At 38.8% G+C, this 119132-nt stretch overlaps 3 protein-coding genes and 3 pseudogenes across 5 annotated transcripts; all 6 read left to right on the top strand.

Moving 5' to 3' along the window:
* The first annotated feature begins 4987 nt into the window (after positions 1–4987).
* LOC148509633 (indolethylamine N-methyltransferase-like) lies at positions 4988–18099 on the top strand (annotated as a pseudogene).
* Positions 18100–25738: 7639 nt separating this feature from the next.
* Positions 25739–36409, top strand: LOC148509632 (nicotinamide N-methyltransferase-like). Of its 3 annotated transcripts, XM_088442893.1 has the most exons (4): positions 25739–25889; positions 28105–28312; positions 28887–28889; positions 35986–36409. In XM_088442893.1, the coding sequence occupies exons 1-4, from the start codon at positions 25739–25741 to the stop codon at positions 36407–36409; spliced, it is 786 nt and encodes a 261-aa protein (XP_088299019.1). The 3 variants fall into 3 exon arrangements, with proteins under 3 accessions (XP_088299019.1, XP_088299020.1, XP_088299021.1); XM_088442894.1 differs by lacking the exon at positions 28887–28889; XM_088442895.1 differs by lacking the exons at positions 28105–28312; positions 28887–28889 and having other exon boundaries at positions 25739–25893.
* Positions 36410–50332: 13923 nt separating this feature from the next.
* On the top strand, positions 50333–53110 carry LOC148509631 (indolethylamine N-methyltransferase-like). Its single transcript, XM_088442922.1, has 2 exons — positions 50333–50418; positions 52690–53110. Exons 1-2 carry the CDS (start codon positions 50333–50335, stop codon positions 53108–53110), a joined length of 507 nt encoding a protein of 168 aa, XP_088299048.1.
* Positions 53111–68492: 15382 nt separating this feature from the next.
* Positions 68493–76356, top strand: LOC148509630 (nicotinamide N-methyltransferase-like; annotated as a pseudogene).
* A 12333-nt stretch (positions 76357–88689) lies between these two features.
* On the top strand, positions 88690–95683 carry LOC148509629 (nicotinamide N-methyltransferase-like). The gene is made up of 3 exons (XM_088442892.1): positions 88690–88840; positions 91673–91880; positions 95266–95683. Exons 1-3 carry the CDS (start codon positions 88690–88692, stop codon positions 95681–95683), a joined length of 777 nt encoding a protein of 258 aa, XP_088299018.1.
* Positions 95684–111078: 15395 nt separating this feature from the next.
* On the top strand, positions 111079–118942 carry LOC148509628 (nicotinamide N-methyltransferase-like; annotated as a pseudogene).
* Positions 118943–119132: the final 190 nt, after the last annotated feature.

Below are 119132 nucleotides of genomic sequence, written 5' to 3'. Positions count from 1 at the left end.
AATATCAAAAATGTTAATTTAGATTTAACTGTTTATCTTCTTTTGATCTTAGAAATTTAAAATAAACAGTTTAGCTTTTGTGAATAATTTATTTTATTCAGTATCTGACTATATATCATTTCCTTTTCAGACAATCAACAACATTAGCTTTGCACATACAATATTCAATTCCTCAAATGCAATCCATTTGTTTCTAATACAACATATATAGGTTATGCTATCACCTCTGCTTCCGGATTCAGTGCCTACGCTAACTACTGTACAGTATGTTGGAACAAATGAACATGGAAAAACAGCACTGTAAAAAATGAAAGATGTGCTCATAAATATATAAAATATAATTTATTAAAACACATATGCAAGAAACCTATAAAAAATAATAAATGCATATAAGACACAACAGTGAAATTGTATCAATACACTGAAATATGTAACAGTATCTATAAATGTCTAAAATGCAACAATAGTAGCAATATAAATATTTCAAAATTCCCACAGCTCCAGTATGAAAATAAATAGAATTCAAGTGACTAAATGTATCCTCTAAGCATACGAAATTGGCTCGTAGAGTTATCATTGGTGACTTGATATTTTCACCAGCTGGACGCAGCTGTGAGGATAAATTTAGTCACATTAATTCTATTTATTTTTATACTGGTACAATGGTAATAACTATGTTCTCTTTTTTAAAGAATATATTCATTTTAAGACACATATATCTTTGAAGCATTACAATGTCACCTGTTACATAAATCCAACAATGGCAGATCACACCAGACTCTCAGCACTGGCACTCACACTTCAAATTTATGGCATACAAATGAATATAGCAAATGCTAAAAATTTTAACCAAATCTTATTAAACTGACATACTCAGAGATACATCAGCAAGGAATATACAAATTGAGACAATGGGCTATGTTGTCGAAATGCTGAATATAAGTAAGAAACAAAACATTCTCATGATGGCCGTGTCATTCAACATTGTTGTCACCTCAAGTCCACCCTAATTTGTTTCTCCATGGTGAAAACACTCTCGGTGGGACCTCCACAAATTATAACATAATGTTGCTTATAGAAATAGTCTTTACTTCATAACTGTAAGTCTGAATAAAGAAAATACTATTATCTTATGCATCTTATGACAAAAACTCATACCATAACAAGTTCTGAGATAATTTTGGGTAACATAGCTCCTTATCAAACTTATATAGCAATACAATGTTTATAAAATATGCTGCTAACCAACCATTACAATGAAAGGTTCACTCTTTAAAAAATACATTATTCTAATGACTCTTTTTACTTTACCAAATCATATTTTATGTCATATTATTGCAGAAAAGTAGGAATGAGAACTATACTAATGCTAATTTCTCACTGTCTCTGAGCAATTAGTTATACATCTGTTAGGATTTGCAGTTAGCAAATCATCTTGGTGGCAGTTCCCAGTCATAGTTGTTACTGCATCATATAATCTCCTTGTTCTGGCTTTTTGCAGGTAGCTGGAAATCCTGTCTTGTCTTTGTTTAGTTCATAGCCTGTCATTCATGTCTATCATGTGCTCACTAATTACCTAGCTGTCTGTGTGCAGAGCAGGTGCACTCATGCCTTTGATTAGGAATTGCTCTCTCCAGGAACTGGTTCTGATTGGATCTTGCATCTGTTAAATTTCAGCCAGCCCTTCACTCATGCCGGTTAAATTGTCTGATGTATGGAGAGTATTTGTTCTGTGCTCAGAAGTCTGAATCTTTGCAGGCCTTACCCTTTTCCACAGTTCCTGTATGCTGTTATTCTTCCACTATCCTGCACCTGTCTGTCTGTTTTTTATCAGCCTGTGAAATATACACTGCTGCTGCCTCTGGCATTTTCATACCAAAGTCCTGCCAAGCCATGTCAATCTGCTTCCTGCCTGTATTCCTGTCGTGCCAGAGTTCACCTGTCTGCCATATTGCTCCAGACACACCTCAGCCTGCATTTCATCTCGGCTCTCAAGCTGCATCTCGGCTATCATAGCTGCACCACAGCCCACAAGGCCGCATCATAGCCTGCATTTCATATCGGTTGTCATAGCCTCTCCACGGCCTGCAAGGCCACATAATAGCTTGAATTTCATCTCGGCTGTCATAGCCACACCACAGCCTGCAAGGCCGCATTATAGCCTGCATTTCAGCTCGGCTGTCACAGCCACACCACGGTCTGCAAGGCCAGATCGTTTAGGTTCCACTTGCACCCTGGCCCTCAAGGCCGCACCTTGAACTTTGTTGCTTCAGCCACTGGTCCTGCCACTTCATTGTCTGTCAAGTCAAGGCTTGTGTTTTGTCTGTCTAGTTCTTGTCTGTATCTTGCTTGTCCAGTCTTTGTCTGATATTCTACAGTATCACAGTCCTCGTCATTCCTGCTGTGAATCCTGCTTAGTTTGTCCTCTCGCTTCTTGCCTGACTACCCAGCTGCACCATTGTCCCTAGACATCCCTGTGAACTATAATCTGCCACTGCTAGAATATCCTGTCACTCACATCTGTTCCTGTACTTATCATTTGCAGCTTCATTCCAGCTAGTGCCAGTAGAGGAAGGACTGCCACTCCTCAGCCGTGTTTCTAGTCAGCAGTCCTGCGGTCTTTCATTGGTTGTGTAAGCCTCTACTGCTGCAGGCGTAAATCCAGGCGGCCACCTAAGTACCGGTGGGTAAATAAATCACTAAGGGAACAGCGGGTGGCTGTTATTGGTAGAAGATCCTCTCCCTGGCTCTAGAGGTCTTACACAACCATGGAAGAACCATAACAACACCATCTAGAGCTGATGGACTTTAAGCACATTGCACTTCCAATCTAACAAGTGTGATGTACGATACTATTACATTGAAGACTATTAACTTTGACTTTTATGTATATTTTTATGACAATGTATATGTTCTTTATTCTCTTAGTATGAGATTTACATCACCATTGTACAATTTAATTAATTGTATACATACATTATCCAGTTTGGATAATTATTATGTAGCCATATTTGCACTCCATTTGTGATAATCTACCACTAATGATAACACATTCACTTTGCTTCTTCTCCACTTTCTCCTTAAACCTCCATTATCCTATCATCATTGACTGTGCTTGAGGATCAATTGCAGATATTAGTTATAAGGTTTAAGTATCAGGATTTTTTATTGATAACCTAGTCATTAAAATGTTGACCCAGATGGAACTTTGGGTCAGCAACTGGCTCGGGCAGAACACTTATTTACAAACACCTGGTATATTTAAACAAGAAATAAATATATGCCCTAAAGTTATTCTATTGTTACTAAATAACTGAACTATACAACAGGTCATATATGGTTACTTTTCACTGTACCTTATTCAGGATCCTAGATATCCAGTATAAGCCATCTTGCATGTCTGCCTGATGGTAGTTTCACTTCAGCTTGTTCACAGGTCATCTTGGAGAGACTAGGGTAGATAGACTTGCAGATCTCCTCCACCAGCTCTCCAAACCAGACTGTAGCTACCTCATGCAGCAGAGACACTTATATTGCTATCTTCACTTTCAAGAGGGTCCTGCACCTCAGGTATGTGGTGCAGACACTTTTGTACTGCATTTTGCATCAGGTCCAACAGCCACTTTCTCTGTGGTTGCCACAAAGCCCTCTCATTCTGCCTGTCTTTCATAACAATACTGGGTCCCCTGCTCTCTCATTCACCATCCTATACTTTTTAGCAAGATGGTGAGCAGCAGATGCAGTGAGAGCAGCACAATACTTGACCTTTATTCTCTACAATACTGTCACATAACACCTTTAGTGATTTAGTTTAACACATGTATGCCTAAAGTTAACCTGTGTTAAAAAGGATATCTGCATCCTTGGACTGTTTATATATTTGGTAGTCTTCCTCATAACTAATGTTGATATAGGGAACATTTTGTATGATTGATCACCTTACCAAAGCTGTGAACTCCCTGTCTGTTTAAAACTGCATTTTGTTTTGCTGTAGTGTCCTCTGAACCACATATATTTTATATAGATTTTTTTTTTCAATGTTTACCAGAATATAACCAAATTCCTATTTGATATAGTGGGAGTGCATTCATAGCACAGTATTACCTTTAAGTGTGTTTTGTCTTATATATAGTAGCTTTCTTACAGTATAACAGTAATACAAATAGACAGTAACAACCGGTAAATCTGTTACTGTGGAGCTGAGAATTTTTTATACTATTTACAAATTGAAAGAACACCTTTGGTCCTGTGGGAGGACTCTGTTCTCTTACAAATATGTATTCTCTATATTGTTTTCCATTGAAATAAGATAGAATATACACTTATTCTATAAACTGATGATTATGTTTTAATGAATATATTGATGCATATATTTTATTGCTGAATCATTAGGAATATTTCATTGGGATTCATCCAGAGAATAAAAACTGTAAGATACCTCTAAGAGCAGTGTTTTAAGAATGCTATTTGTTACATCATACCTATAAGAAACATTTAAAGCTGGCAAATTAATTGGAAATTAACTATCACAGAAAAGCCTATGTAATTAATTATGGACATTTTAATCTCCTATTTATTGTATCCAGTATTAAGCTGTAAATTATTCAATATTGACAAACCTCAGTATAGGTAATATTTTGGACATAGATTGTCTATGATCTATTGCAGACAGCGTTTATCTGTAAACTACTATTGATAGCCTCTATAGAAGAAGCACTGATTATTTTGAGATACAGTATACTTTAAGCATGTGTCACATTTTATTGAATCTAAACTGGAAAATTGGATGTATTCTATATTAGGAGATTAGGATACCATGCCTGCATTCCCATGAGCAACTCACAAGAAGGACAAATAATCATGTACAGTAATAATATTGATTTTCCTGCACATTATGAATGTAAATAGCTGGATCTTAGTGAATATAAATAGAACTCCTGAGACAAAAGACATGAGAGACAACCAGTCTATGATATAATATTACAAGATGACTTCTAGCTCCCACAAACTCTACCATGTACATTAGATGGATTCAAAAGCATATCTGGATTCTTTATTTTTATAGCCCAAACATGTTCTTTGCAGATGAGGTATTAAAATTTCCCATGGAAAGGTTCCACCATATTTTCAATGAGGATTTGTACTATATATTGTAATTTGTACTGCTAAAATTATTATGTCTTTTTTGAAATTTGGTTATGGGGTACAGCATTTTTTTCAATTTGCTGTTTACAGTTCCTAATTAAATAAATGCCACCTTTATTTCATGCTTGTCTCATATAATTAGATCAGAAAGTGGTCTGCACTAGAACTGCCCACTATGACTACTGAAGGTGTATTCAAGTGGAGTTACAGTGGTAATTAAGCACATGTAATTCTACAGCAGTAAAGGCTTCTTTTTCCAAAGCTGCAAACTTCCAGTAAAAAAAATTTAGAACACTATCGGGAAAGATTAATTGCATTCCAAGCCACCGGGTGAGAAGGCAGAGAAATGCATCAGTAGACCATCACATACACAGGTGGAACAAAATAACCAGAAGCTGGGCAGGAAATCAGAAGCCAGAAGTTACTAACATGTGGCTACTAACCCACGCTGAGTGGTGGCAGTGGCTATTACACAGTGGACTTTAGGCAGCCAAGTAAGAGCAAAGGACTCTTTAACTTGCTGAGGTGTCTAAGACTCAACACACTAAAAATCAGTGCTTCCAGGGCATCCTGCCCATAGCCCAGTTAAAAAACAAGAACATTAACAAATTATAAATGGTTGCAGTATATGCACCTGACTATGAATAGATGTATATTAGATTGACAACAGCAGCAGGAGGACATAAGTTGCATATATTGAAATTAACCTGCATTATCCACTTCCTGGTTCACTCTTACTAACCCTTGGGAGATATTACACCTGCGTAAGCGAGACTTATCTAAGTTTCACAAGTAACATCCTAAAACTGGACTGACAAAATCGTTTATTATATAATCTGTGGCCACAGTATAACATTATTCCTTAGTCCAGGTCAATATGTGTATAATGTATGTATTTTCTAATAATAAATTTATCATAATTAAGTTTTTAAATTACAGTTTTTTAACTTATTTATTTTTTAATAAAATATATGCTATTTTCAAACCAGCAGTATTTTTGGGGCAGCAGTGCCAGTTGCATATATTCTTGTGACATTTAATTAATCTATTGTTTTTAATAGAATGTTGTACCTACTATTTTTTATTTTTTACAAGTTGTTACGTGTCCACTTTATTGTACTGTACTGTTTTACCCTGTACTGTCTTATTGTTTTGGCTTATGAATCACCCTATGTAACACATATGGCACCCTATAAATAAAGTTTAAAAATAGTAATAATAATAATAATAATAATTATTATTATTATTATTATTATTATTATTTTTATTATTATTATTATTATTATTATTATTATTATTACTCTCTAACCATTGTTCTCCTACTCTGCAGGTCAAATTAACGGAAACATTTTAATTGACATCAGTGGTTGACCATTTATTCACCATCTCTATTCAGCTGGTGAATTTTTAAAAGACATCTATTTACTGAGGTTCAATGAGAAATGCATTATGGAACTGAACAAATGGCTGAACACACATACAAGAGCGTTTGATTGGAATCACACATCATCATATGTTACATCTTTAGAAGGAAACAGGTTCAGTATAGGTGCAAACATCTTTCTGTCTAAGAACAAACCTGTGTAAGTGCACACTGACCATTTTCTCTCATGGGGGCATATTTATTTAAACAATATTTGTGGGACAAAATGAGTGTTTTGAGGGGTTACCTGCAAATTTTAAGCAGAACCAAAACATATCATAGAGGAACTGCAGCAGATATTTCCTATATCTTCCGTGGTTCCTCCATATCTAGGTTTCTATGGGAGCTGCTATGCAGTATGATTAATCAACAAGCTCTGGATTACTGTAACAGGGATTTTTTTTGGAGAGGATTCCTCCATATCCCACTCTATGACACCCCTCTGACAGCTGCACATGTGCAGCATACGCAGAGGAGCCAAACCAGAAAGCAGAGTGATGTTTTCCCATTTTCTATGGTTTCAGATGGGATAATACATATCATGGGGATAGAGTTTCTGGAACCGATTCAGTGCCACATGCAAATTGACCACGGATGCAACCACATTGCATGCTCAGAAATAAATGCAGATTCTCCCCTGGATTCAGGGTTCCATGCATCTATGCAGCCAATTTGCCACCATCCATCTGCCCATGAAAGTAGGCATCACCACTATTCTCTATGCCTGGTGCAAGATATTTGTCTGAATTCAAACATATCACTGCATACACAAACCTCTGAATAGGCTGCAATTCTAAGTACACACCTATTACATGCCTACAGGACACTTAGCCTAGGTGTGTATGCCCCAGTTATGCCCATTTAATGGCAGGTCATGGGTGACTGAAAAGTGTACAGCTCTGAATCCCTCATTGATGCTCAAAGTTGTGTATGATTGGCTCGGTCATTCGCAGTTGCTATAAATCATGATATCTGTCCTCAGGGCCACAGAGCAGGGTGAGTGAGTGATGCCTTCACCAAGACCACTTCATTGTTGCCCCATTTCTCTTGCATCTGGCTATCATGGTGCCTGGAAAATCACCCTGCAGCCAGTAGTGCTGCTGCAGTGCTGCCCGGAGCCGCCATACTGTAGGATGATCCAGGCACGCACAATGCAGTGTGTAGAGCCATCCACAGCATATAGACAGCTCTACACTTTCTCCTGCTGATGACCCAGCTCCTTCACATGACATCATGTGAACAGGAGGGGGGCTAACATAGAGTGCCACAATGACCTGGTCCAGTCACTGTCCTCACTGCTATGACTCAGCTCACACAGAAGACCCCCCCATGATTAAATTCTACTATGCACCGAGAGGTATTAAAAATCATCTTGGGTATATATGGATAGTAATAAAATCCATGTTATGGGATTTATCTATATGTGTTTGGCTGTAGTATATTTTGTCTTGATTATTTAACCATTCTTAATGGGGTATCTCACTTCTTTTATCTTGCCTTCATAAGGGTTTTAAATATATTGTAGATGTTCCCATTAGTATTCTTCAAATTCACTCACAGCTCGGTTTTAGGTTGAGCTTGTCAGTGGACTTATTCAGGTATTGGGGCCTATCCACCTAGAAGCCCTAGACTCCATTCTCAGATGATGGCCATTTACCATTTGATGAGGAGCTGCGTGGCTTCAATTGGTATGAAAGTTTGTTAAGTGGGGCCTCCACAGTGCAATTGCGCACTACCTTTGGTTTATTGTCAGCACAGTGTGCTTCTGGGTGTCAGGAGTCCGAACTATCATTCAAGATTCATCTAAACCACCCTAGCTAAGGTGTTCATACACAATATGATTACTTTGATATTTGATATTTTTATATACAGTTGAGTACACTAGATAATATTTTTTTTATTTGTATATCCGTTAAATGCGCTTTCTGTTTGTTTTTTATTTTTTTATATAGATTATAAATCTCACAGACTTTGGGACTGATTCAGATTTGGGAATATAGTAAAACAGAGCAAGTAACTGTGCACCTGGACAAACCAACAATGCAAGGGGTACTAAATACATACATTATTTTTAGCATGCAGGGTAAATACTGGCTGCGTTTGCATGTAGCCCACAAATGCTGGACAGCTTTATTTGTTTGACACTGCAATTTAGATCTCAGTTTTGACACATCCCTCCCAAATCTAATGTCTCTGCACATTGGATATCTGCCCCACCTGCAGTGCAGCATGGTGTTACCAAGGTACACAGTTACTTGCTCTTTCTTCTGGTGGGTACACACTATACAGATAAATCTGCAGATGATGGTTGTTCGAACAGACTGAACAACCATCATCTGTGTCTGCCCGCAGGTCCTGGCGACCAGGGGGTGTGTCAGGGGCGTACCCCAGCAGGCAAGGTCATGTCCCGTCCCCCTCCTCACGGCTGCCACTGTGTGTATGGGCAGTCTGCCGACCGCCCATACACACCTGCCAATGGACAGATATGTCTGCAGCCAATGCGATATGTCGGTGAATGCCGGCATTCACCGACATATTGCGGGTACACACTGCCCGACGGGCAGCAGATACATTGGCCGATCAATTGATCAGTCAATGTATCTGTCAGTGTGTACCCAGCTTTACGATATTCCCAAGTTTGAATCAGGCCCTTTATTAAGATGGCTGCAGTAACTGATGATGTTCTATAAAGTTCAAATTAGAGATGTGTGTGGACCCCGTGTTTTGGATTTGCTTTTGGATCTGAATTCATCTTCATGTTTTGGTTTTGGATTTGCAAACCACTCTCAAATATTTTAGTTTTGGATTCGGGACAAAAACATTTAAAATTGATAAAAACAGCTAAAATATTAGAAAACAGAGTTTGGTTTTAAATCCAATTTACAAACCAGGATACAAAAGTAAATCCTAACCTTGACCAGATTCTACTAAGAACACTTAAATTCGGGTGTGTGCGGATTTCAGAAATATGGCCCCGCACATCTCTATTTAATATATTTATTTTGCTATGTGAAGCATGTCTCTCATCTCTACTAGTCAAATTTTGTTCAGATTTGTGTAGTCTGTTTATTTACATTTTACTTTCCTTTAGAAGTGTTGATGTATAGTACTAGTTTTTATCATTAATCTGTCAAGTGTCATAAGTAATCGGTATACAATCGGGAAACCGGCTTCCTTAATGCCGACAGCTGGCTTCCCAACTGTCATATCCCAGCGAGGGTGAAATGCCAGACGTCTATATCTAGACACCTGTCATTTCCCCGAAGCCGGGAGACAGGCGCCCGGCATCCCGATCGAAGGGATGCCGGGTGCCGCGAGTGGACAGCAGCGGGGGGGGGAGGTTTAGGGCACCCTAGGGGGACTTGGGGATAGGCACCCCTGGGGGGGACTTAGGGTTAGGCACCCCCCAGAGGACTTAGGTGCAGGCAGCGGGGAAGGGGGGGTTAGGGTTAGGCACTTAGAGGGGGGAATAGGGTTAGGCACTTGGGGGGGAGGTTAGGGTTAGGCACCCCTAAGGAGGGTTAGGTTAGGTTAGTTTATACTTACCTTAGCGACGATCGGGATTTCCAGCGCTGTCAGGCTTCCGCTGCTGGGAAGTCTGCTTTTGTCGGCCAGACGCTGCCAGGAATCGAACCAGGTGGCCGTTGGTTTTTCATACCGATTCCAAGTAATCACTGTTTTTTCCCTATTAAAAAAAAGGACTACAATTTTTATTTCAGTGGTATTCATGTACCGTCTTTCTTAATGGTAATTGCATAAGTAATGATACAAATAAATAATTAGCTGTTGTAGGTGATCATAATATATTTTTAACCACAAAAGCAGCTTCCATGCTTTATTGCTGAATTTACCAAGTTCGAGAATACTAATGCCATCTTCAGATAGTGTTATCTATTGTAGCCTATGGGCTACATAATACACAATTTACTGGGAGAGGTATCAAAGAAGAACACTATTTTGTGTTTTTATCTCTTTTATTGTGGTTTATTGAGTTTCAGACCCAATAATTATTATTTTTTTATCACCATGTATCATGGCAACTAGAAATTAAGGATCGCTCAAATGTATCAAAAACATACACAGTGATGGGAACTCCGAATGGTGATCACTTAACTTCTTTGGGGGACTTGGTGCACTACTGTACATCCAAGGAAGGGGGAAGGGATCCCTTTGTGCCTTGTTAAAACAAATAGATAAAGATAATCCACCCTTGGCACATGAACAACAATAAAAGAGATAAAGCACACAATTGTGTAATTTGTCCTCTAAAGGTTTTCATACTTACAGTAACATCCAATTAGTAATGCTCACTTGTTATAGGTGATGGTCATATCATCTTATACTAACCTTTTAATGACAATCTATAGACATAGATGCCAATTACGCCTCCTCAGTCCAAAGTTACATTCAATATAATTTTTATTTATTAAAATATAGATGACTAACAATAGTATAAAAACCTATACAGAACCTGTTACATTAATTTAGGGGTGTGCACCGGCCACTTTTCGTGTTTTGTGTTTTGGTTTTGGATCTGGATCTTTCTTCGTGTTTTGGATCTGGATTGGTTTTGCCAAAACCACCCTTCCGTGTTTTGGGTTCTGGGTTTTGTGTTTTGGATCTGTATTTTTTTGAAAAAAAGCATAAAAACAGCTAAAATCACAGAATTTGTAGGTTTTTCTGCTCCTATGCTATTATTAACCTCAATAACCTTAATTTCCACTCATTTCCAGTCTATTCTGAACACCTCACACCTCACAATAGTGTTTTTATGTCCAAAAGGTTGCACCGAGGTAGCTGGATGACTATGCTAAGCGACACGAGTGGGCGGCACAAACACGTGACCCATCTAGGAGTGACACTGCAGTGGCAGACAGGATGGCAGTTAGAAAAACTAGGCCCCAAACTGTACATAATGCAAAGAAAAAAAGAGGTGCAAGATGGAATTGTCCTTGGGCCCTTCCACCCACCCTTATGTTGTATAAACAGGACATGCACACTTTAACAAATCAATCATTTCAGCGCCAGGGTCTGCCACACAACTGTGGCTGAAATGATTGGTTCGTTTGGGCCCCCACAAAACAAGCTGGCAATTAATGTGTCCCTGCACAAACTGGCTCTACGGAGGCAAGATGTCATCCTCATCCTCCTCATCCACCGATTCCTCACCCTCTTCAGTGTGTACATCCTCATCCTCACAAAGTATTAACTCGTCCCCACTTGAATCCACCACCACAGGTCCCTCTGTACGTTCTGGAGGCTGGTCTCCCTGGAAGAGCTGATAATTCATTTTGATGAACATCATCTTCTCCACATTCTGTGGAAGCAACCTCCTACGCCTTTCGCTGACAAGGTTCCCGGCTGCACTAAACACTCTTTCGGAGTACACACTGGAGGGGGGGCAACTCAGGTAAAATAGAGCCAGTTTGTACAGGGGCCTCCAAATTGCCTCTTTTTCCTGCCAGTACAGGTATGGACTGTCTGACATGCCTACTTGGATGCTGTCACCGATGTAATCCTCCACCATTCTGTCAATGGTGACAGTATCATATGCAGTGACAGTAGACATGTCAGAAATTGTTGCCAGGTCCTTCAGTCCGGACCAGATGTCCAAACTTGGTCCTGCCTGCCCTGCATCACCGCCAGCGGGTTGCTTAGGATACCTAAGTTTTTTCCTGGCAGCCCCAGTTGCGGGAGAAAATGAAGAAGGAGCCGTTGACGTGTCACGTTCCGCTTCAGCTGACAGTGTGTTCACCAGCAGGTCTTTGCACCTCTGCAGGCTTGTGTCGGCCGGAAAGAGAGACACCACATAGGCTTTAAACCTAGGATCGAGCACGGTGGCCAAAATGTAGTGGTCTGATTTCAACAGATTGACCACCCTGGAATCCTGGCAAAGCGAATGAAGGGCTTCATCCACAAGTCCCACATGCCGAGCGGAATCGCTCCGTCTTAGCTCCTCCTTCACTTTCTCCAGCTGCTTCTGCAAAAGCCTGATGAGGGGAATGACCTGACTCAAGCTGGCAGTGTCTGAACTGACTTCACGTGTGGCAAGTTCGAAGGGCTGAAGAACCTTGCACAACACGGAAATCATTCTCCACTGCGCTTGAGTCAGGTGCATACCCCCTCCTTTGCCTATGTCATAGGTGGATGTATAGGCTTGTATGGCCTTTTGCTGCTCCTCCATCCTCTGAAGCATATAGAGGGTTGAGTTCCACCGCGTCACAACCTCTTGCTTCAGGTGATGGCGGGGCAGGTTCAAGAGTGTTTGCTGGCGCTCCAGTCTTCGGCACGCAGTCGCTGAATGGCGAAAGTGGCCAGAAATTTTTCGGGCCACCCAAAGCGTCTCCTGCACGCCCCTGTCGCTTTTCAGAAAATTCTGCACCACCAAGTTTATTGTGTGAGCAAAACATGGGACGTGCTGGAATTTGCCCAGATGTAATGCCCGCACAATATTGGTGGCGTTGTCAGATATCACAAATCCCCAGGAGAGTCTAAGTGGGGTAAGCCACTGGGCGATGATTTCCCTCAGTTTCTCTAAGAGGTTGTCGGCGGTGTGCCTCTTACTGAAACCGGTGATACACAGCATAGCCTGCCTTGTAACGAGCTGGCGTTTCTGAGATGCTGCTACTGGTGACGCTGCTGCTGTTGCTGCGTAAGGTGATACATCTACCCAGTGGGCTGTCACAGTCATATAGTCCTTAGTCTGCCCTGTTCCACTTGTCCACATGTCCGTGGTTAAGTGGACATTATGTACAACGGCATTTTTCAGGACACTGAGGACACTTTTTCTGACGTTTCTGTACAGTCTCGGTATCGCCTGCCTAGTGAAGTGGAATCTAGACGGGATTTGGAACCAGGGACACACTACCTCCATCAATTGTCTAAATCCCACTGCACTAATGGCGGATACCGGACGCACGTCTAACACCAACATAGCAGTCAAGGCCTCAGTTATACGTTTTGCTTCAGGATGACTGCTGTCGTACTTCATCCTCCTCGCTAAGGACTGTTGGAGGGTCAATTGTTTAGTAAAAGTAGTGGTGTTCCTACTTCCTCTCTGGGATGATGAACGACTCCCAGCAGCAGCAGCAACAGCAGCAGCGGCAGCAGTAGGCGTAGCAATGCAGGATCCTCCGGAGGAATCCCGGATAGGAGAGTCAGTCATGCCAGTGATATGGCCTGCAGGACTACTTCCGATCCTGACTAAGGAGGAAATTGACGAGGAGGGAGTTGACGGTGTGGTTTGCAGGCGCTTGGATACAACAGGACAACGGGATTTAGGTGTCCCTGGACTGCTTACGGTCTGAGCCAAAGTTTCTGAACTTGACAGTAACTTTTTATGAACGCGCTGCAGGTGCCGTATAAGGGAGGATGTTCCTAGGTGGTTGACGTCCCTACCCCTACTTATTTCACCTTTACATATGGTACATATGGCAAGACAGTTGTTGTCCGGATTTGGATAGAAATATTGCCAGACCAAAGAGGTGGAATGTTTGGTCTTCTGCCCAGGCATGACCGTGATGGGCTTTTTCATCCCACGGACAACAACTGTCTCCCCAGGAGCCTGATTTAAACAAACCACATCACCATCAGAATCCTCCTCGCCAACTTCCTCCTCAGCGCCAGCTACACCAGTATCCTCATCCTGTTGTACTTCAACAGTGACATCTTCAATTTGCATATCAGCAAGTGGACTGTGGGTGCTCCTTTCAGCACTTGCAGGGGGCGTGCAAATGGTGGAAAGAGCCACCTCTTCCCGTCCAGTGCTGGGAAGGTCAGGCATCGCAACCACCACCACACTTGGACTCTCCTTGGGGATTTGTGATATCTTCTTAGAAAGCACAGTTCTTCGCTGTGCTTTTGCCAGCTTAACTCTTTTGATTTTTTTAGTGGGAGGAGTGCTTCCATCGTCATGTGAAGCTGAACCACTAGTCATGAACATACTAGGGATCGACCTTAGCCGTTCCTTGCCACTCCGTGTCGTAAATGGCATATTGGCAAGTTTACGTTTCTCTTCAGCTGATTTAAATGTCTTTTTCAAGGTCATTTTCCTGAACTTTGCCATTTGGGATTGTATGTGCCCTCTACTATGACATTGGGCATCGGCCTTGGCAGACGACGTTGATGGCATGTTATCGTCTATGTCATGACTAGTGGCAGCAGCTTCAGCACTAGGAGGAAGTGGTTCTTGATCTTTCTCTATTTTATTTTTATCGGAGAAAGTTTGGTCCTCCATTTATGTTATATCGATTTGATATATACGTGCGGCTAAACACAGAAAATAATTTTTTTTTTGGTTTGGACTGGAGTGTACTTTGTGGGTTACAGCACCCTTTAACGGTCAAGCCAGCCGGCCCTTTACTTATGACACAGGCGCACTCTTGGCACTACTTTGTTGATGCACGTGCGGCTACTGCGCACACAATTCACAAACACAGAAAATAATTTTTTTTTGGTTTGGACTGGAGTGTACTTTGGGGGTTACAGCACCCTTTAACGGTCAAGCCAGCCGGCCCTTTACTTATGACACAGGCGCACGCTTGGCACTACTTTGTTGATGCACGTGCGGCTACTGCGCACACAATTCACAAACACAGAAAATAATTTTTTTTTGGTTTGGACTGGAGTGTACTTTCGGGGGTTACAGCACCCTTTAACGGTCAAGCCAGCCGGCCCTTTACTTATGACACAGGCGCACGCTTGGCACTACTTTGTTGATGCACGTGCGGCTACTGCGCACACAATTCACAAACACAGAAAATAATTTTTTTTTAGGTTTGGACTGGAGTGTACTTTCGGGGGTTACAGCACCCTTAACGGTCAAGCCAGCCGGCCCTTTACTTATGACACAGGCGCACGCTTGGCACTACTTTGTTGATGCACGTGCGGCTACTGCGCACACAATTCACAAACACAGAAAATAATTTTTTTTTGGTTTGGACTGGAGTGTACTTTCGGAGGTTACAGCACCCTTTAACGGTCAAGCCAGCCGGCCCTTTACTTATGACACAGGCGCACGCTTGGCACTACTTTGTTGATGCACGTGCGGCTACTGCGCACACAATTCACAAACACAGAAAATAATTTTTTTTTAGGTTTGGACTGGAGTGTACTTTCGGGGGTTACAGCACCCTTTAACGGTCAAGCCAGCCGGCCCTTTACTTATGACACAGGCGCACGCTTGGCACTACTTTGTTGATGCACGTGCGGCTACTGCGCACACAATTCACAAACACAGAAAATAATTTTTTTTTTGGTTTGGACTGGAGTGTACTTTCGGGGGTTACAGCACCCTTAACGGTCAAGCCAGCCGGCCCTTTACTTATGACACAGGCGCACGCTTGGCACTACTTTGTTGATGCACGTGCGGCTACTGCGCACACAATTCACAAACACAGAAAATAATTTTTTTTTAGGTTTGGACTGGAGTGTACTTTCAGGGGTTACAGCACCCTTAACGGTCAAGCCAGCCGGCCCTTTACTTATGACACAGGCGCACGCTTGGCACTACTTTGTTGATGCACGTGCGGCTACTGCGCACACAATTCACAAACACAGAAAATAATTTTTTTTTGGTTTGGACTGGAGTGTACTTTCGGGGGTTACAGCACCCTTTAACGGTCAAGCCAGCCGGCCCTTTACTTATGACACAGGCGCACGCTTGGCACTACTTTGTTGATGCACGTGCGGCTACTGCGCACACAATTCACAAACACAGAAAATATATTATTTTTTTAGCACTTGGGGGGAGCACCCCTGATGGACAGAGCACCCCCTGGACAACACTACAGCACCCCTTTAGGACTGGGACACTGCACAGGACTTTGGAGTGGACACAGCCCCTATGGAGAACTGACTGCACAACACAGTCCAGCCAGCCCCTATGGACTTTGAAGTAGTGGACACAGCCCCTATTAACAACAGCAGCACAGCACAACACAGCCAGCCCCTATGGACTTTGAAGTAGTGGACAACAGCAGCACTACACTACACTACACTACACAGCACTAACTCCCACCCTCCCTCTTCACTGTCCACAGCCGAGTGAGAAAATGGCGCCGACGCGGGTACCTTATATAGGATCCAAAACCCGCGAGACTCGGAAGGCGGGATGATGACGTTTTGCCTCGATGTCAGATCCGAGTCAGGCGGGAAAAGTCGAGCCTGACTCGGATCGGACTCGGATCGGGGGGGCTCGGGGGGGTTCGGATTTCAGAAATCCAAACCCGCTCACCCCTACATTAATTTGTCTTTTATCTCTTTTCAGGGGCGTATCTATAATGGGTGCAGGGTGTGCGGGGCATACAGGCCCCTGGGTCCAGGGGGGCCCTGCACCACACACCCTGCACCCATAGTATTACTTACCTCTCCGGAGACCCACATCAGCGCGGGGTCCGGCGCTGTAAAATCAACTGAAAAATCGCCACTGGGCCATTTTCCCGTTGTTTGCACATGCACTGTACAGGGAAAATGGCCACCATGCCCATTTTCCCTGTGACCTGCGCATACTCTATAGACTCTGGGTGCACTCTAGTGCCCAGAGTCTATAACTCCGGCACTGGCCGCGCACATCTCAGTGCGCTGCCGGACGCCGGACAGAGAGGTAGGGGTTCATGTTGGAGACTGCACACGGGCCCCCTCCTCTATAGAAACGCCCCTGTCTCTTATTGTTGTTTTTGCTCCAAATAAGGATTTTATCTATACTAACCTGTAATTACACAAATTCCTATGCAATTGCTAAAATAAATATATTATTTCCAAAAGGCTGCTTTTTATTTGCTGAAATGTGCTTGCATTCAGCTTCACACATTTCACTGGTCTTCATTATACTATAAATATCAATGTTGTACTGTACATTTGAATATCTTATTACATTACTTTAAATACACTTAATCCCAAATAAAGTTCACCTTGAATTTGCATAGAGTATCCAAAGAATAAAATAAGGGCCAATGTCTGCCAATGTCAAGGTAAACGTAAATTCAGGTTTTTTTGCAGTTACTAGAATGCTGTACACCCACCCAGAAAACATGGAATTCCCCCAAATATTAGGTTGCTCCACCACTTAAATAATCCTTTTCAACAAAACATATTTGCATGTGGGCACATGACTAGCATAGCCCTGACTCAGTAGAGAACATTCAAAAACATCAACCTCTCACATCAGTAGTGGTGGAATCTTGCCCACCTATAGACATCATTTTCATGTTTCATAAATCATTGCTCAAAAACCAGAATAAAAGGCATTTTTAAAGCAGGACTTCATTTACATAAATTACATATACTGTGTTTGTATTTTTCAGTGACCAATATCAAGACAAATAAATGAGGCTTAAGACAGCAATAAAGCAGACTGTGAAATGTGACACTGAAAATGAAAATCTCACAGACCCTGTGATCCTAACTCAAGCTGACTCTGTGATCAGTTGCTGGATATCATTAGTACAGACCAAGATGAGTAGATCAGAAATATTAAGAAAATATCAACTTTGCAGAAACTTGGAGGTCACCTGATATTACTTGGGCTTTAAATGAAACATATTACATGATTCGCCAGAAATCTCCTCCTCCTCCTCCTCCTCCTCCTCCCTTTAGAGACATCAGAAAATATGGTACATTGTACAAGGATTTGGTGTTGCAAAAAAAAGACAACCACACAGAGATAATTAAAATCAACGGAAACCTAGAGAGCACAATAAGCATATTGCAGGGTTGGTGCAGATATTTTGGGAAATAACTTCCATGGGTTATATATTCCACCCACAAAAGGTACCAAATGAGGCAGCCGTCTTGGGCACATTACGTAGGATTACCCTGTGTGGAATAGGTTACACCTAGAACAGATAACACAAAATGTGTGTGGTTGCAGTGTCCTGATGTTAGGAGTAGGGTCCCACCATAATAGTCAGGTCCATGCATTTTTCATCCCATCAACGAGTGTATCAGGTGAAGCATCCATGATGGGCACACTACTAAGGTTGCTCTGTAGGTGATCAACCATGCAAGGACCAAAGGCATATATGGGAAAGTGACACATGTGTGGCAGTATGATATACCCTGTATGAATAGATCCACGTAAAACACATCCTGCCCATGTAGGATGCAGTTCCGTGGAGGTATAGCACACCAGTATAGCATACAGTGGGGTGGAAGTACATTTTAGAAGAAGGGTTTGTTATTGATTGCTGTGATATCCTCAGAAGAAAATCAGTGAGTGATCTTACCAACTATGATGCACTCATATTCATCGCAGCTCACAAAGAGAAGTAGTTATGGGGGTACTTAGAAGGAGAAATATAACAGATCTTCATATACATTCTTAAACTTTTATAAAGTAATTTCAGAATGTGTGAGACACCTGGTGGGAGTAAGTCAGCAGGTCCTGTGTGACTCTGCTAGCATTGAACATCTTTTTTTGCCCACAAATGCATCTTAGAAACAGTGTGATGTGACTAGGACACACCCAGAGACTGTGCTGAATAATTTGATATGTGACACTTGTATATCTGTGTGCAACCAAGTCTGTATATGAACCACAATGGACCTTGGAATGAAAAAAACTGCTGCTGCCAGTGGATTGTAGCACTTTGTATGCAGATTCAGAGACTTAGTCACACACAGATGTTCAAGTGTCATATGTCAAATTAATCAGCACAGACTCATGATGCTGATTCTAGGTGCATCGAAAAACTTTTTGGGCAAAAAATATGCCCGGCACTAGTAGAGTCACACAGGACCTAATGTGTTGAGAGGGGCTATTTGGTGTGACAGCAGAAATAATATATGTGGACACATCTGTATTTGTAAACTGTTACTGTTTATCTCATAAAACTTTGAGATCCATGACAGCCCTAAAAAGATTTCTGGTATATTTACTAAAAGTCATTATGTTCGATTTTTGGTTGATGTATGGTCTACTTTTGGTCGATTTTGTGTTTCAGGTTCTAAATCACATATATTACTAATATATTAATTATGTTAAACAAACATCTTTAAGTAAATGTGTGATTTAGACCCTGAAACCCAAAATCGACCAAACATCAACCAAAATCAACCTTTAGTAAATATTTACCCTGTGGCATTCACACATTGGTTGAGCCGCATATATTTATAGTTAGACCACAACTATTTCTTGCATTTCTAATTCCTTTTAGTTGATTAAAATAAGGGTTGTCATTTATTATGGGTCAGTTTGCCGCAAACATTGCTGAATTTACTGCCATTCCTTAAAAACATGTCATGTTTTAAGCAACAGTTTAAAAAAGGAGAGGTTGTGGGTCACTGCTCAGAGGAGTAGGCTGACTGCACACAAGCCTTCACAGGTGTTAATACTCTCCTTCATATTATAGTAACTCACAAATCCACGAATAGAGCCTGGAAGTATTTCTTGAAGCATTTCTGTTTCCAGTAACAGCTAAGAAACAGTCAGGAATGTTACAAGAATTTACGTTATGCATTTGATCACTAGACTTCATCAGGGTTGTGGCTTCTCATACCCGATCTACCTCTAATGAAGTGCAAACTATGCAAAGCCAATTGGTCTCATAAGCTTCTAACATTTTATGTAAAAAAATAGAGCTATAATCAAACATTGATACAACAATGGCATAATCATCATAAATAAAGCAAAAACAATAGCATGGCAATAAACAATAATATACTTTTTACTATCCAACGTGGCTATGACATGGAAACCCTAGAGTTTAAGCACAGTATTCCACACAAGCCTCTTCTCCTTTTATAAAATGGAGTCTTTGGTATGATTATTATGCTACTCATCATGCCCCGTCCAGTAGCTCTTAGCTTCCTCCATCTAGTTAACATGTGGTATTTGTGGTCGAAATATGCATATTTCTCCATTACGTAATGTGTAGTGCAATGTTTCTGTAATACTGTTATTCCTTTCTGTTCCCTTTCCTCTTTCTTTCTCCCTGCTACTTTATAGTTGCCTTATTTTTCTTCCCAGGAAGGCACCCAGCAACAGTGATTTTACTCTCTTGTGGAGAATCTCCTGGACTATCAGCTTACAGCGCTCAGGATGGAGCAGAGAGGTCGTGCAGCCACTTGCCAATAACTGGACAGAGAAAACACTGCTGACAGCACGTCGGCTATCTGCACTGACTGTGAACAGAAGATCACTCGGTAGGGTAAGACAGGGAAAGTTTTTCAGTAATTATTGTGCCGGACCCTGAGAGGTTAATCACCACATTCATACAAAGGGGGCTATAAACATCTTTTAAGTGTGCATTTTATGTGTGTCCTAGTAACTGATTACACCCTGCAGATCCGTTTTAATTATACATTTATTTTATGTTTTTTTTAATTTATTTTTGCTTATATATATATATATATATAAAGTATTATTATTTCTTTATTTAAACATTTTTTTTTTTGCTATTATTTTAGGCATATTTATTGTATTTATTACACTTAATTTATAGTGTTTTCTGGTACCAGACATAATTTAAGACAAATTATTTTGTTTACAAAAGCTGCTTTGGTTACAAATTAGAAGCTCTTGACCACATTCTATATGTACTGGACTTTGTAACAATCTGTATATGATGCCAAACTGACTGAGAGCACTGAACATCAAAATGGCTTGAAAAATCCATTTTGGTCACTCCTGATACACTCCACCCTTGCTCTCAGGTGATGTTGCACCATATACCTTCCAAGTTTCTCCTGTATCAGTTATTATCTTTACAGGATACAATTTAACAATTTATTTAATAGAACAAAATTTACCTAATAACCATATACCACATTTAATCACCAAATATATTGCTAAAACATTATAAAAAACATATCCTATTAAATGTAAGATTCCAATGATCCCACAGAACCGATTAGCTGGATCTAGCCAGGATAGTCATCCTGTACCATCTAGATCATATTCTGAGTCATTGTATTGTGAACTTGATCCAAGTGTCCATGTTTTTACACATAATGTAGCTAAACCAACTGATTGTTCCAGTGATCAGTCAATCCATGTAGAGCCCTTGTTATTTTCTTTGCTCCGGTAGTTGTATAAATTCCATGTTGAGATAGGTCAGTTTCCTTTACAGTCATCCACACTGTAAGAATCACTTCCACCATCACCGCAGTAGATGCCCTTGATCAGGTCTTGGGCTTAGCAGGTTGAAATATGGCATCTCGGTGGTGTTCTATGTAGTTCTTGGATACAACCTGTGTGCAGGAAAATAGATAGAATTAGTATCACGCATATGATTCCAATGTATACCTGCAATACACATGGTACTTCTTGGAAAGTTTAGACACAACTTGCCTTCACAATAAAACTGTGAGAACTAGATTTTTCTAGACTGTTTTTTACCCAGATGATAACCTCATGTGGGGGTCTTGGCAGTACTGGTGTCAACATTTTCTGCCCTTTCATTCAAACTGCACACTACCTCCCCAAGGACCTTATCCCATCTCCTCAACGTATTTGTGGGTGTCTTTTTCCTTATCTGGTCCTTTTTCCTAATCCATGCATTTTATTAGGCCTGCTGCCTGAGGGTAATAAGACATATTGTACACCCAATACACTCCCTTCTCCTGAGACCAGGCACAAACTTGGCACCAAGTGATGTGAGCACCATTTTCTGATTGTACTTCTTGAGGTACACCATAATAACTTTGTAGGTCTTCCAACATCTTCAGAGTGGCTTGCTGGTCCACGGGTGGCTCTCCTAGGACCATGACCACTGCTCTCAGCTCTGCATGCTAGCTGGAACATTCAATCTGTAAAGATGGTAGTTCTACCTCTGTAGTCTGGAAATTTACCAACCTCACAATGTGGATCACTACTTGTGATGGCTCTTGGCGATGGTTAGACCCTCTTGTCTCAACCAACCAGCCACTGGTAGCTCTGTCTTGATGGTAACTGGCTGTCTCTTGGTTGTAGTTTCCTCATGCTGCAAAGCAGTATAAGCCGCTAACAGAGGGCCTGATTCTGACACGCTCGCGAGCGCTGAGTGCTCGCAAGCGGGTCGATGGTGCCCTAGTGCGCATGCGCACGATGGAGGGAGCCCCGTCGTGTGCATGTGCGAGACCCAAATAACGATGGGGTAGCTGTCGTTATGGGTCTCGCACCAAAGGGGGCGTGCTATCGATGGTGAGTGAATAAATAAATAGAACCAGCATGCCCTGCTAATGCTGGCTCATTCATGCATCTCATTTATGTACTGTATGTGCCTTTATCATGAGGCCTTACATTTGCCAAAATACATATGTGCCTTTATTATGAGGCTTTAATTGGCATATATTACATTTGGGGTGAGCGTTGGAGCATAGGGCCCCCGGGGCCACTCTTGCTGGGCCTCCTCAAGGCATCACCACTTAATACACATAGTTACTTTTCACATCACCTTATATATTTGTTTTTTATTCATGTAATTTTTCACATATATTTTAATCTCTTTCATCACTTATTAATTACTCGCACATATCTATACTTTACACTGCACTGTCACTCTTTTTCCATTTTTGTGTGATGCCCTGGGGGGGTCCTAGGCTGGACGTTTTTTGGGGTGCTCTGTGCCCCGGACGTGAACCCATTAGTGTTAGGGACTGCTGGTGACAGAGAAGCCTTGACGAGGCCTAGCAGCTTCCCATGTATTTGCAAATGCATGCAACCAATATCTCTGAAATTCTATTACCATATAGTGTTCATGTATTGTTGCTAGTATGATTCGGTGTGCTGAGGAACAATAGGGGGTTAAAATCGCTTCTCTTTTCTACTTGGTATGACCCCTCCCTTTCATGCACCTGAAAAAAGTGCTACCAGATTGATTGAGCAGCTGCCATTTTTTTGTTTGTGGTTATGAGTTGCATGAATGAGCCAGCATTAGCAGGGCATGCTGGTTCTAGTAGTGCTAGTTGGAGTTCCCAGGGGTGACTCCCAGGAAAGCAGGCTCTCAGTTTGGATGCATTTATGTACTGTATGTACCTTTATCATGAGGCCTTACATTTGCCAAAATACATATGTGGCTTTATTATGAGGCATTAATTGGCATATATTACATTTGGGGTGAGCGTTTGGGCATAGGGCCCCCGGGGCCACTCTGGCTGGGCCTCCTTAAGGTATCACCACTTAATACACATAGTTACTTTTCACATCACCTTATATGTTTGTTTTTTATTCATGTAATTTTTCACATATATTGTAATCTCTTTCATCACTTATTAATTACTCGCACATATCTAAACTTTACACTGCACTGTCACTCTTTTTCCATTTTCATGTGATGCCCTGGGGGGGTCCTAGGCTGGACATTTTTTGGGGTGCTCTGTGCCCCGGATGTGAACCCGTTAGTGTTAGGGACTGCTGGTGACAGAGAAGCCTTGACGAGGCCTAGCAGCTTCCCATGTATTTGCAAATGCATGCAACCAGTATCTCTGAAATTCTATTACCATATAGTGTTCATGTATTGTTGCTAGTATGATTCGGTGTGCTGAGGAACAATAGGGGGTTAAAACCTCCTCTCTTTTCTACTTGGTCTAAACAGACCGCAAGCTGATTACTGTAAAAAAAGAAAAAAAAATTTAAAAAAAATGTTTTACTTACCTGACTCCACGGACCGGTGATCGGGCCTCCGGTGATGTCTCCCCGCCAGTCAGCTTGTGAACCATAGTGCACTGCGGCCCAGTCATCAGGTGATCGGGTCCCAGTGCAGTATGGGATATTCCCTGACTGGATGCATGGAGGACATCACCAGAGGCCCGGATCATGCAGGTAAGTGCTATTAAGGGAGGGGGGGTCATGGGGGGAGGTGGGTAGCGGGGGTCCATGATTGCAGGTGGTGGGGCTTAGCACCAGGGGGCGGGGCTTAGCACTGGGGGGTAGCAGCGGCGGCCGGTCGGCGCATGCGCAGGCACTTTGTCACGGTATTTTTTTCGAAAATACTGTGACTAGTGTGCTGAGGGGATTCGCAGGGACAGAGCTTTATCGCAAGCTCTGTCCCTGCAAAGGATTTGTAGTAAATCCCTGTGATATTGCCTGAATTTGCAATGCGAATTCAGTCGATAATATCACACTACAATCTGCATTCAATATGCGGACTGTAGTAAATAGAGCCCAAAGCCATAAAATTCTAAAATAACAGACCCTACACAGCATCCCATGTATCTAGGAATTACTATATAGTTATATAGTCAGACCTTAAGTCACTCTGGATTTTGCAGATATTAATTAATGACAATATACCTAGAAAATCAGTATATTCAAACAGCACTGCCATTTATATATCAGATGACTGGTGCCAATAGAAATTTACCTAAAAATCAGTACATTCAAACAGCACTGGTATTTCTCTATCAGGTGACTGGTGCCAGTAGATTTTTTTACCTAGATATTTTACCGAGAAAAACAAATTAACCTTTTTATTTATACTATATATACCCAAGTAAGCAAATAACTTTTATGACTACATATGATAAAGTCTGGCTGATCATTTCAGGATAAAATTTATAAGCTATATGTTGCTGTCACTTATTGATCACTAACAATATCACCTCCTGAGATTCCCTGGAGGGTTTTCTGATTTCATTACCAGACATGTGCTAAAATAATTGTTATTGTGCATGTAATGGTACATGGCCAGATTTTCCTTCAGATTTGAACAATAACGATTTTAAAATTCGTTATCTGAAATGTGTCCCTGCAATGATGAACGATGTGCATTCCTGTTTGACAAATAATGATATCTGACATCTGATGTGTTTGCAGTCAGATTTGGATGATTCCAATCATTTTAATACAGTCAAAAATCGTTCAAACGTTCAAATTGTTGGCAAAATCATTCAAATCGTTCAATCATTCAATCGTTCATCTGACCGTGTGTATGCACCATAAGACTTATAATTATTACATTTTGTAGAGAGAGAGAGAGAGAGAGAGAGAGAGAGGATAACAGACACAAAGGCGCTGATTCTAATAAGATATACTGTACTTTGTCACATTTTAATAATTTATTCTATATTAGGAGCTTGTGACACCATCACCTGCATTCCCATGACTAACTCAAGAAGAGGACAAATAATCATGTAATAATATTGATTTTCCTGCTCATGATAAATGTAAACAGCTGGATCTTAGTGAATATAAATAGAACTCCTGAGACAAATGTCATGACAGTCAATCAGTCTGTGATATAATATTACAAGATGACTTCTAGCTCCCACAAACTCTATCATGTACATGGGATGGATTCAAGAGCAGTCCTGGAAACGTATTTTTCTGATAGCCCAGACATGGTCTTTGCAGATGAGTCATTAAAATTTCCCATGGAAATGTTCCACAGTATATTCAAGGAGGGTATGTATATTGTACATAGTGCTAAGTTATTATTTGTCTTATTTAATTGAAATTTGATAAAGGGGCACAGCTAGAACTTATAGCTCATTATTTAATAAACACCACCTTTATTTCACACTTGTCTCATGTAATAAGTTTTACAAATGATCTGGCACTACAATAGATCTACCCACTAATGTCTTACTGTATTGAGTATAACATATTATAGTCTATTTGTATATCAGTGGATTTGCAGATGAATTTCAGTTGAAGCCAAATCTAATTTCACAGCAGAACAGGCTATTTACTGAACTTGCAAACATCCACCAATAAAACGTTCCACTTAATCTTTCACTTTGTCATTTTTGCACTGATAATTAGTACATTCTGTAACATATGAAATATATAGTATATAAATAGAGGCAGAATAATGAATATGTCAATTTATTCTGTTCTGTGGGGTTATTAGTTTAGGAATAGTGAATTTCATGCAGAATATTTAAGGAAAAATGATGTCTTAGAAATTTTAAAATGTACAAAATTGTGAAATTAGGAAAAGAGACCGTGGACTAATCTCGATACTTCTGATCCATGTCACTATCATTAGCTCATTCCATGTTGCCCAGGCAGGCACAACAAATATTTCCCATTTCTATTGTGCACACAATGAGAGATTTGTAACACAATGATGCTCATTCATTGAAGCAGCTGCCAATATTCACTATGAAAAAAAAGAATTAAATGGTAAAAGACGACAAGTTGGTTCTCTGCATTACAAATGTGTGTGTGTGTGTGTGTGTGTGTGCGTGTGTGTATGTGTGTATGTTCAGTGAAGGTGACTTTATACTTTTTAAAAAAAACTGTGTGCATAGATATAACTTATGATGTTACTGCATATGACTCAATTGAACAGCATAACATTTCTTCCTAATAACTCTTTGAATGGTGAGGTGTCATACTAGACCCTAATGTCAGTATTTCCTTATGCATTACTAGAACAATTTGTTCCCACAGGGAAATTTACAGTGATTTTTAACATAAACAGGATTAAATCTGATGAAGGTACCCTCTGATCTGGTACTTCTCGGCAGGGGTTTGTGTGACCAAGAGCTGGATCCTATCTTTGTCTCACTATGCTGGCTTGACGCTGTCAGCTACTTGACTCTATCCAGATGTCTCCAGCAAGGGGGCTAGTATAATCTGTTTTGCAAGAGCCCCCTTTCCACAGGGTCTTTGATATCCTGCAGTCTTTAGGCTTGACCTGGCATGTTCTGTCTTTCTTCTGCTCCTTCTTCCATTCTTATGTATTACAACATCTTCCATGTTTCTTAAGGAGCTCTTCTATGCCTTAACTCCACAATTTTACTGACTTTGCGCCACATGCGCAGTCTGATAAATTAAAAGTTTGAAGAGCAATGACCTGAGGAAACGCGATTGGCTCATCACAGCAACTCCTAATTGGTTGCTTGCCAGTGCCAAAATGTTAAGTGGCTCCTCTTTCAGTGCTGGGAGACAATGCCTGGTCCTAGTGCTGGCCACAGATGTGTCCTAGCAGGACATATCTCAACACCCAGCTGGACTCTGGACAGTCAGGTGGATTTCCAGACTGTCTGGAGTCAAATCAGATGGATGGCAGCATGGCACCCCCCTGGAGTTAGGTAGCTTTAGGTAAGTACAGAGGTTGCCTATGACCAATGCTGACCCTGGCTTTTGGGGATTATAAATCAATGTTTACATGGTTTTTTTTTTCAGAAGATGTCCAAGTTGACCCCTTTAAGGTTTCATGTTGATTAAATATTTTCAGAAAAAGTCTGCATTCCTCATGTATTTAAACAGTGACAGGAGCATTATAAACTGTTGATTTAACTTAATATCACATTGCAGAATGATGTTTAGCAGAGCTGTAACTAGACTTTTTGGTGCCCTGTGCCAGAGAGAGCATTGGCGCCCCCCCACCACTTTTTAAATAGGGACATAAGATAGTTCACATGAAAAAGTGCCATGGCCTCATGGGGAAGGGCCAGGGAAGAGATAGGGGTGGCCAGGAGATGCTAGGGATAAAAGAAGATGTAGCTACAAGTGAGAATGATAATAAATAGGAAAATTGACAGGCCCAAACAAGACCCCCTGCCCTGCAGTGCCCTGTACCATGGCACTGATCGCACTGCCCTAGTTACTGCCCTGATGTTTAGTATGACAAACTGAACTTTCTAATCATTGTATTCCTTCTCTGCAGGTCACATTAACGGAGATATGTTGATTGACATCAGTGTTGGACCCTTTATTCACCATCTCCATTCTGCCTGTGAATTTTTCAAAGATATCTATTTACTTAGGTTTAATGAGGAATGCATTATGGAAATAAACAAATGGCTGAACACACTAACAGGAGCATTTGATTGGAATCACACAACATCATATGTTACAGCGTTAGAAGGAAACAGGTTCAGTATCAAAGCAAACATCTCTCTGTCTAAGAAAAAACATATCAGTAGAGTACACATTGATCTTTTCAAAATACTTTTATCCACCAAACAACAGAACAATGAGCTTTTATTAAACCATATTTTAAACAACAGAACAATTAGATTTTTTTATTAAACAATATTTGTGAGAATTCATATTATGTAGGATTTACTGTGAAGGGACTGCAGCAGATATCACCAATATATGCCGAAATCTGCCGTGGCCACTCCATTTCCGACCTAGAAACAGACCTTATAGGTTTCTATGGGGACTACTATGCAGACAGAATTAACAAGTTCTGGAATGTGGAAACAGGGACTTTTTTGAAAAAAAAATTTCAGGATTCTCCCCATTGCTCCTCACTTATGCATATAACTGGCAACAGTTGCGCATGTGCAGTACCCGAACCATGAATCAGAGGGATAGTATAAGCTCACACTGCCTTCAGATTTTCAACCAAAATGGGATCTGTTCGCGGCTCATCTCCCAGAAAAATATGCAATTGTGATAAATATGCCCCATGATATGAAAATCTATTGGCATATAATGTAGCTGGTATATTATTTATAGAGATAAATGATCCATATGCCAACTTCACTCACCACTTGGTTGTAGGTTGTGCTTGTAAGTGGCCTGATTTAGGTGCAGCTGGTAGCCCTTGACTGTATCCTCATTTTCATTGGTGATGGCGGATCTGTGTGGCTTTAATTGGTGTTGGACAGTTAACCTCTGATATGAAAGTCTGTTAAGTGAGGCTTCCTTGGTGCAGTTGGGCACTACCTTTGGCTTTATGGTGAGCAGAATGTGGATTACAGTTTAAGTGCCTCCTTTGGCGCTTAGCTTTTTGTGGTAATGAGCCCAGATAACCCACCACAGTTTTCAACAGGAGCCATTTATGAAATAAAGACATTATTGGCACAGAGGACCACCTGTAAAGTGTGGTTCTATATAACTCTCTGTTTAAACAGCAAGCTCTGCTCTTTGTCTACATTATCTCCATGAATTAAATGATTATATTAAAATGTGGGACCTGTGGATATCTTTTGGGTTGTAGTGTTATGTGGTGGGTGGCTACAAGTTTGACTCAATGCCAGATCAGACTGTAAGATCTAAATTCAGCTGTAGGGCCTGCTGTGTTTTTATAATATAATGGCTTGAAAAGACAAATATATATATATATATATATATATATTAGATTTGCACTTATAGATGGAGATAGTGTTGAATGGGGCATCAGGACACCATAAGTAAATAGTCAAATAGTATTTACATTTATGTTTTGTTTGTTTACATTTTATTTTACAGATATGTCTGTGTGTTGTACTAGTAATATTGATGCATCAAATTTTTTATTATAAGTCTGTCAAGTGCCATTAGTAATCACTGTGTTATCCCTTTCAAATAATGACTTAAAATATGCTATTTACTATGGTATCCAGTACCTTTTTTCCTTAAGGGTAACTTGCACAAGTAAAGTACTCTTAAATATTTAGCTGGTATCAATGTTTCATTGTCTTTGTACACCTGTATTATTTCCATTTCCTTTTTGCAACACCGCACACCAAATATAATAAAATATACAGTATAGTCTAGACTGTAATCTCTCACAGCAAGAGCCACCTGAGCCTTGTGTCTACCAGTGTGGTTGCACAGGGGCGCCACCCATAGAGGGCGCACCACTCACCAGCATCCCGATATCAGCAGGCCAAAGTGACCCGGGGGTCGTCAAATCCGGAGGATGGGGACCCCCACTGCCGCACCAATGTAGGACCCCCAGAGTGTGAATGGATGCTGCGCACATGCACGCGGCATCCATTCACTGAGGGAAGAGGGCTGGGGAAAGCCCAGCCAGTGATGAAGGGATGGGCTTTACCCCCAGCCTGACGTTATTTGGAAGTGTGCCATGTGGGCATGCCCATAAATAACCTCACTTAAGGGGCATGACCTCTGATAATTAGACCACACCCACAATCTTGATCGTTTCGTTACTACACCGTGCGCGATGTAAGGGCACCTTGTTAAGGGCTAGCACAGGGTGCTCCGACCACTGGAGCCGGCCCTGACACCTACCCATTTGTAGACTGACTGTTGTTGTGCTACTGTGTCTCTAACTTTATGATCATTACATGCTCTTTTTCATTCTATATGATTATAGCCTTGCCATAAATTTATACATGTCCTGTATTTTTATTTTATTCTATAATATTTAATTGTGTATTTGCCTTCACAATGCTGTGAATCTTGCGACTCCTTAGAAATAAGCACTAATTATGATGATGATTGTAATATTATTGAAGACAACAATGTTTTTATTTTTATTTTCAGATAACAGATTCATTCTAAGGGGCACATTTATTAATTATCAGGTTTTAGACCTGATAATTATAGTTTCTTATCACCAATTATCATCGAAGTAAGAAATCTAAGATCAAAAACACAGATACAGTAGGGACAGGAGCTATAAAAGGCAATTACTTAACTTCTTCTTCAGGACCCTGACACACTATTGTGCATGTGCAGTTCCTTCTCAGTGTAAATTGTGCATTATGTAGCCTATTGCCTGTAGGTTACAATGGCTATTGCCATCAGAAGATGGTGTCAGCATTCTGGAACAAGCTGTCTTTACTTCAGGAAATGAAGATACCTCATATTAGCAGAGTTCTGGGGTTTTGGACTAGGAACATTAGTGCCAGGTAAATTAGTAACCTGGGCCTAGAACTTAGAGTGGGTGTGCAAATATAGGTTAGTCTAAATTGCTGTCAGCTTAACAAGATCATAGGTTTTTTTAACCAGTTATAGACAGGTGGCATTAGACACAGTTGTAAACACAGGTACTAGCTTGCAGATAGAGTGCCAGGTACATAACAAAGTGGAAGCTTCTCAAAACAATTTGGCAATAGTCTTCAGCTGCATAAAAAGAAAGGGTCATACTAAAAAAATACAGAAAGGAGGGTGTTCCCCAGATGTCCCCCACCACACTAAATTGTACCTGCAACAATACTTGAAAAACAAGGTAAGCCATAAGGCAAACTTCATGGCTTCTCTGATAACTGGTGGTTCCTACACTGCATAATAACAGTACCCACTCTGGGTCATTTAATCATCTATTGTAAGGCCTCATGATAAAGGAACATACAGAAATACATCCAAATTGAAAGCCAGCTTTCCTGGGAGTCATCCCTGGGACCTCCAATTAGCACTATAAGAATCAGCATGTCCTCTAAATGCTTGTTCCATCTCTGCCTCTGCATACAGCAAACATAACAAAGTGGAAGTTGCTCATATCAATTTGGCAATGCTCTTCAGATGCACAGTGCCAGGTACCAGTTAGTATTATTACATATGCCATAGTGGTATGGAGTGATATGCTCCTTGGTGTTGGTGGTACAGGGTAATGAGGCACTCTGTGGGGCCTTGTTTGGCTCAGTGGGGTGTGAAGTCTCAGGGGCATGTTAATGCAGGATGGAGGCTAATGAAGAAAAAATGTGGTAAAGGGAAGCATGTCAGGGGTCATACTTTAAGGAGAGAATCATGGTGAGTCCTAGTACCTTTCAGTTCTTCCCTGTGAAAGAGGCAGTGCTGACCATTTCTCATCTAACTAGAGATGTGAGGGTTTAGATTCCTGGAATCTGAACACCTCTGAATTTAGGGGTTAGGAGTCAAACTGAGCCAGGGCTTGGACCTTCTGGCCTTGTACAGATCTCAAAACAAGAGAAAAACTAATTTTACTGGTATCAGATCTAGCATGTTTGGATTACATATTAAAGTCCCTGCCTCATGATTGGGCACCGTTTCACACTAAAGACTAGAGGGAGATGGTGTGGGTAGTATAGGATTATAGTAAAGTTTGTTTGTGCTATATGAAAAAAAATCTTAGGAATACTGAAGGCAGTGGCACTGTGTACTGTGGGTTGTGGGCATTTGAATGTAGGAACAGCTACAAACCATCCAAACCTACAAAACAAGCTATGACATAGGGAGAGGAGGTGTAATGTACCTTAGTCCAGCACACTGGAGAATACTCTCTGTTTTATGCAAGCTACTAGAAACCATTTGAAATACTAACTAATGAAGTGAGACACTGCCAGCTTGAGTCAGGTGATTCCCCTAATACTACTACTGGAAAAGCAGCTAGATAAACTGAAGGAGGAGATGAAAAATAAGTGATTATGTTAAGTATGTTGGACTTGTGGATCAAGTTAGTTATTCACTTTGCTAGGACCAAAGGTTTTTCATGATCTTGCAATTGAATCTTAAAAACAATGTCCCATAATAGCACTAAACACAGTTCCTTTAGAGAAGTATAACATATCCAATAAAAAAGTGTAAGATTTTAACTTTCCTTTTATTATATAGGACACTTTCCTATGTTCCAAATTTCTTGCTCTTTTTCTTTCTTTGCTACTGGCTCTTTCCACGTATACCTTTAATCCACTTCCAATAAATTAGAACAATTTCTGAAAAGTAAACAGAGACAGGAAAAATAGTGCAGCATTGTTGGACACATGGATAACAATTTATTAATACATCACACTCACAAAAAAATAATGATAAAAGCATATCACTACTCCAAGCGGCTAAAGTATGGTTCCTCCTTCATTTTGCTTTAGTTTGTCCAAATGGTCTATAGGTGCAACAATCTCCACAAGATGGATACCATCAAGAACTCCCCACAGTTCAGGTAAAAGCTTACTTTTATTTTCATTGGATACATTATACTTCTCTAAAAAAAACTGTGTTTAGCACTATTATGGGACATTGTTCTTAAGATTCAAGTTTTTGGGAGTATATGAAGACTAATTTTTTGGTCCTATAAGCAGCAAACTATAGATTTTGCACAGTGTGATCATTTTATTTTATATTATGCTCTTGCAATTGAAACACTACATTTTGGCAGCCATGCTTGATCCTAGGTTTAAGTCGTACTTAATGTCTGCCTCTCCAACTCACACAGATCGTAAGAGATGCAAAGAGCTCCTTGCCAAAAAGTGGCACACACAACAAGGTCTCCTGCTTCAGTTTCCCCTGCAAATGCTGCTGTCAGGAAAAAACTGACCTTTTCCAAGAGACCCACTGGAGTGTGGATGATGAGTAAATTCAGTACAACAAAGTTAAACACCATTTTTACATCTAATCAGGCTTAAAAGAATTCTCCAAAATTATTGACACCTCTACCATGATCCCGTATGATACACTAAGCACAATGTACAAATAAGCATGTCACACAGTCATTTTGATTACTGGGAGAAAAAAAGGCAATTTGGAGCCCCATGTAAAAACATAGCTTTGGTGTACTTGAACTGTCCACCATCCAGTGTGTACTCAGAAAGAGTGTTTAGCACATCCTGGAACCTTGTGAATGATCAGCATAGGAGGCGACTTCCTCAAAATGTGGAAAAGCACTAGTTGATAAATATTAATTAAATATTCTATTAGGAAGACCTCTGCTGTCAATTGCTACAATGTACAGAGACTTCTGTAATGATGAAATCCAGAAAGGAATGAGCTAATATTGTATGATTATTATGTTAATATTAATGAGGGTGAGGAGAATAATGACATATTCCCAATGTAGAGATGATTAACAACTCTGTTAGATGATGTAAGCCCATTAGAAGCTTATATTGTGGAGGCCCAGACAAACCAAGCAACCAACCAAGCAACCAACCAACCACATCAGCCACAAAATGCAGTCCCTGTTGCTGAACTGCCTGGTTGGCTAAACTGTGCATGTCCTTTTTAATATACAAAACAAGAATGGGTGGTTGGAAGTGTCCATTGACAATTCCATCATGCGCCACTATTCATTATGGGCTTTTTCAAAATTGTGTGTTTTACAGGCAGTGTATATTGCAGTACTTTACTGGGGCAATGGTGTTCTGTAGCTTGCAAAAGCATGTCTTTTTTTGGGTCTTTAAATAGTTACAGTTTTTTTATAGTTTTTTGTGAACACATTTTGTTTCATTGTAACATAGCAACTTGTACACTTTAACGGCTAAAATTTAGCAATTTTCTTTTCCAAACAAAAAAGTGGAAAAAGACAATTCCATCGTGGTCTGCTTTTATTTTATATTATGTGCTGTATTTTGGGGGAGGCATTGGTGACAGTCTTTTTTTCCAATTTATTGGTTATTGCTCTAACACATGGCTAATTTGCTACACATTTTTACTAGAAATAATGCTGTGTCTCACAAAATATACAAAATAACAGAATTTTGGAGCATATTTAGTACTATTTAGTAATATGAACAAAAAGATACAAGACCACATCTCAATTTTATATTTTTAATTAAGCAATCATTTTGTTTACTTGTATACTTCACCTCCCACTCGCTGAACTGCCTTTGGGCCTCTGAGCTAGTTGCACTAATACTCAGAATCTCTGGTGCACCTCATAAATGTACTACATATGTTGTTACCCAATTACTAAAGAGGGGTTAGTATGTCCAGATTCTATTGCAAATCTTGCCATGAATCATCAACAACAATGTTTTCTTTTATAGCTTTTTCTCTTCTCAATTGTTGCAAAACAGAACTCACAAGGCCATGCCTCAAATTCAAATTACTTAATCAATCAATCAATACTTTACCTGCTTTCCACTACATTTGCTACCTCTATGTATTGCTCTCAGGCCTCTGATCTACTTCTTAATTAATTAAAACTTTCTGCTATGTAGTTGTGTAGCTAATTAAACTACCATTCTGTCTGCAATCTGTGTGCTAAATTATTTTAAACTGTCATGTGCTTGGTCTGCTGCTCTGTTGCTTACCCAGCATTTGGCCAAAGTGGGTGAAAATAATATTGAGGTGTTAGGTAGTCAAAATTGACTGGAAATTAATGTTATTTAGGTTAATAATACTGTAAGATCAAAAAAGGCAAACATTACAGAATTTTAGCTTTTTTGTATTAATTTAAAAAAATAAATCCAGATCTAAAACAAAAACAAAACACATGAGGGTGGTTTTGGAAAAATAAAACATGATGATGAATTCAAACCAAAACACAGGGGCCCATGCACATCTCTACATTTAACACACCACACTGTACATACATCCCGGGGATACTTAATATTTGTGGGTACTAGACAAAACGATAGGGATAGTCCACAAATGTTCATTTATATATAGGGCCTGAATTCTCAAAGTAAAAATCCAAGATTGGATTAATTTTACTATAACCCTACATAATATAATCCACTATTTTGTATTTTTTTTGTGGTTTCTAGGCAGGTGGAGGATTTTATTTATCCAAATCTGTTATTGCACAATTTCCTATGCATATAATTTTTTTTTAGAAATTATCTATAATAGTGTAATTCAAACAAAGTTTCCCTTGAATTTGCAAGGAGTATCCAAAAAAAATGAAGAATGCTGTACGCCATCCTGGAAAATATGGAATTCCTCCAAAAATATGACCTTCAATCTGTTGCAATAATTCTGTTCCACAAAACATATTTGCATGTGACCACATAAGCCTAGCCTTCATTCATTAGTGAAGATTCAAAAACATCAACCTCTTACATCAGTAGAAGTGGAATCTCGCATAACTACAGATGCCGTCATTTTAGTGTTTCATAAACCAGAACAGAATACATTTTATAGCAGGATTTGCAATTACATAAATTACAATTATTGTGTTTGTATTTTTCAGTGACCAAGTTGAAGACAAAGAAATGAGGCTGAAGACCGCAATAAAGCAGATTGTGAAATGTGACTCTCAAAAAGAAAATCTCACAGATCCCGTGGTCCTACCTCAAGCTGACTGTGTAATCAGTAATGGATTGCTGGATGTAATCAGCACAGACCAAGATGATTACATCAGAAATCTTAAGAAATTATCAATGTTGCTGAAACCTGGAGGTCACCTGATATTAATTGGGTCTTTAAATTCAACATATTACACGATTGGCCAGGACAGGTTCCATATGTTCAAATATGATGAGAATAATGCCAGAAATGTTCTTGTAGGAGAAGGGTTTGTTATTGATCACTGTGATGTCCTCAAAAGAAAGTCAGTGAGTGATCTTACTGATTATGATGCACTTATTTTCATCGCAGCTCACAATGATAAGTAGTTCTGGGAAGGGGGGAGAATGACTAAAATGAGAAATATTACAGATCTTCATATACATATCCCAATCTTAAACTTTTAGAAAATAATTTCATAATGTATCTGTAAACGTCTATTAAACTGTTACTGTGCATATTAACACTTATTTTTTTGCAATTCATCTGAAATTAGTTGATTAATGAACCTAATTTGGGATCTGTGAAAGCCCAAAAAGGATTTCTACTGTTATTCACACATTGGTTGAACCACATATATTTTTAGCAAGACCACAACACTCTTGCATGTCATGTCATTTTTAGCTGATGGAAATAAGGATGGACCTTTATTGCAGGTCAGTTTGCCGCAAACATTCTTGCCATCATTTGCTGAGTTTACTGTCATCCATTAAAATGACATCAAGTTTTAAGCATCAGTTTATAATAGCATCATAGTCTGATTCAGACATGTCAGACCCCCACAGATTATGAAACGCTATATAGACCCAGATACAACAGTGACAAGAAGGGGTGGCCTCTCCTCTCATTGTAATTTTTAATGTTTTCTATATTAAAACAGTATTATTTACATATAATGAACATTTAACAATTAATCCAAACAGAGCTGAATGATATATATTTACTATCAATAAATATTTCTCTAGAGTGAGGCCAAACAGAGTGCAGGGCTCTGTGGGTGGCACCATCACCATCCACATGGCCTCTGCTTTTGGTTGCTGGGTGTCTGGTATGGAACCCTGCAGCCAGCATCACTGCAGTGCTACCAGTATGTCCTATAGCCATAATTACTTTGCCCGGACCATCTTGAAAATGCTCTGAGCACTGCTGCAATTCTGGGTGCTGGTGGCCTCGCCCCTTTATGCGTAATGTCATGATGTCATGTGCAAAAGGGGTGGGGCCAGCACAGGATGCTCAGAGACACTGTTACAGCTCTGGCTATTCCTGAGATACCGATTCAGACATCCTACAGTGCGTTATCTTTATAACAACTGAAAGGCAAAGGTATACAGAGACAAATGAAGTGTATCACTCATTAAATAATGGGTAAATAATGAGATCTGAGTAACATTGAACATGGAATGATTGTTGACCCTTGCAGCAGACACGTAGGAGAATAAGTAAAGCAACCTCACTAGTGAATTGTTCAAGGGCAACACTTTTTAAGGTGTACACAGACTGGGCCAACAGACAAAAAAGTGGAAATGAGTTCAAGGACTGTGGTCATTATCAGCTACTAAATGTACAAGCAGAGAGTGGGCAGACTTCATCAGTCCCACAGACTGGTAACAATGCACCAAATTACAGATAATCTGAATACGGGACCAACAAACAGCACACCCCACATTACAATGTATGGGCTACAGAGGCAGAAGGCCTGTCTGTACACCATCGCTATCTGCTGCAAACAGGGGAAAACTCCTCCCATTTGCTGAGGAACACAGCTATTGGATAGTGAATGATTGGAAATGAGTTATGTGGACTGAGATATCACATTTTCATTTACACAATGCAGATGGCAGCGTGAGAATATGGAGACAGTTGCAAGAAATCTTAGATCCTTCTTACATCGTCAGTTTGGCAGAGGCACCGTTATGGAAATGGAATTCATTGCATTGGGGATAATATTCCCTGTGTAACATACCGACAGTTAGTAGAATCCATGTCTTGATGAATTAAAGCCGTTTTAATGGAAAAGGTGGTCCAACAAAATATTAACCTGTTGATAACAATACCTTGGCAATCTAGAGTAAATATCACAATATTATTTAGTAATTTAGTAATCCCATATACCTTTTTTTTAAATCACTTCATTACATTGAACAATAACACTAATACAGTAAGATAAATTCATTATCTGTTATATAAGGGACTCATCTGTGTAAATATTATAAAGTATATATCATACTACAAACACATAGTCAAAAATTTAAAGTCGCACAAAACAGTGCAGACAGCAGCATCTATTGGTGGTTGCCCATCTGCGATGTTATGCAAATGCCACTGCAATTTCCTCCCCTTGTGTACATCCATGTGGTCAAATGTGTAAGGAATGAGATGCCCACTTTTAGTGCCCATGCACGCTGTAATACCAACTGGTGCATCCTTCTATGCCTCCATTGGTTACACTATGGGACTTGTCCCAGCTCTATGGCAGGTATAATAGCAGGAGATATTTCAACAAATTGCTGATTTTCTATAAATGATAGGACAATGGATGAAACTCATGGTGGTTGGAACCATTGTGGTGGATGGGACCTCTGTAATTCCAGTCACATGGGACAAAGACGTAAAACATTTCATATTATGTATTTTTATCTATTTTAGGATGCATTAACAGTTATTTATATGGTACCAACTTGTTCCATTGCACATTACAAAACAATAATAAAACAAGACTGAGTAATAATAGACAAAGAGGTAATTGATCCCTGCCTACCAATTTATAGGGAAAAAGTAATTTGAGGCTATTATGTGTATTGAAATATGGTCCAGACAGATTGATAAAGTACTTGTTGGGCTGTATGACCTAGTCACCTAGCAATCTTGGCCAGGGCACAATGCGCTGTTTGAATGTAGAAAAAGAGAATAGACTGTATGTACTTTTTGTGTGAACTGTATAGAGAAGAGGTAATTAGTAGAATATTTTATGGATGGTATGTGGGTGGTTCAGGACTTTGATTAGCTTGCTGGAAGAAGTACTGTAAATTGTATTAATTAGGAACGATGCATTCTGCTTCAATGGAGAGACCACTTGTTTGATTCAAAAACATTTGAACCAGCTATTCCACATGCATAGAAATACCTCATCTAGCACTTCAGTGTGTACTGCCCCTAAGAATGGAGGGGATAAAAAGGTCCAATTCTGTGAAAAAATATTTGTGTGGACAAATGGTGACAATAACTTACAACATAGTTTTTATGTTTTTCTCATGTAAATATGGTTTTCAGAAATCAATATTTAGCACAAGTGGGTCATTCCTTAACCTCAGTCTCAAAAATTCCTGACTTTGGCCCTGATTCAGAGCCGGACGCTCTGACCAGAGCGCTCGCTCTGAATCAGGGCCATCGTGCGCATACGCAGTGGGGACCATCGACCCACTTGCGAGTGTACTGCCGCTCGCGAGTGGGTCTGAATAACCCCCTTTCTTCCATCTTAACATATTATTGAAAAAAAATAGCATTAATATTTTTACATGTCGGAGAAACCTCAGATCAATCAAGAGCTTTCTCTGACTCTGGGCTGGATGTACTATCCACAAAAATGCGGTCATACCTCCATCTTTGGATGTTTGACACAATGCCATTATGCATCAAGCCAGAGGCATCACTAGGGTTGGTGTCACCCGGTGCTATTACTCATGGTGAAACCCCTCCCTCGACCAAAAAATAAATAAATTGATGCGCAGCTCTACAAACTCTCCCCAAATACCAGTCCAGCAGACACATTTACACAATGCCCCCAGTAGTGGTGCCCCATAAGTAGTGCTCCCAGTAGTGGTGCCCCTTATGCAGTGCCCCTATGCAATGTCCCCAGTGGTAATGCCCCCTAATAGTGCCCTGAGTGGTAGTGGTAATACCCCTTATAGTAGTGCCCCCAATAGTATTAGTGCCCCCTATAGTAGTGACCCCAGTAGTAATGCCCTCAGTAGAAATGCCCCTAGTAGTAATGCCCCCAGTGATAATGCCCCCATTAGTAGTGCCCCTAGTAGTAATGCCCCCTGTAGTAGTGCCATCAAAAGTAATGCTCCCGGTAGTAGTGCCCCCATTAGTAATGCCCGTTAATAGTGCCCACAGTGGAAGAGTTAATGCCCCTATAATATTACCACAACAGTAATGCCCCCTATTGTATTGCATAGAGTGTAACAGTGACTGTCAGATAATGCAGAGAGCATAATGGTATCCACCAGATAATGCAGAGAGCATCGTAGTATCCGCCTGATAATACAGAGAGCATCATAGTGACCGCCAGATAATGCAGAGAGTATCGTAGTAACGGCCAGATAATGCAGAGAGCATCGTAGTAACTACCAGATAATGCAGAGAGCATTGTAGTAACCGTCAGATAACACAGAGAGCGTCGTAGTAACTGCCAGAGAAAGCAGAGAGTGTCGTAGTAACCGGCAGATAATGCAGAGTATCGTAGTAACCACCAGATAATACAGAGAGCATCATAGTGACTGCCAAATAATGAAGAGAGTGTCATTGTAAGTGCCAGATAATGCAGAGAGCATCGTAGTAACCGCCAGATAATCCAGAGAGCATCGTAGTAACCGTCAGATAATGCAGAGAGCATCGTAGTAACCGCCAGATAATGCAGAGAGCATCGTAGTAACCGCCAGATAATGCAGAGAGCATCCTTGTAACCGCCAGATAATGCAGAGAGCATCATAGTAACTGCCAGATAATGCAGAGAGCATCGTAGTAACTGCCAGATAATGCAGAGAGCATCGTAGTAACTGCCAGATAATGCAGAGAGCATCGTAGGAACTGCCAGATAATGAATAGTGTTGTAGTAACTGCCAGATAATGCAGAGAACATCATAGTAACTGCCAGATAATGCAGAGAGCATCATTTTAACTGGCAGATAATGCAGAGAGCATCGTAGTACCTGCCAGATAATGCAGAGAGCATCGTAGTAACCACCAGATAATGCAGAGAGTCGCAGTGAATGCCAGATAATGCAGAGAGCATCGTAGTAACTGCCAGATAATGCAGAGAGCATTGTAGTAACCATCAGATAACACAGAGAGCGTCGTAGTAACTGCCAGAGAAAGCAGAGAGTGTCGTAGTAACCGGCAGATAATGCAGAGTATCGTAGTAACCACCAGATAATACAGAGAGCATCATAGTGACTGCAAAATAATGCAGAGAGTGTCGTTGTAAGTGCCAGATAATGCAGAGAGCATCGTAGTAACCGCCAGATAATCCAGAGAGCATCGTAGTAACCGTCAGATAATGCAGAGAGCATCGTAGTAACCGCCAGATAATGCAGAGAGCATCGTAGTAACCGCCAGATAATGCAGAGAGCATCATAGTAACTGCCAGATAATGCAGAGAGCATCGTAGTAACTGCCAGATAATGCAGAGAGCATCGTAGTAACTGCCAGATAATGCAGAGAGCATCGTAGGAACTGCCAGATAATGGAGAGTGTTGTAGTAACTGCCAGATAATGCAGAGAACATCATAGTAACTGCCAGATAATGCAGAGAGCATCGTTTTAACTGGCAGATAATGCAGAGAGCATCGTAGTACCTGCCAGATAATGCAGAGAGCATTGTAGTAACCACCAGATAATGCAGAGAGTCGCAGTGAATGCCAGATAATGCAGAGACCATCATTGACCCACATATAACAAATAATATGAATACAACCATACACATCCAGAAACACAATAATTATACCCACACACATACATTAATACACCATCCCCAGCATAGACACTCTCTCCTCACTGAATTATTTACTTCCCATTACACCTATTGTATACATTGGAACATAGTCACTGTGCTGGCAGGAGCTCAGCTGTCATCCACCCAGGCAGCTTCAGTCAGGCTGACCATCTTTACACTGTTTACAGTAGGTAGTCAGCCCCATGCCTCTAGTCCTCCTACCCCCCCCCCCCACATGTAGGGGACTGTATGAAGAGCACATCTGCACTAACTGTATAGCAGGCTGCTGCTGGCTGTCTCAATGTGACAGGCGTAGTGGCAGCCGGCAGAAGTAAAAACTGTCTCAGCAGCTGCTGCAGGGAGAGCGCCTCTCCAGCCTGGCATCTCCCTGCAGTGCAGTCTCTGCAGAGCAGGGGGCGGGGATGAGTCGCATTTTGGTGTCACCTCCTTGGAGGGTAACACCCAGTGTGGCCTGCACCCACCGCACCCCCCTTGTGACGCCACTGCATCAAGCTTTCCAGAGCTTGTTCCCAATAGGCAATGCCATATATAAATTTAATTTGTCTAAAGAAGACTATAGGCATCTTGTGACATAATTTCCTGGATAGGGACCTGAAGGATCCCGTTCTATATTTTTTTAATTAATCGAATATTAAAATATGAGTGATAATGTGTAAGGAATTGTCCTTTCATGTATGGGCAATTAAACAGTATTTTGCAAACATACCTGAGATTCATTAAGGGTTGTATTGTGCCAAAATAAGTGATAGCAGAAGGGATGGGTATATAGAACTACACTTGAAAATATCTTCAAAATGTTAGAGAATTCCCTTTGTAGATCGATAATGTAATTTGCTGTTTGTTGAGATAAATAATGGATCACCAAATGTTTCCTCATTGTTTCAGAATAATTATAGTTTGCTCATTGTTGCCTTTCACAGTCATCTACTGTCTATGGATGGAATAGAGGGCCTGACTCAGAGCCGGACGCTCTGAACGAGCGCCCGCTCTGAATCAGGGCGTTTTTTTTTTATTAGTGCGGCCTCTTGGATGCTCAGCGCTCGCGAGCGGATCTGAATCAGGCCCAGAGGCCAAAGTTTCCTTGGCATACAAGTTGTTCTTGTTGATAACCTACAGGATCCATATTCAAAGTCATTGCGCTGCCTTCTATTCCATACCCATCCACCTGAATCATCCCCTGCAGAGTTGTTACATACAATATAATGTAACATTAGTGAAAGCTTTAGAGAATTTTGTGTAATCAACATTATAAAATCTCAAATTTGTGTCACTTACATTAATGATGCCCTATACAGTATATCAATGGTTCTCTGTCTATTTTAGCACACAGAACCCTTAAAAAGCTATAGGATGTACTGAGGGACAACTACCTGTCCCACCATGTATCGCATAGATAACTCTCATCTACTGTACACATATATCCCCATTCACTGAGCATCTTCACACCATAAGGGGTGACACAATCTGATTGGAATAGCATACTGTATTTGTCATGAAATTTTATGTCTAAGTTGCATAGCAGATGCAACAAAAAGCCGCTCACAGTGTACTATAGAGCTGGGCTGTGACTTTAACTGCAGAGGAATTGGTATAACACACAGTCTCAGGGGAAGCACAATGGGTTTTGAAGTGGGGAACAGTCTAAGCTGCTCACATTGAAGCCCTTTTCACAGAGATTCAGAATCAGTTGCACACAGATGTACAAATGTCACACACCTCAGTGGACAGTATACACTTGTAATGCAGTTCTGTTTCTTCCAGTTCTTTTAATTATACAAATAAGATGCATATTTAGAGCTATAAAGACACTCAGCATGTCCAGGCACATGTGACTTGGTGCAATTAGAGGGGCTATTTGGTGCAACTTGAGCCTATAGTGCAGGTGGACACAGGGTCGGAGTAATAATGGGGCGGGTGGAGCTACAGCTCCAGGCCCACCTTGAAAATAGGCCCACAGCATCCCCTGCAGTGCAGACAGTGTTGATAGGAAAAAAAAATAATTACCTGTCAAGACTGTCTGCGCTGCACTTGAAGGATCCGGAGCACCGATCATTCACCGTCCCCCCTCCCCACATCGTCCTTCCGAAGCTCCACCCCAGACCGTCTGAACTCTGAAGCTCCGTCCGATGGCCATGCATGCAGTCTCTGCATGCAGTCCGAAGCCCCGCCCCCATGCCGATGAAGCCCCGCCCCCATGTAGTGCTAAAGCGTCCCTGTGTGTTCCCTAGAAGCTCTGGTCCCAGGGTCATCCCCCAGTGCCCCTATCTGCCTCCCTCAGCAACTGAGTTCTGGGCACAGACATGATGAGAAAAGTCAGCCCTGCAGGTGGAGCGCAGAGGCTGAGCTGCTGCCACCACCAGCCATAAGAAAAAACCAGCATGCATGCACAACCAAATTACCTTCCCACAGGTTGGTGTGTAAAGTCTGGCACCTATGTATGTGTGTAGTTGTGTATGTATGTATGTGTGTGTGTGTATATATATATATATATATATAATATACTGTATACGTGTGTGTATGTGTACTGTATGTATTAGTTTGTGTGTATATATATATATATATACACAGTATATATGTGTGTGTATTTGCATATATATATATATATATATATATATACACACACTGCATATGTGTGTATGTATGTATGTATGTATGTATGTGTGTGTATATGTATGCATTGCTTGTCCGTAATAACAGGGTGACTCAAAATGTTGGAAACCTAATAAAGGACCATTTTAAATTTATTTGAAAACAACTTGAATGCTTCCTGTTTTTATCTATCTATCCATGTATGTGTGTGTGTCTATATATCTATATATATATATCTATATCTATATATATCTATATCTATATATGGGGATGTAGTCGGCATCCCGGCGTGCGGGATGCCGACGGTCTTAATACTGGCGCCGAAAACCCAAAAGGTGGGGATCCCGGCACCAGTATCCCGACCGTCGGCATCCCAAAGGTAAGTATTGGTGTGCAGTGGGAGGGTTAGGCACTAGGGGGAGGGTTAGGGTTAGGCCCCGGGGAGGGTTAGGATTAGGGTGCGGGGAGGGGGAGGTTAGGTTTAGGCACCGGGGAGGGTGGGTTAGGGTAAGGGATAGAAAACTACTTACTGTTAGCTTTTATGGGTATTGGGATTCTGGCTGTCGGGGTGCTGCTGTCGGTATTCTGACCAGCGGCATGCCGACAGCCAGGATATCATACCCAACACTATGTATGTGTTGGATATGATATCCTGGCTGTTATAATATATATATATATATATATATATATACACACCCACACAAAGATCAGTGAAGGGTGGTAATGATCAATAATCATCACTTTTCAGAGGTGTCGCAGACCGTGGACGGCAGCTGTGTCAGCCTCCTAAATCAGCTCTGCTGCACTACAGCACAGCCGCAGGCCCAATGTGTCCGTTGTGACACACTGGCTGCGGTACAAACAGTATGGAGGGAGGCGGGAGTGAAGCATAGTTAGGCGGAGACAGGGCTTTGCTGCATTATACAGATCTGCCAGCAGCTAGCTATCTGATTTAACCCATTTCAGGGACCATAGTGTATGCAGGGGCGCCGAGAGGGGGGGGAGCGGGTACAGTTTACCCGCGCCCGGGCTTCCAAAGGGGCCCGGCAGGGGCCCGGGTCTGGCGCCGCCCCCCCTCACTTCCTCCCTCCCTAACTGTGCTGGGCTGCAGCGGGAGATTGCTTGCAGCTGCTAAGTAGCAGCCACAGCAATCTCCTATGCCTGAAGGGGGGAGCGATCACACTGATCGCGCCCCCCACTGGCTTTGCGCCGGGCTGAGGGGCTCACAGCGCCCCCTCCCTGGCACGCGCGCTGCAAAACACTATTTTTTTGCAAAGGGGCGTGGCCACGCCTTCTGAAATTAGGCCACACCCCCTCTTTACCGGGACCCGGCGTGGCTCTCTATGCCCCTGAGTGTATGGCTATGATGTCCTCTGTATTTTGTGGTGGTCGTTGGTGTGCTCTGTATTATATGGCACTCATGGCAATGTTCTTTGTAGTGTATGGTGGTCGCTTGGATGCTTAGGGGAATATCCAATTAGCTGCGGGGTTTCACCCGCGTTTAATTGCCGGGCAAAAGTCCCGCGACGCTGGGATTAGCTATTCAATGAAATAGCTTTTTCCCCGCGTCATTAAAACGGGAGTCAAGCGTGAGAACACACTGATTCCGTGAGAACTGTGGAATCAGTGTGTTATACCCTCTCGCACGAGCCCGAATAGGCCGGCTTCACATGGATTTTACCTCGTAGCTACATGAGGTGCGAGGTAAAGTCTGACAGCGAGGACTCGCGTACCAGATCTAGGGGACACCCGCGTGTGGAATCCCCACTAATTGAATCCCGACCAACGCAATAATTAGCCGCGGGTGATACCCCACGGCTAATTGGATATGCCCCTTAGTGTATTATATGATGGGCAATGATGCACTGTATTATATGGCACTCACCGCGATGCTCTCTGTATTATATGGTGGTCTACTGTAATGCTCTGTATTATATGGTGGTCACTGTAATGCTCTGTATTATATGGCACTCACCGCGATGCTCTCTGTATTATATGGTGGTCTACTGTAATGCTCTGTATTATATGGTGGTCACTGTAATGCTCTGTATTATATGGCACTCACCGCGATGCTCTCTGTATTATATGGTGGTCTACTGTAATTCTCTGTATTATATGGTGGTCACTGTGATGCTCTGTATTATATGGCTGTCACTGTGATGCTCTGTATTATATGGCTGTCACTGTGATAGTCTTTGTAACAGAGGCCATGAATTATGAGTTATGACCGATCTGTGTGTAGTTTATATGTCCCCCATTTTCGTTTGTATGGGTTTCGGCCCAGCACTTGTCACCCCCTGCAGCGGCACACAATAGGCCCTTCCTAAATTTCAGCTCCAGGCCCATGTGGACCTTAATCTGGCACTGGGTGGACATATATGTATCACTAATGATCAACATCACATTGACTGATAATCTGATTATATAGAATTTTATATTGACTCCTTGCTGTTTCTGGGATGTGCTTTTGCCAATTTCCTGACCAGTTTGGTTTGGCGCTGATGGTATTTATATACGATGCTGCCAGGAGTTATATGCTTCTGTGAAAGGTTGAGAAATCAAAGCTTTGGGAAGCAGGAAATACATTTTACTGTACATATTGTATCACAGGTCCATTTACTAAGCCTTGAATAAAGATACAGTGAATGAAGATAAAGTACCAGCCAACCAGCTCCTAACTGTCATTTTTCAAACACAGCCTGTAACATGGCAGTTAGGAGCTGGTTGGCTGGTACTTTATCTCAATTCACTTTATCTCCATCAAAGGCTTAGTAAATAGACCCCTAAGTGATGAGGGTGGTAATAAGAGACTTCTGGACTGAAGCAGTGATAAGTTGTTTGTGTATGAAATGATTGTCATATATCTACCGTAATGTTTGCAAACAAAGCATCACATACCAGAATATGACTGCTTACAGCAGGGCCGAAATTAGGATATCTGTCACCCGGTGCAAGGTAGCAATTTTGCGCCCCCTCCCTTCCTATACCTGGAGTTTGTCCTTGCTCCTCAATAAGGCAGTGCACTACTCAGACGTCCCAGGTATAGTGACTTACATTATTCCACACACCATAATGCCCATTACACATTATGCCACACACTGTAATGCCTATTACCAAAGTGCCAATTATACATTTGCCCGACACCATTTTATGCCCCACAGTAATGCTTCCAATTACTTTAAAATTACCTGCTCGTTGCCATGAGGTTTATGCTCATTGCCAGGGGTTACATGTTCGTTGCCATGGGGTTTCATGCTCGTTGCCATGGGGTTTCATGTTCATTGCCAGGGGTTACATGCTTGTTGCCAGGGGGTTTCATGCTTGTTGTCAGAGTATTTATGCTTGTTGCCAGGGGTTTCATGCTCATTACCATGGGGTTTATGCTCATTGCCATGGGGTTTATGCTCGTTGCCAGGAGGTTTCATGCTTGTTACCAGGGGTTCCATGCTCATTGCCAGGGTTTCATGCTCGTTGCCAGGAGTTACTTGCTCATTGCTATGGGGTTTATGCTAATTTCCAGGAGGGTTTGAAGGGAGAAGATGCAGCTCTCAGCATCCTCTCCCTGCAGCGCCAGTGTTCCCGGCACTTCCGGGAATGCTGTGTGCATTGCGCTCTGCTAACAGAAACTAGAGGTCCAGTAGGACCTCTAGTGTCTGTCTCTTCCTTGGCAGCGGACAATTTTGGATGGCCGTTTTCAGCAGAGTCCATGCGGACAGCTAGTCCGTATGGAATCTGCTGAAAATGGCCATCCAAAAATGGCCGCCTCAAAGGAGGAGACAGACACTAGAGGTCCAGTAAGGACCTCTAGCATTTGTCTCCTCTTTGGCGGCGGCCATTTTCGGATGGCTGAGTCAGATTTTTCACCCCCCCTAGTTACGGCCCTGCTTACAGTTTGTTGGTATTACACTAATGGTACTACTAAATTGCCAGTTGCAACTGATCCTTATTGTGTCTGCTGACAATCCAGTTTGCTGTCCTATATGGAAAGAAATGGCAAAAAATTAACAAGAGTTATAGCAAGAAGGAAGCTTACAAGAAACCATCTGATAAAAGGTTGAAATGACCAAATGTCATTGTTGTATGTGTACCATTTATTGCACTTTCTGTACAGATCTAGAATTAGTTGCATACAGTGAGCTAATTTTCCATTTTCACAAGATACTTTAATATTGTAAGATTATATAATTTTTTATATATTTGTGAAATGATCAGTAATTTCAAAACATTTTAATTTTCAAATATATTCCCCTATAAAACATTTTCATCATTAATATCGTCTGGTGTCTTAATTGGGGAAATAACCTTTATTGTACAACAACAAAGAAATCAGGAACACACACAATAAGTTCGAAGAACATCAGCCTATAAATTTTAAGCTTGCGAGCAGAGCCCACTGACCTCTGCCTGTCTGTTATCATCCAGTCTGTTACAGTATATGAGTAATTGTTAATAAATTATATCTAGTAGCAGACAGCCATAATAAGGGGAAACTGTGTGAGGCAACGGTGTATAGAAACATTAGATGTTACCTAAATAACCATATACAAGAACAATGTCAAAATAACAATTTACAGTATATATATCACATACAGTAGAATAATGGAAATAATTATAACTCCTGCGAGTGGGAAAGTACTGTATAGCTATATAAACAAGTTGCTAAAACAGTGATATAATATGTATTAAATGAAACAAATGCTTAATCAAATCCAATGAAGGCTAATTTACTGGAAGCAGTGTTGATATAGCCCGAATATTATATGAAAAGCAATATTTAGAGTAGCATCTGAAATAAATGTAACAGTAAAGTTAAGAGGACTAACTGGTAGTCATATTATAATGATTGATCAAAATAATGTAAGTAATATACCACCATATCACACTTACTGTAACCAAAATATAAATAGGCTAATACATACTGTAGATGTTCAGTTATTTAGAATATCTAGGCTCCCCTAAATTAAGTACTTAGATAGAATGTTAAATTACTGTAACTGCTCCTGTACCCAGATGTCTCATCGGTAATCAGACGATTGAACACTAGTCTGTCATCTGCTTGATAAAACAGGATGTACTGTAGGTCTATAAGATCAAACTTTGCAAATTGTTGCTTCCAACTGTGTATAGAAAACAGAGGGAAAAAAAATGTTTGTTGATTTCATAAAAATCCTCAGGCGTATTATATATACACAGATATACTTTAAAGAGAATCCTTTTTTCTTTCCAGTTTTTTGACCCTCAACCCCACTCGACTTATTATGGTTTGTATATTTATATTTTATTTTGATTGGAATTTGTAATTTACAGTATGTGTAGGGTTTTTTCAAACAATAGAAGCACAGCTTACTGGAAAGCAGTGCTCTTAGGTGGCCTATTGTGGTGCACGAGTGCTCATGTTCCATTTTCCCTTTGAGAGCAGTGAGTTGGTCACTTAGCGGTGGACCTGTCCTTCATCTCAGGGAGGGGCCAAATAAGGGTGGGATGGTACTGCCCAGTCTGGTTTGTGCATGGGTGGGGATTTATATTGGCCGAGGGACAGATGGACAGGGCCGCCATCAGGGGGGACCACCAGGACTGGAGTCCCAGGCCCAGACACTCGGGGACCCGCCCGCTCCTACCCCGGTAGCGCTGAGACCCCCCATCCCCCGGCAGACCACAAATGCAGCCAGGGACAGACTGGGCTGGGGGCATGCAGGCAGAGGATGCTCCCCGGCAGTTCCAATTGTGTTTGTAAAAACAATTAGAGCGGTCGGGCAGCATAATATTGCCTGTCACTGACACTCACCACTACACGCAGCACCAGGCAGCTGGCAGCTCTGTTTCGCTGTGCGATGATGATTGGTTAATGGCTGAAACTATCAATCAATCACAGTGCAGGAGGCTGTGTGGTACTGTATTCAGGAATCAGGATCAGGAGGACTATCATGAGATGGCAGGGCCAACCAAAGGCAGCCACGTGATGAATAGAATAGATATTTACAATTTTTTAAAATATTTAAAAAGTGGTGAGGAGAAAAGCGTGGGGGTTTTAATCAGTGAGTGGGGGAATTTTAGTTTTGGGACATGTTTTTCAATGATGGATGACAAATTGATTATGGGTTTGATGTTTAATAAAGGAGAGGGACTCTGATTTGGGGTGTGATTTCTCATGATGGAGTATGGGTATGTATGTGTGTGTAATATATATATATATATATATATATATATATATATATAATTATATATACAATATTCATCAATCAGCCATAGTATTAAAACCACTGAAAGATGAAGTAAATAACATGGAGTTACAATGGCACCAGTCAATGAGTGACATTTATTAGGCAGCAAGTGAATAGTTAGTTCTTGAAGTTGAAATGACAGAAGCAGGAAAAATCGGCAAGTCTAAGGATATGAGCGACTTTTCTAAAGGCCAAATTGTAATGGCTAGATGACTTGGTCAGAACATCTTCATATGGCAGATATTGTAGGGTGTTTCCAGCATGCAGTGCTTAGTACCTTATAAAAGTGATTAAAGGAAAGAGAACCAGTGAGCCAGTGACAGGACCTTAGCTTCCCAAGGCTGGGCATGGGGAGTGAAGGCTAGCCTGTTTGGTCCTGTCCCACAGAAGAGATACTGTGGCACAAATTGCTGTTATAGATAAATCAGTCTATGATAGTAAGGTAGAGAATGGGGGTGTGGGTGGAGCCCAGTAGGATATCCTTACTCCTGCAGTCTAAGGAGAGAAGAGAGATTCCCATTCAACCCTGTAGAATAGCAGAAAAAAGAGGAATACAGTTGTATCTCCAGCTCCGGAAGAGGGAATAGCAATAATCTTAGTTATAACCTGCTAAAATGCATCTGTGACACAGTGCTGTGACTAGGCTGTCCCTTACTCTTCTAAAAAGAGAGCAATATAGTGTTCTGGGATTGTTCTGATAATTGTCTCAGCTTCAACCAATATAATATAATGATCAACCGTTTAGTCTTTCAGTGAGCTATATTATAAAGTATATTTGATTTGGTGCTAACATAATTTCTTCATATGATACATTTCAATAATTATGTAACAACTGTCTGAGCTCTTTTAATTTGGCTGTTGGTTTCAATTAACCACAGTAATGACAACTGTTACACTAACCGTGCTGCCCAAAGGTCCACTTTACAGATAGATAACCTAATTTTTTGCACTGCTCATTTGCTTAAGCCATGTATATGAAATGCTATGCAAATACAGGTGATTCAGAGTCTTATGCATGGGCAACTCCCATTGTGGATGAAGGGGTATAACTGGGCAGCAACAATTCCCAAGTAGTGTAATAGTTCTTATGGCATGCCATGGGTATGTAGATGAAATTGTGAGCTACAGTATTCAGACTTCAATGCTCACCCAGAGATTCATCTGGTTTCAAAAGGATCATTGGCTCTGGGTATTGGGCTAGTGCAAATGCATGATGATAGTGACAACAGGCAGAGCCATAACAAGGCTTTTTGGTGCCCTGCGTCAGAAAGAGCATTGGTGCCACCCAATTTTTCAAATACGGGCATAAAGCACCTGAAAAAGGGGCATGGCCTCATGGGAAAGGTCTAGGAAAGAGATAGGGGAGGCCAGGAGATGCTGGGGATGAAAAAAGAGGAACCTACAAGTAAAAATGATAATAAACAGAAATCTGCCAAAAAGCACCCCCTGTCCTGCAGTGCCCTGTGCCATGGCACTGGTCACACCACTCCCTAGTTACGGCCTGATCATGGGTACTTCACATGCATATGGAAAGAGCTGTGGGGTCTCATAGATGTGTGAAACTGTGAATACTGTACAGTTACTTACTGTACATTTCCTAATTCTACCTTTTTAATACATGTTATCCTATGACACATGCACTGGTTTAATCAGCACATAAACAATAGGTTCAAAAATATATTCATAAAATGTAGTGTTAATAGCACATAACTTGCTTTATACAGTATGTGTACACCATTGCCTTCTTCCTACAAACCAAAAATGGCCTCCTAATGTGATCTCTCTAATTATTTAATCATACGTAAATAAATATATCCCAAAAACTCAATTCTCATAACACCAGTCAGTCAGCAATAGACATCCCAATCTACTCATCTCTCCATCAGAAGATGGAACACCAGTCACTCAGCAATAGACATCTCAATCCATCTCATCTCTCCATCAGAAGATGGAACATCAGTCACTCCCACTTTTACAATACAAAACACTGCATATTGTGCAATATTGTACATTTTTGAAGGACCTGCACTTTCACACAAATAACCCATATTGTGTTTGTATTTTTCAGTGGCCAACTTGAGGAGAAGGAAATAAGGATGAAGACAGCAATCAAACAGATTGTGCAATGTTACATTGACAAAGAAAACATCACAGACCCGGTGGTGCTCCCACCAGCAGACTGTATCATCACTTCAGTGGCCCTGGATGTCATCAGCAGAGACCAAGATGAATATGTTAGAAATGTGAGGAAAATTGTTAAGCTGCTAAAACCTAAAGGTCACATAGTATTAGTTGGTCTTATTAATGCAACTTTTATCACAATTGGGAAGGGGGTGTTCCATGTTTGTAAATATAATGAGGACTTTATAAGAAAAGTTCTCGTAGGGGAAGGTTTTATCATTGATCACTGTGATGTTCTTCCAAGAAATTCAGTGAGTGACCTTATTAATCATGAGGCTGTTATATTCATTGCAGCTCATAGATAGAAGTGCTGTAGATCTGTTAAGAAAATACAGCTGAAAAATACTACAGATCATCTTATAGATTTATCAATGAAACATTAATAAAACAAACATTAATAAACAATTTAATAAACATTAACATTAATAAAACAATTTCAGAATACTGTAGAGCAGTGATTCCCAAACTCGGTCCTCAAGGCACACTAACAGTCCTTGTTTTAGTGGTATCCATGCTAAAGCTGAGATGGTTTACTCAAAATAACTAAGGTACTAATTAAGTCACCTGTGCTCAAGTATAGCTATCTTTAAAACCTGGATTGTTAGTGTGCCTTGAAGACCGTGGTTGGGAACACCTGCTGTACAGTATACAGTAAATATAAAATTGTTTTTCCATTTTCACTAATTAAAATTAGAGATGTGTGCGGACACCCATGTTTTGGTTTTGGTGAAACCACCTTCAAATGTTTTGGTTTTGGCAAAATCACACTCAAGTGTTTTGGTACAGATTCGGATTTGATTTTGGTTTTCTTTTGAAATTGATCAAAAAAGGCTAAAATCATGTAATTTGGACATGTAAAGTTTACATTTAATCAAAAATCAAGATTTGTTTTTTAAATCTGAGTTTGGAACTTAAAGCAGACTCAATTCTCCTCGGAACCCCAAAAGTGATAAAGCTGGGACTCGATTTGACTCGCAACCCATAAGTTTGGGTTTGTTCAATTCTCAGGGAAACCAAAACGCACATCTCTAATTAAAATTAATTCAATTATTTGTTCTTGCAATTTGGATGAAAGAGAAGTCTCAACATAGTACAAACAAAGTAAAAAGAATTAATTTAATTGACTTCAAACTCTCACAAATGTATCAATACATTTCTTAGCAGAAATAACTTCCTAAGAAGGAGAGCAAAACCAATAAATGATGTCACAAAACCTATAGCATAAACATCGATTTAATGTATTTAAGCCAAATGTATACAAATACACAACATTGACTTTATTAATACATAAAATACACATGCAATTCATAACAATAATAGCTGCCAACTTCAAGCTACTAATGCTTCATTTGAATGTAAAGGATCACCCCTAAAGTAGGTGAACTAATTTAGATCTTATTGGTAAGTGATAGTGGTTAATAAAAAATATATATATATATATAATTGCTTGTTGCAAAGGGAAACAATATAGATGCAAAACAGCAGTCACTGTTGCAATAGTCACATCTTCAATGAATCTGTGTAGAGCTAGGGGCAGCGTTAAAATCTGAACAATTGATATGTCCATATACAATGAATCAATATTGCTTGGGGGGATAAGCACATCAACTAAAATTGTTTGTGTGATAGAAATGTTGTAATGTTTGTGGTTACTTTAGAAAATAATCTCAAACAGTCCATTGTGGACTAAATTCCTATGACGGGAGACTGCATAACACAGATTAGGTCACTGATCCTCAGAATAAAATCAAGTTTCTATCCATGACACTGGAGGTGCACTGTACTTGGCAATTGTGCTAATACAGTAGTGTCAGTTTGGGATGTTGCTAGAATTATGTAGGTCCTGTCTTAGCAAAACAGCATCTTCCAAATGTCTGTTACAGTCACTGTATCTCAATCAGGTGAGTAGCTACTAGCTACTGAATAAATCAACATTGAGGAAGACTGCACACCATGTGAGTTGGTATATTAAATCCTTATTGATATATCTAGAAAACTCTGAATAATAATAATAATAATAATAATAATAATAATTATTATTATTATAAAAACAATAATATTTACTGGGATACTGTAAAATATTGTTACAATATATCCCAATGGTGAAATATTAAAATATAGTGAGGGTAAATTAAATAGAAAATGTGCTTTAAAATATTCTAAAGCATGTGGCTGCTGTCTGTATATTCTGTTCTTATAGCATAATAAAGGCTTAATAGCCCTCAATAAATAATATATTTTGTATCATAAAATCACTGATTTCATTTTATTGTTCCGTAATAAAGAAGCTTATTATAAATTAAACCATCGTATTGTTGTTCCTTGTGTCTTTCTGTTTATATCAGTAAAACCACTATGTTTTGATTTTAACACCAGACACTTAACGAATACTTTAATACATTGTAACTGTTTCCAAAATTATTCATGTAACAATTATGTAGCAATGTAGTGATTATGAAACACTGACTTCTATCAATACAGCACTTGTTCTGATCTGTGTGTAGTGATTTCTGGCTCTTCAAATCTTCTCTGAAGGATTCATATATTATATATTACATATTACAGGTAAAGTATTTATTAAATGGCTATAAAGTGACCTTCAGTAACCTCCTTATTTTTATACACTCATTGGTATTTATAGTATTTTCTACTGAAATCTGTAGGAGGTAAATTCTAATTACTCAGTTTATATATTCCTTATACCTTTGAAAGATATTATCCTAAGTTGGTATAACATTTAATGTTTAGATATACTGTATTGCATTTTGTTATTAGTATTGCCAGTCACAATCACACAAATAGGGAAGATGTATTAAGCTCTGGAAAGTGATAAAGTGGAGAGTGATAAATGACCAACCAATCAGCTCTCAAACATAGCCTATAGCATGACAGTTAGGAGCTGAGTGGCTGGTCATTTATCACTCTCCACTTCATCACATCCCAGAGCTTAATACATCTTCCCCATAGACTTATAATAATATTAACTATCGATCCCAAATGTAATAGGATCTTTTTGGAATCTCCACTGAGTGTCACAAGCAACTGCAGCATCTTGTTTGATGTCAGTACTCCAGGAATCTCTCTTGCGCCTGTTGCTAGGAGACGAGGACGCTGGGCTGCTACTCCACTGGGTCCTTGTACCTGACTGCTCCATCACCTCTGCCCTGCACCAGTAGGATTATCTTCCTTTATTTACCCCTGCTAGTTCTCTGTTCTGATGCTGGCTATAGCATTCATTACATAGCTTCTGGTTCCTGTGAGTAGTTCATGCTCCTGTGTGTTCCAGCTCCTCGTGTCCAGCGTGTATCTCAATACTCTCTGCCACACTTCAGCATCTGTGTGGACTATCTGCAAGCAACTCCACAGCAGTCTCAGCTACACTTCTGTGTCCATATGAACATTCTGCTAATATACCACAGCAGTCTCCTGCACATCAGTGTCTGTGTGTATATTATGCTAACAACATCACAGCAGTCACTTGCGTATTTGTGGACTTTCAATTAACTACATCAGACCTTAAGGCTGCAACATTGCCAAGTACACATCATCTCCCAAGGCTGCAACCTGCCAAGTTCACATCAGCCCCAAGGCTGCAACCTGCCAAGTACACATCAGCCCCCAAGGCTGCATCCTGCCAAGTTCACATCAGCCCCCAAGGCTGCAACCTGCCAAGTTTACATCAGCCCCAAGGCTGCAACCAGCCATGTACTTCTCAGCCCTCAAGGCTGTGACTTGTTCTTCTAACCACAACCTTGCCAAGTATCAATCAGTTGCCAAGACTATGAATTGGCCACAAGACCTAACCTCTGACAATGACTTATTTTCCAGTTGACCCCATCACTTCATATAATCCTCAGCACTATTGCTTTTGTCAGAGGTGAACCTTATCCCAGATTTATAACATCCAATAACCTTGGGTTCCTCCTACCTCTACTGTGTGAATCTCCCCAGGGATTCATTACACTGAAATTATTCAAAAAATATCCTATTACATTAGGGATTGATAGTTAATATTTCACATGACTATTTGTGATTGTGACCGGCTATACTAATACAGAAGGCTGCAGGTGATTGTTTCTCTGATGATCAAGAAATTTCATTCATCTATAACAAATTCCAGATCTGTATAAATTATCTGCCCTCCAAATGTATTTCTTCTATATTTACTCAGAGGTACTGAGACTCATTCTGGTCAGGAGAAGTATACGAAATGACCAGTGGACACACATACTTTCAAGATTTTAAATTGGATACCTAAAAGGAGATACTTATGGGACAATCCTTCAAAACCTAAATGTGATGTGGGAAATATACCAAGGATGTGATAATATTTATTGCTTTTTTGAAGTTTTAATGATGGGATTGAATTTTAAAAGTGACATTATTATTTAAGTAGTTGACTTTGGTCCACCTTGTACATTGGAATTATTTTTCACTTCATCCTGAAGAGGGAGCACTTGTTCATTGGTTTTTGTTCCATCAAATTAAAGACTGCACCATAGCTCAACAACAGAGCAACTGCTCATCATTCATTGCAGTCTCAATTTAAGATGGTAATGAGACTCAAATTAAGATCATGATGTAGAGTAGCACACAAGTGCAGTTAATGTACATGGCATAATTCTGCATTTGTATTTTGAGCTGCATGCATCCAACACTTCCACCATGGAGTGATTGATAAGGGTCACTCACATGTAGGTCCAGTAAGGTAAGCACCATAGAGAGTACAGAATCTTTGATATGCAGGACAGTCCTTGCTGATGGTGAATTATTTGCCTAGGTAAAACAAGTTCAGTTATCGAGGCTGCTGTGATGAATGTTGTACTTTTGCTCCAAACATTATTTTTAGATGTAGGGATTTATGTATTTTAATGTGTATTGCTCAAAATACATTTTAGAAAATATAAGTGTACAGACTCATATTTTCACATACATAAATGTACATATATTACAGTCATCACTAAGTTTGCAACTGATCCATGATAAATGGCAAAGCTAAGCTGCAATTATGTCCTAAACTGAGTCACCCCCATTATCTCAAAAGCAAAGTTTAGAGTAGCATCTGAAATAAATGTAATAGTAAAGTTAAGAGTACTAACAGGTAGTCATATTAATAGAATTGCTCAAAAATATGTAAGTAATATATCACCGTATCACACTAACTGTATATGGCCAAATTGTAAATAGGCTAATACATACTGTAGATGTTCACTGAATTACAGGACCTTGGATGCCCCATATTAAGTACTGTAGATAGAATGGTAAATTACAGTAACTGCTCTTGTATCTAGATATCTCATCAGTAATCAGAGGATTGAACACAATGTTAAGTTAGCCTTACAGAGCACTCCTCAAAGGAGGAAGGTGTGAATTTGATGCTTACCCAACAAATGATGGATGACTGAATTAAAAATATGACTGCACTATTTAACAGATCTAGCAAATGACTAATAAGCAATGACCTGATATACATAGTATGATTTATTTATTATCCTTGTGATTTCATGTGTGATATAATTGACATGTTTAAAAAAATTGGGATGATTAAACCAAGGAATTCTTTGAGGAGTGTGAACAAACCATACGGTGTTGTCTGCTTGATAAAACAAGATGTTCAGTAGGTCTATAAGTTGAAGCTCACTTTAACAATCGATGATAACTGTTTATTTTATGCCTAGAGCATTGACACTTTGAGCAAGATTAAATTTTTCTTGGACTGCAACTTTTATCTTGGAGGATTTTACCCTCATTTGTACCGAATATTATATATACATTTTATTAAAAAATTGTATCATTATTTTTGAACATTTGGTTTATTTTTAGTTATTTATTTTTGGATTTTTGTTTTGCTTTTTTCTCTCTATTAATCTTATCTATATGTTGTAAACCGGTATTAAGCCTTTATACTGTATGTATAATTATATGTAGTGATCATATATCACATATTCTGTATTATTTTACATTGTGAATAAATGTCAACCTTTTAAACTTCATATCCAGTTTTTCTGTACTCCAGATATTATGAGAAGTTTAAGTATATTATTTGCAGGTTGTGTGCTGGGAGACTTTTGTGATTATTTCTGGTAGCTGTAGTTACTCAGGCAGAAGCATAGAAGATTTTTTTATGTGGATGATCATCATTGACCTGCCATTTCAAGCCTGCATTTTAGCTAAGTCATATAAACCATAAATGGAGTTTGAACTAGATTCAGACTGGAATTTTGAAACTCAAAAACGCCTAATTTTGAATTTTGAATTTGAATTTTGAAACTCAAAACACCTAAGTTCTTAAGCTTTGCATGCCCTTCATGATACTACTGCTGTTTTTCCTTTCACATTTACTCTTGTTTGGTGTATTTCCATGTAGGGTTTATTTCGCACATGTAGTTCACCCAGGACGGCTGCCTCACCAGGTACTTTAGAAAGGATTAACAATCCAAGGATTTAATGATTTTATGAGTACCTGCTCTTTATATCTCCCCAATTTGAATATGATAATATCCTTTGGTATAATTTCTGTATGCATTTGTAACAGAGATGTCATTATGAAATGTACTTATATATGTTTCATTTATTTAAACAGAAAAGGGAAAAGAGAGTACTGTGCTACTTATTCCACATTACAAGATTATGATACAATAAACAGTAGCTCGATGTTTAAATCTTAAAAATATTAAATCATCAATTAATAATATTAATGTTCCAGCTTATATATTTACATAGCCAATTTCAAGGGAACATAAATAAAATTCCAGTCAATCATTACAAACCTAACATTTTAATGACAGTCTTCCCACAGGCAAAATGGGGGGTTATAGTAAAGGGGGCCCTAGACTGCACACCCTGAATATACATATAATGGGAAGTGCTACCTGTGGAGACTATTGTTGCAAACACAAGAAGAGAAAGTACAAGTGCACAACTCCAGTATTTCTAATTATATATAATACATTATGCAATAGAATTTTGCAATACATAGAGGTTTTAGCATAATCATGGCCATGGCTATGGGCCTACCCACCGCACCCAGGTAACCTCTGAGGGTAGGTCCCTAACCTACTAGGGTTGAAATCCAGAGCACAGGACACCCCCAAACAGGTCCAGCTGAGCCACCACAGGGCATCGCTCTAATGAGAGAAGGTGAAGTGTAAGAAAGTGTAAGATAGATAAGAGTAGCTAATGCTGCACATATAAGAAGGTGAAAAATAGAGGTTTAAAAATATTACATATATATTAAACAAACAATAAAGGTGCTAATAGTGCAAAAAAGGAAAATGTGTTTATAATGTGATGCCCTGAAGCATCCCAACCAAAGCAATCCAGGGACCCATGCCCCAAAAATCAACCCATAGCTGCACTGCAGTATAAACATGTTTAGGACTTACCTAGGATTGTGCCTTGTGCTAAGGTGCAGTCAAAATGCCAGAATGCTTGCTTAAAACCAATGGGGGAGGGGTGCTAATCTAGGCTGAAGGCATCTCAAACCTTCAGGTGTGCATGGAACACAGTAGAGTATATAGAAAAGGGGGCCCTAGACTGCACACCCTGAATATACATATAATGGGAGGTGCTACCTGTGGAGAATATTGTTGCAAACACAAGAAGAGAAAGTACAAGTACACAACTCCAGCATTATTAATTATATATAATACATTATGCAATAGAATTTTGCAATACATAGAGGTTTTAGCATAATCATGGCCATGGCTATGGGCCTACCCACCGTGCCCAGGTAACCTCTGAGGGTAGGTCCCTAACCTACTAGGGTTGAAATCCAGAGCACAGGACACCCCCAAACAGGTCCAGCTGAGCCACCCCAGGGCATCGCTCCTTTGAGAGAAGGTGATGTTTAAATCTTAAAAATATTAAATCATCAATTAATAATATTGCTGTTCCAGCTGCTTATATATTTCATACTTCATATCCAGTTTTTCTGTACTCCAGATATTATGAGAAGTTTATGTATATTATTTGCAGGTTGTGTGCTGGGAGACTTTTGTGATTATTTCTGGTAGCTATAGTCACTCAGGCAGAAGCATAGGAGATTTTTTTTATGTGGATGATCATCATTGACCTGCCATTTCAAGCCTGCATTTTAGCTAAGTCATATAAACCATAAATGGAGTTTGAACTAGATTCAGACTGGAATTTTGAAACTCAAAAACGCCTAATTTTGAATTTTGAATTTGAATTTTGAAACTCAAAATGCCTAAGTTCTTAAGCTTTGCATGCCCTTCATGATACTACTGCTGTTTTTCCTTTCACATTTACTCTTGTTTGGCGTATTTCCATGTAGGGTTTATTTTGCACATGTAGTTCACCCAGGACGGCTGCCTCAACAGGTACTTTAGAAAGGATTAACAATCCAAGGATTTAATGATTTTATGAGTACCTGCTCTTTATATCTCCCCAATTTAAATATGATAATATCCTAATACCACTGTTGACAATACCATCATTTCCCCCAACTGTGCTGCTTGGGTGTCACCCTTGACTCCACACTCTGTTTTACCCCTGACATTCAATCTCTGGCTCAATCCTGTCAGTTCCAGTTACACAACATCACTTGCATTATACCATTCCTCTCCCAGTATGCTACCAAAATGATTATTCATTCACTAATTATTTCTCAAATCGACTACTGCAACCTTCTCCTCACTGGCATCCCACGTTGCCATCTTATTCCCCTCCAATCTGTGCTAAATGCTGCAGCTAGACCTATTTTCCTCTCCTGCCATTCTACTTCTACCACTCCCTTCCACCAAAACCTGGCTTCAGCCATTCCCATACAGAATACCAACCTCAGCTCCTTACATACTCCCTCACACCAACTCCGGTTGGCCAATGACCATTGCTTCACCTCTACCCTGGCTACTGCATCTCACGCTTGAATCCAAGATTTTCCCATGCACCCCCCCTTCCCTGGAATGTGTCTTGCTCCATCAGGTTCTCCCTGACCTTGCATAGCTTCAAACATGCACTGATAACCCTCCTGTTCATCAAAGCATTCCCTTTCATCACATAACCCTGTCACCAGGCCACTCACCCCACCCTCCTTCCTCAGCAATTTCTTCCTCACCTGCTTCCTGCCCTCAAGTCCTCATTGTCATGCCTCATGTCATCCGTCTGTCTCCCCTCTCCCCTAGATTGTAAGCTTCTATGAGCAAAGTCCTCTTCCCTACTTTTCTAACAGCCCTCTTCTCTAGCACTTCAATGATAGCCTTCACCTTCCCAGCTGTATTGTATTGTGTACTGACAATTGTGGTGCGACTTGTTACTTGTGTTCTGGTTATGTTTTGGTTACTATATTATAATGTACTGTTCTATGTACCCTTTCCTGTCCTATTACTGACATATGTACGGTGCTGCGGACCACTTGAATAAAATTTAACAATAATAATAATAATAATAATTATAACAATTATGACACACTACACACTTTGTATGACACATATTAAAGCTGGATAACTGCTTATTATGCCCTCTTTATGGATTGGCCACACTCACTCTAAAATCAAGCATTTGGAAACACCACTCTAGAAATCCTGTGTTTGCCACTGTCTTCCAATGAAATAACATTAAAAGATGCATTCCAGCTCCCATAAGCTCTATCCCATACTTGGGTTTGCATTAAGAATATCTCTAGCTACTCATTTTTCTGATAATTTAAAGATGGTCTGTGGAGATAATTCATAGATATTTCCCATGGAGAAACATCATCATCTTTTCAGTATGGGTACTGTATGTATACTATGCTTTATCTTACTAATCCGTTTTGAATGGTACAAAGCCTAATAAACTCTCCATGAATACAGGATGCTTTCAAAATTATTAGTGAGTTATTAGTGTAGTTATATCCACTGACATACAATTCTATGTGGTATATGTATTAAATATTGGGTTCTAGACCTGATAATTTAAATTTCATATTGCATAACAGCAACAGAAAATTACCGATGCCTGAATGCATTGATGATCACCCACAGGGACAATGATGATAACAAACCTTCTTCTTTAGGACCCTGTGGTGCTACTGCAGATGCATGGTCTGCTGACTATGCATGCATGGAAGGTCATCACTGGGGAGGGATACTATGCATCCCTTTCCAGGTAAATCCCATAGAGTGTAATATGTAGGCTATAATGGCTAACACCATCTAAAGATGGCATTCGCTACTGGGGCCAAGCTCCAGAATGTGAAACCTACAGGATGGGACTGCTTTTGCAATTGAAAATGGGAGACTGCATATATCTCCGATATCTGCTGCTACCCCCTGTATATACATTTGAGTTAAATGAAATATCTGCGGGTACCCCTTCTCCCCCCCAAATCACCTATTTTTGGGAGAAAAGGGTTACCCACAAATATTAATTGATAAATAACCCCGAAGTGAGAAATGCATGATTTAATGTAGCCTATAGAATCCAGATTGATTAATCTAGTACCCCTTTTACACCTAAATTCCAGGTCAAACCCAGAGTTGGAACAGGTTTCCAATACGGATCAGACCCTGAATTTAGCCAATGCCGACCCAGGACATTCTTGAGGCCCGAAGTGCTTTATTCAGACTGCAGGGTTTCACGGATTACTCCCATGTTAAACCCTGCAAATTACCTGGGTTGGATTGCCGGGTCACTCGACCCGGATATCCAACCCTGTCCCCTTTTACACAAAGGAGCTACCCATATTAACCCTGCAATAACCCAGGTTTTAGCTCCAGTGTAAAAGGGGTATAAGGCAGTGGTTCTCAAGCAAGTCACCAAGCAGGTGCACAGGTGTATTCATTACTCACTGACACATTTTAAAAGATCCACAGTTGGAGCTAATAACTTCACTTGTGATTCTGTGAGGAGATTTAGAAAACATGCAATGTTTGGGGTCCTGAGGACCGAGTTTGAGAACCTGTGATCTAAGACCGTATTCTTTATTAAGTAGGTTCAGGGAATATTGCCCATAATGCATGTTACATGACTTGAAACACAATTATACTGAACAATTTGTGCACTAGTTATTGTACACTTAATTATAAAATGTTGAAAATAAAGCATCCATAGATAATGAATGCAGACAATTAGGGTCTCAGAGGCATATTTATCTATGTTGATATGTCCTATTAGTGTAGAACCTGTGTGGTACAACTAATCAACAGGCACCAGTGGAATTGAGATATAGATTTTAGGCCAGACAGTACATCCTTAACCAGGCTTCCAGGTTTATTACCAATAACAGTGGTAACAGTTGTACCAGCAGTAATATATCAAGTAAGTGATACAGTATATGTAAAAACAGACAGGGGTGGTAACAGCAGTAGTAACAGTGGTACTCTGTCCCAGGAGGAATATGTGCTGAATGTCTATGCAGTACTTATTACACACTCAAGGGCGCAAGGGCCTGGAGTCACACATGCACAGCAACATGACCCGGTGGTCATCTTGGTAAAGGTGACTGGCCGTCTTCAATGCAGGATAGGAGATAGAGCAGGAGCGCACTCCTTTCTAACACTTTTAAGATGAATAACATTTAATTTTGCATTGTATCGCTCTGATTTATTGGAGCAAATTAACCGTGTTTGCTTGCTGGGACATGCCTCCTGATTAGATACTGCCCATTGTAGCCATAACTGCATGATTATCATTTAAGAGCAATATTACAAGATAGACTATAGTTTTATAATTTCCTTTGATTTATAAAGACTCCTGTTAGCTCAACACAGGAATCTTATCTTGTCCATTTTTTTTTAGTATTGCGGGTTTACATAATGTTTGAGAATTCTGGAAGGTTACTGGCCTTTTTTTAATCAAAAAGCCTGCACACGTAATATACTTTATTAGTGCGGTTTCATACCTTAGTTCCTTGTTCCGTGTCGTGTAGGAAAGTGTTTTTCATTGATTAGACGGCAGAGGCTATACATTCCCTTGATCTGAGAACAAATTTTCCCAAGACTCACCCCATCCAACTGTGCATTGTGAGAGGCTATGGATGTGCATTTAAATTGTATCAACTTTTCCTGTAGTTTAGGTTTCTTCTTGCAATTCAATTAGAACACTGACCTGTTGGCATGGTTACCATTTGTAATTTCTGTGAACACTGGGCCTAATTCATTACGGATGGCAATTGCAACAGCATATACAGTGTGCCGATTGTTGTGTACTGCACATTTGTACGCATCACAATGTGTGTACATGACGGCAACATTGCGATCACACTGACCCCGGTAAACCATCACAAAGTGAGTGACAGGTAGCCAGCTTTTTTGGGGTGATGATGGGGGGATGGTCGGAAGAAACACAGGGGTGCCTGTTTGTTTGAACGGCTATGCATGGGCATACATAAATTAGCAACTGCAACAAAATACGCAGCTTGAGTACTCACTGCGTGCAACGGGATTAGCAATTTCTGAGTAAGGCCAAACCTGCTGCATTTCTGCATGAGTGGCCGATGTTACTTGATATTACTCGATGTTCCCGATGTATACGCAGGACTGTAAGTTATTACGAATGTGAGATAGTGGTAGTGGGAGGTAGTGGGAGTCTCTATGCTGGCTGTGCGACGGCATTGCGATTGTATTCATTAAAATATTTTCGCAGCAGACCTGCATGCGTAATCGCAGATGCAATCGCAATAGTGATCCATAGTGAATCAGGCAAACTGTTTGGCCTTCTTTCCTCCTTTTACATTTTTTTATCTAGTTTACTGTTATAGAAATCTGGAAAGCAAAATTGTTACCTATAGTTGCAGTAGCTTTTTAACCGTCAGTCTGACCACAGGTGTTTGGGATTGTGAAATGATCCACCTTGTCTGGCATACAATATTAATGAGATCTAATGATGTAGTAGATGGTGCACAACGATTTGCTTCCATTGTTCTTTCCATCACCAATCCCTCATTCTGAATACTTTTGTTTCTTCTTCTAAATGTAAGTTACCTGTTGCCGGAGCTGCTGTACTTTTGCTGCCTGTTACAGCACCTCTGTAATCTGAACTATCTTAACTACAGTACTTCAGGACCACTGGAAAATGTAAGTATTTAATAAAAGATGTCCGAAATAAAAAATGCATCTATTTTCTCTTTTTTTCCATTAAAGTGTTTTTTTTAAAAACTATAGAAACCTATGGGAGCTGCTATTGTGGCCAGAAACAGGGAAACCACGTCAGTTGTCTCTGATAACTGTTGTAGAACCTTTGTAATACATACATGGGATACTTACAGTTTGTATATATATACCTGAAAATTTCAGTTTTTATAGGGATTTCCTGCAGAATTAATTTAATAAATAGGCTCCTAAATGATAAGGGTTTGGAGAAAGATTACATTGCAGATGCTTACTAAAATTACTTGGAGACTTACACCCCTTTTCCACCAAAATTCCGGGTCTGACTCGGAGTTGGAACAGGGTTCCTATCTGGATCAGACCCGGAATTTAGCCCTAGACCTGGATTTTCCGGTGTGAAAGTGGACGCTTGGAGATGACATCATCTCCAAGCGTCACTGCAGGTCATCAAGACCAGAAGTGCGCCGTACACACAGCAGGGTTTCACGGGTTACTCCCATGTTAAACCCTGCTATTTACCTGGGTTGGATTGCCGGTCAGTCGACCCGGCGATCCATCCCTCTCCCCTTTTACACCAAGGAGCTGCCTGGGTTAAGACTGCAATAACCCAGGTTTTAGCTCCAGTGTAAAAGGGGTATTATATTCACTGCAGTACTTTTTGCAATACTGTATTGACCTGTAATTCATATGCTCGTAATGATAAAGCAAAAATAGACCTTTCTTAGTTATACAAGTGAAATTTATATAAAATAAACTGTAAGAATTAATTGATATTGTATACATATAAAATATATAAATTACCATATGAAATATATAAATTACCAGTAGCATTTATTTTGTAATAAAACATGTTAGTGCAAGATAATAGCATATTTCTAGTGATTTTATTAATTAAATTAATACTTAATAAAGTATATAAAATACTCTGCTTTAAAAGATTAATTTTAAAACTAAAATGTTTTACTAAGATATGTTTTAGATGAATAATGATATTAATTATGATTAACAGTAAAGTAATTATTGCTAAGAAGATATAAATAAAATAGAAGGCATTGGAAAAATATAGAAATAAAGGAATCAATAGTTTTTAGAAAGAGATTTAAAATGGCTGCTACAGACATTTTACAGATGCGTCTTCAGCTAATTTTTATTAAACATACAAGAATAAATTACAAATATTAAACTAATAGCATGTAATTGTTTTATGATTTATTATGTGACAGCAAAATAATGAGAAATCATAATACAGAACTTTTCATTAGATCAAGAAATATGTTATATATTTATTCTTTTTAGAAACTTTCACCAACCTTGGATTAGAGTAAATATTATGATGGAGATAAGTTTGTTCTAAAGAAATAACCTTTCTAGTTATAAAATATTTATAAATTTAATGCAGAAAGTTATATTTGTAATAACAAATATCGATGTAGAGAAGGTTTATTTGTAATAACTAACAAATAAAATTATAATAGCGAATCCTAAAATAGCATCCATGTAGTTTGTTCTGACATATGTTTCAGATAAGGAATACGCGTGCGAATATGATGTTGACTTACGGACAGACTTTGGATAAGTAGTATCCCATGTAATGACTGACCAATGATGATTGCTCGGTGAAGTCAAGGCCACCAAGATGGAGGATGCATCCAATTAAGTTCTGGATATTCCACTATAATGATATTTAAAAATAGTGTAATGTTTATGTAAGTTAATAGAGATAGAAAAAATGCATAGTGCACGGTATGCATATTAGGTGTGACATGCATGTACACCCTACAACCACATTGACATGATGTTGGGGGAAGATGACTGGGAACAAGTGCTTTAACTATTTTCCTTGTTGCAAAATGTAAAACAGAAAAGTGGATACAATGGTAATTTTTCACCACATTAGTAGACTATGATTCCCTCACTTGCATTCCCTTGACCAACTCATGAATACGATTACTCATCATGTGATAACACAAATGTTCCTGCTGCAGTTTAATGTAAACAACTGGATCCTAGAAAACCTGAGTAGAATATTTTGAGGTTTTGCTGGTTCAAGTTAAAATGTTTGATTTTTTTTAAGGCAAATCCCAGTGTGTTGGGTAGATAAATATATATTTTCCAACCAACATTCCTGGTTTGCCGACAAAATCTGAGAAAATCTGCAAAAAAATTACGCTTGATAAATAGTTCCCAAAAACTTGAGCGTTGGCCTGTTACTGATACTGTATTACTAGCATCCACAAAATATGTAATGTACATGGGATGGATTCAAGAATGTAGCTGGATACCCCAGCCCACTGAAAACAAAAAAATCCCCAAAAGATGTGCCACTGAGATATGAAAGCCCAAAAATATTAACTCATAATTTACATTGGTTTAAATTAAAATGCTGATACTATATATTTAACATACACATTTGTACTGGAATTATTATAATGATATATTTGTAAATCATAGCATCTGATGAATTCCCCTCTAGCAACTCAATATAATAATAAACCACGTGTTAATATTGATATTCCTTACTGCTTCTGAAATTTAAATTACTGTGTTCCTACATCCTAGTGACTATAAAGTAACTAGTCAAGTAAGAGAGAAGAAAGACGTGAGGGCAAAACTGTTTGCAATACAATATTGAAAGATGGATTGTGCCTCCAAAAAGCTCTATCACGTACATGGTTTTGAATCTAGAACATATCTGGAGACCTATTATTCTGATAAACCAGAAAATGTTTTTGCAGAAGAAGCTATGACATATCCTATGGGGAAACTTCATGAGTTTCTAACTACAGGTATTTATACTATACTGTACTTTATCTTACAGCAAAGATGACATTATTTGTTCATGTAATGTCTTTGTTGAAGGAAATAAGCACATTTTCTATTTGTCTACATTTTAGGTTGGTAATTCAATGCATTCAACCTCTAATAAAAATGTGTCTTACTGTATACTATATGTTTAGTTGGTTGAGTAATCTCATATCTATGAGATTGTCAATATACAGTAGAACATGCTTGCATACATCTGAAGTCATTTAACGCTGTTCTATATGAAGAAAATGCACTAAGGTGGCAGATAAAATAGAACACAACCCTTTATCCATACTTGTACTGTGTCACATGATTAGTTTTGAGATTTATGCAATCCCTAAGAGACAGTCCACCTAGACAGAATTTGCCTGTGTTCATCTGGAGCTATTTACTATTATTTTACTTAACAAAATGTACAAAATAATTGCTACTGGTCTATAGGAGAATGGTGTGGCTGGGAGTAGGCTGTGCAATGAGACTGACAAATAGCAAGGACCCGATCCATCCTTGTTTTTGTACAGTAGCTTTCTATATCCTCAACATGTTGCCCAGTCATACTCATCGAATTTAGGTCCAATCCATAGTGCACACGTCGTTTGATTTAAAATTCAACAGAACAAATCATACAGTAGTTCTTACACATTGAGATATTAAATATTAAAAATAAAGCAACCATTTAGTTAGTAAAGTAACCAGGTGGTTTCTCAGCATGTCACATATGTAACTTTAGTAAAAGTGAGTTTTACATTATTCAAAGGATCTGTGTATATTTGTACATTTTCTAAAGGTTGATTGTAATTGATTTTAAATCAATCTAAAGTGATCAATATTAATGTTGTGTTACAGCGGCTAAGGGGTAGAAATACTAAGCCTTGGAGAGAGATTAAGTGGAGATAGATAAAGCACCAACCAATCTAATGCAGCCTGTAAAATGACAGTTAGGACGTGATTGGTTGGTACTTTATCTCTCTCCACTTCTTAGTACATATCTGTCTTTATCACACATTTATGTTTTTAAGAGATAGCAAACATGTAATTTAGCCTCTGAAACACAACACTGATGTTGATTGATTTAGATTGATTTGAAATTGAATTATAATAGTAAATAGCACTATAGGCTATATTCAATTAGAGGCGAAAAGTCCGTTATCAGCAATAAGTTATCACCGATGATGTCATTTTCGCCAGTTTCACACCACCCTGCGAAAAGTCTTTGAAAAAAAACGGGGAAAAGTTTTCTCCACTGAATAGGTGGCGAAAAAAAGTGCAGAATTGGGGTTTATGGGTGCAGACTTAAAAAAAAAAATAGCCTACACCCCTGGGAGTGTCCCAAAAAAGTAATCTCTGAAAAAAATTAAAAAAAAATCCTCAGACACCGCAAAAAATTGACTTTCAATTTGGGGGCAGAAAAAAATATTGGGGGACAAAGTTTTAAAGTAGCAAAACTGATTCAGGGTGGGTCCCCATGTATGCGGCAGGTGTTTTGTAGAATCCGGCTGGTAGCGGCAGGTGGATTTTTGCAGAAATGCAAAAATTCAGTTTAGAGACTTAAAAATATGCTTGCACCCATTTCCATGTACCCCAAATTTGATGTTATCCCCCTAAAAAAGCTAAGTGCTATTCTTCATCACTTCTTCTAAAGCCACATTTATGCACCTCCAGCAGCTATTTTAAAACCCTGACTACCTTCAGCATTCCAAATCAGGGGCACCCATAGTGATCCCCCATGTCATGACATATTTTGGTGGGTGACAGCATTTACCCAAAAACTGACAGGACTTGTCAATACTTACCTCTTTGCCAGGTCCCATTTTAGCCGGATCCTAATTGAATATGGGGATAAGCGGGCACGCGCCCGATACTTTTTCCCTGGAAAAATCTGAAATGATGGCAAAAATCTGACCTCTGACTTTTCGCCTCAAATTGAATATGGCCCTATGTGTCAGTTATATTATCCCCTTAATATGATGACATTGGGAACAGTTCAAAATAATCTTCCTAAAAAATGGGAGCTGTCTGTATTAGGATACCACTTCTGTAGATGTCTCATACATTTTAAAATTCAATATTAAATAAAGGACACATACATGTAGCATAATATATCCAATTGTATCATTATAATTTTTTTAATTGTTTAATATAAAAGTATCACATTTAGCGGTATATTTACTACAGTGTGGGTTCTTCGAAGTGGAGATTTTGCCAATGGCAACCATTCAGATTCTAACTATCATCTTCTAGAAGATGCTAGATTAATGATAAGTAAAATCTGAATGGTTGCTGTGTGCAACAGCTCCACTTTTAAAAACCTGCACTTTAGTAAATATACCCCTAGAGCCAGATTCAATTAGCCTGATATCTTACCATGTGAGGAAAGGTTGTAGCTTCAGACTTTTACCTCTGGAGCTATTCAATTACAAGTAATTTCTCTCAAGTGGTAAATCTGTGGCTAACAACCCTTAACCCATAGATTCCAGGAAAAGTACCTGGAGCTATTGGTTAATGTGTGTAATATAATAGCCCCAAGCACTGCATCATGGCTAATTCGAACCTCGAGGCTAATTGAAATCAGATGTTAGATTTGCATAGTTATAATAGTCATATTTTCATGTGTATAATGATCCTTGATAATATTTTTTGGAGATATAGCTATTATACTGTACTTACTGCCTGGGATTGTGCACTAATTCAAAGTTTGCATATTTTGGCGAAAGAAGCAGCCGCAGGTACTGTACTTAATTTAAGATTTCATGTGGTATGAATCAGGCTATTTGATTAAGAGATTACATTACTTATACTTTCAAGCAGTTACATGAGTGTTGTGTTCCCTTCATAACCCCATAAAATCACATTATAGTATGATCTGTAAAATTAAGAGCTAGAAGTACATTATATATTGCTGACAGAATGCTGCTTATAAGCATGAAGGGGGTTAAACCCTCAGGCTGAGTCAAAATTGATTGGGCTTAAAGACATGATGTGGATTTTTTTTTTTTACTGAGAGTGGATTTATGTTACATATCAGAGCCAATGAGGTAGTAGTAGGAGGGGTTAGGTTGAGATGCTTTATATTAGCAATTCTTACAGGTCAGCCTCTTTGCGACTGATCTTCCCACCTTTAATCCCTTCTTTGGCATTTGCCTATGGCAGTAATATTATGGTGCTTCATTTGGGTTAACTCTACTTCCAGTATGGGTGTGGCTGACATCACCCTGCCAAGGTATCATCCATATCACCCATGGGGGGTCAGCTTCCACGGTGTGATACATAGAAGAGCTTTGTATCCGGATGATAAGCACTGATGGTCCAATACTTATCTCATATTTAAGCTTCCTTTCCCCAATGCTTTTGTTATCGGGTGACAGCTGCGGTCCTTGTATTTTTGCCCCTTTAATTCTCTCACCAACATATATGATAGCTGTGTTAGAGCCCAAACATAATGCATGCAGTGTTTGCATCTGTACTTGAATCACTTAATCACCCGTAGTCCAGCCATCCTTTCTCTGCCACCATAGTCAGTTGTTTATGATATCACTATACATGACCTCTATAGCCCACATGCTTTGTCTCGTGATTTTAGAAATTAGGATGTTGTCACCAGTCTATTGGTTAGAATGTCAGAAGCAAGGCCATCATCTACTGCAAAGGTGTTTAGGAACTTTCTAATCATTTGACTTTTTTCCCACAGCTAATATCAAAAGAGAAGTTGTACTGGTCATCTGCATTGGTCCCATAGTTCTCTACCTGAACTCAGCCTGTGAATTTTCCAAGACGTCTACTTACTGAAGTTCAGGGAAACTTGCATTATGGAAGTGAACAGATGGATGAATAAGCGTACGGGAGCATTCAATTGGTATCACACATCATCCTTTATATCAGACTTAGAAGGAAAAAGGTTAAGTTATTCTACAGACATTTGTATGTCTATGTGTAACTGCTATTTTACTTGTCTTCCCTGTGGTTAATAATAATAATAATAATAAGGGAACAAAGTGCCTCCACCCAAGCCACTTAGCTATTTTCTGTGTTCCACCAGGGGTTGCCCTGGGATATCCCCTAGCACTCCTGTATTGGATTAAGTGTATTATCTTTTATATGATGACAATTAAAGAGACACACATTGAATATGGACCCACAATCATAGAGAATTGTTTTACTGCCTCTAGATGCAGGAAGTTCTCATTATCCTGGCAGATAAGTATAGGTTAAATAACACTGACAAACGTATTATATATTCATTTAAAAATACATTTCAGGTGTTCCACATGAACATATTATGTAATAAATCAGGTATGAAATAGGGATTTTGTACATAGTGCTCATCCTCTGTAGAGTGTATTTTGTGCAGGTATAGTGTTCTCAGATGCTGAGGGTGTTGTGTGAAATGTGGTTAACAGTCACTTTATTATTGATGTTTAAATGGAGACACAGGGCTCCTACATTCAATATAGGACCATGTTGTAGTGACAGATGTGGGTGTGTTCCACTTCTGTGGTGTGTCTATCATAAGACCTTGGAATAGTTGCCAGGAGGTAAGCTGGCTCCTTTAGGGTGACTCTTTCCATAATATACATTGTAGCTACATCTCCCTATGTACACTTATAGTGTGACAGCTAAAGTTGTGGGGTGTGGGCACATGACAGGCTCCTTTAGGGTGCTTCTCTCCATATCAAACCTGTGGTGACAAGTGTTCCTCACACTGTGGTATGAAAACCCAGTGTTGTGGACACTGCTCTTTAGTTGTGGTGCAGTGGTGGAGTCCTGCTCTGTGCACTAACCAGTAAGTGGCTGCAGGTGTGCAGTGATATGAAGTGAGTCCACTCTTCCCCTAGGGGCATTTTAGCAGGAGACTCTGATGCCCATACCAGTGCCACGGCTCTCTGGATGGCTCCCACTGCCACACTGTATCCACTCCTTAGCTTTGCTGATGTAAGACTTTCCAATGGTCAGGTTGCCTGAGCTATATAGTCAGCCCATGTGCCAGGACATTTTACCCACTCCTGACTTATGACAGATCTTGATCTTTTTGGCACTTACTACATCAGTGCCATATATGTCCATTGTAAAATACACTGTGGTATCATGCTCCATACAGTACCATAAAAATATATACAGCTAAAGCTCCACAAAGTTATACTGTATACAAAATCATCTCTACATACAGTATACATACAATATATTTACAATATTCTCCAATCAGTCATACAATTAAAACCACTGACATGTGAAGTACATAACATGGAGTTACAATGGCACCTGTCATTGAGTGGCATTTATTAGGCAGCAAGTGAATAGCTAGTTCTTGAATTTGATAAGACAGGAGCAGTCTAAGGATATGAGCGACTTTCATAAAGGCGAAGTTGTGATGGCTAGACAACTTGGTCAATACATCTTCATATGGCATGTCTTGTAGGGTGTTTCCAGCATGCAGTGCTTAGTACTTACCAAACGTGGTTCAAGGAAAAAGAACTAGTGAGCCAGTGACAGGATCTTAGGTGACCATGGCTAGGCGTGAGGAGTGAAGGCTAGCCTGTTTGCTCCTGTCCCACAGAAGAGATACTGTGGCACAAATTGCTGTAAAAGTTAATGCAGTCTATGATAGTAAGGTAGAGAATGGGGGTGTCTGGGTGGAGCCCAATAGGATATCATTACTCCTGCAGTCTAAGGAGAGAAGAGAGATTCCCATTTAACCCTGTAGAATAGCAGGAAAAATGAGGAATACAGTTGTATCTTCAGCTCCGGAAGAGGTAATAGCAATAATCTTAGTTATAACCTGCTAAAATGCATCTGTGACACAGTGCTGTGACTAGACTGTCCCTTACTCTCCTAAAAAGAGAGCAATATAGTGTTCTGGGATTGTCCTGATAATTTTTTCAGCTTCAACCAATATAATATAATGATCAATCTTTTAGCCACACAGTGATCTATATTATAAAGTATATTTGATATGGTGCTAACATCATTTGTTTATATGGTATATTTCAATGATTATGTAACAACTGTCTGTGCTCTTTTACTTTTGTCTGTTGGTTTCAATTAACAACAGTAATGACAACAGTAACTCTAACCGTGCTGCCCAAAAATCCACTTTACAGATAGATATCCCAATTTTTTGCACTGCTCGTGTGCTTAAGCTGTATATATGCAATCCTAAGATAATACCAGTGATTTAGAGTCTTACGCATGTGCAACTCCCATTGTGGATGAAGGAGTATAACTGGGCAGCAACAATTCCCAAATAGTGTAGTTGTTCTTAAGGTGTGTCATGGGTATGTACTGTAGATGAAATTGAGAGCTACAGTATTCAGACTTGAATGCTCACCCAGAGATTCATCTGGATTCAAAAAGATCTCTGGCACTGAGTATGGGGCTAGTGCACATGCATGATGATAGTGATAATGGGCAGAGCCATTACAAGACATTTTGGTTCCCTGTGCCAGAAAGAGCATTGGTGCACCCCTATTTTTCAAATATGGGCATAAAGCACCTGAAAAAGGGCATGACCTCTTTGGAAAGGGCCAGGAAAGAGATAGGGGAGGCCAGGAGATTTTGGGGATGAAATAAGAGGAAGCTACATGTGAAAATGATAATAAAAAGAAAATTGACAGGCCCGAACAGCGCCCCCTGCCCTGTGGTGCCCTGTGCCATGGCACTGGTCACACTACCCTATTTACAGCCCTGATAATGGGTACTTCACATGCAGATAGCAAGAGCTGTGTGGCCTCATAGAGTATCAAACTGTGAATACAATTACTTACTGTACATTTCTTAATTCTACCTTTTTAATACATATTATCCTGTGACACATGCACTGGTTTGATCAGCACAAAAACAATAGGTTCAAATATATATTCATAAAATGTAGTGTAATAGCACATAACTTGCTTTATACAGTATTTGTACACCATTGCCTTCTTCCTACAAACCAAAAATGGCCTCCTATAGTGATTTCTCTCATTATTAAATCATACTTAAATAAATCTATGCCAAAAACAAAATTCTCATAACACTAGTCACTCAGCAATAGACATCCCAATCCACTCATCTCTCCATCAGAAGATGGAACACCAGTCACTCAGCAATAGACATCCCAATTAACTCAACTCTCCATCAGAAGATGGAACACCGTTCACTCAGCAATAGACAGCCCAATCCACTCATCTCTCCGTCAGACGTTGTAACACCGGTCAATTCCACTTTTACAATACAAAACACTACATATTGTGCAATATTCTGCATTTTTGAAGGACCTGCACTTTTGCACAAATAACCCCTATTGTGTTTGTATATTTCAGTGGCCAACATGAGGAGAAGGAAATAAGGATGAAGACAGCAAAGACATTGACAAAGAAAACATCACAGACCCGGTTGTGCTCCCACAAGCAGACTGTATCATCACTTCAGTGGCCCTGGATGTCATCAGCAGAGACCAAGATGAATATGTTAGAAATGTGAGAAAAATTGTTAAGCTGCTAAAACCTAAAGGTCAAATAGTATTAGTTGGCCTTATCAATGCAACTTTTTTTACAGTTGGGAAGGGGGTGTTCCATGTTTGCAAATATGATGAGGACTTTGTGAGAAAAGTTCTCATAGGAGAAGGTTTTATTATTGATCTTTGTGATATCCTTCCAAGAAATTCAGTGAGTGACCTTATTGATCATGAGGCCATTATATTCATTGCAGCTCACAGATAGAAGTGCTGTAGATCTATTAAAAAAATACAGCTGAAAAATACTACAGATCATCTTATAGACATATCAATGTTAAACATTAATAAAATAATTTCGGAATACTGTACAGTATAAAGCAAATATAAAATTGTGGTTCAATTTCCACTAATTAAATTTAGAGATGTGCGCAGACACCCATGTTTTGGTTTTGGTGAAACCACCTTCATATGTTTTGGTTTTGGCAAAACCACACTCAAGTGTTTTGGTACAGATTCGCATTTGGTTTTGGTTTTCTTTCAAATTGATTAAAAAAAGTCTAAAATCATGTAATTTTAACATGTAAAGTTTACATTTGATCGAAAATTGAGATTTGATTTTTAAATCTGAGTTTGGAACTTAAAGCAGACTCAGTTCTCCTTGGAACCCCAAAAGTGATAAAGCTGGGACTCGATTTGACTCGGATCCCCTAAGTTTGTGTTTGTTCGATTCTCAGGGAAATCGAACTGCTGCAATTGATATGTCCATATACAATGAATCAATATTGCTTGGGGGGATAATACATCCTCTAAAATTGTTTGGTGATAGAAATATTGTAATGTTTGTGGTTACTTCAGAAATTGTGCACTCAATTCCTATCACGGAAGACTGCATGACACCGATTAGGTCACTGATCCTCAGAATAAAATCATGGTTCTACCCATGATACCGGTGGTTTACAGTACTTGGCAATTGTGCTAATAATGTCAGTAGGGGATGTTACCAGCATTATGTAGGTCCTGTCTTAGCAAAACAGCAGCCTCCAAATGCATGTTAGAGTCAATGTAGATAAATTAGGTGAATAGTTACTAGTAACTGAATAAATTAACAAATAGGGAGAGTGCATACTATGTGAGTTGGTATGTTAAATCCTAATCGATATATCTAGAAAACCCTAAATAATAATAACAATAATAATAATAATAATAATAATAATAATAATAATAATAATAATCCTATACAGTGTCAAATAGCCAAACAGTCTTAAAGTAGTTGTTGTTTGCCAGAGTGGCTTACTACTGGTATGTTTTGTGCAATGACCATATGAATTGAGGAAAGCAGGTAGTCTCAAAATGATCACAAACACAAGAAAAATAAATTATCTGTGTGGGTGCACTAAAGACCTTTTTTATGATAAAATTAAATGTATAAATCTATATTGGTAGACTTTAACATATTGATTACAATGTATCTCAATGGTGAATATAGTAAGTGTAAAAGAAATAGAAAATGTGCTTTAAAATATTCTAAAGCCTGTGACTGCTGTCTGTATATTCTGTTCTTATAGCATAATAAAGGCTTAATAGTCCTCAATAAATAATAAATTTTGTGTCATAAAATCACTGATATAATTTTGTTGTTCAGCAATAAAGAAGATTATTTTAAATTAAAATGTCATATTATTGTTCCTTGTTTCTTGTCTGTTTATTTCAGTAATACCACTATGATTTGATTTGAACACAAGTCACTTAATGGATATAGGTTGATTCTCCCATATCCAAATATTCCGAAATACGGATTTTTTTTGGCATGACTGATATAATGAAACCTTTGATTTTTGATGGTTCAATGTACACAAACTTTGTCTATGGCACAAATGATTAAAAATAAAGTATAAAATTACCTTCAGGCTGTGTGTATAAGGTGTATATAACACATAAATGCATTCTGTGAGTATATTTGGGTCCTGTTCCCAAGATATTATATTATGGTATGCAATTATTGTAAAATACGAAATATTCCATTAACCAAAATACCCCTGGTCCCAAGCATTTTGAATATGGGAGACTCAACCTGTACTTTAATACATTATAACTGTTTCCAAAATTATTAATGCAACAATTATGTAGCAATGTAGTGATTATGAAACACTGACTTCTTGTTTTGATCTATGCGTTGTGATTTCTGGCTCTTCAAATATTCCCTGAAGGATTCTTATATTATATATTACATTTTACAGGTAATGTATTTATTAAAAGGCTATAGTGACCTTCAGTAACCTCCTTATTTTTATAGACTCATTGGTGTTTATATATTTCCTACTGTAGGAGGTAAATACTTATTGCTCAGTTTATATATTCCTTATTTCTATAAGAGCCTTAAGCTGCCCACACACATAGCGATGTGTTCCCGATCAGTTGATGTACACAATTTCCCCTGAAATCTCACCGGGAGCTCCCTGGCCATCGTGGTCACGATTTGAAGTTAAAAAATGTCCAATCTGACTTAAGATCTATTGTGCATCCAGTGCATTGTGTCCCAGATTGGCAAATCTACCCTACAGCATGGCAGATCAGAAGATGCGAGGTACGATGAGCAGGGACGCGCATTGGCATCGTAATCGTGAATAGAAACTCACGATTTGGCCATATTTTACACGATTTGTTCTCTCGATTCATCAAAATCAGCCAAATCAGGTAAAAAATCACTATGTGTGTGGGCAGCTTTATAGCTGTGAAAGATATTATCCTATATTGGTATAACATTTAATATTTAGATATACTGTATTGCCTTTTGTGATTGTCATTAGTATTTCTCATCGCAATCACACATAGTTATATAGTAATATTATCTATTGATTCCAAATGTAATAGGATCTTTTTGGAATCTCCACTGAGGAGATTCTAAAAAGATCCTATTACATTAGGGATCGATAGTTAATATTACCACATGTCTACTTGTGATTGCGACTGGCTATACTAAAACAGAAGGTTGCAGGTGATGATCAAGAAATTTCATTCATCTATGGCAAATTCCAGATCTGTACAAGTTATCTGCCCTCCAAATGCATTTTTTCTATATTTATTCAGAAGTACTGAGGCTCATCTTGGTCAGGAGAAGTATACGAAATGACCAGTGGACACACATACTTTCAAGATTTTGCTTCAAGTTTTAATGGTGGCATTGAAGTTTTAAAAAGTGACATTACTGTAAGTAGTTCCCTGTGGTCCACCTTGTTCATTGGGATTATTTTTCACTTCATCCTGACGAGGGAGCACTTGTTCATTGGTTTTTGTTCCATCTAGGTAAAGACTACACTGTGTCTCACCGACAGAGCAACTGCTCGTCATCCATTGCAAGCTCTATTTAAGATGGTGATGAGTCTCAAATTAGGATCATGTAGAGATGCACACAAGTGCAGTTACTTTACATGGCATAATTTTACATTTGTATTTTGAGCTGCATGCATCCAACACTTTCATCATGGAGTGATGGATCTGGGTCATTTATATGTAAGTCCAGTACAGTAAGCATCATAGAGAGTACAGTATTTTTGATTTGCAGGACAGTCCATGCCAAGGGTGAATTATTTGCCTATATAAAACAAGTTCAGCTATCGAGGCTGTTATGATGAATGTTGTACTTTTGCTCCAAAAATTATTAAACTCCCTATGGTTGATATGCGCACTATACCTTACCGATTTAACACAACTAAAGCTTATCCAAAAATGTGTTCAACTCTCCCCAAAAAGTACGGCCGGACGAGCTGTGTCATTCCCGAAAGGCTCTGGTTTGGCCTATCAATGAACCAGGATAGCGCACCCATCTAATTTGTATAACTAAAAGCATATTACTGTTCTTTCCACCACAACACTCAAAACAAACAAACACACATCAAACAGGGAGGGAGGGTGGGATTTCCAGAAACAAAGAGGAGGAGTCTTTGGCTAACAGACCTAATATACCAGCAAGTCCAAACCCCGAAGGATCCCTATAGGGTAACACTAATGACTGACACTTAACAACAAAAGTCTTTACAGGTATACTACTCCCACAACCACGGGGTTTAAACTGGCTCAGTCATAGAAACCTCAGTTATTTTGATTTAACCATCTCTGCACAATCATGGATATCACTAAACCCAGGACCGTTAGTGTGCCTTAAGGACTGAGGTTGGGAATCACTGTTTTAGAGGGATTTCCTGCAGAATTAGTTTAATTAATAGGCCCCTAAATGATAAGGGTTTGGAGAAAGATTAGGTTGCAGATGCTTACTATAATGACTTGGAGACTTACATTCACTTCAGTACTTTCTGCAATATTGTATTGAAATGTAATTCATATGCTAAAGTAATGATAAAGCAAAAATAGACCTTGCTTAGTTATACAAGTGAAATTAATATAAAATAAACTGTAAGAATTATTTGACCTTGTATGTATATAAAATATATAAATTACCATATAAAATATATAAATTACCAGTAGCATCTATTTTGTAATAAAATATGATAGTGCAAGATAATAGAATCTTTCTAGCAATTTTATGAATTAAATTAATACTTAATAAAGTATCTAAAAAACTCTGCTTTAAAAGATTAATGTTAAAACTAAAATGTTTACTAAGATATGTTTTAGATGAATAATGATATTAATTTTGATTAACAGTAAAGTAATTATTGCTAAGAAGGTGTTAATAAAATAGTAGGTATTGGAAAAATATAGAAACAAAAGAATCAATAGTTTTTAGAAAGAGATTTAAAATGGCTGCTACAGACATTTTACAGATGCATCTTCAGCTAATTTTTATTAAACATACAAGAAAAAATTACAAATATTAAACTAATAGCATGTAATTGTTTTATGATTTAGAATGTGACAGCAAAATAAAGAGAAATCATAATACGGAACTTTTCATTAGAACAAGAAATATGTCATATATTTATTATTTTTAGAAACTTTCACCAACCTTGGCTTAGAGTAAATATTATGATGGAGATAAGTCTGTTCTAAAGAAATAATATTTTTAGTTATAAAATATTTATAAATTATATGCAGAAAGTTATATTTGTAATAACAAATATTGATGTAGAGAAGGTTTATTTGTAATAACTAACAAATAAAAATACAGAAGTGCCCAGCTATTTTGTTGCACCATAGACTTATCTCTCTTGCCACACAAGGTGCACCACAAACCACGCCATGAGTCGCGCCACACAGAAAGTTAAGTAATGTAGCGTAGTGTAACGCTGGAAAAAAGTCATTACGTGTAATAAAACTTTTTGCCCACCAGGTGTCACTTTTCCTAAACTACATAGCGCATGTGTCTGATTTCCAATATTTGCTCTGTATCACAGCCCGATGATTGGCTGACAGAAGCAGTGATTCGGTACATTATACAGTATTACAGAGTTTTCCACATGGAATCAGGAATGTATAATAAAGCGGTAGAAGAATGTCTAATAAAGTTTGAAATCATTAAGCTCTGTATTGCACACTGACTGTGTGGTTAAAATCACACTTATGCCTATGTAAATACTGTCGGCACTGTCCTAGACTTAGACATTGTAGTGGTATCATTACTTTACAAACTACAGAACTGTAGTAATGGGTGAAGTGCGTAGCCTAGCGGTCTAATGCCTAGTCTCACCACTTCTCCCTTCTTCTTGTCCTGTGGGTTCGAGACCTTGAAAATATATATATATTTTTTATTATTATTTTTAAAATCTTCACTTAAAATATTCAGTATTCAATAAAGTACATGTGGAGTGCATGCCCCGTGCTTTGGGAGTCAAACAGCAAAATTTGGATTTTTTATTACATACTGTAACTTAGAACGCAAACTTGCATCAATGCCGGCGCTGTCCCAGAACAGCAACTGGTAGTGGGCTCTGTTTGAGAGAGAGGTCTCTGCATTACAAACTGACTCTGCATTTAAACCGCAAAATTGCATCAATGTCAGCACGGTTGGCACATGCCCAGTGGAGGGGTTACAATGACAATGGAATGTGTTCTGCATGCCCAGTGGAGCCAAGCCATAAACCAAGTAGCGCCATGCCATGGCACATGGAAGATCATCACTGTGCATGCCCAGTTGTCTGCATTCCTACTGTACAGTATGCTGTTGAATTTTCACACTTGTGCCTTTCTGCGCTGTCCCAGACTTACAATACTTGTACACAATAGTCATTTCATGACTTCAGAAGGGCTACAGTAGTAAGCTCTGTTTGGGAGGGAAGTCTCTGTATTACAAACTGACTGTGCATTAGAGAGCAAACTTGCATCAATGTCGATGCTGTCCCAGAATTGGACACTGTAGTGATTTTATGAGTTCAGTAACTGGTAGTGGGCTCTGTTTGAGATAGAGGTCTCTGCATTACAAACTGACTGTGTGTTTAAACTGCAAAATTGCATCAATGTCAGCACAGTTGGCGCTGTGGTGGCTGTTAGCCAGCTCCGAGGGGTTACAGTACAAATGGGATATCTGGCACATGCCCAGTGGAGGGATTGCAATGCATTGCCAGTGGTGCCACACCATAGCCATACCCTTGTAGCGCTATGCCGTGGCTTAGAGTATGAAAGATCATACAGTAGCGGGTCATGATTCACACATAGTGAAAGTGGGATCTCCGTATTACACACTGACTGTGTAATAATAATAATAAAAAAAAAGTGTAACCATGACTCTGTAATAATAATAATAATAATAATATTGTTGTACAGATGTCTGCAATGTAGAAGTTCGATTTCTTACATCTACACTACAGTCGCCTGATTACTTCATCTTACTGTAGATGTCACATAAAGTACTGTACAGGACAGATGCAATTCTTACTAGGAGAGACTTGTGGGCAAGGGGTTAGGTGATCCACCTTGCTTACACTTCTCTCCTTCTGTTCGAGACCTTGATAATTTTTTTTTTAAATGATGACTACAGTTCTGTAGTTCGGTATTGTTATCCAACCCTTACAAAACTCAATACATTATACTGTATGTACTGTAGATGTGCCCAGCTACAGTACTGTAGTTTGTTGCTCCATACGCCATATAGCGCATTGCTAGTTGCGCACTACACTGTGGCGTATTGAGTCTCATAGCACTGCACATGCCCAGTTGTTTGTATTATTGTAAGTACAATACTGTCGGCACTGCCCCGGACTTAGCATAGTGATTCCATGACTCTAGGAACTACAGTAGAGGCAGTAGTCTAGGGGGCTAGTGCCTAGACCTACTGCATCTACCATTTTCTTGTCCCGCTGGTTCGAGACCTTTAAAATATATACTGTATAATTTTTTTTTGTTTTAAATCTTACTAATACATTATCCACAAATTCTGGCATTTCTATGCCACAGTACTTTATGACATAAAAGTGTCACCTTGACTATGTAATAATAATAAAAAATAAAAAGTGTAACCTTCCAAGTTTCGAACCCACAAAAGGAATGTACAAGCACCTGTAATGTATTGGTTTGATTATTTACCATTACACTACAGCCGCTTGCAATACCAAGGTTGCACTTAGCTTGAGTGTGTCCTACAATATGTATGTCATCGTATCTCTGGCACATGCCCAGAATCATACCCATGTAGCACTATGCCATGGCGTATGGAAGATCACAGCACTGCGCATGCCCAGTTGGTCACGAGTCAAATGCATCTAAAGTGGGATGTCTTGGTATGACAGGCTTGTGGACGCGTGGTTACATGTTCTATCTCTACCTGCCTGTCCTGCCTGTTCTAGACCAAAATAAAAAATTTTCTTTTTTAATTCTTCGCTACTTTTGTTTAGTGTTGTTATCCAACCCTAAATAAACTCAGTACAATTTATATATTAGGGGGTAAATTTACCAAGATGGTAGTTCTATTGAGAAGTGATGTTGCCCATAGCAACCAATCAGATTTCAGGTATTATCTTCTAGAAGGTGCTACTGTAGATAAATGAGAAGTAGAATCTGATTGGTTGCTATGGGCAACATACAGTACATTAACTTCTTAAATAGAACTCCCATCTTAGTAAATTTAACCCCACATGTTTAACTTTGTCCCCAATTTTTTTTTCTTCCACCCCCAAAATTAAAGTGAATTTTTGGGGTGTTCTTACTGTCAGTGTTTTTTTTTATTATAAATTACGCAGTTTACAGTACCTTTGGGGGACTGTCTGAAGGCTGCACGTTGAAGGCTTCCCGCAACGTTGCACCCCAATTCACCACTTTTTCCGCCTGCTTTTTCTGTCTACAGTAGGCAAAACTTTATCGCATACTGTCTTACTGTACATTGCATTGACTTCCTGCCAAGGCGGAAAGTCTTTCAAATTGAATACAGTGAAAAATTTCAGCTTGGCGAAACTACGTAATCGGCGAAACTTTTTTTTAGCTGATCTCGTCTTTTCACTCCAAGGGGTCTATTTACTGTACTATGCAGTGTTAGGAGACAGAGTGAAAAGTGATAAGAAAGTGAAAAGGTGCCAACCAATCTGCTCCCAACGGTCATCTCACAGGCTGTGTTTGAAAAAATACAGTTGGGAGCTGATTGCCTGATGCAGTGTGTATGACTCTCGACCCACTGGGCATGCACCAGAAATCCCATTGCAACCCTCCTACTGGGCATGCGCCCGCCAGAGATGCCATTTCTAACCCATTGGAGATGACAGAGAGCTCTCTCTCATACAGATCCCAATACCACTTACTGGACATGAGAAATCACTATAGTGTCCAAGGTTGGAACAGCATTGACATTGTTGCAAGTTTGCAGTGTAATGCTATTTTGTGCTTTAAACACACAAGATATTTGTAATACAGAGAGCTCTCTCACAGACAGAGCCCACTCTTAGTCACTGCTCAAGAAAAGTCGCTATAGTGTATAGGGCGGAAACAGCATCTACATTGTTGCAAGTTTGTGGTGTAACGCTATTTTGCACTTTAAACATACAGTCAGTTTGTAATACAGAAATCACTATTGTGTCCAAGTTTGGGACAGCATAGAGAGTGGTGCAAAATTCAACCGCACCGTCAGTTTTTAATATACAGTACAGACACATTCATAGCGGCACACTAGTTGTCCTAGCAGATGGGGGATGGTTTCCTTGGCAATGGTCACTATTCATACCTTTTTCAGGACACAAGGGCAGAACTGACTGCTTACAGTAAATGGATTAACAGAGTATCCTTTATTAAGGTATGGGAGAAGGGACCTGATGCACTGTGTATGACTATTTACCCACTAGGCATGCACCAGAAATAGCATTGCAACCCTCCTACTGGGCATGCACCCACCAGAGATGCCATTTCTAACCCATCAGAGACAGCTGACAGCTACCACACTGCCAACTGTGTAATACAGAGAGCTCTCTCTCATACAGATCCCACTACCACTTACTGGACATGAGAAATCACTATAGTGTCCAAGGTTGGAACAGCATCGACATTGTTGCAAGTTTGCAGTGTAATGCAATTTTGCGCTTTAAATGCCCAATCAGTTTGGAATACACAGAGCTCTCTCTCAGACAGAGCCCACTTCTAGTCACTGCTCAAGAGAAGTCACTATAGTGTGCAAAGCTGGAACAGCATATACATTGTCGCAAATTTGCGGTGTAACGCTATTTCACACTTTAAATGCACAGTCAGTTTGTAATACAGAAATCACTATTGTGTCCAAGTTGGGACAGCGTAGAGAGTGGTACAAAATTCATGTTTTAAACGCACAGTCAGTATGTAATTTAGAGGCTTCCCTCTCAAACAGAGCTTACTACCGTAGCAGTTTCTAATGTCATGAAATGACTATTGTGTACAAGTCTTGGACAGCATAGAGTGGTGCAAGGGTACAGTACTGTACAGTACTGTACAGTACTGTAGTAATACAGACAACTGCAGTGATGATCTTCCATATGCCATGGCATAGCACTACATGGTGTATTGCTTGGCACTACTGATCCCATTGTAACCCGTCCACTGGGCATGCACAAGAAATCCTATTGCAATCCCTTGGAGCTGACAGCCACCACAGGGCAGACATTGACAAAAGTTTTGCACTTTTTAAATGCACAATCAGTTTGTAATGCCTTTTAAACAACAACACTAAAGTATTACAGTACAGCACTACTACAGTAGTTTCACTATAGTGTCCAGAGCTGACAGTGCCAAAAAAAATATATATATTTTCCAGGGATCAAACCCAGGACCATAATTCTTGCAAAGTGATCACCTAACCACTAGCCCACACACCAGCTACAGTATATTAAGAACTGCACAGAGCAGCCTCATCCTTGTGCACTCCTCCCGCTGCTGTTTTTAATTATAAAAAAAATTGTCATAATTCATTCCATCTCAGTGACAGCTGTGAATGCATCTCATTAATCTACAGTATTGGTTATACTGTAATAACAACTCGGGCAACTTCACTACTGTTCAGTTATGTACAATACTGTATTTGTACTGATTTGCATCCCATTATAAGATCTTACTGTATGTACAGTATGTGACATTAAAAATATTGGTTCTGTGAACATGCAAATGCTGTGAATGTGATATCCATCCAATTTAAGTTTAACAGTATGGCATTCTGTACAAATTACAACAGTGGAGCACTCGCCACCCAGCGGTTAAGCACTGTATTAAATGCCATAGCATATCCTTCGTTGAAGAATACCACGGTACACCACAAGTCCATGGCGCGACTCAGAGGCTTGCATGCCATGCCATGATCAACAAAATAGCTGGGCAAATCTGTATAATAGCGAATCCTAAAATGGCCTCCATGTAGTTTGTTCTGACATAAGTTTCAGATAAGGAATATGCGTGCGAATATGACATTGACTTATGGGTAGACCTTGGATAAGTAGCATCCCATGTAAATACTGACCAATGATGATTGCCAGGTGAAGCAAAGGCCACCAAGATGGAGGATGCATCCAATTAAGTTCTGGATATTCCACTATAATTATTAACATTTAAAAATAGTGTTATGTTTATGTAAATTAATAGAGATAGAAAAAAGTATAAATAGTTGACTAAAGGCTGTTAGAGGGGACTGGCTATTGAAGCACTAGGATGACATGTTGCTGCACATAATTATAAATGTTTTCATTGTATTATCTTGTATTTATACTTTACATATTTTCTGTTTACGAATAGTTAAGGATAAGAACATTTTTTATTATTATTTAATTCTTGACTGGACATTGAATAATTTAAACAATATATTTTTTTATTTTCTTTAGTCATCGTATGAATGTGTGAGTGTATGTGTTTAGTTTAGCCTTTACGGAATCTGTATGATAAGGTTATCTTCATGAAGGCTATACCTGGTGAGATTGTGAACTCAAGAATTTAGTGCTTGAAGGAGGAATAGATAGCTCCAAGTACAAAGTGAAAATACATAAAAACACTATAAGGCCATAGATAGCAGTGTGTGAAACATGTGTGAGAGAATAAGGCGGTTACAAGAAATAATAAATTCTCATAAAATGGACCTTATCAGTAAGGAGCAACCAAAAATACATTTATCATGTTTCCATAATAGTCTATGTGTATCCGATGACATTAGGAAAACTGCAAACACTTGTTCACCAACAAAATGATGCACATTTAAATTATTTTCAAAGACTTTATTTTAAAGAATTGAGTTTTGTACTACATATCTATATAATAAAACTGGACTATGATAGAAATTGCATCATCACAGCTACAGTAAACATGTGCATAGAGCATGGTCTGCATATTAGGTGTGACAGGCATGTACACCCTACAACCACATTGACATGATGTTGGGAGAAGGTGATTGGGAAGTGCTTTTCCAGTATTTAACAATATTCCTTGTTGCAAAATATAAAACAGAAAAGTGGATACAATGGTAATTTATTCCACATTAGTAGACTATGATTCCCTCACTTGCATTCCCTTGATCAACTCATGAATACAATTACTCATCATGTGATAACACAAATGTTCCTTCTGCAGTTTAATGTAAACAACTGGATCCTAGAAAACCTAAGTAGAATATTTTGAGGTGGTAGAATTTAAAATGTTTGATTTTTTTGAAGGCAAATCCCAGTGTGTTGGGTAGATAAATATATATTTTCCAACCAACATTCCTGGTTTGCCGACAAAATCTGAGAAAATCTGCAAAAAAAAGACACTTGATAAATAGTTCCCAAAAACTTGAGTCTTGGCCTGTTACTGATGCTGTATTACTAGCATCCAAAAAATATGTAATGTACATGGGATGGATTCAAGAATGTAGCTGGATACCCCAGCCCACTGAAAACAAAAAAATACCAAAAAGATGTGCCACTGAGATATGAAAGCCCAGAAATATGAACTCATAATTTACATTGGTTTAAATTAAAATGCTGATACATTTAACATACACATTTGTACTGGAATTATTATAATGATATCTTTGTAAATCATAGCATCTGATGTATACCCCTCTAGCAACTCATTATAATAATAAACCAAGTGTTAAAAATGTATATTCCTTACTGCTTCAGAAATTTAAATTACTGTTTTCCTACATCCTAGTGACTATAAATAGATCTCCGGGACTAGTCAATTAAGAGAGAAGAGAGACGTGAGGGTCACCCTGTCTGTGATACAATATTGAAAGATGGATTGTGCCTCCAAAAAGCTCTATCACATACATGGGTTTGAATCTAGAACATTTCTGGAAACCTATTTTTCTGATAAACCAGAAAATGTTTTTGCAGAGGAAGCTATCACATATCCTATGGGGAAACTTCATGAGTTTCTAACTACAGGTATTTATACTATACTGTACTTTATCTTACAGCAAAGACTACATTATTTGTTCATGTAATGTCTTTCTTAAAGGAAATAAGCACATTTTCTACAGTATTTGTCTTCACTTTAGGTTGGTAATTCGATGCATTCAACCGCTAATAAAAATGTGTCTTACTGTATGTTTCGTTTTTTGCATGATGTCATGCAGATCATGCCTGCATACTGAAGAAAATGCACTAAGATGGCAGATAAAATAGAACACAAACCTTTATCCACACTTGTACAGTATCACATGATTAGTTTTGAGACTGATGCAATCCCTAAGAGACAGTCCACCTAGACAGAATTTGCCTTTGTTCATCTGGAGCTATTTACTATTATTTTAATTAACAAAATGTACAAAATAATAGCTGTAGATTTGTACCCTTGACATACTGGTGTATAGGATAATGGTATGGTTGGGAGTAGGCTTTGCAATGAGACTGACAAATAGCAAGGACCAGATCCATCCTTGTTTTTGTACAGTAACTAGCTTTCTATATCTTCAACATGTGGCCAAGCCAGACTTGACAAATTTAAGACCAATCCGTAGTGTACACGTCGTTTGATTAAAAATTTAAACTGAACAAATCATGCAGTAGTTCTTACACATTGAGATGTTAAAGACTGAAAATAAAGCAACCATTCAATAAGTAAAGTAACCAGGTGGTTTCTCAGCATTTTAAATATGTAACTTTAGTAAAAGTGAGTTTGACATTATTCAAAGGATCTGTGTATTTTTGTAAATTTACTAAAGGTTGATTTTAATTGATTTCAAATAAATCTAAACTGATCAACATCACTGTTGTGTACTGGGGCCAAGGGGCAGATGTACAGTACTAAGCATTGGAGAGAGATAAAGCACCAACCGATCTAATGCAGCCTGTAAAGTGACAGTTAGGACGTGATTGGTTGGTACTTTATCTCTCTTCACTTTATCTTTCTCCAAGGCTTAGTACATACCCACCTTTATCACACATTTAAGTTTTTTGAGTTAGCAAATAGCCCCTGAAACGCAACATTGATGTTGATAAATTTAGATTGATTTGACATTGAAATATAATAGTAAATACCACTAGGTGTCAGTTATATTATACCTTAATAGGATTACATTGGGAGCAGTTCAAAATAATCTTCCTAAAAAATGGGAGCTGTATGTATTAAGATACAACTTCTGTAGATGTCTTATACATTTTAAAAATCAATATTAAATAATGAACACAGGCATAAAGGATAATATATCCAATTGTATCATTATCATTCTTTTAATTGTTTAATATAAATGTATCACATTTGGGGGTATATTTACTACAGTGCAGGTTTTTAGAAATGGAGGCTTTGCCAATAGCAACCATTCAGATTCTAGCTATTATCTTCTAGAAGGTACTAGATAAATGATAAGTAGAATCTGAAAGGTTGCTATGGGCAACAACTCCACTTTAAAAATCCACACTTTAATAAATATACCCCTAGATCGAGATTCAATTAGCCTTGATATCTTACAATGTTAGGAAAGGTTGTAGCTTCAGTCTTTTACCTCTAGAGCTTTAAAATTACAAGTCCTTTCTCTCAAGTGGTAAATCTGTGGCTAACAACCCTTAACCCAGAGATTCCATGATAAGTACCTGGAGCTATCGGTTATTGCATGTAATCTAATAGTCCCAAGCACTGCATCATGGCTAATTCTAACTTTGAGGCTAATTGAAAGTGGCCCTTAGTATTGCATAGTTCAAATAGTCTGATTTACATGTGTATTATGATCCTTTATAATATTGTTTGGAGCTATAGCTATTATACTTACTGCTGGGGATTGTAATTCAAAGTTTGCATATTTTGGCAAAAGGAGCAGCCGTAGGTACTGTACTTAATTTAAGATTTCATGTGGTATGAATCAGGCTATTTGATTAAGAGATTACGTTACTTATACTTTCAAGCAGTTACTGCAGTGACATGTTCCTTTCATAAACCCATAAAATCACATTACAGTATGATCTTTAAAATTAAGAGCTAGTAGTACAGTATATTGGTGACAGAATGCTGATTATAAGCATGAAGGGGGTTAAACCCTCAGTCTCAGTCAAAATTGATTGGGCCTAAAGACATGTTGTGGATTTTTTTTACTGACAGTGGATTTATGTGAAATTTCAGAGCCAATGAGGTAGTAGTAGGAGGGGTTAGGATTAGATGCTTTATATTAGCAATTCTTATAGGTCAGCCTCTGTGTTACTGATCTTCCAACCCTTAATCCCTTCTTCTTTATTTGCCTATGACAGTAATATTATGGTGCTTCATTTAGGTTAACTCTCCATCCAGTATGGATGTGGCTGACACCACCCTGCCAAGGTATCATCCATATTATCCATGGGGGGTGGTCAACTTCCACAGTGTGATATATAGCAGATCTTTGTATCCAGATGATAGGCTCTAATGCTCTGATTCTTGTCTCCCCTTTAAGCTTCCTTTCCCCAATGCTTTGTTTATTGGGTGACAGCTGCTGTTCTCATATTTTTTGCCCCTTTAATTCTCTCCCCAACATATGTGATAGCTGTGTTAGAGCCCAAACATAATGCATGCAGTGTTTGCATCTGTACTTGAATCACTTAATCACCCGTAGTCCAGCCACCCTTTCTCTGCCACCTTAGTCAGTTGTTTATGATATCACTATACCTCTATAGCCGACATGCTTTGTCTTGTGATTTTAGAAATTTGGAAGTTGTTACAGGCTTAATGGTTAGAATGCCAGAAGCAAGGCCATCATCCTCTGCAAAGGAGTTTAGGAACTTTCTAATCATTTGACTTTTTTCCCACAGCTAATATCAAAAGAGAAGTTGTACTGGACATCTGTATTGGTCCCATAGTTCTCTACCTGAACTCAGCCTGTGAATTTTTCAAAGACGTCTACTTACTGAAATTCAGAGAAACTTGCATTATGGAAGTGAACAGATGGATGAATAAGCGTACGGGAGCATTCAATTGGTCTCACACGTCATCCTTTATATCAGACTTAGAAGGAAAAAGGTTAAGTTATTCTACAGACATTTGTATGTCTATGTGTAACTGCTATTTTACTTGTCTTCCCTGTGGTTAATAATAATAATAATTATAATAATAATAATAATAATAATGGAACAACGTACCTCCACCCAAGCCACTTAGTTATTTTCTGTGTTTTCACCAGGGGTTGCCCTGGGATATCCCCTAGCACTCTTGTATAGGGTTAAGTGTATTATCTTTTCTATGAGGACAATTAAAGAGACACACATTGAATATGGACCCACAATCATAGAGATTTGTTTTACTGCCTCTGGATGCGGTTAGATCTCAGGATCCCGACAGGTAAGAATGGATTAAATAACACTGACAAACATATTATATATTCATTTAAAAATCAATTTCAAGTGTTCCACATGAATATATTATATAATAAAGCAGGTGTGAAATAGGGGTTTTGTACACAGTGTTCATCCTCTGTAGAGTGTATTTTGTGCAGGTATAGTGTTCTCACTTGCTGAGGGTGTTGTGTGAAATGTGGTTAAAAGTCACTTTTTTATTGATGTTTAAATGAACACACAGTGCTCCTACATTCAATATAGGACCATGTTGTAGTGACAGATGTGGGTGTGTTGCACTTCTGTGGTGTGTGTATTATAAGACCTTGGAATAGTTGCCTCTTTCCATAATATACATTGTAGCTACATCTCCCTATGTACACTTATAGTGTTACAGCTGAAGTTGTGGGGTGTGGGCACATGACAGGCTCCATTAAGGTGCTTCTCTCCATATCAAACCTGTGGTAACAAGTGTCCCTCACGCTGTGGTGTGACAACCCAGTATTGTGGACACTGCTCCCTAGTTGTAGTGCAGTGGTAGCATCCTGCTCTGTGCACTAACCAGTAAGTGGTTGCAGGTGAGCAGTGATATAAATTGAGTCCACTCTTCCCCTAGGGGCATTTTTGCTGGAGACTCTGATGCCCATACCAATGCGACGACTCTCTGGATGGATCCCACTGCCACACAGCATCCACTCCTTAGCTTGCTGATGTAAGACTCTCCAATGGTCAGGCTGCCTATGCATTATATAATCAACCCATGTAAAAAGGCATTTTACCCGCTCGTGACTTATGCCAGTTCTCGATCTTTTTGGCACTTAATACATCAGTGCCTTGTATGTCCATTGTAAAATACACCATGGTACTATGCTCCACACAGTACCATAAAAAATATATACAGCTAAAGCTCCACAAAGTTATACTGTATACAACCTAATCTCTACATACAGTATACATACAATATATATATATATATATATATATATATATATATATATAATTATATATACAATATTCATCAATCAGCCATAGTATTAAAACCACTGAAAGATGAAGTAAATAACATGGAGTTACAATGGCACCAGTCAATGAGTGACATTTATTAGGCAGCAAGTGAATTGTTAGTTCTTGAAGTTGAAATGACAGAAGCAGGAAAAATCGGCAAGTCTAAGGATATGAGCGACTTTTCTAAAGGCCAAATTGTAATGGCTAGATGACTTGGTCAGAACATCTTCATATGGCAGATATTGTAGGGTGTTTCCAGCATGCAGTGCTTAGTACCTTATAAAAGTGATTAAAGGAAAGAGAACCAGTGAGCCAGTGACAGGACCTTAGCTTCCCAAGGCTGGGCATGGGGAGTGAAGGCTAGCCTGTTTGGTCCTGTCCCACAGAAGAGATACTGTGGCACAAATTGCTGTTATAGATAAATCAGTCTATGATAGTAAGGTAGAGAATGGGGGTGTGGGTGGAGCCCAGTAGGATATCCTTACTCCTGCAGTCTAAGGAGAGAAGAGAGATTCCCATTCAACCCTGTAGAATAGCAGGAAAAAAGAGGAATACAGTTGTATCTCCAGCTCCGGAAGAGGGAATAGCAATAATCTTAGTTATAACCTGCTAAAATGCATCTGTGACACAGTGCTGTGACTAGGCTGTCCCTTACTCTTCTAAAAAGAGAGCAATATAGTGTTCTGGGATTGTTCTGATAATTGTCTCAGCTTCAACCAATATAATATAATGATCAACCGTTTAGTCTTTCAGTGAGCTATATTATAAAGTATATTTGATTTGGTGCTAACATAATTTCTTCATATGATACATTTCAATAATTATGTAACAACTGTCTGAGCTCTTTTAATTTTGTCTGTTGGTTTCAATTAACCACAGTAATGACAACTGTTACACTAACCGTGCTGCCCAAAGGTCCACTTTACAGATAGATAACCTAATTTTTTGCACTGCTCATTTGCTTAAGCCATGTATATGAAATGCTATGCAAATACAGGTGATTCAGAGTCTTATGCATGGGCAACTCCCATTGTGGATGAAGGGGTATAACTGGGCAGCAACAATTCCCAAGTAGTGTAATAGTTCTTATGGCATGCCATGGGTATGTAGATGAAATTGTGAGCTACAGTATTCAGACTTCAATGCTCACCCAGAGATTCATCTGGTTTCAAAAGGATCATTGGCTCTGGGTATTGGGCTAGTGCAAATGCATGATGATAGTGACAACAGGCAGAACCATAACAAGGCTTTTTGGTGCCCTGCGTCAGAAAGAGCATTGGTGCCACCCAATTTTTCAAATACGGGCATAAAGCACCTGAAAAAGGGGCATGGCCTCATGGGAAAGGTCTAGGAAAGAGATAGGGGAGGCCAGGAGATGCTGGGGATGAAAAAAGAGGAACCTACAAGTAAAAATGATAATAAACAGAAATCTGCCAAAAAGCACCCCCTGTCCTGCAGTGCCCTGTGCCATGGCACTGGTCACACCACTCCCTAGTTACGGCCTGATCATGGGTACTTCACATGCATATGGAAAGAGCTGTGGGGTCTCATAGATGTGTGAAACTGTGAATACTGTACAGTTACTTACTGTACATTTCCTAATTCTACCTTTTTAATACATGTTATCCTATGACACATGCACTGGTTTAATCAGCACATAAACAATAGGTTCAAAAATATATTCATAAAATGTAGTGTTAATAGCACATAACTTGCTTTATACAGTATGTGTACACCATTGCCTTCTTCCTACAAACCAAAAATGGCCTCCTAATGTGATCTCTCTAATTATTTAATCATACGTAAATAAATATATCCCAAAAACTCAATTCTCATAACACCAGTCAGTCAGCAATAGACATCCCAATCTACTCATCTCTCCATCAGAAGATGGAACACCAGTCACTCAGCAATAGACATCTCAATCCATCTCATCTCTCCATCAGAAGATGGAACATCAGTCACTCCCACTTTTACAATACAAAACACTGCATATTGTGCAATATTGTACATTTTTGAAGGACCTGCACTTTCACACAAATAACCCATATTGTGTTTGTATTTTTCAGTGGCCAACTTGAGGAGAAGGAAATAAGGATGAAGACAGCAATCAAACAGATTGTGCAATGTTACATTGACAAAGAAAACATCACAGACCCGGTGGTGCTCCCACCAGCAGACTGTATCATCACTTCAGTGGCCCTGGATGTCATCAGCAGAGACCAAGATGAATATGTTAGAAATGTGAGGAAAATTGTTAAGCTGCTAAAACCTAAAGGTCACATAGTATTAGTTGGTCTTATTAATGCAACTTTTATCACAATTGGGAAGGGGGTGTTCCATGTTTGTAAATATAATGAGGACTTTATAAGAAAAGTTCTCGTAGGGGAAGGTTTTATCATTGATCACTGTGATGTTCTTCCAAGAAATTCAGTGAGTGACCTTATTAATCATGAGGCTGTTATATTCATTGCAGCTCATAGATAGAAGTGCTGTAGATCTGTTAAGAAAATACAGCTGAAAAATACTACAGATCATCTTATAGATTTATCAATGAAACATTAATAAAACAAACATTAATAAACAATTTAATAAACATTAACATTAATAAAACAATTTCAGAATACTGTAGAGCAGTGATTCCCAAACTCGGTCCTCAAGGCACACTAACAGTCCTTGTTTTAGTGGTATCCATGCTAAAGCTGAGATGGTTTACTCAAAATAACTAAGGTACTAATTAAGTCACCTGTGCTCAAGTATAGCTATCTTTAAAACCTGGATTGTTAGTGTGCCTTGAAGACCGTGGTTGGGAACACCTGCTGTACAGTATACAGTAAATATAAAATTGTTTTTCCATTTTCACTAATTAAAATTAGAGATGTGTGCGGACACCCATGTTTTGGTTTTGGTGAAACCACCTTCAAATGTTTTGGTTTTGGCAAAATCACACTCAAGTGTTTTGGTACAGATTCGGATTTGATTTTGGTTTTCTTTTGAAATTGATCAAAAAAGGCTAAAATCATGTAATTTGGACATGTAAAGTTTACATTTAATCGAAAATCAAGATTTGTTTTTTAAATCTGAGTTTGGAACTTAAAGCAGACTCAATTCTCCTCGGAACCCCAAAAGTGATAAAGCTGGGACTCGATTTGACTCGCAACCCATTAGTTTGGGTTTGTTCAATTCTCAGGGAAACCAAAACGCACATCTCTAATTAAAATTAATTCAACTATTTGTTCTTGCAATTTGGATGAAAGAGAAGTCTCAACATAGTACAAACAAAGTAAAAAGAATTAATTTAATTGACTTTAAACTCTCACAAATGTATCAATACATTTCTTAGCAGAAATAACTTCCTAAGAAGGAGAGCAAAACCAATAAATGATGTCACAAAACCTATAGCATAAACATCGATTTAATGTATTTAAGCCAAATGTATACAAATACACAACATTGACTTTATTAATACATAAAATACACATGCAATTCATAACAATAATAGCTGCCAACTTCAAGCTACTAATGCTTCATTTGAATGTAAAGGATCACCCCTAAAGTAGGTGAACTAATTTAGATCTTATTGGTAAGTGATAGTGGTTAATAAAAAAAAATATATATATATAATTGCTTGTTGCAAAGGGAAACAATATAGATGCAAAACAGCAGTCACTGTTGCAATAGTCACATCTTCAATGAATCTGTGTAGAGCTAGGGGCAGCGTTAAAATCTGAACAATTGATATGTCCATATACAATGAGTCAATATTGCTTGGGGGGATAAGCACATCAACTAAAATTGTTTGTGTGATAGAAATGTTGTAATGTTTGTGGTTACTTTAGAAAATAATCTCAAACAGTCCATTGTGGATTAAATTCCTATGACGGGAGACTGCATAACACAGATTAGGTCACTGATCCTCAGAATAAAATCAAGTTTCTATCCATGACACTGGAGGTGCACTGTACTTGGCAATTGTGCTAATACAGTAGTGTCAGTTTGGGATGTTGCTAGAATTATGTAGGTCCTGTCTTAGCAAAACAGCATCTTCCAAATGTCTGTTACAGTCACTGTATCTCAATCAGGTGAATAGCTACTAGCTACTGAATAAATCAACATTGAGGAAGACTGCACACCATGTGAGTTGGTATATTAAATCCTTATTGATATATCTAGAAAACTCTGAATAATAATAATAATAATAATAATAATAATAATTATTATTATTATTATTATTATTATTATTATTATAAAAACAATAATATTTACTGGGATACTGTAAAATATTGTTACAATATATCCCAATGGTGAAATATTAAAATATAGTGAGGGTAAATTAAATAGAAAATGTGCTTTAAAATATTCTAAAGCATGTGGCTGCTGTCTGTATATTCTGTTCTTATAGCATAATAAAGGCTTAATAGCCCTCAATAAATAATATATTTTGTATCATAAAATCACTGATTTCATTTTATTGTTCCGTAATAAAGAAGCTTATTATAAATTAAACCATCGTATTGTTGTTCCTTGTGTCTTTCTGTTTATATCAGTAAAACCACTATGTTTTGATTTTAACACCAGACACTTAACGAATACTTTAATACATTGTAACTGTTTCCAAAATTATTCATGTAACAATTATGTAGCAATGTAGTGATTATGAAACACTGACTTCTATCAATACAGCACTTGTTCTGATCTGTGTGTAGTGATTTCTGGCTCTTCAAATCTTCTCTGAAGGATTCATATATTATATATTACATATTACAGGTAAAGTATTTATTAAATGGCTATAAAGTGACCTTCAGTAACCTCCTTATTTTTATACACTCATTGGTATTTATAGTATTTTCTACTGAAATCTGTAGGAGGTAAATTCTAATTACTCAGTTTATATATTCCTTATACCTTTGAAAGATATTATCCTAAGTTGGTATAACATTTAATGTTTAGATATACTGTATTGCATTTTGTTATTAGTATTGCCAGTCACAATCACACAAATAGGGAAGATGTATTAAGCTCTGGAAAGTGATAAAGTGGAGAGTGATAAATGACCAACCAATCAGCTCTCAAACATAGCCTATAGCATGACAGTTAGGAGCTGATTGGCTGGTCGTTTATCACTCTCCACTTCATCACATCCCAGAGCTTAATACATCTTCCCCATAGTCTTATAATAATATTAACTATCGATCCCAAATGTAATAGGATCTTTTTGGAATCTCCACTGAGTGTCACAAGCAACTGCAGCATCTTGTTTGATGTCAGTACTCCAGGAATCTCTCTTGCGCCTGTTGCTAGGAGACGAGGACGCTGGGCTGCTACTCCACTGGGTCCTTGTACCTGACTGCTCCATCACCTCTGCCCTGCACCAGTAGGATTATCTTCCTTTATTTACCCCTGCTAGTTCTCTGTTCTGATGCTGGCTATAGCATTCATTACATAGCTTCTGGTTCCTGTGAGTAGTTCATGCTCCTGTGTGTTCCAGCTCCTCGTGTCCAGCGTGTATCTCAATACTCTCTGCCACACTTCAGCATCTGTGTGGACTATCTGCAAGCAACTCCACAGCAGTGTCAGCTGCACTTCTGTGTCCATATGAACATTCTGCTAATATACCACAGCAGTCTCCTGCACATCAGTGTCTGTGTGTATATTATGCTAACAACATCACAGCAGTCACTTGCGTATTTGTGGACTTTCAATTAACTACATCAGACCTTAAGGCTGCAACATTGCCAAGTACACATCATCTCCCAAGGCTGCAACCTGCCAAGTTCACATCAGCCCCAAGGCTGCAACCTGCCAAGTACACATCAGCCCCCAAGGCTGCATCCTGCCAAGTTCACATCAGCCCCCAAGGCTGCAACCTGCCAAGTTTACATCAGCCCCAAGGCTGCAACCAGCCATGTACTTATCAGCCCTCAAGGCTGTGACTTGTTCTTCTAACCACAACCTTGCCAAGTATCAATCAGTTGCCAAGACTATGAATTGGCCACAAGACCTAACCTCTGACAATGACTTATTTTCCAGTTGACCCCATCACTTCATATAATCCTCAGCACTATTGCTTTTGTCAGAGGTGAACCTTATCCCAGATTTATAACATCCAATAACCTTGGGTTCCTCCTACCTCTACTGTGTGAATCTCCCCAGGGATTCATAACACTGAAATTATTCAAAAAATATCCTATTACATTAGGGATTGATAGTTAATATTTCACATGACTATTTGTGATTGTGACCGGCTATACTAATACAGAAGGCTGCAGGTGATTGTTTCTCTGATGATCAAGAAATTTCATTCATCTATAACAAATTCCAGATCTGTATAAATTATCTGCCCTCCAAATGTATTTCTTCTATATTTACTCAGAGGTACTGAGACTCATTCTGGTCAGGAGAAGTATATGAAATGACCAGTGGACACACATACTTTCAAGATTTTAAATTGGATACCTAAAAGGAGATACTTATGGGACAATCCTTCAAAACCTAAATGTGATGTGGGAAATATACCAAGGATGTGATAATATTTATTGCTTTTTGAAGTTTTAATGATGGGATTGAATTTTAAAAGTGACATTATTATTTAAGTAGTTGACTTTGGTCCACCTTGTACATTGGAATTATTTTTCACTTCATCCTGAAGAGGGAGCACTTGTTCATTGGTTTTTGTTCCATCAAATTAAAGACTGCACCATAGCTCAACAACAGAGCAACTGCTCATTTGCAGTCTCAATTTAAGATGGTAATGAGACTCAAATTAAGATCATGATGTAGAGTAGCACACAAGTGCAGTTAATGTACATGGCATAATTCTGCATTTGTATTTTGAGCTGCATGCATCCAACACTTCCACCATGGAGTGATTGATAAGGGTCACTCACATGTAGGTCCAGTAAGGTAAGCACCATAGAGAGTACAGAATCTTTGATATGCAGGACAGTCCTTGCTGATGGTGAATTATTTGCCTAGGTAAAACAAGTTCAGTTATCGAGGCTGCTGTGATGAATGTTGTACTTTTGCTCCAAACATTATTTTTAGATGTAGGGATTTATGTATTTTAATGTGTATTGCTCAAAATACATTTTAGAAAATATAAGTGTACAGACTCATATTTTCACATACATAAATGTACATATATTACAGTCATCACTAAGTTTGCAACTGATCCATGATAAATGGCAATGCTAAGCTGCAATTATGTCCTAAACTGAGTCACCCCCATTATCTCAAAAGCAAAGTTTAGAGTAGCATCTGAAATAAATGTAATAGTAAAGTTAAGAGTACTAACAGGTAGTCATATTAAAAGAATTGCTCAAAAATATGTAAGTAATATATCACCGTATCACACTAACTGTATATGGCCAAATTGTAAATAGGCTAATACATACTGTAGATGTTCACTGAATTACAGGACCTTGGATGCCCCATATTAAGTACTGTAGATAGAATGGTAAATTACAGTAACTGCTCTTGTATCTAGATATCTCATCAGTAATCAGAGGATTGAACACAATGTTAAGTTAGCCTTACAGAGCACTCCTCAAAGGAGGAAGGTGTGAATTTGATGCTTACCCAACAAATGATGGATGACTGAATTAAAAATATGACTGCACTATTTAACAGATCTAGCAAATGACTAATAAGCAATGACCTGATATACATAGTATGATTTATTTATTATCCTTGTGATTTCATGTGTGATATAATTGACATGTTTAAAAAAATTGGGATGATTAAACCAAGGAATTCTTTGAGGAGTGTGAACAAACCATACGGTGTTGTCTGCTTGATAAAACAAGATGTTCAGTAGGTCTATAAGTTGAAGCTCACTTTAACAATCGATGATAACTGTTTATTTTATGCCTAGAGCATTGACACTTTGAGCAAGATTAAATTTTTCTTGGACTGCAACTTTTATCTTGGAGGATTTTACCCTCATTTGTACCGAATATTATATATACATTTTATTAAAAAATTGTATCATTATTTTTGAACATTTGGTTTATTTTTAGTTATTTATTTTTGGATTTTTGTTTTGCTTTTTTCTCTCTATTAATCTTATCTATATGTTGTAAACCGGTATTAAGCCTTTATACTGTATGTATAATTATATGTAGTGATCATATATCACATATTCTGTATTATTTTACATTGTGAATAAATGTCAACCTTTTAAACTTCATATCCAGTTTTTCTGTACTCCAGATATTATGAGAAGTTTAAGTATATTATTTGCAGGTTGTGTGCTGGGAGACTTTTGTGATTATTTCTGGTAGCTGTAGTTACTCAGGCAGAAGCATAGAAGATTTTTTTATGTGGATGATCATCATTGACCTGCCATTTCAAGCCTGCATTTTAGCTAAGTCATATAAACCATAAATGGAGTTTGAACTAGATTCAGACTGGAATTTTGAAACTCAAAAACGCCTAATTTTGAATTTTGAATTTGAATTTTGAAACTCAAAACACCTAAGTTCTTAAGCTTTGCATGCCCTTCATGATACTACTGCTGTTTTTCCTTTCACATTTACTCTTGTTTGGTGTATTTCCATGTAGGGTTTATTTCGCACATGTAGTTCACCCAGGACGGCTGCCTCACCAGGTACTTTAGAAAGGATTAACAATCCAAGGATTTAATGATTTTATGAGTACCTGCTCTTTATATCTCCCCAATTTGAATATGATAATATCCTTTGGTATAATTTCTGTATGCATTTGTAACAGAGATGTCATTATGAAATGTACTTATATATGTTTCATTTATTTAAACAGAAAAGGGAAAAGAGAGTACTGTGCTACTTATTCCACATTACGAGATTATGATACAATAAACAGTAGCTCGATGTTTAAATCTTAAAAATATTAAATCATCAATTAATAATATTAATGTTCCAGCTTATATATTTACATAGCCAATTTCAAGGGAACATAAATAAAATTCCAGTCAATCATTACAAACCTAACATTTTAATGACAGTCTTCCCACAGGCAAAATGGGGGGTTATAGTAAAGGGGGCCCTAGACTGCACACCCTGAATATACATATAATGGGAAGTGCTACCTGTGGAGACTATTGTTGCAAACACAAGAAGAGAAAGTACAAGTGCACAACTCCAGTATTTCTAATTATATATAATACATTATGCAATAGAATTTTGCAATACATAGAGGTTTTAGCATAATCATGGCCATGGCTATGGGCCTACCCACCGCACCCAGGTAACCTCTGAGGGTAGGTCCCTAACCTACTAGGGTTGAAATCCAGAGCACAGGACACCCCCAAACAGGTCCAGCTGAGCCACCACAGGGCATCGCTCTAATGAGAGAAGGTGAAGTGTAAGAAAGTGTAAGATAGATAAGAGTAGCTAATGCTGCACATATAAGAAGGTGAAAAATAGAGGTTTAAAAATATTACATATATATTAAACAAACAATAAAGGTGCTAATAGTGCAAAAAAGGAAAATGTGTTTATAATGTGATGCCCTGAAGCATCCCAACCAAAGCAATCCAGGGACCCATGCCCCAAAAATCAACCCATAGCTGCACTGCAGTATAAACATGTTTAGGACTTACCTAGGATTGTGCCTTGTGCTAAGGTGCAGTCAAAATGCCAGAATGCTTGCTTAAAACCAATGGGGGAGGGGTGCTAATCTAGGCTGAAGGCATCTCAAACCTTCAGGTGTGCATGGAACACAGTAGAGTATATAGAAAAGGGGGCCCTAGACTGCACACCCTGAATATACATATAATGGGAGGTGCTACCTGTGGAGAATATTGTTGCAAACACAAGAAGAGAAAGTACAAGTACACAACTCCAGCATTATTAATTATATATAATACATTATGCAATAGAATTTTGCAATACATAGAGGTTTTAGCATAATCATGGCCATGGCTATGGGCCTACCCACCGTGCCCAGGTAACCTCTGAGGGTAGGTCCCTAACCTACTAGGGTTGAAATCCAGAGCACAGGACACCCCCAAACAGGTCCAGCTGAGCCACCCCAGGGCATCGCTCCTTTGAGAGAAGGTGATGTTTAAATCTTAAAAATATTAAATCATCAATTAATAATATTGCTGTTCCAGCTGCTTATATATTTCATACTTCATATCCAGTTTTTCTGTACTCCAGATATTATGAGAAGTTTATGTATATTATTTGCAGGTTGTGTGCTGGGAGACTTTTGTGATTATTTCTGGTAGCTATAGTCACTCAGGCAGAAGCATAGGAGATTTTTTTTATGTGGATGATCATCATTGACCTGCCATTTCAAGCCTGCATTTTAGCTAAGTCATATAAACCATAAATGGAGTTTGAACTAGATTCAGACTGGAATTTTGAAACTCAAAAACGCCTAATTTTGAATTTTGAATTTGAATTTTGAAACTCAAAATGCCTAAGTTCTTAAGCTTTGCATGCCCTTCATGATACTACTGCTGTTTTTCCTTTCACATTTACTCTTGTTTGGCGTATTTCCATGTAGGGTTTATTTTGCACATGTAGTTCACCCAGGACGGCTGCCTCAACAGGTACTTTAGAAAGGATTAACAATCCAAGGATTTAATGATTTTATGAGTACCTGCTCTTTATATCTCCCCAATTTAAATATGATAATATCCTAATACCACTGTTGACAATACCATCATTTCCCCCAACTGTGCTGCTTGGGTGTCACCCTTGACTCCACACTCTGTTTTACCCCTGACATTCAATCTCTGGCTCAATCCTGTCAGTTCCAGTTACACAACATCACTTGCATTATACCATTCCTCTCCCAGTATGCTACCAAAATGATTATTCATTCACTAATTATTTCTCAAATCGACTACTGCAACCTTCTCCTCACTGGCATCCCACGTTGCCATCTTATTCCCCTCCAATCTGTGCTAAATGCTGCAGCTAGACCTATTTTCCTCTCCTGCCATTCTACTTCTACCACTCCCTTCCACCAAAACCTGGCTTCAGCCATTCCCATACAGAATACCAACCTCAGCTCCTTACATACTCCCTCACACCAACTCCGGTTGGCCAATGACCATTGCTTCACCTCTACCCTGGCTACTGCATCTCACGCTTGAATCCAAGATTTTCCCATGCACCCCCCCTTCCCTGGAATGTGTCTTGCTCCATCAGGTTCTCCCTGACCTTGCATAGCTTCAAACATGCACTGATAACCCTCCTGTTCATCAAAGCATTCCCTTTCATCACATAACCCTGTCACCAGGCCACTCACCCCACCCTCCTTCCTCAGCAATTTCTTCCTCACCTGCTTCCTGCCCTCAAGTCCTCATTGTCATGCCTCATGTCATCCGTCTGTCTCCCCTCTCCCCTAGATTGTAAGCTTCTATGAGCAAAGTCCTCTTCCCTACTTTTCTAACAGCCCTCTTCTCTAGCACTTCAATGATAGCCTTCACCTTCCCAGCTGTATTGTATTGTGTACTGACAATTGTGGTGCGACTTGTTACTTGTGTTCTGGTTATGTTTTGGTTACTATATTATAATGTACTGTTCTATGTACCCTTTCCTGTCCTATTACTGACATATGTACGGTGCTGCGGACCACTTGAATAAAATTTAACAATAATAATAATAATAATAATTATAACAATTATGACACACTACACACTTTGTATGACACATATTAAAGCTGGATAACTGCTTATTATGCCCTCTTTATGGATTGGCCACACTCACTCTAAAATCAAGCATTTGGAAACACCACTCTAGAAATCCTGTGTTTGCCACTGTCTTCCAATGAAATAACATTAAAAGATGCATTCCAGCTCCCATAAGCTCTATCCCATACTTGGGTTTGCATTAAGAATATCTCTAGCTACTCATTTTTCTGATAATTTAAAGATGGTCTGTGGAGATAATTCATAGATATTTCCCATGGAGAAACATCATCATCTTTTCAGTATGGGTACTGTATGTATACTATGCTTTATCTTACTAATCCGTTTTGAATGGTACAAAGCCTAATAAACTCTCCATGAATACAGGATGCTTTCAAAATTATTAGTGAGTTATTAGTGTAGTTATATCCACTGACATACAATTCTATGTGGTATATGTATTAAATATTGGGTTCTAGACCTGATAATTTAAATTTCATATTGCATAACAGCAACAGAAAATTACCGATGCCTGAATGCATTGATGATCACCCACAGGGACAATGATGATAACAAACCTTCTTCTTTAGGACCCTGTGGTGCTACTGCAGATGCATGGTCTGCTGACTATGCATGCATGGAAGGTCATCACTGGGGAGGGATACTATGCATCCCTTTCCAGGTAAATCCCATAGAGTGTAATATGTAGGCTATAATGGCTAACACCATCTAAAGATGGCATTCGCTACTGGGGCCAAGCTCCAGAATGTGAAACCTACAGGATGGGACTGCTTTTGCAATTGAAAATGGGAGACTGCATATATCTCCGATATCTGCTGCTACCCCCTGTATATACATTTGAGTTAAATGAAATATCTGCGGGTACCCCTTCTCCCCCCCAAATCACCTATTTTTGGGAGAAAAGGGTTACCCACAAATATTAATTGATAAATAACCCCGAAGTGAGAAATGCATGATTTAATGTAGCCTATAGAATCCAGATTGATTAATCTAGTACCCCTTTTACACCTAAATTCCAGGTCAAACCCAGAGTTGGAACAGGTTTCCAATACGGATCAGACCCGGAATTTAGCCAATGCCGACCCAGGACATTCTTGAGGCCCGAAGTGCTTTATTCAGACTGCAGGGTTTCACGGATTACTCCCATGTTAAACCCTGCAAATTACCTGGGTTGGATTGCCGGGTCACTCGACCCGGATATCCAACCCTGTCCCCTTTTACACAAAGGAGCTACCCATATTAACCCTGCAATAACCCAGGTTTTAGCTCCAGTGTAAAAGGGGTATAAGGCAGTGGTTCTCAAGCAAGTCACCAAGCAGGTGCACAGGTGTATTCATTACTCACTGACACATTTTAAAAGATCCACAGTTGGAGCTAATAACTTCACTTGTGATTCTGTGAGGAGATTTAGAAAACATGCAATGTTTGGGGTCCTGAGGACCGAGTTTGAGAACCTGTGATCTAAGACCGTATTCTTTATTAAGTAGGTTCAGGGAATATTGCCCATAATGCATATTACATGACTTGAAACACAATTATACTGAACAATTTGTGCACTAGTTATTGTACACTTAATTATAAAATGTTGAAAATAAAGCATCCATAGATAATGAATGCAGACAATTAGGGTCTCAGAGGCATATTTATCTATGTTGATATGTCCTATTAGTGTAGAACCTGTGTGGTACAACTAATCAACAGGCACCAGTGGAATTGAGATATAGATTTTAGGCCAGACAGTACATCCTTAACCAGGCTTCCAGGTTTATTACCAATAACAGTGGTAACAGTTGTACCAGCAGTAATATATCAAGTAAGTGATACAGTATATGTAAAAACAGACAGGGGTGGTAACAGCAGTAGTAACAGTGGTACTCTGTCCCAGGAGGAATATGTGCTGAATGTCTATGCAGTACTTATTACACACTCAAGGGCGCAAGGGCCTGGAGTCACACATGCACAGCAACATGACCCGGTGGTCATCTTGGTAAAGGTGACTGGCCGTCTTCAATGCAGGATAGGAGATAGAGCAGGAGCGCACTCCTTTCTAACACTTTTAAGATGAATAACATTTAATTTTGCATTGTATCGCTCTGATTTATTGGAGCAAATTAACCGTGTTTGCTTGCTGGGACATGCCTCCTGATTAGATACTGCCCATTGTAGCCATAACTGCATGATTATCATTTAAGAGCAATATTACAAGATAGACTATAGTTTTATAATTTCCTTTGATTTATAAAGACTCCTGTTAGCTCAACACAGGAATCTTATCTTGTCCATTTTTTTTTAGTATTGCGGGTTTACATAATGTTTGAGAATTCTGGAAGGTTACTGGCCTTTTTTTAATCAAAAAGCCTGCACACGTAATATACTTTATTAGTGCGGTTTCATACCTTAGTTCCTTGTTCCGTGTCGTGTAGGAAAGTGTTTTTCATTGATTAGACGGCAGAGGCTATACATTCCCTTGATCTGAGAACAAATTTTCCCAAGACTCACCCCATCCAACTGTGCATTGTGAGAGGCTATGGATGTGCATTTAAATTGTATCAACTTTTCCTGTAGTTTAGGTTTCTTCTTGCAATTCAATTAGAACACTGACCTGTTGGCATGGTTACCATTTGTAATTTCTGTGAACACTGGGCCTAATTCATTACGGATGGCAATTGCAACAGCATATACAGTGTGCCGATTGTTGTGTACTGCACATTTGTACGCATCACAATGTGTGTACATGACGGCAACATTGCGATCACACTGACCCCGGTAAACCATCACAAAGTGAGTGACAGGTAGCCAGCTTTTTTGGGGTGATGATGGGGGGATGGTCGGAAGAAACACAGGGGTGCCTGTTTGTTTGAACGGCTATGCATGGGCATACATAAATTAGCAACTGCAACAAAATACGCAGCTTGAGTACTCACTGCGTGCAACGGGATTAGCAATTTCTGAGTAAGGCCAAACCTGCTGCATTTCTGCATGAGTGGCCGATGTTACTTGATATTACTCGATGTTCCCGATGTATACGCAGGACTGTAAGTTATTACGAATGTGAGATAGTGGTAGTGGGAGGTAGTGGGAGTCTCTATGCTGGCTGTGCGACGGCATTGCGATTGTATTCATTAAAATATTTTCGCAGCAGACCTGCATGCGTAATCGCAGATGCAATCGCAATAGTGATCCATAGTGAATCAGGCAAACTGTTTGGCCTTCTTTCCTCCTTTTACATTTTTTTATCTAGTTTACTGTTATAGAAATCTGGAAAGCAAAATTGTTACCTATAGTTGCAGTAGCTTTTTAACCGTCAGTCTGACCACAGGTGTTTGGGATTGTGAAATGATCCACCTTGTCTGGCATACAATATTAATGAGATCTAATGATGTAGTAGATGGTGCACAACGATTTGCTTCCATTGTTCTTTCCATCACCAATCCCTCATTCTGAATACTTTTGTTTCTTCTTCTAAATGTAAGTTACCTGTTGCCGGAGCTGCTGTACTTTTGCTGCCTGTTACAGCACCTCTGTAATCTGAACTATCTTAACTACAGTACTTCAGGACCACTGGAAAATGTAAGTATTTAATAAAAGATGTCCGAAATAAAAAATGCATCTATTTTCTCTTTTTTTCCATTAAAGTGTTTTTTTTAAAAACTATAGAAACCTATGGGAGCTGCTATTGTGGCCAGAAACAGGGAAACCACGTCAGTTGTCTCTGATAACTGTTGTAGAACCTTTGTAATACATACATGGGATACTTACAGTTTGTATATATATACCTGAAAATTTCAGTTTTTATAGGGATTTCCTGCAGAATTAATTTAATAAATAGGCTCCTAAATGATAAGGGTTTGGAGAAAGATTACATTGCAGATGCTTACTAAAATTACTTGGAGACTTACACCCCTTTTCCACCAAAATTCCGGGTCTGACTCGGAGTTGGAACAGGGTTCCTATCTGGATCAGACCCGGAATTTAGCCCTAGACCTGGATTTTCCGGTGTGAAAGTGGACGCTTGGAGATGACATCATCTCCAAGCGTCACTGCAGGTCATCAAGACCAGAAGTGCGCCGTACACACAGCAGGGTTTCACGGGTTACTCCCATGTTAAACCCTGCTATTTACCTGGGTTGGATTGCCGGTCAGTCGACCCGGCGATCCATCCCTCTCCCCTTTTACACCAAGGAGCTGCCTGGGTTAAGACTGCAATAACCCAGGTTTTAGCTCCAGTGTAAAAGGGGTATTATATTCACTGCAGTACTTTTTGCAATACTGTATTGACCTGTAATTCATATGCTCGTAATGATAAAGCAAAAATAGACCTTTCTTAGTTATACAAGTGAAATTTATATAAAATAAACTGTAAGAATTAATTGATATTGTATACATATAAAATATATAAATTACCATATGAAATATATAAATTACCAGTAGCATTTATTTTGTAATAAAACATGTTAGTGCAAGATAATAGCATATTTCTAGTGATTTTATTAATTAAATTAATACTTAATAAAGTATATAAAATACTCTGCTTTAAAAGATTAATTTTAAAACTAAAATGTTTTACTAAGATATGTTTTAGATGAATAATGATATTAATTATGATTAACAGTAAAGTAATTATTGCTAAGAAGATATAAATAAAATAGAAGGCATTGGAAAAATATAGAAATAAAGGAATCAATAGTTTTTAGAAAGAGATTTAAAATGGCTGCTACAGACATTTTACAGATGCGTCTTCAGCTAATTTTTATTAAACATACAAGAATAAATTACAAATATTAAACTAATAGCATGTAATTGTTTTATGATTTATTATGTGACAGCAAAATAATGAGAAATCATAATACAGAACTTTTCATTAGATCAAGAAATATGTTATATATTTATTCTTTTTAGAAACTTTCACCAACCTTGGATTAGAGTAAATATTATGATGGAGATAAGTTTGTTCTAAAGAAATAACCTTTCTAGTTATAAAATATTTATAAATTTAATGCAGAAAGTTATATTTGTAATAACAAATATCGATGTAGAGAAGGTTTATTTGTAATAACTAACAAATAAAATTATAATAGCGAATCCTAAAATAGCATCCATGTAGTTTGTTCTGACATATGTTTCAGATAAGGAATACGCGTGCGAATATGATGTTGACTTACGGACAGACTTTGGATAAGTAGTATCCCATGTAATGACTGACCAATGATGATTGCTCGGTGAAGTCAAGGCCACCAAGATGGAGGATGCATCCAATTAAGTTCTGGATATTCCACTATAATGATATTTAAAAATAGTGTAATGTTTATGTAAGTTAATAGAGATAGAAAAAATGCATAGTGCACGGTATGCATATTAGGTGTGACATGCATGTACACCCTACAACCACATTGACATGATGTTGGGGGAAGATGACTGGGAACAAGTGCTTTAACTATTTTCCTTGTTGCAAAATGTAAAACAGAAAAGTGGATACAATGGTAATTTTTCACCACATTAGTAGACTATGATTCCCTCACTTGCATTCCCTTGACCAACTCATGAATACGATTACTCATCATGTGATAACACAAATGTTCCTGCTGCAGTTTAATGTAAACAACTGGATCCTAGAAAACCTGAGTAGAATATTTTGAGGTTTTGCTGGTTCAAGTTAAAATGTTTGATTTTTTTTAAGGCAAATCCCAGTGTGTTGGGTAGATAAATATATATTTTCCAACCAACATTCCTGGTTTGCCGACAAAATCTGAGAAAATCTGCAAAAAAATTACGCTTGATAAATAGTTCCCAAAAACTTGAGCGTTGGCCTGTTACTGATACTGTATTACTAGCATCCACAAAATATGTAATGTACATGGGATGGATTCAAGAATGTAGCTGGATACCCCAGCCCACTGAAAACAAAAAAATCCCCAAAAGATGTGCCACTGAGATATGAAAGCCCAAAAATATTAACTCATAATTTACATTGGTTTAAATTAAAATGCTGATACTATATATTTAACATACACATTTGTACTGGAATTATTATAATGATATATTTGTAAATCATAGCATCTGATGAATTCCCCTCTAGCAACTCAATATAATAATAAACCACGTGTTAATATTGATATTCCTTACTGCTTCTGAAATTTAAATTACTGTGTTCCTACATCCTAGTGACTATAAAGTAACTAGTCAAGTAAGAGAGAAGAAAGACGTGAGGGCAAAACTGTTTGCAATACAATATTGAAAGATGGATTGTGCCTCCAAAAAGCTCTATCACGTACATGGTTTTGAATCTAGAACATATCTGGAGACCTATTATTCTGATAAACCAGAAAATGTTTTTGCAGAAGAAGCTATGACATATCCTATGGGGAAACTTCATGAGTTTCTAACTACAGGTATTTATACTATACTGTACTTTATCTTACAGCAAAGATGACATTATTTGTTCATGTAATGTCTTTGTTGAAGGAAATAAGCACATTTTCTATTTGTCTACATTTTAGGTTGGTAATTCAATGCATTCAACCTCTAATAAAAATGTGTCTTACTGTATACTATATGTTTAGTTGGTTGAGTAATCTCATATCTATGAGATTGTCAATATACAGTAGAACATGCTTGCATACATCTGAAGTCATTTAACGCTGTTCTATATGAAGAAAATGCACTAAGGTGGCAGATAAAATAGAACACAACCCTTTATCCATACTTGTACTGTGTCACATGATTAGTTTTGAGATTTATGCAATCCCTAAGAGACAGTCCACCTAGACAGAATTTGCCTGTGTTCATCTGGAGCTATTTACTATTATTTTACTTAACAAAATGTACAAAATAATTGCTACTGGTCTATAGGAGAATGGTGTGGCTGGGAGTAGGCTGTGCAATGAGACTGACAAATAGCAAGGACCCGATCCATCCTTGTTTTTGTACAGTAGCTTTCTATATCCTCAACATGTTGCCCAGTCATACTCATCGAATTTAGGTCCAATCCATAGTGCACACGTCGTTTGATTTAAAATTCAACAGAACAAATCATACAGTAGTTCTTACACATTGAGATATTAAATATTAAAAATAAAGCAACCATTTAGTTAGTAAAGTAACCAGGTGGTTTCTCAGCATGTCACATATGTAACTTTAGTAAAAGTGAGTTTTACATTATTCAAAGGATCTGTGTATATCTGTACATTTTCTAAAGGTTGATTGTAATTGATTTTAAATCAATCTAAAGTGATCAATATTAATGTTGTGTTACGGCGGCTAAGGGGTAGAAATACTAAGCCTTGGAGAGAGATTAAGTGGAGATAGATAAAGCACCAACCAATCTAATGCAGCCTGTAAAATGACAGTTAGGACGTGATTGGTTGGTACTTTATCTCTCTCCACTTCTTAGTACATATCTGTCTTTATCACACATTTATGTTTTTAAGAGATAGCAAACATGTAATTTAGCCTCTGAAACACAACACTGATGTTGATTGATTTAGATTGATTTGAAATTGAATTATAATAGTAAATAGCACTATAGGCTATATTCAATTAGAGGCGAAAAGTCCGTTATCAGCAATAAGTTATCACCGATGATGTCATTTTCGCCAGTTTCACACCACCCTGCGAAAAGTCTTTGAAAAAAAACGGGGAAAAGTTTTCTCCACTGAATAGGTGGCGAAAAAAAGTGCAGAATTGGGGTTTATGGGTGCAGACTTAAAAAAAAAAATAGCCTACACCCCTGGGAGTGTCCCAAAAAAGTAATCTCTGAAAAAAATTAAAAAAAAATCCTCAGACACCGCAAAAAATTGACTTTCAATTTGGGGGCAGAAAAAAATATTGGGGGACAAAGTTTTAAAGTAGCAAAACTGATTCAGGGTGGGTCCCCATGTATGCGGCAGGTGTTTTGTAGAATCCGGCTGGTAGCGGCAGGTGGATTTTTGCAGAAATGCAAAAATTCAGTTTAGAGACTTAAAAATATGCTTGCACCCATTTCCATGTACCCCAAATTTGATGTTATCCCCCTAAAAAAGCTAAGTGCTATTCTTCATCACTTCTTCTAAAGCCACATTTATGCACCTCCAGCAGCTATTTTAAAACCCTGACTACCTTCAGCATTCCAAATCAGGGGCACCCATAGTGATCCCCCATGTCATGACATATTTTGGTGGGTGACAGCATTTACCCAAAAACTGACAGGACTTGTCAATACTTACCTCTTTGCCAGGTCCCATTTTAGCCGGATCCTAATTGAATATGGGGATAAGCGGGCACGCGCCCGATACTTTTTCCCTGGAAAAATCTGAAATGATGGCAAAAATCTGACCTCTGACTTTTCGCCTCAAATTGAATATGGCCCTATGTGTCAGTTATATTATCCCCTTAATATGATGACATTGGGAACAGTTCAAAATAATCTTCCTAAAAAATGGGAGCTGTCTGTATTAGGATACCACTTCTGTAGATGTCTCATACATTTTAAAATTCAATATTAAATAAAGGACACATACATGTAGCATAATATATCCAATTGTATCATTATAATTTTTTTAATTGTTTAATATAAAAGTATCACATTTAGCGGTATATTTACTACAGTGTGGGTTCTTCGAAGTGGAGATTTTGCCAATGGCAACCATTCAGATTCTAACTATCATCTTCTAGAAGATGCTAGATTAATGATAAGTAAAATCTGAATGGTTGCTGTGTGCAACAGCTCCACTTTTAAAAACCTGCACTTTAGTAAATATACCCCTAGAGCCAGATTCAATTAGCCTGATATCTTACCATGTGAGGAAAGGTTGTAGCTTCAGACTTTTACCTCTGGAGCTATTCAATTACAAGTAATTTCTCTCAAGTGGTAAATCTGTGGCTAACAACCCTTAACCCATAGATTCCAGGAAAAGTACCTGGAGCTATTGGTTAATGTGTGTAATATAATAGCCCCAAGCACTGCATCATGGCTAATTCGAACCTCGAGGCTAATTGAAATCAGATGTTAGATTTGCATAGTTATAATAGTCATATTTTCATGTGTATAATGATCCTTGATAATATTTTTTGGAGATATAGCTATTATACTGTACTTACTGCCTGGGATTGTGCACTAATTCAAAGTTTGCATATTTTGGCGAAAGAAGCAGCCGCAGGTACTGTACTTAATTTAAGATTTCATGTGGTATGAATCAGGCTATTTGATTAAGAGATTACATTACTTATACTTTCAAGCAGTTACATGAGTGTTGTGTTCCCTTCATAACCCCATAAAATCACATTATAGTATGATCTGTAAAATTAAGAGCTAGAAGTACATTATATATTGCTGACAGAATGCTGCTTATAAGCATGAAGGGGGTTAAACCCTCAGGCTGAGTCAAAATTGATTGGGCTTAAAGACATGATGTGGATTTTTTTTTTTTACTGAGAGTGGATTTATGTTACATATCAGAGCCAATGAGGTAGTAGTAGGAGGGGTTAGGTTGAGATGCTTTATATTAGCAATTCTTACAGGTCAGCCTCTTTGCGACTGATCTTCCCACCTTTAATCCCTTCTTTGGCATTTGCCTATGGCAGTAATATTATGGTGCTTCATTTGGGTTAACTCTACTTCCAGTATGGGTGTGGCTGACATCACCCTGCCAAGGTATCATCCATATCACCCATGGGGGGTCAGCTTCCACGGTGTGATACATAGAAGAGCTTTGTATCCGGATGATAAGCACTGATGGTCCAATACTTATCTCATATTTAAGCTTCCTTTCCCCAATGCTTTTGTTATCGGGTGACAGCTGCGGTCCTTGTATTTTTGCCCCTTTAATTCTCTCACCAACATATATGATAGCTGTGTTAGAGCCCAAACATAATGCATGCAGTGTTTGCATCTGTACTTGAATCACTTAATCACCCGTAGTCCAGCCATCCTTTCTCTGCCACCATAGTCAGTTGTTTATGATATCACTATACATGACCTCTATAGCCCACATGCTTTGTCTCGTGATTTTAGAAATTAGGATGTTGTCACCAGTCTATTGGTTAGAATGTCAGAAGCAAGGCCATCATCTACTGCAAAGGTGTTTAGGAACTTTCTAATCATTTGACTTTTTTCCCACAGCTAATATCAAAAGAGAAGTTGTACTGGTCATCTGCATTGGTCCCATAGTTCTCTACCTGAACTCAGCCTGTGAATTTTCCAAGACGTCTACTTACTGAAGTTCAGGGAAACTTGCATTATGGAAGTGAACAGATGGATGAATAAGCGTACGGGAGCATTCAATTGGTATCACACATCATCCTTTATATCAGACTTAGAAGGAAAAAGGTTAAGTTATTCTACAGACATTTGTATGTCTATGTGTAACTGCTATTTTACTTGTCTTCCCTGTGGTTAATAATAATAATAATAATAAGGGAACAAAGTGCCTCCACCCAAGCCACTTAGCTATTTTCTGTGTTCCACCAGGGGTTGCCCTGGGATATCCCCTAGCACTCCTGTATTGGATTAAGTGTATTATCTTTTATATGATGACAATTAAAGAGACACACATTGAATATGGACCCACAATCATAGAGAATTGTTTTACTGCCTCTAGATGCGGGAAGTTCTCATTATCCTGGCAGATAAGTATAGGTTAAATAACACTGACAAACGTATTATATATTCATTTAAAAATACATTTCAGGTGTTCCACATGAACATATTATGTAATAAATCAGGTATGAAATAGGGATTTTGTACATAGTGCTCATCCTCTGTAGAGTGTATTTTGTGCAGGTATAGTGTTCTCAGATGCTGAGGGTGTTGTGTGAAATGTGGTTAACAGTCACTTTATTATTGATGTTTAAATGGAGACACAGGGCTCCTACATTCAATATAGGACCATGTTGTAGTGACAGATGTGGGTGTGTTCCACTTCTGTGGTGTGTCTATCATAAGACCTTGGAATAGTTGCCAGGAGGTAAGCTGGCTCCTTTAGGGTGACTCTTTCCATAATATACATTGTAGCTACATCTCCCTATGTACACTTATAGTGTGACAGCTAAAGTTGTGGGGTGTGGGCACATGACAGGCTCCTTTAGGGTGCTTCTCTCCATATCAAACCTGTGGTGACAAGTGTTCCTCACACTGTGGTATGAAAACCCAGTGTTGTGGACACTGCTCTTTAGTTGTGGTGCAGTGGTGGAGTCCTGCTCTGTGCACTAACCAGTAAGTGGCTGCAGGTGTGCAGTGATATGAAGTGAGTCCACTCTTCCCCTAGGGGCATTTTAGCAGGAGACTCTGATGCCCATACCAGTGCCACGGCTCTCTGGATGGCTCCCACTGCCACACTGTATCCACTCCTTAGCTTTGCTGATGTAAGACTTTCCAATGGTCAGGTTGCCTGAGCTATATAGTCAGCCCATGTGCCAGGACATTTTACCCACTCCTGACTTATGACAGATCTTGATCTTTTTGGCACTTACTACATCAGTGCCATATATGTCCATTGTAAAATACACTGTGGTATCATGCTCCATACAGTACCATAAAAATATATACAGCTAAAGCTCCACAAAGTTATACTGTATACAAAATCATCTCTACATACAGTATACATACAATATATTTACAATATTCTCCAATCAGTCATACAATTAAAACCACTGACATGTGAAGTACATAACATGGAGTTACAATGGCACCTGTCATTGAGTGGCATTTATTAGGCAGCAAGTGAATAGCTAGTTCTTGAATTTGATAAGACAGGAGCAGTCTAAGGATATGAGCGACTTTCATAAAGGCGAAGTTGTGATGGCTAGACAACTTGGTCAATACATCTTCATATGGCATGTCTTGTAGGGTGTTTCCAGCATGCAGTGCTTAGTACTTACCAAACGTGGTTCAAGGAAAAAGAACTAGTGAGCCAGTGACAGGATCTTAGGTGACCATGGCTAGGCGTGAGGAGTGAAGGCTAGCCTGTTTGCTCCTGTCCCACAGAAGAGATACTGTGGCACAAATTGCTGTAAAAGTTAATGCAGTCTATGATAGTAAGGTAGAGAATGGGGGTGTCTGGGTGGAGCCCAATAGGATATCATTACTCCTGCAGTCTAAGGAGAGAAGAGAGATTCCCATTTAACCCTGTAGAATAGCAGGAAAAATGAGGAATACAGTTGTATCTTCAGCTCCGGAAGAGGTAATAGCAATAATCTTAGTTATAACCTGCTAAAATGCATCTGTGACACAGTGCTGTGACTAGACTGTCCCTTACTCTCCTAAAAAGAGAGCAATATAGTGTTCTGGGATTGTCCTGATAATTTTTTCAGCTTCAACCAATATAATATAACGATCAATCTTTTAGCCACACAGTGATCTATATTATAAAGTATATTTGATATGGTGCTAACATCATTTGTTTATATGGTATATTTCAATGATTATGTAACAACTGTCTGTGCTCTTTTACTTTTGTCTGTTGGTTTCAATTAACAACAGTAATGACAACAGTAACTCTAACCGTGCTGCCCAAAAATCCACTTTACAGATAGATATCCCAATTTTTTGCACTGCTCGTGTGCTTAAGCTGTATATATGCAATCCTAAGCTAATACCAGTGATTTAGAGTCTTACGCATGTGCAACTCCCATTGTGGATGAAGGAGTATAACTGGGCAGCAACAATTCCCAAATAGTGTAGTTGTTCTTAAGGTGTGTCATGGGTATGTACTGTAGATGAAATTGAGAGCTACAGTATTCAGACTTGAATGCTCACCCAGAGATTCATCTGGATTCAAAAAGATCTCTGGCACTGAGTATGGGGCTAGTGCACATGCATGATGATAGTGATAATGGGCAGAGCCATTACAAGACATTTTGGTTCCCTGTGCCAGAAAGAGCATTGGTGCACCCCTATTTTTCAAATACGGGCATAAAGCACCTGAAAAAGGGCATGACCTCTTTGGAAAGGGCCAGGAAAGAGATAGGGGAGGCCAGGAGATTTTGGGGATGAAATAAGAGGAAGCTACATGTGAAAATGATAATAAAAAGAAAATTGACAGGCCCGAACAGCGCCCCCTGCCCTGTGGTGCCCTGTGCCATGGCACTGGTCACACTACCCTATTTACAGCCCTGATAATGGGTACTTCACATGCAGATAGCAAGAGCTGTGTGGCCTCATAGAGTATCAAACTGTGAATACAATTACTTACTGTACATTTCTTAATTCTACCTTTTTAATACATATTATCCTGTGACACATGCACTGGTTTGATCAGCACAAAAACAATAGGTTCAAATATATATTCATAAAATGTAGTGTAATAGCACATAACTTGCTTTATACAGTATTTGTACACCATTGCCTTCTTCCTACAAACCAAAAATGGCCTCCTATAGTGATTTCTCTCATTATTAAATCATACTTAAATAAATCTATGCCAAAAACAAAATTCTCATAACACTAGTCACTCAGCAATAGACATCCCAATCCACTCATCTCTCCATCAGAAGATGGAACACCAGTCACTCAGCAATAGACATCCCAATTAACTCAACTCTCCATCAGAAGATGGAACACCGTTCACTCAGCAATAGACAGCCCAATCCACTCATCTCTCCGTCAGACGTTGTAACACCGGTCAATTCCACTTTTACAATACAAAACACTACATATTGTGCAATATTCTGCATTTTTGAAGGACCTGCACTTTTGCACAAATAACCCCTATTGTGTTTGTATATTTCAGTGGCCAACATGAGGAGAAGGAAATAAGGATGAAGACAGCAAAGACATTGACAAAGAAAACATCACAGACCCGGTTGTGCTCCCACAAGCAGACTGTATCATCACTTCAGTGGCCCTGGATGTCATCAGCAGAGACCAAGATGAATATGTTAGAAATGTGAGAAAAATTGTTAAGCTGCTAAAACCTAAAGGTCAAATAGTATTAGTTGGCCTTATCAATGCAACTTTTTTTACAGTTGGGAAGGGGGTGTTCCATGTTTGCAAATATGATGAGGACTTTGTGAGAAAAGTTCTCATAGGAGAAGGTTTTATTATTGATCTTTGTGATATCCTTCCAAGAAATTCAGTGAGTGACCTTATTGATCATGAGGCCATTATATTCATTGCAGCTCACAGATAGAAGTGCTGTAGATCTATTAAAAAAATACAGCTGAAAAATACTACAGATCATCTTATAGACATATCAATGTTAAACATTAATAAAATAATTTCGGAATACTGTACAGTATAAAGCAAATATAAAATTGTGGTTCAATTTCCACTAATTAAATTTAGAGATGTGCGCAGACACCCATGTTTTGGTTTTGGTG

This window comes from Taudactylus pleione, unplaced genomic scaffold, assembly GCF_031769625.1.
Source record: "Taudactylus pleione unplaced genomic scaffold, aTauple2 ptg000318l, whole genome shotgun sequence".
NCBI classification, from domain to species: Eukaryota; Metazoa; Chordata; class Amphibia; order Anura; family Myobatrachidae; genus Taudactylus; species Taudactylus pleione.
This window is presented reverse-complemented; position numbering and strand designations above follow the sequence as displayed.

Bases quoted from the DNA above. Each gene is read 5' to 3' on its own strand.
- LOC148509631 (XM_088442922.1), top strand. From the start codon at position 50,333: ATGGCAGGGCCAACCAAAGGCAGCCACGTGATGAATAGAATAGATATT. The intron at 50,419-52,689 runs AAGCGTGGGGGT...GTTTGTATTTTT, and splicing joins TTAAAAAGTGGTGAGGAGAA to CAGTGGCCAACTTGAGGAGA.
- LOC148509632 (XM_088442893.1), top strand. From the start codon at position 25,739: ATGACTTCTAGCTCCCACAAACTCTATCATGTACATGGGATGGATTCA. The intron at 25,890-28,104 runs GTATGTATATTG...CCTTCTCTGCAG, and splicing joins CCACAGTATATTCAAGGAGG to GTCACATTAACGGAGATATG.
- LOC148509629 (XM_088442892.1), top strand. From the start codon at position 88,690: ATGGATTGTGCCTCCAAAAAGCTCTATCACATACATGGGTTTGAATCT. The intron at 88,841-91,672 runs GTATTTATACTA...TTTTTCCCACAG, and splicing joins TCATGAGTTTCTAACTACAG to CTAATATCAAAAGAGAAGTT. The intron at 91,881-95,265 runs GTTAAGTTATTC...TGTATTTTTCAG, and splicing joins TCAGACTTAGAAGGAAAAAG to TGGCCAACTTGAGGAGAAGG.